Source organism: Symphalangus syndactylus, chromosome 19, assembly GCF_028878055.3.
Source record: "Symphalangus syndactylus isolate Jambi chromosome 19, NHGRI_mSymSyn1-v2.1_pri, whole genome shotgun sequence".
NCBI classification, from domain to species: domain Eukaryota; kingdom Metazoa; phylum Chordata; class Mammalia; order Primates; family Hylobatidae; genus Symphalangus; species Symphalangus syndactylus.
The window spans coordinates 29,673,939-29,818,117 of NC_072434.2; the positions used below are offsets into that span (position 1 = coordinate 29,673,939).

A 144,179-nucleotide genomic window follows, 5' to 3' on the forward strand; every position below is an offset into this window, starting at 1 on the left:
CCTTTTTTTTTTTTTTTTTTTTTGAGACAGGGTCTCCCCCTGTAGCCCAGGATAGAGAACAGTGGCTCTATCATGGCTCACTGCAGCCTCAAACTCCTGGGCTGAAGTGATCCTCCTACCGTAGCCTTCTGTATAGCTAGGGCTACAGGCACATACCACCATGCTCAACTAATTCTTTTTAGTTTTTTGTAAATATGAGGGTCTTACTGTGTTGCCCAGCAAGATCCCCTTATTTACAACTTTTTAGTTTTGAACTCCTGGACTCAAGCAGTCCTCCTGCTTTGGCCTCCTGAAGTGTTATGATTACAGGTGTAAGCCACAATGCTCAGCCCTTTATTTTAAGATCTGAAATACGAGCTGTTTACTGGAGTTCATTAATATAAAAAACTAGGCCATTTTTCACTTTATCATTAGATAATCAATTTACATTTTAATTGCCAAAATATCTGTAATTGAAAAGCTGTTGAAGAAAAAAAGGGATCTTCTGTACCTGGATTTTACTGTTTACTAATAAAAAATTACCATTTGAACAACATCTTTTAAAGTCAGGTTTTCTTGATAAGGTTTTATATTGTTAAAATGTATTAAATATAGTATGTATAATTTGTGATCCTTCTCGTACAAGTGTTGAAATACAGTGCTGTAAAATCAGCCAAATGTTTTGAAGTTTTGGTGAATATATTCTGATGTAACTTGCCTTCAGTTACCTACAGTTCAGATCTTAGAACTTTTCAGAAAATTTTTATGGGAATTGAGAGAAAAATGTCTGCAAATTGGCACTGAAACAGTGTTTTTATTTGCATAGTTGACTTTTTGTGTTTGGATGATAACTTTTGCCAAAGGCAATTTTGAGTAGATCTTTTCCCAAAAGAATCCTATTTTAAAACTTTAAAGAATTTGTTTTCATTAAATCTAATTATTTTGTTATAATTGAATTCCATGGGTAAAGAATCTTTAACTTCATATACTTTTAATACTTACATAAAACTAGATACATTAAAAGGTCAATGTTAATTATCAAAACTTAAATTTTACCTTGTTCAAATACAAAAGATTACTAAAGGCTTTAGATTTTTTAAGGCATATTATAACCTTAACATTAGTATTTCTTGAAAGAAATAGACAGACACTTATTTAATGTGCATAGAGTTTATTTGGTACATCTACCAATTTCTACAATAACTGACCAAAAACAGTTCACACAGTGTCCACCTGCACTCCATGTCCAAAATGATTTATTTAGTAGGGTATTTTGCAAGGTTAGAAAGGAGAGAAAAAGGATTTCACAGTATCGGTGAAAACTGTTTTATCATGAAACAAATGTAATACATTAATATATTCATCCATTCCCTATTTATTAGAAAACAGCAAAATTACATTGTTAGGTGTATTATTTACAGTGAAAACTTGGAAGACTTGACAAAGCATCAGTTTATCAACAGACGTAGGAAGCTCCCTGTCCCCTCCTTTCAGGGTCCTTTTCTTGGAAATGAAATAAACTTAAATCAAATTTTACATACCTTTAAGCACCAGCTTGACAATTTAAAGTTTTCTTTCAGTTTTATAAAATACTCCTGCTTTGAAAGGCAAAGTGAATGTAAAAATGTGAATGTAATTAAACAAGTCACTGGCCTGGAAACTTTTTATTGCAATAGTCTTTATGTTTTACTACTATATTCACTTCTTGGAATGAATTTGCTTGTAGGTTTGAAACAAAATATTTGCCTTTTGTCTTGAAAAATTCCCTTAAAAAATTAATTATTTTTGGAACTGTACAATTGCATTTTCATTCAATGTTAAATATGCAACTTGGTCCTTGGATGTCATGTTATAAAGTCCAACCTGTTGGATAACTTGTATAGAAAACAATAAAAAACCTTAAACTATCATAAAATATTACTGATGTTAACAGTCATGTATGTATAACACATCAGTGTGCCTAGATTTTCCTGTTACTGGATGTTTAAATTACCAATGTACAATCAGGTTTTAAAACGTAATACTTAAATTTCCATTCACTATGTAAAATTAAAAGCTCTAAAAGACCCTTTGAGTTCTGTATTTCAGAAACATTAGAACACTATTAAGGCATTATTTAAACAGACCCCAAGGAAAGTAACTAGTATGCCTGAATTACAGAGCAAGTAATATTTTAAGGCAGTCAAAAGGTTCATTTTTTCACTTTAAGGCTCTTGAATACTTAAGTTTATTCTATGTAGACATTATTCTGCGTAATTTAAATATTCATCAAATGGTCAGTTATTGAAATCAAAGCCTTTATATAAAGCAAATGGACAGTTTAGAATTAGATTATAATACCCCACTTCCCACTGGTTTTTATAAAAGATGATTCTTATATCTCATCCCTTTGGAAAATTTCATTATCAGAAGCTGGCAATAAAAGAAAAACATATAACTGAAATACATTACAGAAGTTATGCCCAGCCACGCCATACCAGATATAGAGAGTCCATATTCAGAGTAACAGTGCAACAAAAACACTTTGAGTACTATTCATTAATTGTATTATTTTAAATCTAATCTGGCTATGTATGGATTATATATAGTTTACGTTACAAATAAAGCCAAGTTTCAATAAGTTTGTTGATATAATATTCCATCAATTATATCTGGTAATGATATTTAAAATAGCAAGGTTTTAATTTCATTTACTGTCTTTATCCACATATCCATATCTACGTCGAAGTGAAACCAGCAGACATATAGCTAATTTTTCCTTTGTTCAAGTATATATTCTGATATCTAAAAGTGCATAAATTTAAACAACTTAAAATGAAAAGTTGGCTGGGTGCGGTGGCTCACGCCTGTAATCCTAGCACTTTGGGAGGCCAAGGCGGACAGATGACAAGGTCACGAGATCGAGATCAGCCTGACCAACATGGTGAAACCCCATCTCTACTAAAAATATAAAAATTAGGTGGGCGTGGTGGTGCGTGCCTGTAATCCCAGCTACTTGGGAGGCTGAGGCAGGAGAATTGCTTGAACCTGGGAAATGGAGGTTGCAGTGAGCTGAGATTGTGCCACTGCACTCCAGCCTGGTGATGGAGTGAGACTCTGTCTCAAAAAAAAAAAAAAAAAAGAAAAGAAAAGTTAAATATCATTTATGTTCATAAAATTAATGTGGTGCATGGCAGGGCTAAATAAAATAGAAGCAAAGGGAAAAATCTTTTTAGGATGAGAAGGTTAGCTTTTGTATATTTTTGTTGTATATATAAATTCATTCTCACTGAAAATAATCATCTTAATTTCCACAATAGAATTTTCTAAGATGTTCTCCACTAGTTTGTTTCTTTCCACTATTTTCCAATATAACTTGGTATTTTCAGGGTTTAAGGAATTGTGCCATTTATTATAATTTTATTCAAACAGTATGCTTAACTACATTATTAGTTTTATGCATGAAAAATACTACCTTAGAATTAAATTTTAACTTCATAATTTTCAAAAAAGCAAATAAAAAATGTACCAATTAAAAAAAGCCAAATGTAAGTTATTTACAAGACTTTTTATGCCACAAGCAATGTATCTCTATATATGCTCAGTGAAATATTTAGTAAACCAAAGATTTTAACAATGGTCTTTATAATTATGGAAATAAAAGCATTGAGACACCTGCTATTTTCTGAAAGAGTAATCAGTTAATTATTTTTCTAACAGTGCTTATATAGTAAGCACTTATCTTTTCAACATAGCTAGATAACATAATTACAAAGGCTGAATAACTGATCTTAAAGGCCACAGAATTTCTGCAAACATTTAATATAAAAGATACACAATATAATTTGATTTGGGAAGAGAGTGTATCAATCTACTTATTGTTCCAAGAAGCCTGCCTATTACTAAGTTGAAAACGAAAATATGATCTTATACTTGTATGAAACAAAAAGCTATCTGCAAAAGGTTCATCCCAAACCTCTATGTGGGTGACCTTCCTGTCATTCATTTTATTATCCAGATAGAGAAGGACTAGAAAAAGAGAGGACAGAAATGTAAGAAAGGAATTTTAAAAGAAAAAAAAGAGGTAGAAAAGTAATCTTCCAACAAATAAGAGATGAGGAAACAGACATCAAGGAAACAGTAAATAAAATCCAAACAGTAAATACAACTAATTTCATCGATTAACCTGTCATTTTGTTTACAAATTCTTTCTTGTGCATGTTTACACTGATGCCATATGACATTTCTCCAGAGGGGATAGTGCCTTAACAAGCACCCCAAACCTGCAGTATATAAGACTAGAATTTTTCATTTTTGATTACCTACTGTAATAGCATCAGTTACCAAGAAATTTGTTATTTGTGGCTACAATAGGTCAAGTTAAAGTAAGTCCAACAAAACATTACAGTGATTTAGCCTTTAGTTATTTAGGTGTAGCTTTACTATGCTTTTAAAGGTGTTTCTCACTTAATTGTGAGACCTTCAAATTTATTCAAGAATCCTACCTTATCTTTCCAAAATAATTTCACATTGTTTCTGTAAAATCTAGAAAATAAGAAAAAAAAAATCCCTGATGAAAATAGTACTTGACTATTTGTAGATTTACTGGTTACTTTAAAAGATTAAGAGAATGTTTGTTGGCTGGGTGCAGTGGCTCATGCCTCTAATCTCAGCACTTTAGGAGGCCAAGGCAGGAAGATCCCTTGAGCCCAGGAGTTTGACACCAGCCTGGGCAACGTAGTGAGACCTTGTCTCTACAAAAATTAAAAAAAAAAAAAAAAAAAAAAAAAAAAAAAAAAAAAAGGCAGGCATGGTAGTGCAGTGCACACCTGTGTTCCTGGCTACTTGGGAGGATCACTTGAGCTTGGGAGGTCAAGGCTGCAGTCAGCGTGATCATGCCACTCCAGCTTGGGTGACAAAGGGATAGCCTGTCTCAAAAAAAAAAAAAAAAAAAAAAAAAAGTTTGTTAACAGCATTTCCTCAGAGTATGAGCTTGTTTTTCTAGGTCTATCCAAGAAGATCTTAGAGTTGGAGTATATTTTTTCTCCCTCTTTAGTAGAGAATAGTGACTTTTTGCGTAATACTTTAGCTGTGAAAATTTTTCTTCTAAATTTTTCTACTCTGAACAGGAATGTTTTAAAACACTGTTAGGCCTATTGAGTGAGCTATTTTTCTAAAACATTTTATCTTTTGAAATACATATCTTATTAACAAGAATGTTTTTAACTAAAAAAAAAAAAAAAAAAGAATTCTAACTTGTATTGCAAGCCCTCTTCCCAGTTTCAATTTTTATACAAATATTAAATCACTGATTCTTCTATGATCCAAGCACAGATATGTTACTTTTTAAGGATAAAAAAATCAAATCACTTAGGTTAAACTGGTTGTCTACAATCACACAGTAAGTTAGATAAAGCAAAGGAGGTGCCAAAGGGTAACACTAAATTCCATTCACTAGCATCTTGCCTCACTAACACTCTCATAAAATAGATTACTAAATAATATAAGTATTAATAAATGGAATTTCCAAGAACTTTCAACTAATAAAGGGTGGGATTATAAGATTAGTTTTTGTTTTACTAATTACAACTATATCCTGGAACTATTTACATATTACCTAGGAAATAAAGTTTATTCTTCTAGGATTGTTTTTAAAAGCAGTATTTTCCCAAATATTAATTTAACAGTAATCCTAAAAGTAACTCAGGAAATAAAAAACTTGTTTATCACTTCAGTACATTTTATTCATAATGAGGTAAAGTTTTTGTTTTTTCTCTATATATGTAGATATATATAGCAACACAGGTTAATTGTGCTTGAGGATTCCTATGAATTACAAGATTATACATGTTCCCATTCTGTTTTTCTACTCCTAAAGCAATCATGTATATACATTATTTCCTAATAACTCAATAAAGTAAAAGTCTTAAATAATTTTATTTTATCCTCTACTCTTCTGAGATCATGTATTCCCATGTTGTGGGGAAATAAATTCTGGCACAGAAATGAAGAGACCAAGATTTCTAGGTCATAGTACTTCAAAATCACACTCTGTCTTGGACCTCAGCTCTCTAACAAAAATTTAAAAATTAGCTTTTAGGTTTCTAAGGTTTCTTCCAGCTCGAATGTGCTATGATTTGAAAAGTTACCTTCTGTGGTAGCTTCTCCTGCTTATCATTTCTTTCTTAAATGTTACCCTAGTCCATTTAATTAGAGCTACCTAAATATTTCAGAAAGGTCATATCCATCCAATTTTGTATCCTTGATGGATTTAATATTAACTTATAGATATATTTGTCTAAAAGTATTATGGAAATAGTACACAACTGAAGGTAATGCATTTTTGTACTATATTTAACATTTCTATTAGGAATAAAATGATCATGTTATAATTTTTAAGATCTTGGGTTTACTTAAAGAATTCAGTAACTATTACATAATTCTATTAGTCTCTTTAAACTTTAAATTCAATCTGAACGTAATATTTTAATGTGTCAAAGGCAGCTAATATATTCAGTTCAATGCTTGACAGGGTTAAAAATGTGAACAACATCAGAAGCAATGCATATCTGGAGTGGGGGTGAAGGTGCTATGAACTTTGGTCAACAAAAATATCTCAGGTAAATCACACTTAAAAACTGATACCAGTTGCGTTGAAGGAATGGGTACGTATCAAAACCAGCATTAATATGTCAAATAAATTTGAAAGGAACATTGTCTTATTCTCAGAGCCCGAATTTCACATAAAACAGAAGAAAATATGTACAGAAATCCTCAGACTACTAAAGTCCCCCTTTCCCAAAAAACATAAACCCTCTAACCCCCAAGCACCTAAAAGGCTATAGTTTACATTAACTACAGTTTGACTTTTCACATAACAGTGAGAAGGATCTTACAAACCCTCAGTAAATCTTCAATTAATATTTAGAGAACAACAGATACGCAAACAGGTTTTATGTGTAAGCTACCTTAGACGGCCGTAATAAAATTGTGAGCAAAGATAATGGCATTTCAATAGACTGCTTTAATATTAAACCTCACAATGAAGGATACTTGCTCAATAAAATAATGCACTTTAGTGTAATGAAAAGTTTCATACATACAAATAATATTGAAAAAAATTCCTAGTGACTGGCTAGCTGGTAATATGCTACTCAAAAATTGCCTTTCAAACCTAAAGGACCTAGATTGCTTTATTATTTCTTTACACTATCAAAGAAGAATATTTTGCCACAAAATGAATAATGGACAAAGAGGCCATTGACATGTATACTTTTAAAAATATTGACTAAAAAAATAGTTAAAAGTAAAAAATTTTATTTTAAAAGTAAAGAAAAAGCTAAACTGGTTATAATTGAGATTTTAATTGTTATACTTTGTGAATGAGGGGGAGTTAAGCGCTTGAAACATTTTATATTATTTTCACTTAAGAGTATGAAAAAAAGTGTGAGACTACATCTGGCTATGTTATTATAATTCAGAGGAAATCATTATCAAGTCACACCCCTTTTAGCAATAAAATATAACAAAGCCAAAAAAAAAAAAGCAAACCAAATAGAATCCCTCAGCCAACACAAACTTAGTCTATTCTTAGGGGTTGCCATGATGTTTCTGATTAATGGTAACATATTCCACAAGTGCAAATAAAACATCAGAAATAAAATATCTTTTTCGCTGAATAAGAAAGCTGTTATTTGTGTGATGTTAGTAAAAGTCTGAAAGGAATTTGTAAAACTCATTCATAATTTAATCAAATGCCTTATTTTTTTTTTTTTACCCCCTTAGTATAAAAGTTTACAGATGAGTTTCATATTCCATCACAGTTATATGGTCTAGTGCATTTCAGAGTATTTGGACATTATCAAAGCTGTCCTTTCCCAATGAAAACATTTAAGAAAATGTTAAGCACTTCTCAAGTGACATGATGTGGAATTACACTTTTTGCTCTTACCTCTTTTGAGTACACACGTATTATTCAACAAAGCAAAACTATTTTACAGTGTCTATTAACAAAAAGTTCTCTATTAGATAGAGGAAACTACAGTATCCTGAAGCTATTTCCCAAGAGCTAGTTTAGTAGATAGACCTTTGGGCCCATCTTATTTTTCCTTCTTTTTTTTTTTTTTCGGTAAGGTAACTTTCCATTATGCACATACTATACCATCATCATTCATTGGGTGGAGATTAGCTGGGAAGTAGCTGTATATTTTTAGTGAGATCACTGATGGCAATGGATCTCTGGATCGTGCTGCTGCTTATGGTTAAATCATATCTAATGTGAAATTTCGAATTACATCCAGAGCTCCAGTATCAAAGCCACACATATCCAACATGCCTCTATCATCTGGGTCTGCAATGGTAAAACCATTTGATGTCATTCCACAAACAATCAATTTAGCTGGAATATCCATTTTCTGTAGAAAAAGACCAAAATACATATTAAAAACATACATGTAAGGAAATGCAAAATACCTCCAAAATTAAAACACTTTAACACTTCTCTACCAGAGCTTTTTAAATACGAAGACATTTTTTTGGGGGGTGTCAATCTTTTAAGGCTAGAATATGAGAGTTTTAGAAGAATGGACAATAAAATTGTATAGAATCTGCCTGAAATTTCTACTTCTCTCATCAATTACTTTACTTGTTCTATGGGCTGCAGTGTACATTATTGAGCAGCCTAGGCACTTTGTACTTATGAAACCTGTCAGGGTATTAAGGGTGCCAGATATTTTTATCAACATATCAAATGCTGGGGCAGTGTGTATGAGTATATATAAATATAAGAACTTATCTCTCTGGGATGACCAACTTTTGGCTGATGACTTTGATATGTGCGATATACACACCTTCCACGTAAGAACTTGTCCTCTACAGCTACATGTAAGATTAAAATAATTGAATTTTTGAGAAAACCAACAATCACTGAATGTATACACGTGAGAAACTACAATGCACTCTTTAAATAATAATCTACCGTAACTGTTAAAACAACTCTAAGAGGTAAGTAACTTACTATGATGTAGATCAGTTAAATAATTTGCTTAGGTCCACACAGAGTAAGAGAAAGACTCAGGACTCACAACCCAACAGTCTTTACATTCTATCCTGGTTGGGCAATGCCTCATGGCTGTAATCTCATGCTTTGGGAGGCCAGAATTTCAAGTTACAGTAAGCTATGATAGCACCATTGCACTCCAGTGATGGAGACCCCATTTCTTAAAAAAAAAAACAAAAAACAAAAAAACTATTCCCTCACCTGCAGCTTTCAAACTTGAGCCTGCATCAGAAATCCTCTGGAGGGGCTGGGCGCGGTGGCTCACGCTTGTAATCCCAGCACTTTGGGAGGCTGAGGCGGGCGGATCATGAGGTCAGGAGATCGAGACCACGGTGAAACCCCGTCTCTACTAAAAATACAAAAAATTGGCCGGGCGTGGTGGCGGGCGCCTGTAGTCCCAGCTACTCGGAGAGGCTGAGGCAGGAGAATGGCATGAACCCGGGAGGCGGAGGCTGCAGTGAGCCGAGATCGCGCCACTGCACTCCAGCCTGGGCGACAGAGCGAGACTCTGTCTCAAAAAAAAAAAAAAAAAAGACATCCTCTGGAAGGCTTGTTAAAACACAGTTCCAACGTCAGAGTTTCTGATTCAGCAGGTCTCTGATGGGCCTCAGGAATTTGCATTTCTAATAAGGTCACAGGTGAGGCTAAGACTGCTGGTAGGGAAACCACACTTTGAGAACCACTACTCTTCATCAACAAGTTCTATTTCTACTTCTAGTCACACTAGCCATATTTTAAGTGCTCAAAAGTCCCATGTGACTAGTGGCAACCCATATTGGAGAGTGAAGATTTATGTCATTTCAGAAAGCTCAACTGGAGGATACTGATTAGAACAGCCATGTCCATAAAACATAGAGCATAGATTATAGCTTTAATTTTATGTAATCCTTTTGCAAAACTCACTAATAATACTTTCAGTTTTTCAAGAAGCACACTGAATTATTAAAACTTACAGCTAAGGTAAAACAAATACTCTGATTATTACCAAAAATACTGTTTGCAAGGGATATTTTTAGTAATGTTTAGCAATGGAAACTGGTTAAAATAAATCATATGTGTGTAACCAATACTTTTTCTTATTTTAAGTACTGCTGAGTCTATAACGGACATTGGCTCCTATATAAGATACAGAACTACTTGTAGTAACATTTTTTGAAAAACATAAGTGAATAAGAATCAAGAATGGCCAGGTATGGTGGCTGTAATCTCAGCACTTTGGGAAGCCAAGGCTGGAGAATCGCTTGAGCCTAGGAGTTTGAGACCAGCCTGGGCAACATGGTGAAACCCCATCCCTACAAAAAATTAGGTGGGCGTGGTGGCATGCTCCTGTAGTCCCAGCTACTTGGGAGGCTGTGGTGGGAGAATCACTTAAGCCTGGGAGGTTGAGGTTGCAGTGAGCTATGACTGAGCCACTGCACTCCAGCCTGGGCAACAGAATGAGGTCCTGTCTCCAAAAAAAAAAAAAAAAAAAAAAAAAAAATCAAGTATTAAAATAATATTTATTATTTGGGTGAGGAACCATATTAGAATTTGTTTTACCTTTCGATACTCCCCCAGAGCAATAGCAGGATGGACACCTCCAGCAAAGGTCTCATTATCAGTGAATACAATGAAGACATCAGCAGGTGTGTTTGTCTTCTGAGCCCAGATCATTGGAAGAGAGCAATCAGTTCCACCTGCTGGGATCTAATTCAGAACAAAAGCATGAATAAATAAGTAAATAAATCCTTAAAAATACTAGTTTTTACAGTATCATTTTGTTTAGCACCAATATATACAGCCTTCCCAAAGCCTGCGTATATATTTTCGGTTTTGTACTTGTCATGAGTAAATTAAGACAAAAAAAATTTTGTTCTCACAGATTAATACCATACATGACATCAATATAAAATCATTCTACATGTTATGTAAACTTAACTAGGTAAACTTAAAAAACACAGTTTCTTACCTGACTCATAGCCATTAAAACCTGTTGTAAGGTCATATCCGTAGTCACTGGACATGGTACCATTTCATTGGAAAAAGCAACTACATAAGAATCTTTTTCTGTTCGTGTGACAACCTGAAAAATTCAATGGCAGTAATTTTCAGCAAATTTGGGGGGAAATACAATATTTTGAATTTTATCCAACTTCATGTTTAAAAGAAACACTGATGTTTATTTCTTAACCTTTTATTAGTGTGTTTTAGAACTATACAGTAACAGTAGTACAGCTTTCAAAGTACTTTCACAAAAAAATTGGCTGTCATGACTATCCTTTGAAGAAAATACAGTAAATATTCTTCTCATTTTATTAGATAAGAAATAAAGACCCAGTAAAGAAGCTAAAAAGTTTGCCTACTATTCATCTGTTTGTTACTCACTGACAGTCAGGATAGAACTAAAGTCTTTAGATACTCCTAGTTCCCAGATCTTTTAAGCTTCAAATAATTAAATAATTTAAGCATTATTTTTAAAATAAATTTTAAACAAATGTCTTTTTTTCATTTTATCTAAGCATTATCTACTTCCTAAAAAATCCATTAATATTTAATCTTTTGTTGTAAAAATTAAAATTTCTATTCTGCTTGTTCTTTAGACATACTTTTTCAACACACTAAACACTTTGGCTTTACACAATTATCTTTAAATATAAAATTTAAAATGTGACAAGCTGAAATGACAGAAAAAAGTGAAAACATAATTCTTAATCATTATTAATCTTACAGTTTTGCTCTATAGTAAAACATGTTTTTAGAGTGGCAAAATTGTCTTAGGTGTTCTCACCATGCACATTGCTGCAGCAACTGTACTAGCGTTGAGTATACTACCCAAAACTCTTTGGTTCATAGAAGCACTGACATCAACAGCTAGTAAGAAACGTTTTCCAGTTGGTTCAACTGTCTACAGAGAAAACAAAACAATCATTAAAAGCATAACAGAAATTATAAATAGACTAAATTTCTAAATCATATTTACTTATCATCTTACATTAAAAAGACTGATAAAAGGCCTTCAGATTTTTGATATACCAATTGATAACTATTTAAAAATGCTCATCTGGCATAGCAGCTATGACTGAAAATTAAAAAAATAATAATAAAAATACTTAGCTTTTACAGGTAAAACAAAGGAAATAAGAACCTATTCAATAATTTTAGTTAAATAAGTCACCATCCTATTTTTAAAATCTTTCCTCATTGAAGTAAAATGAGAATTTTTAGTAAGAAAGTTTTATTGTGGTAAAATATAACATAAATTTGACCTTTTAAACCATTTTTAGATGTACAATTCGGTGGCATTAAGCACATTCACAATGTTGTGTAACTATCACCTCTATCTATTTCAAGAACTTTTTCATCATCCCAAATAGAACTTGTACCAATTAGGTAATAACTCCCCATTGCCATGTCTCTCCCTAGCCCCTGGCAACTTCTATTCCACTTTCTATCTCTATAAATTTTCCTGCTGTAGATATCTCATATAATGGAATCATACTATACTTGTCCTTGTTTGTCTGGCTTATTTTACTTAGTATAATCTTTTCAAGATTTATCCATGGTGTAGCATGTATCAAATTTAATTCTTTTCTAAGGCTGAATAATATTCCATCATATATACCACATTTTGCTTATCCATCTGCTGATGAACATTTGGGTTGTTCATCAAAATCAGTTGTATTTCTATATACTAGCAATGAACAATTCAAAAAAGAAAATTAAGAAAACATTTGTTCACAATAGCATCAAAAATAAAAGACAAGAATACATTTAACTCTTGGCTATCATGAATAATGCTACTGTGAATATTGGTATACAAATATCTGTTTGAATACCTGTTCTCAATTCTTTTGGGTATATACCTAGAAATGGAATTGCTGGATGGTATGGTAATTCTATGTTTAACCTTTTGAGAACTGCCAAATTGTTTTCCACAGGGGCTACACCATTTTACCATTTTACATTCTCACCAGAAATACACTAGGGTTCCAATTTCTCCACATCTTCCCCAACTCTTGTTTTCTGCTTTTTTGGTATTAGCTATCCAACTAGATGTGAAGTAGTTATCACACTGTCATCTTGATTTGCATTTCTCTGATTATTAATGATGTTGAGTATTTTTCATGTTTTTTTTGGTTCGTTTTTTGAGATGGAGTTTCACTCTTGTTGCCCAGGGTGGAGTGCAATGGCACAATCTCAGCTCACTGTAACCTCCACCTCCTGGGTTCAAGAGATTCTCCTGCCTCAACCTCATGAGTAGCTGGGATTACAGGCACCCGCCACCACACTCAGCTAATTTTTTTGTAGTTTTTTTTTTTTTTTTTAGAGATGGGGTATCACCATGTTGGCCAGGCTGGCCTCGAACTACTGACCTCAAGTGATCAACCCATATCGGCCTCCCAGTGCTGGGATTACAGGCATGAGCCACTGCACCTGGCCCTTTTCATGTTCTTATTACTCCTTTGTATATCATTAGAAAAATGTCTATTCAAGTACTTTGCCCATTTTTAAATTGGGTAGTTTGTACTTTTGCTGAATTTGTAGTTTTCAGTATTCTGGATATTAGGCCCTTATTGGATATATGGTCTGCAAATATTTTCTCCCATTGTGTAGATTATCTTTTAACTGTCTTGATAGTATCCTTTAATATACAAAATGTTTAAGTTTGATTTATTTTTTCTTTTGCTGCCTGTGTTTTTGGTGTTTTCTAGTTTTAGCTCTTAAATTTAGTCACTGATCCACTTTGAACTAATTATTGTATTTGGTGTAAGATAATGGTCCAACTTCATTCTTTTGTATGTGGATATGCAGTTTTCCCAACACCATTTGTTGAAGATTGTCCTTTCCCCAGTCAATCATCTTGGCACCCTTATCAAAAGTCAACGGACATCCAGGTGCAGTGGTTCACGCCTGTAATCCCAGCACTTTGGGAGGCCAAGGTGGGCGGATCACTTGAGGCAAGGAGTTCAAGAACAGCCTGGCCAACACAGTGAAACCCTGTCCCTACTAAAAATGGAATAAATTAGCTGAGTGTGGTGGCGCTTGCCTGTAATCCCAGCTGCTTGGGAGGCTGAGGCATGAGAATCACTTGAACCCAGGAGGTGGAGGTTGCAGTGAGCTGATATTGCACCACTGCACTCCAAACTGGGTGGCACAGTGAGACTCTGTTCCAAAAAAAAAAAAAAAAAAAAAAGTCAACTGAACATATATGCAAGGTTTTATCTCTGGACTCTCTATTTCATTGGTCTATATGTTTATTCTTTTGCCAGTGCCACACTGTTTTGATTACTGCAGCTTTCTAGTAACTGAAAGAGTTACTGAAGAGTCCTCCAGGTTTGTTCTTTTTTTAAAGATTGTTTTGGCTATTTGGGGTCACTTGAAATTTCTTAGGAATTTTAGAATGGGTTTTTCTATTTCTGTAAAACATGCCATTGGGATTTTGAAAGGGATTGCATTCAATCTGCAGATTGGGTGCTTTGGATAGTATTGTCATCTTAACAATATTAAGTCTTCCAATCTATAAACACAGATGTGTTTCTATTTATTCATGACTTAATTTCTTTTAACAATGTTTTGTAGTTCTCAGTGTATAAGTCTTGCAGCTTCTTAAATTTACTCCTGTCTTTTATTTTTTGATGATACTGTAAATGGAAATGTTTTCTTAATTTCTCTTTTTGGATTGTTCATTGCTAGTATACAGAAATACAACTGATTTTTATGTGTTGGTTTTATACCCTGTAACTTTGCTGAATTCATTTGTTAACTTTAGGATTTTCTAAATATGAGATCATGGCATCTGAGGATAATTTTACTTCTTTCTTTCCTATTGCAATGTCTTTCATTATTTCATTTTCTTGCCTTATTACTATAACTTCCAATACTATGTGGAATTAAAGTGGAAAAATTGGGCATCCTTGTCTTTTTCTTGATTTTAGGGAAAAAGCTTACAATCACTCACCATTATGACATTAGCTATGGGGTTTAAACATTTTTGTTTTTTAAATATCTGGCCTTTATCATGTTGAGGAAGTTCATTTCAGGTTTATATAGTGGTTTTATTTTTCATCATGAAGGAATGTTGAAATTTGTGAAACGCTTTTTCTGCATTGGTAAGATGATTATGTGGTTTTTGTCACTTCATTCTACTAATGTGATGTATTACATTGACTGGTTGTCATATGTTGTACTATCTTTGTATGCCAGGGATGAATATCACTTGGTTATGGTGTGTAATCCTTTTATTTTGCTGCTGACTTTGGTTGCTAGTATTTTGTTATATAGCAAGATGTTTTAGCTTGTGTCTTTGATGTGAGATTTCCATTACTAAAAAACTCATTTTTTATCAAGACTGATGAGATCTATCTACCAATTAATGGGGAAAACAGAGGACCAAGTCAAAGGACCTGATAGTAAAGCAAATTTCTAAAGTTAGTGATATGGGTTGGATTTGTGTCTCCACACAAATCTTATGTTCATTGTAATCCCCAATGTTGAAGGTGGGACCTGGTGGGAGGTGACTGGATCATGGGGGCAGTTTCTAATAGTTTAGCACCATATCCCCCCTTCTGCCATGATTGTTGATATGGTTTGGCTGTGTCCTCACCCAAATCTCATCTTGAATTGTAGTTCCCATAATCCCCACATGTTCAAGGGTGGGACCAGGTAGAGATAATTGAATCATGGGGGCGATTTCCCCTATACTGTTCTTGTGATAGTGAATGAGTTCTCACGAGATCTGATAGTTTTATAAGGAGCTTCCCCCCTTATGCTCATCACTTCTTCCTGCCGCCATGTGAAGAAGGACGTGTTTGCTTCTCCTTCTGCCATGATTGTAAGTTTCCCAAGGCATCCTCAGAAACAGGGCAGTAGCCACTGTGCTTCCTCTACAACCTGTGGAACCATGAGCTGATTAAACCTCTCTTCTTTATAAACTACACAGTCTCAGGTATTTATTTATAGTACTGTGAGAACTAATAGTTAGTAACTTAAAAGTTACCAAAATGATCTTAGAATAATTAGTTGCTACCCAAGGGTAAAGAGAAATACTTTACTCATAAACTTACACGATATTAATTATATACCCACCACATATGAACTAAAGAAAAACAAATGAACACCTAATTAAAAAATGATTAAACTATTAATACTACCTTTAAAATGTATTATTACAAAAGATACTAAGTCTTGAGTCATTTGTTTTAAAACAAAAATCATATCACTACCTTAAATGTTTTATAAAAAGCAGCATCCAATGCATTCAAAATTTCTTCATCAGGGCGCCACTTCAGTTTTCCTCTGAGCCCATGACCTGTCTTGTAAGTTTCTAATGCGATCAAAATATGAAATGGATGTATACGAGCCTAGAAACAAAGTATAAGGAAAATTTTAGCAAAAAATAGTGATTATGTATACTCCTTAGATTTTTGTGTTATTGTAGCTAATAACTACATTTCATACAGAAAAGAGAAAAATGAAAATGTATTAAACTTACACTTAAGAGCCATAATGCAATTTGGTATAATGAACATCTCGAAATACCTTAAAAATGCACTGGCGGCATTTCTAAAATTTAGGAGCCACTTTTTCAGTTAGTAGTAGCTAACAAAGAACAGTGATAATGCTTACCTTTTTTAATAGTTTTTCATTACACAGTTTTTCACATACTAAAGATACTTCTGAATTTCCTGGTTCAAGTACTGAATTAGCAGTCATCTTTCCTAGATTCCTTAGTAATGCAGTAAGAGGCATTTCTTGTAACAAAGCCTTCCATACCTATTGCAGTAACATAGGCAGAAATACCAGGAATTAAGGGAAAATAAATCAGTATAACACACCTATATCAAAAAATATTCATAATATAGTCTCTGAGGCTTTCATTTGGGGTTCAAAGTACTTTCAGAATGAAAAATGTCTAAGTCAAAGGCTTATCAAAAAAGCTAACTTGTTTTTTACTAGAAAAAGGATATGAAGTATATTTTATGAAGGAAATGCATAGATGATTTTTTTTTTAATTAGCAAGGCAGTAGATTTTCTGGAGTGAAACTAACACAAACGCCACCTACATCATGTTGGACATCATGGTAGGTGTTTTAAATAGACATTAATTTCAAGATATATTTTAAATAATTTCTTTTTAAAAGTATAAATATATAACTACCCCAAGTTTATCCTTTTAGCACCTACAGTAAATTACTCATGTTTAATCACATGCTGTAACATATAATTCACTCACCTCTTTAGACTTTAAGTGATTTGTTAAAAGATGTTCTCTAACTAATCTATGTTCTTCTATTAGATGAATGACTTCTAGCTCATCTCTTGTGCGCTTCACTTTCTCTACAGCCTCCAGATACTTTAATAATTTTTCAGTCTCCGCAGAGAGTGCTTTTTCTTTATACAATTCATGAACTTCTTTCCAGCCCTTTGTAATATATTTGGTCACAATTGCAAGTCCTTTAACAAGATAAAGAATTGAAAAAGCATGCAGGATTACCAAGCAAAAAATAGAACATGTTTCCTCAAAATGCATTATATGATCAATATAACCAGATACACAAGAGTTAATGCCCTTACACTGGGATGCTGCTTTCCATGATATAACAATTAAGCAAATGGGGTGAATTAATTTTCTCATTCCATTATTACTATTTAAATATGAGACTTTACAGTAAAAAAAACCTGTATCCTGAGTATTTTATCATAGAAGCTTTTCTTTCTTTTCTTTTTAAAGACACCAGCATTAGAAAGTTTCAGGTCCATAATCTCAGAACAACTCATAAGAGTACAGATCTATCTCAATTAATATTGTATTGTATTGTATTATATTATATTCATTATATTCACTTGTCTCTTTTTGCTATTGAATAAAATATATATATTTACAAACAGCAGAAATAAGTAGAAGTGGACAGGTAGGTAGGTTCTTTTACACTGTGTTTTAATAGCTGAGAAGTATACTGGTCAAAAAAAAAAAAGAAACAGTAACTTGTTAATTCCCTCCACAATTTCTTCCAATTGAAGAAAAAGAAAAGAGCCTTGAATTGGGGGTGAGAAAATCTGGGTTCTAGCCTATACTATGCCAATAAATGCTGGTCTTTCTAGGTCTTAGTTTCACCACTTCTGTAAAACAGCAGGGATTGGATTACAACATTAAAATGTCTATGAGGGACGGGCAAATAAAATAAATAAAACCACCACGGTGAGGCCAGGCACCATGGCTCACGCCTGTAATTCTAGCACTTTGGGAGGCCAAGGCGTGTGGATCACCTGAGGTCAGGGGTTCGAGAACAGCCTGCCCAACATGGTGAAACTCCGTCTCGAAAGCTAAAACTGGATCCCTTCCTTACACCTTACACAAAAATTAATCCAAGATGGATTAAAAACTTAAATGTTAGACCTAAAACCATAAAAACCCTAGAAGAAAACCTAGGCAATACCATTCAGGACATAGGCACGGGCAAGGACTTCATGTCTAAAACACCAAAGGCAATGGCAACAAAAGCCAAAATTGACAAATGGGATCTAATTAAACTAAAGAGCTTCTGCACAGCAAAAGAAACTACCATCAGAGTGAACAGGCAACCTACAGAATGGGAGAAAATTTTTGCAATCTGCTCATCTGACAAAGGGCTAATATCCAGAATCTACAAGGAACTTAAACAAATTTACAAGAAAAAAACAAACAACCCCATCAAAAAGTGGGCAAAGGATATGAACAGACACTTCTCAAAATAAGACATTTATGCAGCCAAAAGACACATGAAAACATGCTCATCATCACTGGCCATCAGAGAAATGCAAATCAAAACCACAATGAGATACCATCTCACACCAGTTAGAACGGTGATCATTAAAAAGTCAGGAAACGACAGGTGCTGGAGAGGATGTGGAGAAATAGGAACACTTTTACACTGTTGGTGGAACTGTAAACTAGCTCAACCATTGTGGAAATCAGTGTGGCAATTCCTCAGGGATCTAGAACTAGAAATACCATTTGACCCAGCCATCCCCATTACTGGGTATATACCCAAAGGATTATAAATCATGCTGCTATAAAGACACATGCACACGTATGTTTACTGCGGCACTATTCACAATAGCAAAGATTTGGAACCAACCCAAATGTCCATCAATGATAGACTGGATTAAGAAAATGTGGCACATATATACCATGGAATATTATGCAGCCATAAAAAAGGATGAGTTCATGTCCTTTGTAGGGACATGGATGAAGCTGGAAACCATCATTCTCAGCAAACTATTGCAAGGACAAAAAACCAAACACTGCATGTTCTCACTGATAGGTGGGAACTGAACAATGAGAACACATGGACACAGGAAGGGGAACATCACACACCGGGGCCTGTTGTGGGGTTGGGGGAGGGGGAAGGGATAGCATTAGGAGATATACCTAATGTTAAATGACAAGTTAATGTTGGTGCAGCACACCAACATGGCACATGTATATATATGTAACAAACCTGCACATTGTGCACATGTACCCCAGAACTTAAAGTATAATAATAAAAAAAAATTAGCCGGGTGTGGTGGCACATGCCTGTAATACCAGCTACTCAGGAGGCTGAGGCAGGAGAATCACTTGAACTGAGGAGGCAGAGGTTACAGTGGGCCAAGATCGTGCCACTGTGCTCCAGCCTGGCCAACAGAGTGAGACTCCGTTTCAAAACAAAACAAAACAAAAAACACCACAGTGATGTAATAAAGAGTTGTTAGGGTGTTAGGGTATGGTGACTGAACAGAGTGTGCCCTGACAAGTGGTGTAGCCACATATTGACTTAGTTCTGCCAAAAGAAAAAAAACTTACTTTCAAGAGAAGCCAGAATATGGGTTTTTATGTCTTCGATTTTTAAAGATAATGACAGGCTGGGCGCAGTGGCTCACGCCTATAATCCCAGCACTTTGGGAGGCCGAGGCAGGCGGATCAGGAGCTCAGGAGTTCGAGACTAGCCTGACCAACATGGCAAAACCCCATCTCTACTAAAAATACAAAAAAAAAAAAAAAAGATAATGACAAAGAATTCATTTTTACCCAAAAATATTGTATAGGCCATATGAAACACATCTCTATGCCAACTGAGCCTATTATGTTATTTTTGATCAAAATAACTTTTGATTAACTTGATCAAAAGTTAACACTAGACTGGGCACGGTGGCTCACGCCTGTAATCCCAGCACTTTCGGAGGCCGAGGTGGGCAGATCATGAGGTCAGGAGATCAAGACCATCCTAGCTAACATGGTGAAACCCTGCCTCCACTAAAAATACAACAAATTAGCCGGGCATGGTGGCGGACGCCTGTAGTCCCAGCTACTAGGGAGGCTGAGGCAGGAGAATGGCGTGAACCCAGGAGGCGAAGCTTGCAGTGAGCAGAGATCGTGCCACTGCACTCCAGCCTGGGTGACAGAGTGAGATTCCATCTTAAAAAAAAAAAAAAAAAAGTTAACACTAACATGCAGGAACTTCTCAAGTATTGTGACTCTTGCTATCTTCCAGATTTTGGTGCAAAATCATCTTAAATGAGTAAATGTTTCATGTGAGTATATCTTCTATTTTGTTTTTCCAGTGAAAATAAAAATTCCTTAAAGCAGTTTTGTCCTACCCAGTTCAGTAATTGTGCTAGCCACGCAGTGGGTGCGCATAAAAATACCATACCTGATGACTTGAATCACATTTTGACTTGTTTTGTCTGTTATAAATACACTTTACAGTTAAGGCATTAAAATACTATTAATTCTGTAGCTTAGAGTTTTTCCAAATTTTTAAACTTTGAAATGCTAGGGATTCTCTGTCCAATGTGATATTGCTATTACTAACATGGTTTCAATTATGAGTTCTGCCCTCAACAATTTCAAATTAAAGAATCCTATGTGTGGAAGTAAGTTTAGGAAACATCTACTAATTCCTCATTATATAGACCAAAAAAACAAAGCACAGAATAATTATTTTCACAAGTTCAGAAACTAATTGGTCCAATTAGAACTAGTAATGGGCGGTCTTTCTCTTGGTCTAGTACTTGTTCCACACTTCCAAGACACATCTCAACAAACAAATAAAGCTGGATGCCTAAGTCCTTCTTACGTTGGATCAAATATTTGGATAAAAAATTTAAATGTAAAAAATAACATTTCTTAACCAAGAAAATGTTAGGAAAAAACCACGGATAAATATGTTACGTTGGAAAAGGCCCTTCTAATCCTAACACAAAACATAAATCTATGAAGACATGGATAAGTTTGACTACATTAAAATTCCAAACTTTAGTGCGCCAGAAATGCCCCCCAACCAAAAAAAAAAGACAAGGAAAAAAAGAAGAAAAAATGCATGCACTGTATATAAATAATACATTATCAACTCCTGTAATATGAACCCCAAGTTCTTAGTGTCTATCCATAGTAGGTGCTCAATAAATATTTGCTGAGGGCCAGGCACAGTGGTTCACACCTATAATCCCAGCACTTTGGGAGGCCAAGACAGGCGGATCACCTGAGGTCAGGAGTTCGAGACCAGCGTTACCAACATGGTGAAACCCTGCCTCTACTAAAAATACAAAAGTTAGCCGGGTATGGTGGCAGGAGCTTGTAATCCCAGCTACTTGAGAGGCTGAGGCAAGAGAATTCCTTGAGGTGGAGGTTACAATGAGCCTAGATTGTGCCACTGCACTCCAGCCTGGGTGACAAAAGTGAAACTCCATCTCAAAATAAATAAAACAAACAAATAAATAAATAAATATTTGTTGAAGGAATAGTGACCACAATCAATAGTTAAAAAGACAGTAACTGAGTGGACAAAAGGGCTATGATATAATTGTATAATTATATACACACACACACATATATATTATATATACATACATATAATTATATATACGCATCCATATATAGGTATATATACATATATAGGTATATATATTATATGGTATCTATACATATATAGCTATTTATATTATATACTATATATACCAATATACTATTATATATTACATATACTATATAATATATATAATATATAGGTATATATATATAAAATCAGTACATGAAAAAATGAGCTTCTGCCCAAAAATGTAAATTCAAAGAAATCTTTCATGATTCTACTGAAAGAGATTAAAAAATAATGACAACAGTCAGTGTTCAAATGTGGGTACACTGATCCCTTTCACATACTGTTTGTGGATTTAACCATTATGAAAGTATGTACTCTATGCAAGTGTTTTCATTGTAGTATTTTTGTAACAGTATAAAAAAACCAGAAACAACTCTAGTCAATAAGAGACTAGCTAATAAATTACAGTCATACAATGGTATATATGCAACTATTTCTACTGACCTGAAAAAAACAGCAATAGCAATAGCAGTAATATACTTTTTACTGAAACATAGAAGGCATGTAACAAAATTTAGTGAAACACAGTAATATATGTTTAGGAAAAATCTGGAATAAATTACAACATCTGATATACAGCAAGGGCCCTCAACTCCCAGGCTATACACGGATACCAGTCCATGGCCTGTTAGGAACTGGGCTGCACAGCAGGAGGTGAGCAGCAGGCAAGTGAGCTCCACTTCCTGTCAGATCAGTAGCTGGGCATTAGTCTCACAGGAGCACGAATCCTACTATGATCTGAGCATGTGAGGGATCTAGGTTGTGCTCTCCTTATGAGAATCTAATGCCTGATGATCTGAGGTGGAACAGTTTCATTCTGAAACCACCCTGCCCTCCCCGCTGTCTGTGGAAAAACTGTCTTCCACAAAACTAGTCCCTGGTATCAGAAAGGTTGGGGACTGCTGATATGCAGTTATTTCTTTTGAAGAGCAGGACTGCATCATATTTTTCTGTATTATTCAACTATTTTAAAACATGTAATCTAATAAAATCAAAATGCTTGTACATATAAATATTTGCAATTTATTTACATTTCATTTGAAAAACCCCAGTTATAGTTAAAAAATGGTATGTTAGGAATTACTGGAGATTCTGTGTATAAAAATATGTGTGGAAGGGAGAAAGAGAGAACCAAAGTGTATTCTACTACATGTTAGGTGCTGGGACATTTAGTCTCCATAATTGTATGCTTATTCTCCTTACCCTCCTTTTAATAGATGAAGGTCAGAAACTCAGCTTAACTTACTTGGCTTAAGGCCACAGAACTGAAATGTGAACCCACCCTTCTGAGTGGCTGTCTTTTCAAGTTTCACTTCTGGTGCAAAAAAAAAAAAGTCAAATTTTGGACGTGTTCATTTTTGTGGAACTTCACACTTCAAATTACTCCTGCCCAAGAGTTTTTCTTATTTCTTTTCTTAAAAGGACTAGTAATTATTATGGAACCAACTAACTTTTCAAAAGTCTCTTTCCATAGATAGAGAAAAACCGCCCCAAGTTATTATGTCCCCTGACTGACTGCCTGAAGACAATTAACTTCCTGAATTGTTAAGTTCAGCACTGTATCAGGTATATCCCTTTAGGTTCCATGGAAGATGGGTTCCTAGGAAGACGGGGAGGGAAAAAAGGAATGGGCTAGGGCGGTAGGTACAGCATGGCCATCTGCCACCTCCTGGCAAGGAGCTGTTTTGCTTATTGCAACTTTTCTTTTTTTTTACTTTTCTACTTAGCATTTTATTGGTTACAGAGTAGTTTTCTATACATAATCTTATGGAACAGCTGTGTACACTCACCTAAGTTTTACAGACGACTATACTGAGACCAAGTTTGAATATCTGCTGAGTAACTGGCAAAGCTGGAACTCAAAAGCAGTTCCTTCTAATGATTGTACCCATATCCAAGGCTTATTGCAACTTTTAATCTTGTCCCTGCTACTTACACAGTCCATAATCACTTGGGTGAGCATTCCAGTTAGGACGGTGGCATTTTAAGATTCAGAATATTAACCTGTAAACCTGTCATTTGATTCTTGATTATTAATGTCTGGATTGCCTGTGGTAGGGGTGTAATCCCAGGAAGGCATTAAACATATGTGAATTAATGTATGTTTTGAGAATGAAAGGGTATTTCTAGAAAATATTACACACTTGTCTTATGTTAAATAAAAATTTGCTATTTATTGGATATCCCTTACCCACCCTTCTTCCCAATGAAGATCTTATGCTTACCTTCACTGGAAGGTTTAAGATGTGACAATCTTAACAGATCTTTGTGAGACCAGCCATTTCTCTGTTTATATTTTGTAACTGCCAGAGCAAGGGCCATGCCACCTTTCTCATTGTACCAGTCCGCTATAGCCTTCCGGAGGGCACGACCCCACATGCCACATTTCATGCTTTCCTTCAGATCTTTCTTAAACTGGATAAAAGTAAAGAGATGGGTAGGAATGCGACAAACTTCAGAAACAGCTTTAAATGCTGCTTGTTTTGTGCTTATGTCGGAGCACTGGGAACAAATGGCAAGTGCAAAGAGCATAGGCTCTTGCTTTGTGGTTCTGCCTTCTTGACTAAATGACTTTATTTCTTGTATCACTTCACATCCTCTGCCATCTTCAATCAATCTAATTAAAGCTTCAGCATTTTCAAGGCCCAGCTTCTGTTCTTTGATATAGTAAGTCCCACCTTCAGAACCGAAACATAAGAACCGGTGTAGTCGATTCATGTCAGTGACTTGCCATACATATCCATCCTGAGAATTGGCTATCTGCTTCTCATTCAGTGGCTGCATTTGGTTTATAGATTCCTCCATTTTTTTTTTTGTCTTTAGGAAACCTATCAAAAAGACAAAATGTTATTACAACTAGATGGGCACAATAAAATTACAAAAGGAAAACAAAATGTAGGTTTACTGAAATGTTATTAACTCTTTTAATTTAAAAACATCTTTTAAGTTCCATAGTTTTTCCCTTAGTACAAAATCAATATAAATGTCCTGAAGAAAAATCAGGAAAGGCAAAAAATGAAAGAAAAAAACCATATCTGAATACTTTGAAATGACTACTGGTAATATCTTCAGTTTTTAAAGTGTTTTTGTTTTGTATTCCTATTTTTATAATCTAAAGAAACTAAAAGCCCTTCACAGCAAACAAACAAGATTATAGCCACAGTGGTATGATAATCAGAAGCAACTGAGGCATCACATTTTTGAGATACAGTGTGCTGCTTCAGAGATTAAGCAGGTAGATCAGTATGGCATCTTGAGGCCCACACAGAGAATAAAAGAAGGGAGGGCAGCAATAGTAGCTGGCACTAAGTAAGAAAGATCATACTCCCTGAAGAATTGTGTAAACATTTTTGGTTGCCTATCTAACATTCATTCTCCCCCCTTCTCTCTTCTCTTCTTGGCCTCATATCCTTCAAAGGAGGCTAGGCCTTTCCCTAGCCCCAAGGGATGGATCTTTATTGCTCTAAGCCAGTGGTTCTCAAACTCAGTGTACATCAAAACTACTTGAAGTACTAACTGAAACACAGATTGGTGGGTCAGCCCTCTCAGGCACTGCCCTGAGTTTCTTTCATAATTTAGTAGGTCTGCAGTGAGGCCTAAGCATGTATACTTATCACAAGTTCCCAGCTGATGCTGCTGCTGCTGCTGCTCGACCCAGGCCCAATAATCATGGTGCTCTCCTTGCTACATGACTGGTATAGGGAGTTGGGCATGTGTCATGACTCTGGCCAGTATGACATGACAAGTCAGCTGGGAACACTTTTGAGGTCTTCTTCAGTCTTAAAAGGGGGCTCAGGCTCTTAGAAAGAAATGTTCCCTTTTCTGCCTTCTGACATTTTCATTTGCAAGTGATGCCTGGAGTGGTAACAACCATCTTGAGACCTTGAGATAAGCCAGTTTAAGATGGCACACCAATATATACAAGATGGCAGAACAGAAAAAACAAAGAACCTGGGTCCTTGATATTGGGTTACCTGAAACTGCCCTGCTTATACATTTCCTATTATGTCATAAATGTATCCTTATTGTTTAAGCCATTTTTAGGTTTACTGTTCTATGTCATCTATAACTACCCTCACTCTACTTCCATTAGCTCTAAAACTCCTAGAACTAGCTGTCTGGAAACAATATCCCTCTTTATCCTTCTAATGGAGGAACCACAATTGTCACTTCTTCATCAGTCCACCACTATTGTTACTACAGTATCACAGTTTATTGAGGTCCTTCAATCTGTCATGTTATTTCGGTGCACTGGGCTTCTGTCCATGGCTAACGAAACAGCACAACCAACAAAAACTTAAACCAGCATTTACTGAATACATACTATGTGTAAGACATGAAGGCAATTTCTCTGCCATTAAAGAGACTAAAAAAAAAAAATTTGGGCCGGGCGCAGTGACTCACACCTGTAATCCCAGCACTTGGGGAGGCCGAGACGGGCGGATCACGAGCTCAGGAGATCGAGACCATTCTGACTAAAATGGTGAAACCCCATCTCTACTAAAAATACAAAAAATTAGCCGGGTGTGTTGGCAGGCACTGTAGTCCCAGCTACTTGGGAGGGAGGCTGGGGCAGGAGAATGGCGTGAACCTGGGAGGCAGAGCTTGCAGTGAGCCGAGATCGTGCCACTGCACTCCAGCCTGGGGGACAGAGTGAGACTGCGTCTCAAAAAAAAAAAAAAAAAAAAAAAGAAAGAAAAAAAAATTTTTTTTTCTCCTCATCACAGGGAAATCACACTCATTTGTGGAGATAGAATCACAATGCAAACTGTAATTAAGTGCTGTAGTAGAAAAGTATTATGAGCGAGCAAGGGAGTATAAAATAATATTGTCTCAATAATCCAGAAAGATTTGTGCAGAGAAGGCAAATTGTGATTAAGTGCTGTAGTAGAAAAGTGAGTGAGCCAGGAAGTATAAAATAATACTATCTAAATAATCCAGAAAGATTTGAGCAGAGAAGGCAAACTAAAAAATTGATAAAGTTTAGGGAAGGCGCTCCAGGAAGAGGTTTCTGAAATCCCAATCTGTCTTTATATTCTAGAAAAGAAACTAAGCGTCCTGTAGAGCCATAAAGACATGTTGACAGATATGGTCATAACCTAAAGAGGAACACAAGATTAAAGAAGTTTTATTTTGAAGATCATCCTTACTTGAACATGTTTATATATTACAAGGAAGGCTAAGGATAGAATCTTGGTGAATATTAACAATTAAGACCTAATGAGAGAAGGGCCTTTTAAAGAGAGACGGAAAAGGAGGTGCACAGAGTTGAAGAAAACCAACAGAGAATAGTATCATGGACCACAAGGAAGAGAACTTCAAGGAGTGAATGGTTGGTAATTTCAAATGGTCAGAGGAAAAGTAAATAAAAGGCTAGAATATGACCATTGGATTTAGCAAGTAGGAGTGACTAGTGAGAGCAACTGCAGTAGAGTGGTACAAGAAGTAGCTTGATTACAGTGAGATCAGGAGGATATGCAGTGAGGAAGAAACTTCACAGCTAGACTACTCTTCTATATGTAGTCTATAAGTAGACACAGACTTATAAACTATGAAGGAAAGTAAGAGAGAGGATGGGACTTAGAGGAAAAATCTTTTTACCTTTTTCAATGGGAAGATGCTATGATTGATTCAATTTGGAGAGCTGAAGATACAGTAGAGAAGGGGGATAACTGAAGGAATTTCTTAAAGAAATGAGAATGAGCTTAGAGCATCCAGGTTGACACTGGCCTACTGACAGCAAAAGAGATATTTCCTTTATCTTTTAAGGATAAAGAGTATAGGTAAAGATAGATTTGTGGGAGTGAAGGATAAGGAAACTGAAGACATTCCCCTCTGACAGGAGATGCAGAATGCCAAATGGTATGTGAAGAAGTTTGGTAGAGAGGGGAGGAATGAAAGACTGGGTCTCAGAGAGGGGAATACATAGTGGTGTAGGGATAAGTGCATGGGAGAATGAAGAGCCTCACATTTTGAATGTGACTGAGGGGGACAGTGATCTGAATTGTGTTCGGAATATTAGTGTCGATATTCCAAATAAAACTCTGGTATAAATTTGCTTATGTTAGTGGAAGCCTAGGTCTCAGGTGGCATCAGAGATGTAATGATCACATTAGTCATTGGGGACAAATTTATAGTTACTGAATACAGCATAGGCTGAAACTCCTGGTGCAGTGGATGCCTGTTGTCCTATTTATTATTATCTTCTTTTCAATTTGGCTTTTATCTCTACCTGTCGATCCAAAACACTTTAAGACGACTAACATGCTTCTCAAAGACTGATACCTTAATTGCCAATTCCAGTAGAAAATGTTATGTTTTTCTGATCTTTACATTACATAGACTTTGCTAGTCTCTCCCTCAGCTTTCATAAAAACAGGCTCTGGTGGCACTTCAACCTGTCTACTTCTGCTTATTAGTTATATTTGTTAGATGAGTAACACTGAAATGACATCTAATGTCACATAATTCTACTACACCTGCTTTCCTGCACCAAGGCCCAAGTGGTGGGATTTAAAAGGTCCCAAACCAAACCTCAAAATTCCCTCTCCCCTCAAATTCTTTTCCTTGTATTATTCATTGTGACCACATGTAGCTACATTATTGGTTCCCTTGAGAGTAGAAACCAAATCTTATCATTTTGGTCTCTTCTTTTGTATTGCTCTTATGTAATTAGTAATACATACTTAAAGCCAAATATCATTAAAGTTGACTTTCTGAACCATTTGCCAAATAATTATGCACAATTGGTTTCTCTTTCCCCATAACACATTTTGAGAATAAAAGCCTCAATATTTATAATGCAAAATATAATACAAGTCTTTAAGATAAATTCTGTAATCAGAATGATAAATGTACTATATGCAGGTAGTGAAAAATATAATCAAGAAAAAATAAAGTTCTAAAGAAAGGTAATGAACACTGAGTAAAAATGTCATCTAAGAACAATATTTCTGTTTTTCTAACATATTTAATACTAGGTATTCAAGTACTTTTCTAGAGCAAGCAGCAAAGTGAACTTTTAAATCTATGAAGGTTGTCTAAGAGGTAATCTCTAAGTGTAATCCTTGTAATTCCTATTAGAAGAAATAAAGTTACTTATTCATGGACTCTTCCTTTTGCATGTTATGATATAAATGACAACCCTGAGGACATATCCTTTCAGTATTTCTGCAGCAGAAACTGCTTAGGTTTTCCTATGCTTCTGCGACTGTACTTTCCAGAGTGCACATAAAACAGTGGAACAGATAACATTATTAGCAGCCAGGGCACCTTCCTACTTGATTATATAAATTTACCAGGGTCATATTCATATTTTAAAAGACAGAAAGCAGAGTAACATGTCCCAAGTTACTCTCCTTCTTGTCACTGAGTGTGATACACAAATAAACTCAAAATTTGGCAAAGTGATGTGATACTGTGGCATCTTATAAGAGAGAGTATCTGGTCTTTGGACATAATACCCAGCATAAAGTTTCAAAAACCCGTGGTATTTCCTGAGAAACAGGAGTGTCTTTGTTACATTAATGAGGTAACATGGGCCCCTAGGTAGCTTCAGGATGGGGGCTAATCACTAGAAAGACCAACCATATGTTTAGAGGAATAAACTGGTCAGACCAACCTTCTAGGAAAGGAGGAGGACTTGAGATCAAGTTCAGTCATGTAGCTAATGATTTAATCAATCATGCCCATGTGATGAAACCTCATAAAAACTCTGTTCATCGATACTCAATGGAGCATCCTTGGTGAACAAAAACTGATGTGCTGGGAGGTGATGTGCCCACATTTCACAAGGATGGCATGGAAGTTCTGCATCCTTCCTTTGCCCCAGACCTTGCCATATGTGTCTACTTCCTGTTTGGCTGTTCCTGAGTTGTATCCCTTATAATAAAACTGTAATTGCAAGTAGAGCACTTTCAGTGAGTTCTGTGAGTCATCCTAGTGAATTATCAGCCTTGAGAGGATTATGGGAAGTCTTGAATTTGTAGTCCGCAGGGCAGAAGTGTGAGTAGCCTGGGGACCCCATTTACACCTGGTGTCCAAATTAATGGCATTCTTAGTGGAGACCTTGTCCTTTAATTTGTGGGATCTGATGCCATCCCTGGGTAGCTAGTGTCAGAACTAAACGGAACTGGGGGACACCCAGCTGGTGCTACAGAATTAGTGTTGGAACACAGACACCAAAGGCAAAAGTGACAAAATAAAAAAATAAACTGGACTTTATCAAAATTTAAAACTTGTATTTCCAAGGACACCATCAAGAAAGTGAAAAGACAACCCAGGAATAGAGAAAATATTTGCAAATCATGCATACAGTGACGTGTATCTAGAATATATTAAGAACACTTACAACTTAATAATAAAATGATAAATAACCCAAGTAAAAATAGGCAAAAGATGTGAACAAATATTACTCCAAAGACACACAAATGGGTAAAGAATATGAAAAGGTGTTTTTCCAAAGAAGATTATCAAATGGCCAGTAAACACATAAAAAGATGACGAACATCATTAGTCATCAGGGAAATGCAAATCAAAAACACAGTAAGATATCACTTCACATCCACTAGGACAGCTATAATCAAAATAATAATATTAAGTGTTGGTGAGGATTTAGAGAAAATGAAACACTCATATACTGCTGGTGGGAATGTAAAATAATACAGCCGCTTTGGAAAACAGTCTGGCAGTTTCTCAAAAGGTTAAATATAGTTAGCATATGACCCAGGAATTCCACCACACACCTAAGAAAAATGAATACATGTATCTACACCAAAAGTTGTATACAGATGTTTTTATCAACATTATTCATAACAGTCAAAAAGCAGAAGCAACCCAAATGTCCATCAACTGATGAAGGGATGAAAAAAATATGGTATATCCATACAATGGACTATTATTAGACAATAAAAAGGGACGAAGTACTGATACATGACACAATGTAAACAAACCTTGAAAACATTATGCCAAGTCAAAGAAGCCAGTCAGAAAAGGCCACATATTGTATTACAATTCCATTTATATGAATTTTCCAGAGTAGGTAAATTCATAGAAATAAAAAGTACATTAGTCTATGGTTGTCAGAGGCTGTGGAGTTGGGGGAACACTGGGAAGTGACTGCTAATGGGTAGGGGATTTCTTTTTGGGTGATGAAAATGTTCTGAAGTTAGTGGTGATGACTGCACAACTCTGTGAATATACTAGAAACCAATGCACTGGATACTTTAAGATAGTAAACTTCATGATATGTGAATTATATTCTAAAAATCTATTATTAAAAATACAAACATAAACTGGCCAGGTAAAATATATTTGGAAAGTTATTTAAATAAACAAGCACTTAAATAACTCTGCTATTATCTATATCAGAATGGAGAGCACCAATACAATTGATTACACAAAAATTATATTTAGCCCTACAATTTTTATATTTGACTTTTAAAAGCAATTTGAGATACACACAGACATACACAGCAACTTAATTTCTTCTTTCTCCAACTGCCATCATCTCCTGCCTCAAAGCTTAAGCTTCATTATCAGTGGTTTAGAAGGCAATTGGGCAGTGAGTGAGGTCAGAACCTGGTCATCAGTTAATCCATTCCGGGATAATCAAGTGTTGTAAATCCAGATTAACAACAAAAAGATATAGTTAATTCTTTGGATGGGCCTGACCTATCTATCTAGTGCTCTTAAAACACACCATACAACTAATGTTGTATTAAATCTCTATAAGTTAAATTGTTGAGAAGTTAAATATTACAATACTATACAATATTAAAAGCTTGGACACTTTTTTTTTTTTTTGAGACAGAGTCTCACTCTGTCGCCCAGGCTGGAGTGTAGTGGTGCGATCTCTGCTCACTGTAACCTCTGCCCTCCAAGTTCAAGCGATTCTCCTGCCTCAGCCTCCAGAGTAGCTGGGATTACAGGCGCCTGCCACCGCAGCCGGCTAATTTTTTGTATGTTTAGTAGAGACGGGGTTTCACCATGTTGGCCAGGCTGGTCTTGAACTCCTGACCTCGTGATCCACCCGCCTGGGCCTCCCAAAGTGCTGGGATTACAGGCGTGAGCCACCGTGCCCGGCCAAGCATGGCCGCATATTAAATTGGTTGTGGATATTTTATACAATGTCTATTTCTCTACTTTAAAAATTTAATTTAGAATGCAAATCAGGAAATGCTAATATTATATAATAGCACTTGTTTCACAATCATCAGAACTACAGCATGTACAATATCTTTTATCAGTACTAATATGTTATTTCCAAGGAATCCTACATTTTTCTTGAATTCACACATCTCAGTATCTTCCAAAGTCTCTTTATAATTTATTTGAAAATGCTGCCTTTCATCTCAAGAAGTCAAACACATTTGCAGATTATTCCTTTTTAAATGAAGTCAAAGCTGACATATCTATGAGAGTGCATGACAAATGTAAAGAAACAATACTACAAAAATGGGCTCACGGTAGAGGTTTGTTTACCCATGATACAGGTATTTGAATCCATTGATCAATGTGATGCTATAAAAACTGATGAGGAAGGAACTGTGGCAAAAATGACAGCAGGCTAGTCTGAGGGGAGCTGCCAACGGTTGCCACGTGGTATGGAACTAGTAGTTGCCAGAACTCATCTTCCTCAAAGATCCAGAAATCTGGCTTTTTATGTAAACTCTCAGGATTAAATGTTAACATAACGAAAGGCATTTTAACCCTCTTCTCTACTTACTTCTAGATTGTGCCAAAGGCTAAATTTTCAGTTTGGTCTTTCTACAATAGGTACCATGTTAATTAAGTTGGGTATCAAGTAAATTTTAGTTTTGATGTATTTTGCACAGAAAACATTTTCAAGTTCATAGCAATATTACAGATTAAAAAAAATACCACAAACTACTTCGGGCTCTGATGCCAATCATTCTGGACTCTTGTGCCTCTTAAACTTTTCCAATGAAGTATCTCAAGGAAATATACTGAACAGAATCCCCCCAGTCTCCAAGTTAAGGGCAGAGTTTCCGGAGATAAACTTCAAGAAAGTTCCAAAAAAAATTTTTTTTAAACCAACACTTCATACAAATTTTGGCTTCTACCCCATAGCGTACTCAGGCTTCTTTTAATACAAAAGCTGCTCTGTTGCTTCCCTCAATAAAATTTACCATGTTTATTTCATGGCTTCACATAATCTGTAGCACAAGGCTCCCTATCTCCATGGCACAGGTCACCTATTTGAGAAGGAAGGAGTCAGAGTTTTATCCACTAAAACATTTTTTTTTCCTGGAAACCAAAGGTCTTTCTTGAAATATGTAGCTTTTAAGGAGTAAATATACACTTAAAGTCTTTAATATACTCTTAAAAACTTTAATCTTAACACTATAGTATTCTGTAAGAGCCTGTTGAATGAGGGCAATTTAGTAAATATTTAGTAAATACTTGGTTTAACTCATCATCCAGTTTTAGAACCATTCCAAATGTTTTTAGATTAATACACGACATTTGTTTTCAACCTAATTTTCCCTTGACGCATCCCCTTCTACCAGTCTAGCAGCCCCATGGACAAACCTTTCTCCTCCCCCTCGTTATTCCTCTATGATAAATTCACCCTGTCTTCCCACAAAGATCCTTCTTCCAAAACCCAGATCCCGGGCGACGCCTCTCCACGCAGAAGCCGCGGGAGAAGGAGGAGAAAGAGGAGGAGTAAAGCAGGCCCTCTCGACGTCGGCCTGTGGGGAGCGACGCCGACAAGCAGGAGCAGTCCCGGCTTCGCAAAGGGCCCACCCTCAGGAACGGTCCGGCCGGGCCTAGCGAGGATGTCCCTACCGCGATGCTGGTTCCGTTACCCAGGGTGGGCAGGCGCGGAAGCGGGGCGGTGGACAGCGATAGTTTCGCTGCATTTGCCCAGCCTCAACCCCTGGGATGCGGGTGAGAGACATGGAGGACTGGTCAGACTTTGCGCGTCCCTGGGGCTGCACAAAAGGCTCCCAGCCGGCCTCCCGCAATGTCCTCACCTGTACCTGGCAGCCGACCCCCTGGACCCGCAGCGCCGCCAGGAGAAGTCCTGCGCAGCGCTGGGAAACGACAGGAGACGGCAGCCTGACGGGCAGCAACAGCAACAGCCCCACTGCCGCCGGGGCTTCCAGGTTCTGTTCCCGGGAACGACTCCTGCCCTGCCCCTCTTCTTTTGCCCCGCCTCCGCCCCAGAGGGGCGAGGGTCCCGGATGTTACCTCCTTCGGCGCTCTGAATCCCCGCCCTTTCTTCTCAGGCCCCAGCCCTTCCGAATCCGCTACGGGTGCTGCAAGGCCTGGGAAGAGGTCCGATGTCTTTAGGGTGGCTAGAGCGTCCTCCCGCGCTCCGTCGCGCTGCAGGTGACGGCGCCCGGAGGCTGTCGGGAAGTAGGCGGGGTGACGTGTGGTTGACGAGCTCGGCGGCGGTTTTGCTGAGATCTGTGGCCGGCGGCAGCTGGTGCGGGGGGCAGCCGAGAGCGAGAGGTGGATCGGGGCGGTGTGTGGCCGGGGCCATGACGGGCAATGCCGGGGAGTGGTGCCTCATGGAAAGCGACCCCGGGGTCTTCACCGAGCTCATTAAAGGATTCGGTGAGAACCAAGGGGACCGTCCTGGGCCTGGGGTCACGGGAGGAGGCCCAAGCTGGGCATGGAGTGGTTCCCTGCGGCCACCGCCGCCCCGCGTCTGGAGGGATGACTTCAGGAACCTGGAGTCCGGGTGGGGGAAATGTAGGTGTTCTGCCCTCTCCTCAGCTCGAGACAGTAGCGTTTCCACAGTAATTTGAAGAGCCACACCACGAGGGCAAGGATCGTGTCTGTCTTGTGCCTGCTACATCCTCAGGACCTGGCACCCAAGTCCTGTAACTGACTTGAGGGCCCTCGCTCCCCAAGCTCTTAAGCACATATTGTCCTTTGCACTGCCCCTTCTCTGCGGCGCGCACCTTATCCGGGCTGGTGTGGTCAGGTGCATTGCTCAGGCCGTTAGTCCTGCAGAAGCCACCCTCGGGTGTGCCTTCTCAAGGGTGAGGTGTCTGCGGCGCAAGCCGCCCAGGAACTCGAGATTCTGGTTACTCAAAGCAGAACGCCCTGAATGTGTGAATAGCTCTTCGGGACGTCCACACACGCTGACTGCGTGGGCCTGAAAGGCCACTTCACTGGTTCCGCTCTCTGCTCATTTCTGGCTTCCGGTGAAGTGGGTTTTCTTGAGCTAGTGTTCTAGATTAGAGGCCACATGCTTTCCTCACAGTGTCTCTCTGGCTGTATTTAGTGCCTTCCGTCCTAAATAATCAACACATTGTACTTTTTATCCTTCCCTATTTATCTTGTTCTTAGTCTCTTCTTTGGACAGTACGTTTTTATCTGTTATATTTCCCAAGTATTATTGACTCTACGGTGTTAAAACTTTTACGTGGGATTAACAATTAAAGGTTGATGTAGATATTGCCTATTGTACACAGCTTAATATTTGGAATGTCATTTATCAAGCGTATGTTGTTCATCTTCTATATCTCAGGCACAGTGGTAAGGATTGGGAAATTTTCTTTTCTTTTTTTTTTTGAGACAGAGTCTCGCTGTGTCACCCAGGCTGGAGTGCAGTGGCGTGATCTTGGCTCACTGCAACCTCCATCTCTCGGGGTCAAGCGAATCTCTTACTTCAGCCTCCCGAATAGCTGGGATTACAGGCACGCGCCACCATGCCCGGCTAATTTTTTTTTTTTTTTTTAGTGGAGACAGGGTTTCACCATGCTGGCCAGGCTGGTCTCAGTTCCTGACCTTGTGATCCACCCGCCTCGGCCACCCAAAGTGCTGGGATTACAGGCGTGAGCCACGCGCCCAGCCAAGGATTGGGAAATTTTCATATGAATAAACCATAACTGCTGTTTCGAATAATTGACAGTCAAACTATAATATGGTGTGTTAATTGCTATGTTAGAGTATATACAAAATGTTAAAAGTACACAGGTCGTGGAGGAGCACAGGCAGAAGAAAAAGCATAAACAGTAGTGATGTTAAAGTATATGGCTTAGCCAACAGCTAGCAAAGTGACTAGAACATAATGTAACAGACTGGAAGAATATTTATTTGGATCTGAAACTGAAAAGATAAACTGAGGCCAGATTGTATGCCATGTTGTATAGTTTGAGTTGCCCTGTAGTGACTGGGGATTTACCTATCAAATATATTTTAATGCTGAAATGACATTATTTTCATAATTAAGGTTTATTGTGCTTTTAAGTGTGCAGGGCAGGTTGGAATAAAGTGAGAGAAGCTAGCCATCTCTTAAAATGGTTGGAGTCCGAGATGATTGGCTAAACTAGTGGGTTAGGAAGGAGGAGTTAGATTCAATAAGTTTGCTATATTTAAATCAACAGTCGCATGTGGAAATGTCTGCTCTTCATTCCTTTGGGAGCAGAAATACATCCATAACATGCTAAATTAAAAAAGGAGTTCTCAGGGCTGCCAACCTTACAGTAGAGGTTGAGTGGTAGTATATTACTCCTACATAAGAGAAAAAAAATCAAAAGGACTGCTTACTAGACGTTGGGGGAAAAAAAGAGGCAAAAATAACTCCCTGGTTTCTAGCCTGGGTGGCTGGTAAAACATTCTTACAAGTGAAGAGCAGGCTTGATGGACAAGAAAATGGATTCAGATTTGGACAGACAATGAGTTTCACATGTCTGCAGATTTAGTCATATATTTTACCTTCAAAACCTTAACAATATGTTAAAGTTAACTTTCAGAAATGTTATACTAGGTAAGTTTGTTTACTCCTTCAATTTCATATGTGCAGAAAACTTGGAGATCATGCATGAAAGAATGATATATAAATTCATCTTCTATACATGCACATATGAAAAAGCAGTAGCTATTAATAAATTGGCTTCATTAGCAGAAGAACCTGCAAAAAATTAAATGATGGTAGTTTATGTCACCATCAGATGCTTCAAAGAGAAAATCAATTTATTCCAATTATTTCCATCATTTTCATTTTTTTCACCCAATTTCTAGATTTAAAAAAGATTTTGGCTGTTGATTCTTTCAAAAATGAAATACCTGTATTGTGAATGCTGTCATAAATTCATTTCAAAAGTTCCATCACTGAAAGGGAAATGAATTGTAGATGCAGTAAGTATGTAAATACAGATTTTGGTGGAATGTAGTATCATTAAATTAAGAAACTGGTGGAGCAGAACTGTACTTTTAATTGGTATGGTCCACAGATAATACATATGTGTGCCAAAACAAACTGTGATGGTCTGTTAAAAACAGAAGCTATAAACATTTGGTTACAGCCAAGATAGAGTAATGGGGACTGGATTCATTTTTCTTACAACAAACCAATGACCCCAGCTTTCATTTTATTATAAGAAAGTAGAAAACCTAAAGTAAGCAGATGACAGGAAATAATAAAGATCAGAGTTGAAATTAGTGGAACAGAAAAGAGAAAAAAATGGAGAAAATACATGAAACTAAGAGCTATTTTTTTGGGAAGATCAATGGAATCACTCTTGTCAGACTGATCAGAAAAAAGAGATGTTCCTGTATTTCAGTATAGGAATGAGAGAGGTGACATCACTACAAATTTTACAAATATTAAAAATAATATTATGAACAACTATGCCAATAAATTTGACAATTTAGATGAAATGTACAAATTCCTTTAAAGACACAAATTACCAAAGTTCACTTAAAAAATAGATAACCAGTGGCTGGGCGCGGTGGCTCACCCTTGTAATCCCAGCACTTTAGGAGGCCGAGGCGGGCGGATCACGAGGTCAGGAGATCGAGACCACAGTGAAACCCCGTCTCTACTAGAAATGCAAAAAAAATTAGCCGGGCTTGGTGGCGGTCGCCTGTAGTCCCATCTACTCGGACGCTTGTAATCCCAGCACTTTGGGAGGCCGAGGCGGGCGGATCACGAGGTCAGGAGATCGAGACCACGGTGAAACCCCGTCTCTACTAAAAATACAAAAAATTAGCCGGGCGCGGTGGCGGGCGCCTGTAGTCCCAGCTACTCGGAGAGGCTGAGGCAGGAGAATGGCGTGAACCCGGGAGGCGGAGCTTGCAGTGAGCCGAGATTGCGCCACTGCACTCCAGCCTGGGCGACAGAGCGAGACTCCGTCTCAAAAAAAAAAAAAAAAAAAAAAAGAAATAGATAACCAGTATACGCCCTGTATTTATTAAAGAAATGGAAATTGTAGTTTAAAATTATTTTCCCACAAAGAAATTCTAGCCAAGGTGGCTTCACTGGTAAATTCTGTCAAATATTTAATATTGTAAATAATGCCAATTCTACATAAACTCTTCGAAAATAATTGAAGAGGAAGGAATGCTTCCTAACTCATTTTCTGAGGACCAGCATTACCCTGACACCAAACCAGACACAAAGATATTACTAGAAAAGAAAATTACAGACCTATCTCCATCATTAACTTAAATGTACAAATTTTAAACCGTTTTACCAAATTGAATTTAGTAATTCATTAAGTGAACAATACATCATGACTAAGTGGGATTTACCCCAGGAATTTAGGATTGGTTTAACATTCAAAAAGCAGTGTAATGCACCATATTAATAAGCCAAAAAATCAAAAACATGATCATGTCAATAGACGCAAAAAGCATTTGACAAAATCTAACATCTGTTAAGAATTATGAAGTGTTAGATTTTATCCTGCTTGCCAGCAAATAAGTTGGCTTGCCAGTTTAATAGATGCTAGCAGACAACTTTTGGTTTAGAGATAAGGGTTGTATTACTTATAGCATAGTAGGCAGCAGGAGATTCATTTTCACATTGGTTGCGTTTTCCTCCGAGCCCATGAGGCTGGAGGTGGGCTCTGGTGGATGCCGCACAAATAGTGAGGCTGTATGACAGCTGAGGAATTCTGAGCTAGAGAACTAATCTTACAAGGGAGGCTGCTAGCAAACCTGCTCAACTTTTGCCTTTAGGGACACATTATCTTTATTATCCTGGACAGCAAATCAGCCTTCCCTCTGCCTCAAAAAAAGGTGCTTTCTCTGTCTTCCAAGTCTGTTTACTATATGAATATCCTTGAAAAGATGGTCCAGAGCAAAGCTGGTAATTCCTTGCAGAAGATGTGCAGAAACAGAAACCCATTGAGAATTGTCTTCCAACAATATCCAGCCTTCTTTCTACACTAAATAGCCATTCCCTCAGCCATTCTGCTCAATATGACCTGACCGACAGGGTTGGTGCCAAATCTGTTTAATTTATGTCTTTATAATGTTTACAGTAAACAACCAGATGGCTTTCTTGGATTTTTATATTGACATTTCTTCTTGGCTCAGAGCATTAATCCAGGGACAGCAAGATGTATAAGTGATTTTGCAGACTCCACCTTGTCATGCAAGGAGGAAGAGTAATTCCATCATCTATAACAACTCTGACCCGTGAGTTAGGGCAGATTTGAATGACTTTTGGGTCCAACGTGGTGCTTCCTTAACATGAAGGTCTATTATGACTGCTTCTAAGGTACATTTCATCTTGTTTTGAGGAGAGAGATAATGCCTGGCTTTCACACAAGAAGTCATGGGGTGCACATGGTGCCCCTGGAAGCAAGTGTTGCTCACAATTGTTACAGCCCCTAAAATGGGACCAGCTAAGTTTAGGGGTACAAGGTAATAGTGCCTGCAATTTAGGGCTCCCAATTTAGTTAAAATACTTGGGTCTAGTCGTTTTTTAAGTAGAGACTACCTGAGTGCTGTCAATCCAGTTTTTCCTATTTGGTCACATCATCAGCCAAATGGAATTTATCTGTACCATGGAATGACTGAGACTGGGGTTGTGGAAGACATATGGGAGTGTTTTTTTGCAGAAGTGCAGAAGCTGGGGCCATTCTTGCTGCTTCTGATAGATTTATCGGTAGGGTTAGGGGAATGACAAGTTGTCAAAACCGTCTGTTGGAAGATAGCATACCTAGCAGTTAAATTTAACACACTGACAACAGTTTGGGAGAACTCCGCGAGTGTTTTTCTTGGGGCTCCAGGTTGATTTTTAAGAGTTATTTTTGAAATTTGTTTCTGTCCCTAGACCCATCGGTATAATACAGATGTGTTAGTTAATAAATATTTCAAAGCATTTTAATGTTAGCACCCCCTTTCGCTTTGGAACAGGGTTCTGGTTTAGATGACAAATCATATGATCATTTTTTAAAAGACCTAGTTCATTAATCCATGACAGGTTTTTTTTGGTAACCAGTGCAGGTAGTAATGATCTCTCTTACCTCCGAACTTCCAGAACATGTTCTATACATGCTTCATATGTAATTTATGCATTCTATACAGTTTTTGCATTGTATGTGCTTGTCTCCTACCAGACTGTGACATTTTTAAGTATTGTGACAATAGTTTATTAATTTCTGTCTTTGCCAGGGCCTAGTACCATGCTTGGCACGCAGAAGATATTTGGTAAATACCATTTTAAAACCTTCCCCCCTCCTCAACTTTTTATTTAATATATATTATTGGGGAGTCTGTATTAAGTGATTCTTTGTGTTTACTGTTTGATAATCTTATACACCTCACAAGAATTTTGTGGCTTGGATGAAGCAGGTAAATATCCTTGTTTTATATATGCATGGCGCAAGTGAGGCTCAAAGAAATTGTGTTCTTTCTCAAGGTTAAGACCTTTACGACAGTTCTGGGATCAGAATGTAGGTCTCTGGAATCATCGCTTATTTCTCTTTCCATTATACCATGCTGTATTAGATATTTAACATATGTAAGGAGATAAATGCTAAATTGAGTACTATGTTTTCCTTACATGAAGAGATGTGTTTGTGTTTAATGTGAGATTGTTTAAGCAGTGTCGCTACTTGAAATTCTACCTGCGCTGGAGGCTTTGAGGCACTTTTATTCAGCGTACTTTTTCTTTTTTGTTGTGGTATGATGTAGAATGTTTTAATGTTTGGCCTGTTTTTTGATTTCCAATAGAAGTAACCAGTGTTAACAGTTGCATTAACATCCTTCCATGCCCTTCTTGACACTGATAGAAACATAGGTTTACATTTATAAGGTTTTTTCCTAATTTGATATATGTGAATGTCTATTATTCTTAATCTGTTGCTAGATATTCAGATTTTTTCTGGTTCTCTTCCACCACAAACCATGTAGTAACTCTCTTTGTACATATATCTTTAATACCAGAATGGGCCCTTAATAGATGTTTGCTGAATAGAGCAAACTGAGGCACAGAATGGCATGAATGCCCAGTCACATTGTTAGTTAACCCAACTTTTTTTTCTTTTTTAACCACTGTTTTTTTGCAGTAGTCTAAAGCCTTCTCTAGCTTTTACTTGAAAATCATATGAAAAATTAGAAAGCGCCCACACTTTGAAACCTGATGTGGGTTTTAATTAGTTTTCTGGCACATACTAGCTGTAGTGAATGAATATAGGCAAGTTGATTAATATCCAAAGCCTCTCGCATTAAATTCTTACCTTGCAGAGATTAGAGAAAATACATTTAAAGCACTTTACGTAGAGGACATAAAAAACTTTGGTAAATATGGTTGTTTTTTGTATTGTGATAATAACACTGGCCAATAGTTGGTGGACCCTTAAAGTGTGCTAGGCACTGAATTAAATTATCTTCTACATTATCTCATTAATTCCTCCAAACAACTCTATGAGTGTGAAGAATGGAGAGTTTAAATGGCTGTATTGCTAGTAAATGTAGGAGCCAGGATTCAAACTCTGGCAGTTTGGAGCCCAAGCTCTTAACCACTACATGATTACTACTGTATGCTAGAGCAGAGTTTCTCAACCTTGGCACTGTTGATATTTTGGGCCAGGTATTCCTTTGTTGTCAGGGGTTGTCCTGTGCAACGTAGGATATCTATCAGCATCCCTGGCCTCTACCAAATAGATGCTAGTAGCATCTCTCCTACCCTCCACACCAGTGACAATAATGACAATAAAAAAAAGTCTATCATTGCCAAATGTTCCCTGGGGAGCAAAATCACCCTAGTTGAGAACTGCTGTCTTAGAAGGATATTTGGGAGAGGAGGAGGAGATGTGACTCTGAAGTAGTTGAAAATATACAGTTGGAATTCAGGATAAGGATCAGAACTAAAGATGTGATTTGAAAGTTACTGTTAAGTGTTAGTTATTTGCTTTCCCAGAAAAAAAAGTATAGAGTAAGAAAAAATAATAATAATACAAGGCTAAAGACAGAGCTGGAGAAATGGAACAGTTGAGTGAAAAAGAGTGGATAGAGGAGCCAGAGATTGAGAGAGAGAGAAGGAACAGTCATAGAGTGGTAATTCAATGAAAATAAACTCTTCAAACTCTTTAAATTATGAATATACTCCCACTGTAAATAATTGGATATATTAAAGGAAGTAATGAGATTTGGCTGTGAGCTTTATTAGTTTTACCATTTTGTTTTGTCATGTCTTGCATTTCCTTTAGTAATATTTTATTTCATGTTGAAGGAAAAAATGAATTATTCTGTTTACTGAAGAAAATAATTTATTATTTCAGGTTGCCGAGGAGCCCAAGTAGAAGAAATATGGAGTTTAGAGCCTGAGAATTTTGAAAAATTAAAGTAAGTATAATTTTAGTCGTGTTAATAATATGTATATACTTTAGCAAACTTAAAGGATATTCAGATTTGCTTATTTTACTTGGATTACTCTAGGTTGAATACGTTATGTCGTTTAAGTCTCTTCAATCCTGTGAGATAGTTACTATTATTCTTTTTTTATAACCAAGAACCTGAGGCTGATAGGTAACTTGCAAGGGAGTCAAACCTAAGTCTCTGTAATTCCATATCCACAAAGTACTGGTTGGTTGATTTTTTTTTTTTTTTTTACAAAATTCACTTATAAATCAATAGTGTTAGAACATGGAACACATTTTAACTTAAAAAGCAAGAACAATAGGTCAGTGTACTAAAGCATATTTGACAGATAATATATATTTGTAGTAATCCAGAACTTGCCTACACACTATCACATTGCCTCTTGGGAAAGTTATATTTAAAGTTCCAAATGTTGATGCCAGAAACAACTTTTCTCCTTCCCCCATCTTTCTGACCAGAATCACCTCTCTTAACTTCTCCTTACCCCTGACCACCATGCCCTCAAACATTGACCCTGTATCTTCAAATGGAGGGCTAGAGGAATTTTCACTGGCGGGAGCCTTGGAGTCTGGAATGGGGTCAGGGAATAATCTTTTAAAAGGGAAAATAGGGACTTAGGGATATGCTAACTGTTGTTAATAGTAAGAAGGCGATAGGTAGTTTGCTTCTTCCTACCTTTCTCTTCCCCATAAAAAGAGCAATCGCTTTAGATAAAATGAGATCATTTGTGGCTAAGATCAGGGAAGGTTAATTAAAAATGGATCATTTGAACTGTCTTTAAAAAGATGGGAGCCAGGCATGGTGGCATATGCCTGCAGTTGTAGCTACTCAGGAGGCTGAGGCGGGAAGATCGCTTGAGCCCAGGAGCTCAAGTCCAGCCCACGCAACATAGTGAGACCCCATGTCTAAAATAAAATTGAATCAAATAAAAAGATAGGAAACATTTTTTTTTTGAAACAGTCTCACTCTGTCACCTAGGCTGTAGTGCAGTGGTGTGATCTCGGCTCACTGCAGCCTCTGCCTCCTGGGTTCAAGTGATTTTTCTGCCTCAGCCTCCCAAGTAGCTGGGATTACAGCCACACTTCGCCACGCCTGGCTAATTTTTTTGTTTTGTTTTTGTTTTTTTAGTAGAGATGTGGTTTCACTATGTTGTCCAGGCTGGTCTCGAACTCCTGGCCTCAAGTAATCTACCCACCTCAGCCTCCCAAAGTGCTGGAATTACAGGCTTGAGACACCATGCCCAGCCCTGAGGATAGGAAAAGTTTTTTGTGGGGTGGGAGGCAGTTGTGATAGATAGACAAGAAGGAATTTCGAAGTAGTGATTTAATGTTTTGCACTCAAAAACAGTTCCTTTAGGAAAGTGGATGATTTCATTATGTATGAGATGGTAGCGTCAATTCATACTGCAATATGAGGATTTTTCATGAATCCAATAATATATGAAGGTTACTTCCTATATTTAATATAGATAATATATGCTATCAGCCATTTATCTATAAACATGTTACATGAACTTTATATATTTTGGAGTTCAGCCAGCTTCTGGTTTTACTATATTCTTATTTTTTAAGTGAGGTGATATCGGGTAGAAATGAATAGTCTACAGATTTGAGAATAAACCTTTCACTACAATTTTATTTTAATTGATATAATTTTAAGTTGTATTAGCGTCTTCTAAGGCAACAGTCTAGTGACTGTGAATGGCAGTAGTGATCTTTTAAAAATTTCCCATATTTACTTCATTTGCATTATATTTGTTAGATAACTGACTAAAATTTTATAGATTAACAATGTATTATGAAAGAAGCAGGGTTTGATGTCATTAATTTGTATTTTATTTTGTAGGCCAGTTCATGGGTTAATTTTTCTTTTCAAGTGGCAGCCAGGAGAAGAACCAGCAGGATCTGTGGTTCAGGACTCCCGACTTGACACGATATTTTTTGCTAAGCAGGTATGGTCCTTGGATACCCTGAAAAGTCTCAAGAGCAACCCTTTTTATAAACAAGACTCTAGTTTACTACTGTTTGCTACTAGTGTAGTGGTCCTCAAACTCTTACACTCTTAAAAATTATTGACATCTCCACTTACACTCTTAAAGCTCATTTGACATCTCAAAAGAGCTTTCGTTTCTGGGATTATCAATGTTTTCCATATTAGACATTAAAACTGAAACATTTTAATAATATTTAGGCCAGGCATGGTGGCTTATAACTGTAATCCCAGCACTTTGGGAGGCCGAGGCAGGAGGATCCCTTGAGCCCAGGAATTTGTTTTTTCTTTTTTTGAGATGGAGTCTTGCTCTGTCGCCCAGGCCAGAGTGCAGTGGTACGAGGCTCATTGCAACCTCCGCCTCCCAGGTTCAAGCAGTTCTCCTGCCTCAGCCTCCCAAGAAGCTAGGATTACAGGCACACACCACCACACCAGGCTATTTTTGTATTTTTAGTAGAGATGGGGTTTCACCATGTTGGCCAGGCTGGTCTCAAACTCCTGACCTCTCAGGTGATCCACCCGCCTTGGCCTCCCAAAGTGCTGGGATTACAGGCATGAGCCACTGTGCCTGGCTGAGCCCAGGAATTTGACACCAGCCTGGGAAACATGAAGAGACCCGTCTCTATAAAACAAAAACAAAAAAATAAATTAGCTGGGCATGGTGGTGGCATGCCTGTGGTCCCAGCTACTTGGGAAGCTGAGGTGGGAGCACTGCATGAGCCCAGAATATGGAGGCTGAGTGAGATATGTTCACACCACTACACTCCAGCCTGGGCAACAGAGCTTGACCCTGTCTCAAAAAAATTAAAAGAAAAAAAGAATTATGAATAGATTTGAAAGTAACAACAATAAACTTGTTACATGTTAACATCGATAACATTTTTTAATGAAAAATAACTATAGTTACCAAAAAATTAGCTAGAAGATTGCATTGTTTTACATTTTTGCAAATCTTTTAAATGGCTGCCTTAATAGCACAGCAGGATCCTATCTGCTTCTTCATTCAATCTGTTGCAATGTTTTTGTTTTGTTTTGCTTTTGGTTGAAGTCAATAAAAAAAGTTCTGTCTCACACATATGTGTAGTTGGAAAAGGAGAAATATTATCTTTTTCAGGTAAATATGATATTCTTTGACAGTATGTCAAAGCTTTAAAAGTATTGCTTTCTCAAAGGTTAGTTGTAATGTAAAATTTGTACTTTGTTATGGTAAAATCCTTTGGATTATGTTGCCCTTCAAATGGATCTTTTATTCCTGTATGATTTTGTAACATAGTACATTTACTGATTTATGAATGTCTTCTAAGTGTTGACACATTAGATATGATATTATCGAGAAGTTAAGTTACCCATAGCAAACCTTTTAAGCTCACAGTGGGAGATCTAAGTTTTACAAAATTCTAATTTTTAAATTTTCACTTGAAAATTCAAATTTTATCAACAACAACAAATACTACTAGGTGTTTGTTCACAAAGCCACAGACTGATTTAACTCATTTTTAGGAAAATATCTGCCAGATATCCTTGTCTGGAAAACCACATTTGTCTCTCGCTTGTTCTTTCAAGCAAAAATGATGTTCCAAGGAAAAAAGCTAACAATTTAGCTTACAAATCAATTGCTGAAGTACTTTCTTCAAGATAACTAGCATATCTTGGTATACAGCAGTAGTTCTTTATTTGTACTTCCTATTTCATTCCACAGAATATTAAAGACTTGTACTCCAAGGTCAAAATTTGATAAAAATAAGTTTTACTGCTTTATCAAAGACTTTTTTTTAGTAAAACTTGCTTTTGTTTTGTTTCTTTTTTTAAAACTCTTATGTATGTCAGTGACATAGTTTAATGTCATTGCCTAGATTCATGCTAAAATACCAGCAGTTTTACACACTGTTGCTTTTATGCCAACAGTGCAGACGGAAAAGAAGAGGAAAAGGCAAAAACTGTCTTAGAATTATAATGGAAACCATTTTGAGCTCACAGACTCCTTGGAAAGGGTCTTAGGAATTCTTAGAGCTCCATAGATAATACTTTGATTGCATTTGTTTGAAAATTGCGCTTATTTCTGAGACCCAAAAACTTGCTTAGAATAGTCTGATTAACCTTTAGAAAGGTGGAAAATAAAACTGCTTATTCTCATTACTGCCCTTGAGATAAAGCTTTTGCTACTAAGTAACTTGATTTCTTTTTTCTTTTATTTTATTGCTGCTTTCCATTTTCCTCTGACTTTTTTGAATTGAGCATTCTTAGAGAAATTAGAACTTCTTGCTTTTACCTTAAGGAAAATAGCGTTTTTTATAGTGTAGTTAAAAATGTATCATTTTTTTTTTTCGATAGCAGAACTTAACATTACAGAAATATAAATATAGTGATGAACATAAATATCCTTATAATCCTACACCCATCTCTACTAACCTTTTAACAGTTTGACTCATCCATTTAATCAACAAGTAATCATTGAGCACCTACTTTGCTAGGCATTGTTTTAGATACTACATGTATAATAGTTAATAAGAGAGGCATGCTCAACAACTATAATAATAGTAATAATACAAACAGTAGGCAACATTTACCGCCCTTGTTGTGTGCCAGATATTGTAATTTAGGTATATTATTTAATATTTGCGACAACCCCATGAGGTTATCTTCATTTCACAAATAAAGAAATTGAGGCCTAGAAAAATTATTTGCCTGAGATCACACAGATAATATGTAGTACATCCAGAACTTAAATCCAAGTATAAAACCCAGGTTTGTGACTCCATATGTCATACTTCCTCCCACATTTTCTGTTCATATGCTAACATGTTTTCTTATAATTTTGTTTGCTAAAATTGGATTATTATGCAGAATATTTTGTTTTTTTCACTTAGTAATGAAAGTTTGACTTTGTTTCATTTCAATAGACATAATAAATATTAGTTAACATTTATTGAAGGCTTACTAAGTACTTTTATATATTTAAAATGATTATATTTTAAATTTATATATACAAAATTATAAATTTATATATAAATTTAATTATTTATATATTCTATAAATATATAAATTATTATATTTAAATATATTTAATATTTAAAATTATTAATCTGATCCCTTACAACAGTTATCTGGTTTTGCAGGCTCCTCCTCATTTTACAGATATGGAAACCGAGTTCTAGAAAGGATAAGAAAAACTTGATCATGTTATGTAGCTAGTCAGTGGCAGAGCTAGGGTGCAAACCCGGGCACTGTGGCTCTGAAGTCTGTACTATTAACCTTATCACAGCATTGCCTCCCTTAGTGTTCTTGGTATAAATATCCTATAATTTAATTAATTAATCTTTTAGTAGTCAACATTTTGAGTTTCTAATTATTTCCCTAATCTAAATAATCTGGTCGGGCATGGTGGCTCATGTTTGTAATCCTGTGATTTTGGAAGGCTGAGGTGGCAGAATCACTTGAGCCCAGGAGTTTGAGACCAGCCTGGGTGATATAGGGCAACCCTGTCTCTAAAAAAAATAAAAAGTTAGCCAGACTTGGTAGCACACGCCTGTAGTCTTAGCTACTCTGGAGGCTGAGGTGGGAGGATTGCTTGAGCCCAGGAGGTTGAGGCTGCAGTAAGCTATGGTCATGCCACTGCACTCCAGCCTGGGCAGCAGAGCAAGACCTGTCTCAAAAACAAAACAAAAAATCCAAATAGTCCATTTATATAATATTTTTGTACTTATGTATCATTATACATATAGTAACTATAATTTTAAATCCACAGTTGTTTGTAAATTTTAAGATCTAGGTAGTAGAGAAAAGCTAGGGGACAGATGAGTTTGAAAGTCTATCAGGTGATTTTTCTCCTTTTTAAAAATGTTTTTATTTTTTCAGTGTATATAAGCATATATGCCATTATAAAAATTTAAACATTATAAAGTGGATGCTGTAGAAAATTAAAGTGTCTTATAATCTCTGCTTTAGACATAACCACTGAAAACAATTTATATTTTTACAGATTTTTTCCCATGTATGTTTGTGTATATTTGTGTTAGGTTATTCTTGCATTGCTATAAAGAAATACCTGAGACTGGGTAATTTATAAAGAAAAGGTTTAATTGACCTACAGTTCTGCAGGCTTTATAGGAAGCCGGGTGCTAGCATCTGCTCGGCTTCTTGGGAGGCCTCAGGAAGCTGTTACTCATGGTGGTAGGCAAAGCAGGAACAGACATCTTACATGGCTGAGCTGGAGCGAGAGAGAAAGAGAGTGGGGGACACACTTCTAAATGATCAGATTTTGAGGAACAGCTCACTTAACACCAAGAGGATGGCCTAAGCCATTCATAAGGGATCCACCCCCATGATCCAAACACCTCCCACCAGACCCCATCTTCAGCATTGAGGATTACATTTCAACATGAGGTTTGGGCAGGAACAAATTTACAGACTGTATCAGTAAATTAATTAATTGTGTTTCTTCCACACTAAACTGTAAACCTGGGAGTTAGGGATTTTGTTTTTATATTCAGTCCTTGGTACATGGTACGTATCCAATAAATGCAGACCGAACTGTTCATCTTTAATATTACTATTAAAGTGCTAGAATTTACTAACACTAAGATACTAATGATGTCCGATTTATAGAGACCTAGCTATATTTAAGGTATAAGAAAGTACTCTATAAAGAAAGAAAAAAATGATAGTAGAGTATGAATTTATAATTTCTGGAGTCCCTTGATATTTTTTAGTTCTGTGTTATATTTGTATTATTCCAGTTGTGTTTATGAAAGTGTCAGATTAGTGATTCCCCATATCATTGTTTTGGTACTTTATTTTGCTAACAGTTCGTATTAAACTGACAGGTCAATAATTCACCATTAATATCTGTCAGTCTTTTTAGTATGTGCCTCTTATAAGTCTGTGCTAGGAGAGTTATATATTACATCAATATGTAATAGTTGATTTTAGGTTTCAAGGGCTTACAGTAATAATTTCCAATCCAGGATGTCTGGAGTATTTTCAGAAATTTGAAAAAATTTAATGAAATCATATTTATTTGATAAGGTTATACAGATTAACTAAATGGCATTTATAATGGGATTACCTCAATATAGAGAGGTAACACTGGCTATTTTGTGCTGATCATATACTCTAATTCAAGAGGGTTATATGTGTGTGCATGTCTGTGTATCATTGGTTAATAAAATATTGAGGAAAGAAATATATCCTAGTAATTGCAATTTGTATATAAGGATCCAGAAATGAAATTTTGATAACTGTTCTCCCTCCACAAAATATTGTAGTCTTGTTATTTCACTGATGAGAGAGCTGAGGTGTGATTTACTTGCTTGAAATCATGCTGCAGTGGTACTGGATTTGTGTGACTCCATCTGTTCAGTCTTTCAGGAAAGAATGACTGAATACCTACAATCTGCCAGATACTGTGGTGCTTGGAGAATGAAAAAGTGCCATGATTCCTGCCCTCAAATATGCTTAGAGTTTAGTGGAAGCAATTGATATTCATCAATTAAATGTTAAATTACAATGATGATAAGTGCCGAATGGAGTGAAATGAGGACTATATTACGAAGTTTAGGAACTATCCACAAAACTACCCTCACTTTGAACACCAACTGTAGAGTTCGACCAAGACCACCTTCACTTCTGACAGCATTGCAACTTTGTGGTGGGGGGATCCCCAGATCATCCTCAGGTTCTATAATTGGTTAGAAGACTCATAGATGTTACTGAAAGCTGCTATACTCATGATTATGGCTTATTACAACAAAAGAATATAGATTAAAATTAGCCAAAGGAAGAGCCACATGGGGTAGAGTTCAGGAAAGTTCCATGTGCAGAGCTTCCAGTTGTCTTCTCCCAGTAGTGTCACAGACAGTGCTCACTATTCTGGCAATGCTGTGTGACAATATGCAGAGTATTGCCATCCAAGGAACTGCATCCGATTCTTGGTGTCCAAAGTTTTTATTGGACCTTGGTCACATAACCTGGTTGGCCACCCATGTGCCTGACCTTAGTCTCCAGCCTCACAGGAGGTTGAGCTGATAATCTTGACCCAGTACCCCCACCCTGAGTCACATTATTAGACTATCAGTGTGGCCCAAAGCCCTCAGGTAAACAGAGACACTCTTAGGCATTCAAGGACTTAGAGCTCATCTCCCAGGAACCAAGGGCAAAGCCCAGGCCTCTCTTTGGGCAAGGTTAATTTCTTTACTATATTCATAAAAGTGGGACATCTTGTCAGAGAGAAAGCCTGTCTGAGTAAGTGACAATTCAGCTGAAATCTAAAGGTTAAGTAGGTATTAACTAAGGGAGAGAGGTTCAAGATCATTCCAGATTAATTACAGCTTTATAGCAAAAGTGAGTAAGACTACTAAAAGGTACAGGAAGAAGACCAGTGTAGCTGAACTGTGCAGAGCAAAGGGGAGATGTCGTGAGATATGAAGCAGAACAGGAAATACGTTAGCCAGGATTAGATACAGTTAGGCATAGGCATAAAAAAAAAATAGTTTATAAGAAATAGTTGTTTTTTTTTTTTAATACTCAAGAGCTGTCAAGGCTCCAGGCTCTTTTGTTTTGCTCCTTTGTGTATGTTTTCTATTCCAAAGGTTATTTCACGGTCCAAGATGATTTCTGGAGCTTCAGCCATTCTTTCTCAATTCCGCATTCAGACAGGAGGAAGGCAGTGAAACCCCGGCTCTACTAAAAATACAAAAAATTAGCCGGGCGTGGTGGCGGGCACCTGTAGTCCCAACGGGAGGCTGAGGCAGGAGAATGGCATGAACCTGGGAGGCAGAGCTTGCAGTGAGCGGAGATGGCGCCACTGCACTCCAGCCTGTGCTCAGAGCGAGACTCTGTCTCAAAAAAAAAGAAAAAAAAAAACAGACATGAGGAAGGGGAAAGTACACTCCTTTCCCTCTTTCCCTTTTATAGAATTTGCCCGTGTCACATGCATACTTGTCTCTGGCCAAAACTCAGTCATTTGAGTTAGCAGTAGAGGACACTAAGAAAGTTGTCTTCATTCCAGGTGGTCATGAGCCTAGATAAAATTTATGTACTCTAGACAGGGCATTTTAGGCTGTGATTGAGACTTTTGTCTGTATCTTTAGAGTAATAGAAAGTTACTGAAGTGTTTTAAGAAGAGTGTCATGAACAGATTTTCATTTATTATTTTTTAATAATGTCTTTTTATTATCTTTTTACTATTTCTTTTTTTATTTTTTTTTAATTTTTTTATTATTGTACTTTAAGTTTTAGGGTACATGTGCACAATGTGCAGGTTTGTTACATATGTATCCATGTGCCATGTTGGTGTGCTGTACCCATTAACTCGTCATTTAGCATTAGGTGTATCTCCTAATGCTATCCCTTCCCCCTCCCCCCCCCACAACAGTCCCCAGAGTGTGATATTCCCCTTCCTGTGTCTATGTGTTCTCATTGTTCAATTCCCACCTATGAGTGAGAACATGTGGTGTTAGGTTTTTTGTCCTTGTGATAGTTTACTGAGAATGATGATTTCCAGTTTCATCCATGTCCCTACAAAGGACATGAACTCATCATTTTTTATGGCTGCATAGTATTCCATGGTGTATATGTGCCACATTTCCTTTTTCCAGTCTATCGTTGACAGGCATTTGGGTTGGTTCCAAGTCTTTGCTATTGTGAATAGTGCTGCAATAAACATACGTGTGCATGTGTCTTTATAGCAGCATGATTTATAGTCCTTTGGGTATATACCCAGTAATGGGATGGCTGGGTCAAATGGTATTTCTAGTTCTAGATCCCTGAGGAATTGCCGCACTGACTTCCACAATGGTTGAACTAGTTTACAGTCCCACCAACAGTGTAAAAATGTTCCTATTTCTCCACATCCTCTCCAGCACCTGTTGTTTCCTGCCTTTTTAATGATGGCCATTCTAACTGGTGTGAGATGGTATCTCATTGTGGTTTTGATTTGCATTTCTCTGATGGCCAGTGATGATGAGCATTTTTTCATGTGTTTTTTGGCTGCATAAATGTCTTCTTTTGAGAAGTGTCTGTTCATGTCCTCTGCCCACTTTTTGATGGGGTTGTTTGTTTTTTTCTTGTAAATTTGTTTGAGTTCCTTGTAGATTCTGGATATTAACCCTTTGTCAGATGAGTAGGTTGTGAAAATTTTCTCCCATTCTGTAGGTTGCCTGTTCACTCTGATGGTAGTTTCTTTTGCTGTGCAGAAGCTCTTTAGTTTAATTAGATCCCATTTGTCAATTTTGGCTTTTGTTGCCATTGCTTTTGGTGTTTTAGACATGAAGTCCTTGCCCATGCCTATGTCCTGAATGGTAATGCCTAGGTTTTCTTCTAGAGTTTTTATGGTTTTAGTTCTAACATGTAAGTCTTTAATCCATCTTGAGTTAATTTTTGTATAAGGTGTAAGGAAGGGATCCAGTTTCAGCTTTCTACATGTGGCTAGCCAGTTTTCCCAGCACCATTTATTAAATAGGGAATCCTTTCCCTATTGCTTGTTTTTGTCAGGTTTGTCAAAGATCAGATAGTTGTAGATATGCAGCATTATTTCTGAGGGCTCTGTTCTGTTCCATTGATCTATATCTCTGTTTTGGTACCAGTACCATGCTGTTTTGGTTACTGTAGCCTTGTAGTATAGTTTGAAGTCAGGTAGCGTGATGCCTCCAGCTTTGTTCTTTTGGGTTAGGATTGACTTGGCTATGCGGGCTCTTTTTTGGTTGCATATGAACTTCAAAGTAGTTTTTTCCAATTCTGTGCAGAAAGTCATTGGTAGCTTGATGGGGATGGCATTGAATCTATAAATTACCTTGGGCAGTATGGCCATTTTCACGTTATTGATTCTTCCAACCCTTGAGCATGGAATGTTCTTCCATTTGTTTGTATCCTCTTTTATTTCATTGAGCAGTGGTTTGTAGTTCTCCTTGAAGAGGTCTTTCACATCCCTTGTAAGTTGGACCCCTAGGTATTTTCTTCTCTTTGAAGCAATTGTGAATGTAAGTTCACTCATGATTTGGCTGTCTGTCTGTTATTGGTGTATAAGAATGCTTGTGATTTTTGTACATTGATTTTGTATGCTGAGACTTTGCTGAATTTAGAAGAGGCCATTTTGGCTCCAGTGTTGGGAATGCGTTTGAGAAGTAGTGTAGGACATGAGTAGATGTAAGTTAGGAGGCTTTTGCAGAAGTCCATGTGATAGTAAACAAAAAACTGGAAGTAAAGAGACATGTGAATAGATTTGAATAAAGTATTAGCACCTTTAATGTGTAATAGATTAGATGTGAGGATGGAGGAGGAAGACATTATGATGATGGCTGTTTTTCTTTTTTCCTAAAAAGTTGCTCTTAAGGTACCCAGAATGGGATTATAAGAATCCTTGGTTAGTAACACATATATATGATTGGTTTACTCATGGTCTCCTTTTATTTATTTGATTATTTTAAGAAACAAGTGCCTAAGAACCTACTGCTGAAATAAACTTTGTCTATGTTATTTCCTTCTGTCCCACCCATCGTTCAATGTACTTCTCGTTTTCCCTTTCTCCATCCAGTGTAACCCTTATGTTGCATTCTGTTTATCATTTTCTTTTTATGTATTTTTTGTAATCCTGAAAAAGGTGTTTGTAAATAAAATTTTAACTTGATAAAAAGTATCGTGCTCTATATACATTTTGGGAGTGTTTTTTTTTCTATTTTTGGAGATAGGATCTCGCTTTGTCACCTAGGCTGGAGTGCAATGGCATGATCACGGCTCATTGTAGCCTCAACCTCCTGCCTCAGCCTCCTGAGTAGCTGGGACTACAGATGCACACCACCACGCCCTGCTAATTTTTTATATTTTTTGTAGAGACAGAATCTCATTATGTTACTCAGACTGGTCTCTAACTCCTAGACTCAAATGATTCTCCCACCTTTGCCCTCACAAAGTGCTGGGATTACAGATGTGAACCATTATGCCTAGCCTACTTTTTTCACTTAATATTCTATTGTTAAGATTCATCCATAAGTTTATTATGATAGTTCATTTATTTTGCATGCTATATGATACCAGCTGCACTAACATGCTACAGTTTACTTACTCTTCTGTAGTTTGTTCTTTGGGTTTTCAATTTGAGTTACTGTGAATTGTGTTGCTGTAAACATTTTTTATACATGTGCAAGTTTCTCCTGGTATATACCTAGAAGTAGAATGAGTATTTCATCTAATATGTAAATGTGCAACTTTTGGAGGAAATATCCAAACGTTTTCTGAAGTAGCTGTTTAAATTTGCGCTTCCACTAGCAATGTGTAGGAGTTGTTACAAAGCCACATATTATATAACACGTGGCATTGCTAGGCTTTTAAATTTTTGTCAGCTAATTGGTTCCAAAATGCTACTTCATTTTTGTCTTGGCTTATGTCTCCCTGATCACTAATCATGTTGAAACGCTCTTCATGTGCTTAGCAGCCATATGTATTTCCTCTGTGAAATTCTTGTTTATATTATTTTTCAATGGGGTTAATTGTGCTTTTTTTTAAAAAAATTATTGATACATAGTAGATGTACATATTTTGGGGATATGTGTGATAATTTAATACATTCATATAATTTATAAATATCAAATTAGTGTAATTGGGATATCAGTCACCTTAAATATTTGTCTTTATGCTAGAAACATTCAAATTATCCTCTTATAGCTATTTTGAAATATAGATTATTGTAAACAATAGGCACCCTACTGATTCGTCAAACACTAGGTCTTCTTTCTTCTATTAAACTGTATATTTGCACCCATTAATCAAACTCCCTTCATCCCCTTCACCCCCTCACCACCCCACCCTTCCCAGCCTCTGGCAACCATCAGTCTACTTTCTATCCTGAAGATTCGCTGTTTTAGCTTTCACATGTGAGTGAGAACATGAGATATTTGTCTTTCTGTGCTTGGCTTATTTCATTTAACATAATGACCTCCATTTCCATATTGCTCCAAATAACAGGATTTCATTCTTTTTTATGGCTGAATAATCTCACATTGTATATATATACTACATTTTCTTTATCCATTCATCCATTGATGGACACTTAAGTTGATTATATATTTTGGCTATTATTAATAGTGCCATAATAAAAACAAGGAGTGCAGATATCTCTTTGATATATTTATTTCCCTTCTTTTGGATCTGTATACCCAATAGTGGATTGCTAGATTATACAGTAGTTCATTTTTTAGTTTTGCATAACCTCCATACAGTTTTCCATAGTAGCTATACTAATTTACATTTCTACCAGTAGTGTTTATGAGGGTTCCCCTTTCTCCACATCCTCACCACTTATCTGTCATTCCCTTTTTGTTAAAAGCCATTTTAACTTGGGTGAGATGATAACATTGTGGTTTTGATTTGCATTGCTCTGATGATTAATGATGTTGAGTATTTTCTTATGTATCTGTTGGCCATTTGTATGTCTTTTGAGAAATGTCTATTCAGATCTTCTGTCCATTTTTAAATCTGATTTTTTTATCTTTTCCTGTTGAGTTGCTTGAGCTTCTTATATATCCTGGTTGTTAATCCCTTATAAGATGGGTAGTTTGCAAATATTTTCTCCCATTCTGTGGGTTGTCTCTTTACTTTGTTGATTGGTTCCTTTGTTATACAGAAGCTTCTTTGATGTAATCCTATTCATTTATTTTTGCTTTTGTTGTCTGTGCTTTTTGAGGTCTTACTAAAAAATTTTTGCCCCAACCAATGTCCTGGAGATTTTCCCCAATGTTTTTCTTATAGTAGCTTCATAGTTTCAAGTCTTATATTTAAGTGTTTAATCCATTTTGATTTGATTTTTGTGTACAGTGGGATACTGGGATCTAGTTTCTTTTTTCTGCAATGGTTATCCAGTTTTCCCAGAACCATTTATTGGAGAGACTACCCTTTCTCTATTGTATATTCTTGGCACCTTTGTTGAAAATGATTTATCTGTAAATGCATGGAGTTATATCTGGATTCTCTATTCTGTTCCATTGGTCTATGTGTCTGTATTTATGCTAGAATCCTGTTGATTTGGTTATTATAGCTTTGTAGTCTATTTTGAAGTCAGGTAATGTGATTCTTCCAGTTTTGTTCTTTTTGCTCAGGATTGCTTTGGCCATCTCGAGTCTTTTGTGTTCCGTATAAATCTGGGGATTGCTTTTTCTGTTTGTGTGAAGAATGCCGCTGGTATTTTGATAGGGAGTGCATTGAATCTGTCCGTTGCTTTCAGTAGAATTGTCATTTTAACAATATTAATTCTTCCAGTTCATGAGCATGGAATATCCAGTTTTTGGTGAACTCTTCATCAGTGCTTTATACTTGTCCTTGTGTAGATCTTGTACTTCTTTGGTTAAATTGATTCTTAGGTATTTTAGATTCTTTTTTTTTTTTTTTTTTTTTTTTTTTTTTTGAGACATAGTCTCACTTAGTCACCCAGGCTGGAGTGTAGTGGCACAATCTTGGCTCAACTTCGCCTCGCCTCCCAGGTTCAAGCTATTCTTGTGCCTCAGCCTCCTGAGTAGCTGGAATTACAGGCATGTGCCACCATGCCAGGCTAATTTTTGTATTTTTAGTAGAGACAGGATTTTGCCATGTTGGCCAGGTTGGTCGCAAACTCCTGGCCTCAAGTGATCTGCCCACCTTGGGCTCCCAAAGTACTGGGATTACAGGCTTGAGCCACTGCACCTGGCCTATTTTATATTCTTTGTAGCTCTTTTAAATAGGATTTTTTTCTTAATTTCTTTTTCAGATTCACTGTTGGCATATATAATAGCAGCTGATTTTTGTATGCTGATTTTGTATTCTTCAACTTTTTTGTTTTTGAGACAGGGTCTTTCTCTGTCTGGAGTGAAGTAGCACAATCGTAGCTCACTATAACCTTGCGCTTCTGGGCTCAAGCAATCCTCCTGCCTCAGCCTCCTGAGTAGCTAAGACTACAACTGTGCGCTAGTACATGTGGCTAATTTTTAGAATTTTCTGTAGAGACAGGGTCTCATTATGTTGCCCAGCTGGTCTTAAACTCCTGGGCTCAAGCATTCCTCCTGCCTCAGCCTCCCAAAGTGCTGGGATTACAGGTGTGAGCTACTGTGCTTGGTTATATCCTGCAACTTTACTGAACTCGTTTATCAGTTCCAAGAGTTTTTTGGTGGTCTTTAGGTTTTTCTAAGATTATGTCAGCTATGAACAGTGCTAATTTTACTTCTTCCTTTCCAGTTTGGATGCCCTTTATTTCCTTCTCTTGCCTGGTTGCTCTAGGCAGGACTTGCAGTATTATGTTGAATAAAATGGTAAAAATGATCATCCTTGTCTTGTTCCTGATCTTAGAGAAAAGATTTTCTTTTTTTTTTTTTGAGATGAAGTCTCACTCTGTTGCCCAGGCTGGAGTGCAGTAGCGCAATCTCGGCTCACTGCAAGCTCCGCCTCCCCAGTTCACACCGTTCTCCTGCCTCAGCCTCCCGAGTAGCTGGGACTACAGGCGTCCGCCACCATGCCCAGCTAATTTTTTGTATTTTTAGTGAAGATGGGGTTTCATTGTGTAGCCAGGATGGTCTTGATCTCCTGACTTCGTGATCTGCCCGCCTCGGCCTCCCAAAGTGCTGGGATTACAGGCATGAGCCATGGTGCCTGGCCTAAGACTTTCATTTTTTTTTAATTCGGTATGATATTAGCTGTGGGTCTGTTTTATATGGCTTTTATTGTGTTGAGGTATGTACCTTCTATACCCAGTGTATTGAGGGTTTTTGTCATAAAGGATGTTAAATTTTATCGAATGCTTTTTTAGCATCTGTTGAAATAATTAGATAGTTTTTTTCTTGATATCACATTTATTGATTAGCATATATTGAACCATCTTGCATCCCTGGATGACTCTTACTTAATCATGGTAAATGACCTTTTTTTTTTTTTTTAAATACTTTAAGTTCTAGGGTACATGTGCACAACGTGCAGGTTTGGTTTGTTACATATGTATACATGTGCCATGTTGGTGTGCTGCACCCATTAGGTAAATGATCTTTTTAATATGGTATTACTTAATTTGGTTTGTTACTATTGAATTTGGTTTGTTACTATTTGGTTGAAGATTTTTGCATCTATTATCATCAGTGATACTGGTCTGTAGTTTTTTTGTTGTGTCCTTGCCTGGTTTTGTTATCAGAATAATGCTGATTTTGTAGAATGAGTTGGAAAGCATTCCTTCTTCTTCAATTTTTTTGAAGAGTTTGAGTAAAATTAGCATTCATTCTTCTTTAAATGTTGGGTAGAATTTAGTAATGAAGTTGTCACATCCTGGGCTTTGCTTTACTTTTAATTATGGCTCTGATCTCATTACTTGTTATTAGATTGTTTAGATTTTTTTATCCCTTCCTGGTTTGGTCTTGGTAGGTTGTATGTATCTAGGAATTTGTCCATTTTTAGATTTTCCAGTTTTTTTGTATATAGCTGTTCATAATAGTTTCTAATGATTCCTTGTATTACTGTGATTTCAGATGTTATGTGTCCTTTTTTGTTTCTGATTTTATTTATTTGGATCGTCTTTCTTTTTTCTTAGCCTGAGTAAAGGTTTGTCAATTTTGTTTACCTTTCCTGAAAATTTTTCATTTCCTTGATCTTAATATTGTCTTTTTAAGTCTCAATTTCATTGATTTCTGCTCTGATCTTTATTATTTCTTTCCTTCTAATAATTTTGGGTTTGGTTTGTTCCTGCTTTTCTAGTTCCTTGGGGTATATAATTAGGTGGTTTATTTGGAGTCTTTCTGCTTTTTTGATATTTTTGCTACGAATTTCCCTCTTAGTATGCTTTTGCCATATCTCATAGATTTTGGTATGCTGTATTTCCATTTTTATTTGTTTCAGTGCATTTTTAAAATTTTTTCTTATTTTCTTTATTGGCCTGTTCATCATTCAGTAGCATGTTGTTTAATCTCTATGTGTTTGTGTAGTTTCCAAGGTTTCTATTATTGATTTCTCGTTTTATTCCATTGTGGTCTGAAAAGAAACTTGGTATTTTTTTTACTATAAATCATACTATTCAGTGATTTATTGAGACTTGTTTTGTGGACTAACATGGTCTATCCTGGATGTATGCTGGATATCCATATGCTGATGAAAATAGTGAAAATAATGTGTGTTTTGCAGCAGTTGGTTGAAATGTTCTGTAAATGTCAGTTAGGTTTATTTGGTTTAGTCTGTAGTTAAATTCTGATGTTTCTTTGTTGGTTTTCTGTCTGCATGATCTGTCAGAGAGAGTAGATAGTAGTATTTGCTTTAGATCTATAAACACTTGCATTATATTTATACACTTGAGAACTCAGGTGTTAGATGTATACATATTTATAATTGTTATATTCTCTTGCTAGATTGACCCCTTTATCATTATGTAGTGACCTTCTCTGTCTGTTTTTATAGTCTTTGCTTTGTAGTCTATTTATCTGATATAAGGATAGTACTCCTGTTCTTTTGGTTTTCAATTGCACAGAATATCTTCTTCCACCCTTTCCCTTTTGGTCTATATATCTTTATAGGTGAAGTGGGTTATTTGTACGTACCATATTATGGGGTTTTATATCTTTATGAACTCAGAGACTCTATGCCTTTTAATTGAAGAATTGAGCCCATTTACAGTCAGTGTTATTATTGATAAGTGAGGACTTATTACTGCCATTTTGTTGCTTGTTTTCTGGTTGTTTTGTAATTGGTCTCTTCCTTTCTTACAGTCTTCCTTTGTTGTTAGGAAATTTTTGTCAGGTGGTATGTTTTAATTTGTTGTTTTTTATTTTTAGTGAATCTATTACAGGTTTTTGCATTGCGGTTACGATGAAGCTTACAAAACATATACATATGACATGTTATTATAAAGAGATAACAACTTAGATTATAAAGAAAAGAATAGAAGCAAAGAAAAAAACTCTACACTTTAACTTTTTACCCCCTGTATTTTGACTTTGTGTTTTGTCAGTATATGTATTTCTTATATTGTCTGTTTCAACAGGTTGCTATTGGTATTACTGTTTGGGGTAGATTTGTCTTTTGGGCCTTATACCAGAGTTATGAGCAGACTGCATACCATAGTGACAATATTATTCTAGGTTTCTTTGTGTATTTACTTTTACCAGTGGATTTTAGACCTTAAAATGTTTTGGTTTTGCGCATTAGTGTTTTTTTCTGTTCAGATTGAAGAACTGCCCTTAGCATTTCTTGTAAGACAAGTCTCATGGTGGCCACTTCTCTCAGCTTTTGTATGGGAAAGACTTTACTTCTCCTTCATATTTGAAGGATAGCTTTGCTGGAGACAGTATTCTTGGATGGCCTTTTTTTTTTTCTTCTTTTAGAATTTGAAAATTTCATCCCACTCCCTCCTGGCCTGCATGGTTTCTGTTGAGAACTCCGTTGCTAGATGAATTGAAGCACCTTTATATATTGTTTGCTTGTTTTCCCTTACTGCCTTTAGGATCCTCTCTTTGTCTTTAACCTTTGAGAGTTTGATTATTGTATGACTTGGAGTAGTTTTCTTTTGGTAGTTTTATTTTTTAGGTGGTTGCCTTTGGCATAAAGACAGGCAGTTCACTTTCATCTATTAATATTATATTTAGCCATCCTGCTAAACTTTTCTATTATCACTAATAATTTTTTTTTCTTGAGTGGGTGTGTTCTTATCAAAATGACCATATCAGGTATAAATAATGGTAGTTTTATTTCCTCCTTTATAATCCTTTTGACTCTAATTTATTTTTCTTGTCTTAATTCCTGGCTAACACCCTCCAATAAAACCACTTGCAACTTAAAAGAGAATGCCTTTTACCATTTCTCCATTTAGGATGATGTTTACTCTAGCTTTTTTATTTTTAATGTTATGTTATTAATTAGTGTGTTTATTATGAAAGTATATTAAATTTTTTCAAATCCTTTTTCTGCCTCTATTGAGATGATCTTCTGTATTTTCTTCCCTTTACTAGGTTAATGCAGTTAATTATGTTTGGATTTTTCTAATATTAAATCATTCTTCCAAACCTGGGATAAGCCCACTTGGTCAGGGTGTATTCTCTTTTTATGCACTATTGGGTTAAATATAGTAGTATTTTGTTTAGGTTTTTGCATTTAAATTTTTGAATGAAATGTGTTAATTTTTCTTCTTCTGTAATGGCTTTGACTTGTTTTAGTATTAAGGTTATCCTGGCTTCATGAAATGAGTTGGAATTTTCTCTTATTTTTAGTGCCTTGAAGAATTTGTGTAAAATTAAGGTGATATACTTCTTCAAAGTTTTGAAGAATTGACCTGTATATCCATGTAGGCCTGGTATTTTCTTTGTGAGAATATTTTAAAATACTGCTTCATTTCAGTAGTTAAGGGACTATTGTGGCTCTTTATTTCTTCTTGAGTTGGCTCTGGTAAGATGTATTTTTTTAAAAGATTTCTTCATTTCAGCTTAAATTTTCAAAATCATTTCATATGGTTGTTATTAATATTCTTTTATTCTTTTAAATCTTATTTTATTTTTAGTTATATTTCTAATTTCTAGATTTCTCACTTGCATGTTTGTGTGATAGTGGTTTTATGTATTATATTAACCTACTACTCTTTATTATTTCATACTTTTATTAGGGTAGGAACCTGGCTGATCTTATTTCTCCTTTTAGCCACCTTCAGTCCTTCCTGTAAATTGACTTAAACTGAATCTTTCTGAACCACTGTTTTGATTATTTTATTTCTGTATTCAAAATGTCTTACTCTTTGGGTAAACTCCTAATTACTCAAGGCCAGTGACTTAACAAGGTAAAGAATAACCCCACTATGACTATAACCACACTAGTACAAATGAGCAATATGCTTATTGTCTCTTGAACAAGAAGCATATCAAACATCTTAATTTGTTCTTTTGTTCACACTGTTCTCACTTTTTAAAGTGAATTTCCGTCTCTATTCTCTAGTTCCTACCAAACTTTCAAACCCCTATTAAAATTTCACATTTGTAAATAAACTTTCTCTGATACTCCAGTATAAAATGATTTTTTCCTTTACTATTTTATTTTTCTGGTGTTCATCCCTTTTTTCTGTGTATCTTTATAGAGTCTTCATGAGCAGGACATTTACACTTTTTTTCAGTATCACTTTCTCGTGGGAAAGATACTGTTACATTCTCAACCTTTTTCCTTGACTATTAACAAATTTAAAATTGTATGTATTTATATTGCTATAGCTATGACTCAATGAAGATTGACAATAATTTTTTTAACATATATATATTTTGTATACTTTAAGTTCTGGGATATATGTGCAGAATGTGCAGGTTTGTTACATAGGTATACACGTGCCATGGTGGTTTACTGCAATAATCAACCCATCGTCTCCATTACGTATTTCTCCTAATGCTATCCCTCCCCTTGCCCCCAACCCCCCGACAAGCCTTGGTGTGTGATGTTCCCCTCCCTGTACCCATGCGTTCTCATTGTTCAACTCCCATTTACGAGTGAGAACATGCGGTGTTTGGTTTTCTGTTCCTCTGTTAGTTTGCTGAGAATGATGGTTTCCAGTTTCATCCACGTCCTTGCAAAGGACTTGAACTCATCCTTTTTTATGGCCACATAGTATTCCATGGTGTGTATGTGCCACATTTCCTTTTTCCAGTCTATCATTGACGGGCATTTGGGTTGGTTCCAAGTCTTTGCTATTGTGAACAGTACTGCAATAAACATACATGTGCATGTTTCTTTATAGTGGAATGATTTAAAATCCTTTGGGTATATACCCAGTAATGGGATTGCTGGGTCAAATGGTATTTCTGGTTCTAGATCCTTGAGGAATCGCCACACTGTCTTCCACAATGGTTGAACGAATTTACACTCCCACCAACAATGTAAAAGCTTTCCTGTTTCTCCACATCCTCTCCAGTATCTGTTGTTTCCTGACTTTTTAATGATTGCCTTTCTAACTGGTGTGAGATGATATCTCATTGTGGTTTTGATTTGCATTTCACTAATGACCAGTGATGATGAGCTTTCTTTCATATGTTTGTTGGCCACATAAATGTCTTCTTTTGAAAAGTGTCTGTTCATATCCTTTGCCCACTTTCTGATGGGGTTGTTTTTTTCTTCTACATTTGTTTAAGTTCTTTGTATATTCTGGATATTAGTCCTTTGTCAGATGGATAGATTGCAAAAATTTTCTTCCATTCTGTAGGTGGCCCGTTCACTCTGATGATAGTTTCTTTTGCTGTGCAGAGCTCTTCAGTTTAATTGGATCCCATTTGTCAATTTTGGTTTTTGTTGCAATTGCTTTTGGTGTTTTAGTCATGAAGTCTTTGCCCATGCCTATGTCCTGAATGGTATTGCCTAGGTTTTCTTCTAGGGTTTTTATAGTTTTAGGTCTTACGTTTAAATTTTTAATCCATCTTGAGTTAATTTTTGTATATGGTGTAAGGAAGGGGTCCAGCTTCAGTTTTCTGCGTATGGCTAGCCAGTTTTCCCAATACCATTTATTAAATAGGGAATCCTTTCCCCATTGCTTGTTTTTTGATTGACTATAATTTATATAGGCAGTACTTTAAGCTATTTTTATATTATTCCTCTGGACATCTACTCTTCTTTTGTATAAGCTTTGAAAAGAAATTCTCTAGTCTGGGGATTACAAAATCAAATGCCATCAGTATCAGGTTGTCATCATGAATGTGTGAATTGGATTGTGTGTAAGAAATAGAGAGTAGAAGTGCCCTGATAAACTAAAGACTATATACCCTGGCGTAGGAATTCAAACCAAACTCTTAAGGTTCTGGGTCAGTCCTACTTGAGACCCTCTGCTCTAGCCTCATTTCGATTATTGAACTCTACTGCTTTATTTTAAAATATCTTAAAAGCCAGAGTTAAAGTAGGACACTTAGGATAAGCTAAAGATTTTTAAAGTTGAGAACTACCTAAATAATTCATACTGCAATAGATTTTTTGTGACATGAGTTAAAGTTCTTTCAAATAGAACTTTATTTGACTATATATAAGATTATTTTTATGTAAGACTTAGGAGGACAAGGACCACATCTTTCTTATTCACTGTTCAACCTTTATTACAATGTCTGGCACATAGTAGGTGCTCAGTAAGTATTATTTGAATGAATGAATGAATGGCTGTACACTTTTACATTTTCTTTTGTTTTTTGTTAATTTTGTACCATGTCTAGCATAACCACTTGGTGGCACTAAACTCATTTTAAAACTTGAAGACAATATTCTCATACCCATGTACATTGTAACTTTTCTTCTCACACACACATACAAAATGAGCTCTAATATATCATGGACAGTGTAAATTATTATTGACGTCAAAAAAGAAAGTAACCACAAGAATTTTTTCTACTTCTTAAAATCCTAAAATAATGGATTACAAATTTGAAGTCCTTAGATTATAGAAATGTTTGATAATCTTTTCTGCCGTAGCCTCACTGCCTAGTTTAGCATTGGGTATATATTAAATCTTTAAGATGTCTTGATTTTGAAAGAATGTGTTAATAAGTATAAATTTTAACTTCTCCTAACTTAACTCCTCCCACTGTGCTATCCTCAGATAATTTCACCTTAGGTAATTTTGACCTAAGATAAGGGAGTACTAAGTGTTACAGTATTTTAGTCAACCACATTTATGAAGTCCTCTTTAATCATTAAAATTTTCATCAAAATTTACTAAAGAACTGTGATTCAGATCAAAATACATATTCGTATAAATCAGCAGCAGTGTTAATTGGATTCTGGATCTATCACTACTTTTTCCTAATTCATCAATTTTAAGACAGTTTTGAATATAAAATGCTTAAAGAGAAGAATTGTAGAAGCATGGTGATGTTATAGTTATTGAGAATTAGGAGTACGAGACTATTCTGTAATGGAGAGTGCAGACTTACCAAGGAATTTCTCTAATATACTTCAGTCAACAGTTCAGGAACTGGTAGATATTCATAAGACCTTAAAAACCTCTACCAACATGAGAAATAGAGAACTATAAGAATTAAAGAAGGAAAATAATTGAATTTTTTTCTTCTGAAATCAGGCAGGATAAAAATAGATAATTTACTAAAATGTAAAATCATAAGCTAGTTAGCATTATTGGAAAGACTAATTATAATATAGTAACATAATACTGTAGTAGGAGTAAGCTGTAATTTAAAAAATTATTCAGCTGTATGATTAACCTTGCTGGTGTTCACACTGATCATCTGAGGTTCTTTGCAGCTTCATGATCTCAATACTATAGGTACTTAGGCATTGTGGAAGAAACTGCTGTTCATAAAGTGGTTTATAATCTTGTTGGAGAGACCACATGTATGTACAGAGACAGCCTAGCATGATGGCTGTGTACACAAATTCTAGAACAAGATTGGCTGTGTGCCCTTGGGCACTTAACCTCTTTGTGCCTCAGCTTCTACAAATTTAAAATGAAGATGATAATAGTACTCCTTCTTCATAAGTTGTTGAGAGGATTAAAAGAAATAACACATGTAGAGTGCCTAGAAAAGTAACTGGCACATAGTAAATGCTATCTAACTGTTTTTTCCTTTGGCTAGAATGTAAGGTCCAGATAATTTGTTAAATGATTACAGCTAGATGATAGCAATGTAAAGACTGTACATGATTGAGTGAAAAAAAATATGTGGACATTATATACCCTGTTTGGGAATTTAAATGAGGGTAGAAACTAATGTGAGTTAAGACGTTCTCTAAAATCACACAGGTGAATTGAAGCTTATGCTCGGTAATAAAATACTAATTGAATTTGAATAGGTAGAAATGAGTCTAGGAGGAAATGAATAGGAGAGGAGGACAAGCTCTGTTGGCTTAATCAGCTGTGTTTTCCATCAGGATGATTGGTCTTGTCACCCTAACTGGATTGGTTTTTGGTAATATTATGAGTTCATTGAGTTCGTTTGGTTTCCTAGAATTTTCAACTCCAGAATTGCAGCAAATTTTTGAAAATAGATTAGGATAGAAATTAAACATATTTATTCTGTTTATGCTGAGACTTTATAAAATATAATTTGAAAACTTCATGTTTTGGGGCCATTGTCACCAGTTAAAAACCATTTTTTATTTTTTTAAACACATTGATATCTTCACTTTTATATTTTATAGGTAATTAATAATGCTTGTGCTACTCAAGCCATAGTGAGTGTGTTACTGAACTGTACCCACCAGGATGTCCATTTAGGCGAGACATTATCAGAGTTTAAAGAATTTTCACAAAGTTTTGATGCAGCTGTGAGTACAACCTTCTTATTCCTAAAATGTCATATTTGTGAAAGTTTGTATATTAATAGGCTACTTTGAAAATTATTTTAGATGAAAGGCTTGGCACTGAGCAATTCAGATGTTATTCGACAAGTACACAACAGTTTCGCCAGGTAAAGAGACTTTATGTTAAATAAATACTGTTTCTTTCTTTGCTTCTTTGAGTCTCACTATTTTTTTATTTACTATAGACAGCAAATGTTTGAATTTGATACGAAGACGTCAGCAAAAGAAGAAGATGCTTTTCACTTTGTCAGTTATGTTCCTGTTAATGGGAGACTGTATGAATTAGATGGATTAAGAGAAGGACCGATTGATTTAGGTAATGCAGTTCCTGTTCCTGATATTTCACTTTTGACAGGGGAAAATCTGTTGGGTATTTACCCTCATTTTAGTCACAGTGCTGCTTAAATTTTCAAGGTAAAAGTGACTATGAGGTAACATAATATAATGAAGGCCTTAAGCTCTTCAGTATGTTATATTAATATATAGGAAGGACATGTTGACTACCGTAGTTCAATTGATGCCTTTGAGTTTTTCCCAAGTAGAATTATTTTTTAACCTATAGATTACATAATTTATATTTTATTTTCCATGTAACATTTAAAAACACCCTTAGTGAATGTAAATAGTTATTCTTGTCATTTTTAACCCATTCATAAGGGATAGCAAACATTTCTTATCATCTGTATTAAAGTATTTTCATTTGGAATTGGATAATTTATTGTTTTGCAATCAAGAAAATATTTTTCTTAAAAGTTCTCTATTTAAATAGTGCATTAACGTGTCATCCTTTATGCCAAGACATAGATTTGTTCTGATCCTACCCCATCTCTAATGCTGAGCAAAACATTATAAACACTTATCAAGGTTGAGGGTACAATCTGTGGCTCTGAAAGATTACTGAAATAATAGGTTCACAAAATAATTTTAACTCCTTATTTTGACTTCATTAAATTTTCTTTTTCTTTTTTTAATAATAGGTTTGAAGTCCAACACAACTTGTTTTAGTTGAATCTAATGTTATAGGCTATTCATAAAACTTTTTACTTTTAGATTTAAAAAAAATTAACATGGGTTCATTTTGTTTGTACTTTTTGCCATGCCCCATTCATAGAACCAATAGTTTATCTAATGCAGATTTACATGCTGCCTCTATATTTAAAAATATTTATTTTTCTATGTCTGTTATAAAAATTTATTTATGGAATTGAAACAACATAATTATACTAAAAAGAGTTTTACTGCTCTAAATTTATTAAAATATTTGTAAAAAAATATTTTGGGCCAAACTTTTGCATGTTAAAGTTGATTGTTCTTATTTTTATTTGTGTTAACTGTTTTAAAATTTCTTTCTAGGTGCATGCAATCAAGATGATTGGATCAGTGCAGTAAGGCCTGTCATAGAAAAAAGGATACAAAAGTAAATGCTCAGCTAATCTCATTGGCATAATATTCTGTTTTTTAAGTATTTTTTAAACTTGTATTTTGTTATTTTAGCAGTGTGCATTGAACATCTACTTTTTTTTTTCTTTTTAATTTTTTGTAGAGACGGGTTTTCACCATGTTGCCCAGGCTGGTCTCAGACTCCTGAGCTCAAGCCATCCGCCTGCCTCGACCTCCCAAAGTGGTAGGATTACAGGCATGAGCCACTGTGCCCAGCCAAACATCTACTTTTGATTGGGTTGATGCATTTAAGAAGTCTATTTCAGAAAATCTCTAAATTTCATGTAGTAGTATGTCATCTTGTCTTTAGAGAAGTTAAACGTGGATTTCCATTAAGTTAGATAATTTTTTAGTTTCATTTTTTTATTTTTTGAGACAGAGTCTCACTGGGTCGCCCAGGCTGGAGTGCAGTGGCACAATCTTGGCTCACTGCAACCTCTGCCCCCGAGTTCAAGCGATTCTCGTGTCTCAGCATCTCGAGTAGCTGGGATTATGGGCACATGCCACCACACCCGGCTAATTTTTGTATTTTCAGTAGAGATGGGGTTTCACCATGTTGTCCAGGCTTGTCTCAAACTCCTGACCTCAAGTGATCTGCCCGCCTTGGCCTCCCAAAGTGCTGGGATTACAGGCATGAGCCACTGCGCCCAGCTAGGTATTTTGTACTGTTGGATAATTGTACAGTTATTTTGTAGAGTTTTGTTTTTGAGGGTTTATTTTTAATATTAAGCTCTTTATTTTGGGGTAATTGTATATTCAATTTCAGATAATTATATATATTCAGTTGTAAGAAATAATACAGAGACATCATGTGTATTTTTTATCTTTCAGTGGCAACATCTTGCAAAACTATAGTGTAATATCACAGCCAGGATACTGGCATTGATGTAGTCAAGATACAGCAAAATTTGCTCTCCACAAAGATCCCTTATATTGTTCTTTTTAGGCACAACCACTTCTCTCCCTGCTGCCTTTCCCTTTCCTTCACTCCTCAATCCCTAATTCTATAATTTTTGTCATTTAAAGAATGTTATATATGAATTTTACAGTATGTAACCTTTTTGCATTAGCTTTTTCACTCAGTTTAATTCTCTGGAGATTCATTCAAGTTTTTAAGTGTATCAGTAGTTCTTTTTTTATTCATAGATGGTATTCTGTGGTATGGATATACCAGTTTTTTGCCTCTTCATCCATTGAAGGACATCTGGATTGTTTTCTATTTTTTGGCTACTGCGAATAAAGCTACAATAAACGTTTTTGTGCAGGTTTTTTGTGACTGCAAATTTTCATTTCTCTGGGATAAATGCCTATGTGTGTCATTGCTGGGTTGCATAGTAAATGGATATTTATTTTTTTTTTAAGAAACTACCAAACTTTTCCAGAGTGACTGTACCATTTTATATTTCTACTAGCAATATATGAATGGTCTAGTTCCTCGGCATCCTTTTTAGCATTTGGTGTTACCACCATTTTTAGTTTAACCATTCTAATAGATGTATAGTGATACTTCGTTGTGGTTTTAGTCTGCAGTTCCCTGATGACTAATGATGTTGAAAATCTTTTCGTGCCTTTAGCTCATTTTCTGATTGTTTTTTGACTCTTGAGTCTGAAGTTCTTTACGTATTTTAGATGCTAATCCTTCATCAAACACATTGCCTGCAAATATTCTCTCCCAGTCTGTAGCCCATCCGCTTGTACTCCCAAAATGGTCTTTCAAAGAGCAAAAGGTCTTAATCCTGATGAAGTACAGTTTATCAGTATTTCACACTATGAATTGTGTTTTTGTTGTCAAGTCTAAGAATTCTTTGTCTCGGTGTAGATACCAAAATTTTTTTCCTGTGTTATTTTCTTAAAAGTTTATAGTTTAATGTTTTACATGTAAGTCAATGATGTATTTTGAGTTAATTTTTGTATATGGTATGACAGATCAAGGGTCATTTTTTTTTTTTGCCTATGCATATTCAATTACTCAGGCACCAGTGGTGGAAAAGGCTATCCTTCCTCCACTGAATTCCTTCTGCACCTTTGCAAAAGTGGAGCATATTTGTGTGCGTCTATTTCTGGGCTCACTATTCTGTCAATTGTTCCATTTATCTGTTCCTCTGCCAGTACTACATTGTGTTGATTACTGTAACTCTAAGTCTTGAAATCAGGTAGACCGATGCCTTTCATCGTATTCTTCTCTTCAAAATTGTTTTAACTATTATAGTTCCTCTGCCTTCCCATATAAATTTTAGTATAATCTTCTCTATGTCTATAAAAGTAAGACTTTGGATCTTATTTAAAATTTCTGTGTGAGTTGGTTTTTATGGACATGGCTCTGACAGGGTGAATTGTGGGTGCCACCTCATTACTGCCAGGTGGGAGTAGAAGTCCAGCTTCCCTACTAGGCCTTCAGTGACAACTGAAATGGAATAAGCCTTCTTGTTATTGCTGGGCAGAGATGGGAGTTCTAGCCCCCCAGCAGGGTTTCTGTTGATACCACTCTGGCTGAGAGGGGTAGGAGTGCTTTGCTATTGCTTTCCACTCATGCTGAAGTGGGAGAGGCTACTTTCCCACTGGCTGGTAGTGACAATTTTGGCTTCCCATTCTGTGTCCTCTGATACCACAAATGGGTGTTGTCATTACCATACGGCAGGGATGCAAGTCCCCATTCCCTACCCAGCCTTTTTTAATACCAACCTAGCAACCTTGTTAAAGGTTGGAAGACAAGATTGGAAGTCCAGGCTCTCTATTCTGCTTTTACTGGTTTTGAGTAGGGGTGAGGTCACAGATTTTTCAATCATGTTTGGCTATAGTGGAATGATTATTGTCTAAAAGTTTTCTGTCTTCTGAGGCTGCACCTTTTCTATTTGGCTAGAGAGAGCAGACTTTTGTTGGGGCTTTTTTTTTTGTCTGTGCCTGTGGTATTTCTGGGTTGCTGGTTTCTTCAGCTCCAAGTCTGGGATATATGAGGCAGAAAAAAACCTCAGGGAATTCACTATTGTATCATTGTTTGTTCCTGAGTTCCCCAGCTTGTCTGCTTTTTTCTACCTTTCAGAATGTTCTTGCTTGCTCTTTTTAAAAAACATATTATGTCCAGGGTTTTTAGTTGTACTTACTGGCAGGAATAGGGACATGGAAGTCCCACAATCAGTTTTAAAGACATTTTTACATAGTTCAAATTACTGTAGTTATTTTGGGGCCATTTCTTTTCAGTGAATAGAGCTGTGTATGAGAAACTCTTAGAGATAAACTAATGCAAAATGGGCTTATATTTTCTATATATTTTCATCTTAATGCCATTTACATAGTGTTATGAATAACGCTTTTAATGTCAGTTGCTACCATGAACCAGCTTATGTTATGTTTCATTGATATCAGAGTAGTGAAAATCAAACATTCAGAAATTTTACTATACGATATAATTATACATTATATTAATAAAATATGTTATATTTATTTACATATAAGATAAAATTTAAAATATATAAATTAAAAATAGAAAGTTCATCATGACTTGGAAAAAATTATATAATAAGGAGCATAGTTAATACCCATCAAGATGTCAGTCTAAGTAATTTAAGAAATATGGAGTCTCCATTTGTTTTTTTCTGAGCTCTTAAGTTAATAAGTTGCCATATTTCTTATAAAGGTAGGGAAATTGATGAAAATTTTTTTATTTCAAATGTTTTAAGTGGTACTAACATTATTTTAGAATATTTAAAAAACATTTGTGATTGATGAAATGTAGCTAATTTTTTTTCTACAGTTGTCTTTCCTATATGAAAGCTTTTTTTTTTTTTTTTTTTTAAGAGACAGGGTCTTGTTCTGTTGCCCAGACTGCAGTATAGTGCACTATCATAGCTCACTGCAGCCTCAAGCTTCTAAACTCAAAGGATCCTCTCCACTCCTGAGCCTCCCAAGTAGCTTGGAGGCACCTATGTGCCTGACCTGAAAGCTTTTTAAAAGTGTCCATTTTTATTGTTAGCCAATTGATAGACTTTTGTTTATACTAGGAAATCAAGAGGGGAATCACGATGGATTATCTTAATGGTAATAGTTGTACAATTCTTTATTACATTATAAACTTAAATAATTTTCTTCTAGGTACAGTGAAGGTGAAATTCGATTTAATTTAATGGCCATTGTGTCTGACAGAAAAATGATATATGAACAGAAGATAGCAGAGTTACAAAGACAACTTGCAGAGGTTCGTGGCCATGTTTCTAAGTACAAAGTTCTACCTTGGTTATTCTCTCAGGAAAAGTATTTACTTTAAATATATATATATAAAATCAAGTGGTCTGAATGGTGGTTAAGCGACTACACACTGGATTCAGGCTGCCTAGATTCGGTTCCTGGCTTTGCACTTAGTGGATATAGGAATTTGAGTATATTTCCTTGTGCCTCAGTTTCTTCATATAGCATAAAGATAATAAATAGTATTTACCTTAGAAGATTGTCATGAGGAGTAAATGAGGTATATGTAAATCACTTAATGACTAACAAATGGTAAATGCTAAATAAGTGTTAGGAATGAACTATTTTAACTATTTTCTGTGATTTCATTATATAATTAAGTTAATTTTCAAAGAGTTAACTGGGTACATTTAGAGTCACATGTAGTCTTTACTAGTCTACGATTATCTTTGTATAGTAAATGTCATTGGAGAAGAGATTTAGTAGACAAAATTTATTTTACAATCCTTTGAGCACATTTTCTTAAGAGTATATTTAAGAAAATTTATTTTATAGTGTATTAGGAGAATATGGCAATAGAGTATATTACAGTGTAGGTTGTTTTTAGATGAAAATTCATATTATTAGAAATAGAAATATGGAAGGTACTATTTTGGGGCTTTTATCCTTTAATGCTGCTCTTAGGCTGGCATGCTGCTATCAGTATGAAGAGTAGAAATTTGAAAATAATCATACTGTGTTTATCATTTTAAAATATTCTGAATGTAAGCCTCAATTATTAGGGTGTGCTATTTCTTTTCCTTCCCCCAAGGAGGAACCCATGGATACAGATCAAGGTAATAGTATGTTAAGTGCTATTCAGTCAGAAGTTGCCAAAAATCAGATGCTTATTGAAGAAGAAGTACAGAAATTAAAAAGATACAAGGTATGTTTTTAAAAATGTGTTCCTTTAATGTTTTAATATAAAGCAGTATATTTCAAGATGAAGGTACATTGAATATCTGATGGCTTTCCCTCCTATCATTTACCAGATTTCAAATAATATGTTGATTCTCTGACACCCTACAAAGATAAGTAGTGAGATGTCTTTCATTTTTATTTTCATAAAATATTATTAGGAATAGAATTTTAACCTATGTGATGTTTCAGTTCACTGTAGTTATTATTCTTTTTTTTTTTTTTTGGATGGAGTCTCACTCTGTCGCCAAGTCTAGAGTGCAGTGGTGCAATCTTGGCTCACTGCAACCTCCACCTCCCAGGTTCAAGCAATTCCCCTTCCTCAGCCTCTCAAGTAGCTGGGATTACAGGTGTGCACCACCATGCCTGGCTAGGCTAATTTTTGTATTTTTAATAGAGAGAGGGTTTTGCCACGTTGGCCATGCTGATCTTGAACTCCTGACCTCAAGTGATCTGCCCACCTCGGCCTCCCAAAGTGCTTAGATTACAGGCATCAGCCACTGTGCCCAGCCTGTTATTATTCTTATTGATGCTCAAATTATCCCTTCTTTGGCCAGTGGCAGCCACTTCAGGCTGTCTCCTAAGTCTTTTTGACATAACCCCCTTAGTTTCTGGATAGCTTCCTTGCTTTTTTTTTTTTTTTTTTTTTGAGATGGAGTCTTGCTTTGTCACCCAAGCTGTAGTGCAGTGAGGCGGTCTTGGCTCACTGCAACCTCTCCCTCCCAGTTCAAGCAGTTCTCCTGCCTCAGCCTCCCAAGTAGCTGGGATTACAGGCCCAGAGCACCACACTTGGCTAATTTTTGTATTTTTAGTAGAGACAGAGTTTCACCATGTTATCCAGGCTGGTCTCGATCTCCTGGCCTCAAATGATCCTCCTGCCTTGGCTTACCAAAGTGCTGGGATTACAGGTGTGAGCCACTTTGCCCAGCCAGCTTCCTTCCTTTCTAATATAAGATGTTTGAGACTTTTTTTTTTCTGGAGACAGAGTCTCACTCTGTTGCCCAGGCTGGAGTGCAGGGCATGATGTGGGCTCAGTGCAGCCTCCTCCTCCCGGGTTCAAGTAATTCTTCTGCCTCAGCCTCCCAAGAAGCTGGGATTATAGGCACCTGCCTGCACGCCTGCCTAATTTTTTTATTTTTAGTAAAGACGGATTTCACCATGTTGTCTAGGCTGATCTCGAACTCCTGACCTCAAGTGATCCACCTGCCTTGGCCTCCCAAAGTGCTGGGATTATAGGCATGAGCCACTGCACTCGGCGTGTTATTATTCTTACTGATGCTCAAATTATCCTATCTTTGGCCATTGGGAGCCACTTCAGGCTGTCTCCTAAGTCCTTTTGACATAACACCCTTAGTTTCTGATAGCTTCCTTGCTTTCTTTTTTTTTTTTTCAAGATGGAGTCTCACTTTGTTGCCCAAGCTGGAATGTAGTAAGGCGAATTTGGCTCACTGCAACCTCTGCCTCCCGGGTTCAAGCAATTCTGCTGCCTCAACTTCCCGAGTAGCTGGGATTACAGGCCTGTGCCACCACGCCCAGCTAATTTTTGTATTTTTAGTAGAGACAGGATTTCAGTATGTTAGCCAGGCTGGTCTCAAACTCCTGGCCTCAAATCATCCTCCTGCCTTGGCTTCCCAAAGTGCAGGAATTACAGGTATGAGCCACTATGCCCAGCCAGCTTCCTTGCTTTCTAATATAAAATGTTTCAGACCTTTTTTTTTTTTGGAGACAGAGTCTTGCTCTGTTGCTCAGGCTGGAGTGCAGGGCACTATCTTGGCTCACTGCAACCTCTGCCTCCTCCTGGGTTAAAGCAATTCTCCTGCCTCAGCCTCCCGAGTAGCTGGGATTACAGGTGCTTGCCTCCACGCCCAGCCAATTTTTGTATTTTTAGTAGAGACAGGGTTTCACCACGTTGTCCAGGCTGGTTTCGAACTCCTGACCTCAAGCGATCCGCCTGCCTTGGCCTCCCAAAGTGGTGGGATTACCGGTGTGAGCTACTATGCCTGGCTTAGACTTTTCTTGTACATTTCTTGCTTAAACTTGGAATCAGCCATTTTATAAAGAAGCCCTTTGTTCCCTTGGTGCAAAATTGTGTTTAGAAACCACTATCTGGGCACTCAGGGGCTCAGTGCTGCTGATTGCTCATTGTTTCTAGGCCTTTTTAGTGCTACAAATACACTTTTGTTTGTTTCATATTTTATTTTTGAAGAGGAAATACATCATGTGTTCATATAAATACTCAAATTTAGGATTAAAGGGCTTTGTGCATAGGGAAGTTATCATTTGCATTTCTTCTATCCAGTTGAAAATCTTGGGTTCCTAACAAAATTAATGTAGTTACTTATTTGTTTTATGCCATATTTATGTAGTATGTATATAATGTATTTGTGTATATATGTATATGCATGTATATAAAAAGGTTCAGAATAATAGTACCAATAGTATAATAACAAGTGAAAGGTTTTTTTCTTAAGTTTTTTTCTTATTCATTAGGGTATATCCTATTTTGGATATATAATCAAATCACTGTATTTTAAATTCACTTAAAAATTTTTCCTGTTGATTTTGCTGTCAGATTTTTTAGAGTTAAAAATTCTGATTTAATTTTATTTAATCATGTCAAGCATTTATGTAATTCAGAATCAAATATAAAGGCAAAGTTATTTTTAATAATGTGTTCTCTTTCACTTGCAGTCCATCCCGTAACCTTTTTTTTCAGAAAAGCAGAAAGAGTGGAGGAAACTGTGAATTTTGTGTTACTTTGGATGTGGAATGTATACGTCATTTGTCATGTGTTATGGTAGTAAAAGGATTGTTTTTCATTTGAACCTCAGTGTAAGGCAAGAACTGTCCTTTTTGTTGCTCCCCACAGTGTCAGTAAAGTGTTTTGCGTCATACTTAACAGACAACAGATACTTTGCATCATACTTAACAGACAACAAATGATTGTTAAATGAAATGAATGGGCCTTAAACTAGTAGGATTTCTTCAGGTGAAAGTGGTAGGGGCAGGCAGGCAGGCTCTAGAGTATTCCAGGTGGAAAAAGGGAGGGCCAAGTTCATGGAGATAGGAAAGGAAGAAATAATAGCTTTACCAATTATTTTCCATTTCACATGATATTAAAAAAGTAAATTACCCATCTTTATATATACTTATGCAGTTATTATGTAATTAACTTTTAATATCTGCCCAAAATACAACATAAAGTTTCCATAACTTCCATAAGGTGTCCTGCTTTATTGTTTGGGAATGCTTTGTTTAAAAAAAGATAAAATGATTCTCATACTGCTATAAAACAAACATGTTAAGCTTTAATTTAATTAATTAACTGAAGGAACTCTAGTTAAAGGAGAAGTCAGAGAAGTTCAAATTTATATGAAGTTTAAATGAATTTATAAGAGATGGAAACTTTCTATGGAAGAAGGGCAATCAATTATACTTCTACCAGGCAGAATATATAATAGGTCAGTGGCAGTGAAAGCCTAGAATCACATAACTTGAGAGGATGTTATCTAGACAGTGCATAGTTTTCCACTGAAGTAGAAATTTTTTTCCTGCAGTGTACCCCCTTTTGATAAAAAATAATCTGAAGGAAAGATTGTGCTTGATCACAAAGTAAAGCCGGTCTCATTAGACTTTGCCTGATTATTTGCACAGGTGAAGTAGCAAATGTTAATTTAGCATGTAGGCCTTTAGTTGTTTTTATAAATGACATTTTCATAAGTAACGTTAGATTGGACTTTTAAAGGCCTCTATTATTTGCTAAGTCAGGGGCAGGAGGCCCTTGCCCAAGAAACTCCCTCCACATGTTTTATTGTGTTAATTAATCTTTATTCTCAGTGGGAATGGAATCTCATTATTTCTAAAATCATTTTCTTATGAGAATGGATATTTTATACCATTTCTATTTTGAGTTGGATGCAAAGAATAAAATACCAAAATTAGCAGAAATGTAGTTAGTGTGGATTGATGTTGTTTTATTTTCAGATTGAGAATATCAGAAGGAAGCATAATTATCTGCCTTTCATTATGGAATTGTTAAAGACTTTAGCAGAACACCAGCAGTTAATACCACTAGTAGAAAAGGTAAGTATTTTATTGGTAGATACTTAAATTAGGTTTAGAGTCTCCAAAAACATAAAATGTATTTTTTATTTTTTGCATGAGTAGAGGTAACATTTTTGGAAGCTTGTACATTTTTATTCTTTTGCTTTTGCCTCTTGTTTTCTATTCTATAAGAATTAGTTCAACTGAGACTGTAAAACAAAAATAAAGAATTACCCCACTGCTTTAGCCTTCCAGATTCTTAGTATCAAGACCGCAGGTTGTGCTGTATTAAAATAAAATTTAAAACACTTTCTTTAAGCAAAAATAGATTTTTAATGCTGATAATTGAAATAATATTTCCTATTTAGCAAAAGTTTGAGTTGATATAACAGAATTTAAAAGTAGAATGGACATTGTTGGGTTTAAAAAGAAAATAGCCTGTACTACGAAATAGGTTTTCTTATTTCTAATCTAGTATCTGTTCCACTGAAGGAAAACTAGCATAAGTTAGTTAAGAATTCTGATTTCTGTGATTTTTTTCATAAGTAACAATAAAATATTTGTTGAATAAGTAAAATGCAGTTAAATTGTTTTTAAGTTCATACTGTAAATCAGTGTTTCTGAAAGTGAACATCAGTGGATACTCTTTAAAATACATGTTACCTGGCCCCTCCCCAGATATTCTGATATAGGGGAAGGATTCTTTAATAAGTTCCCCAAGTGATTCTAATGCAACTGGTCTGTGTACCACAGTTTGAGAAACACTTTGAGAAGACACTACTAGGCAAATAAAATTTTGGACCATTAACTTAAAGACGAGAATACGTGGTAGGTATATTTTCCTTATTAATTTTAAAGTTTACAAAGCAAAGATTCATTTCAACCAAGCTGTTTCATGTTATACATTCTAAATAATATGAGATGTGAGCTAATAAGTTTTTGTGTATATACCTTATTGATTGAAACATGTGACCCAACTTTTAGCATTAAATGTAAAAATTATTGCAGAAGACTGCTAAATGTTCTCTTTTCCATTATAGGTTTTTCTGTTCATGCATCTCAGGGTGTATTCCAAGATGGGAAACTGTTTTTAAAGTTTTAGATTAATACAGGGTACTGTGGTTCTCAAAATTGCTTGGTTAACAAGAATACCTAGATATGATGTTATTAATCCTATCAAATGTTTTTCTGTTAAAAATATTAAAATAACTATAAAATGTGCTAAATATGTGATACCTCAAATTTTAAGTTAGATACATGTTACTAGGGACTAGGACCCTTAGACAAATTTGAAATGTATAAATTTTGCATTAAAATTGATCTGTGAACATAATTTTTTGTGTGTGCAAATTAGTAAGTAAAAGGACCACTGTTGTTTGATTTTTAATTACACTATATCCCCAGATTTTTTTGAGAGCATAGTTAGAGAACAACATCTTGTCAGCTAACATTAGAATAATTTTTCCTTAGTTCACATTTTTTGGACACAAGGTGGCAGCATATGAATACCTGATGTTAGTGGAACACCAAGTCTGTTGTGTTTGCCTTCATTTTCTTAAGGAAAGTAGTTATTGACCTTCTAGTTGCTTATATCTCTAAGCTGTTCTTTTATTAATATTCCAGAAGCAATATTGAGATAGATTTATTTCTTGTATGCATGCAATAACTTATTCTCCTAGGTTCTGAAGGAGCTTAGACTCATTTAATTGGAATTGTTGAAATGTTTTAAATTATTCATCAAACATTTATCTAGCTGCAAGGATATTCAGGCACTCTGTTAAGGTCTAGGGATGTATACATAACTGAGACATATTATTTTCTCTTAAGCAACTCATGGTACAATTTGGGAAAGGAATAAATGAACAATTATGGTACTGTGCTAAATAGTATTATTTTGATAAATGCCAGGATAAAGTAAGGCATCACCAGCAAGCACAGGGTAGCTCCTAAATAGCTTTATAGCCACTTAAAATTTCACATCCATAAACTTTTAAATATTTGGTGGGAATTAAGTGCTTAATCTGTAGCAATATATCTGTTTCCTTTGCAAGAATATATTTTTGTTCATCTTATTTTGGAAAAAAAATGATGCCATATTAAAATATCATTTTCTGCAGATAAATGCAAATTTAAAAAATAAAGCATGTTGAAAAACTGTTAGAATAAAGATTAGATTTTATAGTTATATAAAATCTTTACCAGCAATAGTTAATTACTTAATAGTAATACTTCTAAGAAAAATTACCTATAGAATTCAGAAATAGATAAGTTGGAATAGTGGATCTTACTATGTTTTGTTTTCAGGGAAAATAGGATAAAAGAACAAGGTGTGAGAAGGAATAGAAAGAAACAAACAGGAAGGATGTGGCTGCACCATGCAGTGCTACTATATGCCAAGATTCTACAGGATCAGATTTTTGAATAGCTGAGGCAGTTGCCTATAATCTATGATGACATAAAAGTATTTGACCTAAAATCTTTTTATTTGCAAAATAGTAAATAAAAAGTGATTCTCCCTCGGCATGGCTATAATGAACTTGGTTAGGACCTATAAATGTTTTTGTTATATGAGACTTTTTAACTGATGAATTCGTTGAATACACAACACATTTAAAAACTGCATAGGAGGTAATCCAAAAATATATAGTTATAAAACTTCTTGTATTATGTACCAAATCTCTTTCTTAAAATATAAAATAAAATTATCTAGTTTAAGATTACATTTGTGAGACTTCTATTTATTCAGGTATATTTATGATTAAAAAATTTTTGTCTACACATGTAATTATGAATCATTGTCTATCTTAAGTTTTTAACTACCAATAACTTAACATGATGTAAAATCATAAATTCCATTGCTATGGGGAAATCCAAACAACTTCACAATATTGAATTTTGTCCACATTTTACTATGACTTTATGATTCAATTGGTAATAAGTAAGCTTCAGATCTTTTTCTATTTCTTAATAGAAATAAGGTAGAAGAATAGTTAAGGCTAATCACAACAATATCTACATTAGTATCTATTAATGCAGAATTATCTGATTTGAGTCAGTACTTTTTAATATCATTGGTACACTGTATAGAAGGAAAGTATTTTTAACAGTATATATTTTTCCATGCTATTTGTAAATATGATTTTATTTTTATTTTTTAACAAAAGCAGACCAAAATACAGGCTTTGAATTTAAATCTTATATACGTGTTACTTATTAGCTGGAGCTTTTAGGCACTATTTACTTTCTTATAACCTCTTTCTCATCTGTAAACTGGGAATCATACCTACTTCACATTCTTGATGATTAAATGAGATCATATCTGTAAAGTGTATAAATTAGTGCTCAATTAATGGTGATATTTTTAATTTTGATAAGTGTATAGACACTCTGCCTTATATGTGTTTGCTCATTTAATTATGTTGTAAAGTTTATATCAGAAACCAGTAAATTTATTTCTTGTTAATCCTTCTCAATATTCTATTAAGCATACTCAGATCAATAAGGAAAGAAGCACATACTTTTATTTTAAATTATGCCTAAAACCAAATTATATTTATTATTTGAGGAAAGAAAACTTTGTATGAGATGCGATACACATATCAAATTACAAATTATGTTTGTTAACTAAAAATGTTAATGTTGGCAATTAACTTTATTATTTTTAATATGACACAGACTATTTGCTCTTATTCATTCTAAGGCACATCACTCAGTTTTATCATACTGTTAAATAATAATTATACTATCCAATACATTACAAAAGGAGATTGTAATTGGTTTAATTGCTCTATTTTTTATTTAAGGAAGTTTTAAAAAAAAGTTGTATAATGTAGAAGTCTAATTCATTGACTCTTCTGAAGTGGCACAGTGGAAAAATATTGTATTGTAGTACTCTAAAATCTTGCTTTTAGAAATGTCTTCTGAACACTGGCAGAACTGGCATCATCTGAGAGTTTGTTAGAAATACAGAGCCTCAGGCATTTTACTAAATCAGTCTGCATTTTAACAGGGTCTCTAAGTCATTGGTATATACATTGAGAAGCAATGCTATAAAGCATATGTCTTTGATCTGTATTGAGGACTTACTATATACTAGCTGTGGGACTTTGGTCAAGCTTGATAACATCTATAAGCTCTGGCTTATTCATTTGCTAAAGAATAAAACAAGTACTGTGTTCAAGCTATATAATTGTAATGAAGATCTATTGAACTAGTATGTAAAAACATTTTTTTTTTTAGGTCATATAAATAAAGCTTGTTGACACCAGGGATACATAATCCTTTAGTGACATTATGTTAAACTCACTTAAACTGTTATGTCAAACTCATTTATTCACATTTGCAGAAACTAATGTAAGGTTTTTCTTATACTCATGTGAACAGAAAATGGGCAAATATGTGTATATATATTGTCTTGGAATACTCATGAATGAGTTTGACTTTATGGAATTTTTAAATTATTACAATTATAATAATTCATTTCACCTTCAGATAGGAAAGAACTGCAAACCAAACATTATCATCTTTCTTAGGGCAAAGAATAACTGTAATTGTCCAGGAAAAGTTTGTTATAAGTCTCAAGTTATAAAACATAATGCTTTAGAAGTCTTATAAACAATGTATTTCAAGCCTTTCAGCTTGAGAATACCCTCTTAGGCACATTTCATTCTAATATAGTCTAAAACTGACTTTTAAAATTTTGTAACATACTATTTTTAATTTTTAGGCAAAAGAAAAACAGAACGCAAAGAAAGCTCAGGAAACCAAATGAAGAGGATGTTTTCAGATGTGTACACATTTCTGCTTCTGCACATATTTTCATGGAAATCATTACGTATAAAGAACTTAGAGCAACATCCTAATTGGCTCAGTGCACGTTTGGCAGTAGTGCCAACCTGTCTTGTCTTTAATGCATGGATTCATAAACTTCTTCCCTACCTGCATCATGTGCATGTAGTGCATATTAAAGTGATATTAAGAGTGCTTGCCCCAATTCCATTATTTGACATTGAATCTGAGAACTGTTAGTTTTCTTGATGTGTAACTACCATATGAAGCTAGAAAATGGACAAATGATATTCATTATCTGTAATTTAAATACTTAAAATTTGCAGTTGTCAGATCTTGATTAAACTGGATGTCTTATTCTCATCATTAATGGAAAAAAATCAGTATTTCTATCTTTGATATCTAAGTGTTTTGAGGATTTTAAAACTGAATTTTATCTGCTATACCAGTTATTTGAGAAAGGATGATTTTAATGTAAATCATTTAAAAAGGACAAAATATAATTTCCAGTGATTTTCACTGCTGTCAGTAGAAAAGTAATAAACATCTCAATTTTATTTTAGTAAATTTTCTTCAAGTGTTTGGGGTTATTTGTTTATGTATTAGAGAATTATTTCAGGAAGGTCTGAGTATTATGCTTCAAAGCAAAATTTCAGATTAACAAGAAATTGTAAATCTTAAAGAATGTTGGTGTTACTCTCAATGGAATATTGTTTCAAGCTCGTAAGCTGTATATAAAAAAACCGGAGGTTTGACAGTTTATTTTTAAAAAATGGTAGTGGTGATGGGGGATCTTTCTATGCCAATTTGAATAAATTTCATACAGCCTGCAGTTTCCAAGAGCCATATACAATTTGCTCACAATTGATTTTTTAAAATTGATTTGGGAGTTGCTTTGTAATAATCTTCTGCTTCTAATCTTCCTTTGCAAGTCAGACTTTAAAGAAGACTTTATAAAGCTTTCTTTTTTAAAGGAAGTAATCTACTTTTTTCTTTATCAAGAATATTTTTGAGGTTGATACATGAGTTTTTAACATTTTATTATTTATTGTAAAATCAATTTAGCATAATTTATTTTACTAGGGAGAATGTGTACCCATCTTCCAGCTTCAGCACATGAATTTTTAAGGATTGTTTTTAAGCTTAGTAATTGTGGTATTAAATGACTTGGAGCTAACGGAGAGAAACCTGATAGGAAATTGATAGAAAAACGAATGAAATATTTTTCATACATAATTTCAGTTGGATGTAATGAAAAATATGTAGTCTCAGTTATTTGTGGGTAAATATGTTTTGCTGTTGATACAGTAATAATTATGGAGTGTTTTCAAAGCCATGATATAATTTTTAAAAATAGATTTTTAAGGAAGGCTCATCTTGATCTCATTCGTTTATTTCAGCTTAATTTATATATTCTTTCCTATTGAGGCTTAAATTTTGTTAAGCAATTTGAGGATTATTGTGGTAAGTTGTATTTAATAATCAATACAGTGTGATACTGGCATTAGGATTGACAAATAAATCAATGGAACAGAAGAGAGAGCCTGAAAACACATCAACGTTTATATGATCACTTGATTTCGACAAAGGTGGCAAAACAATTCAACAGATAAAGAAAGTCTTTTCAACAAATGGAGCCAGAATAGAATAGCTGAATATCCATATAGAAAAAAGTGAACAATGACCCCCTACCTCACAAAAATGACTTTGAGATGAATCATAGACCTAAATGTAATATTTTAAAAGTATGAAGCTTTTTAACTGAAAACATAGATGATATTTTTGTGACTTGGGGGGTTAGCCAAAGGCTTCGTAGGTCACAGAAAGCAGTAACCATAAAAGATCCAAAATTAGAGCTCATCAAAATTGTCATTGAAAATGTTAACAAAAGTAATATCAAATGACATTTGAAAAATATCTTTGTAAAATGACAATATTAATAGGTATAAGGATTTTTTCTTATTAATCTAATAAAATTCCTTAATAGGAATTTCCGTAGCTTAAGAGTGGTTTATTTTATCTGCATCTTCTTTGATGATTGCAAATCCCTTGTGATACTTCATGATTACTTCTGTCTGTGAATAAAGAAGTGTGACTTGTTTTTGTCTGGGTGCTGTATGTTGCTGGTTTGAAACTGAGTCATGAAGCTAGAGGGTAGAGAAAATGGAAGAACAAAGAGCAACCCATAAATAGATATATGCTATGTGGAAAGTTTTTTTAATGATATTTTATAGAAAATCTTGCTCACTTCATATTTAGTCTTTTCTAAAATTTTATTTAATTATTGGGTAGGTGAAGGCACTTCCATTCTATTTTATGCCTTCGAAATAGCCAGTTCTAAGGGATGTACTTCTGTTATTATCAACAAAAAGCTTGCCAACAGCTGCAGCACTGGCTGCTCTCACCTTATATGTTTAGTTCCCAAGATAGCTTGCCCTTTTCCTAACAGCAGTCAGCTCGACTGTGCCACTAGAATAGACAAATATTTGCTCGGGAATCACAACCAGGGGGACTTGCTCCCCCAGTTAGGACCATGGTATATATTTGTGTGTATATTATGGTGTTACATGCAGATTAATACTTTCAATTAATCCTCCTAGTTGCCTGTAACATTAACATTTCAAGATGCATTTAGATATTTTTATCCTTTAGGAGGATTTTATTTGAGAAAAAAAGGGCTTTTAATGTATTCTCAAAAACCATTTAGAGAAAACAGATAAGTAAAAATAAAATTTAAATTACCATATTTCTATTTACAGGGATGAGCACATTAACATTTTAGAGTATTTAGTGATCCTTTTTCCTCACGTGTACACATAAGTTTTTGTGTGTTAGTCTTGCTTGCCCTCCCCATAGTCTGAAATAGTTCTATGTAGTTTATATTATTTTTAAACTTGATCATATACGAATTTTCAGGAAACAAACCACTCTAGCTATTTGAAGAGGAATGCAGATTTATATTGGGAGTTTTGAAACTACATAGTTTCTTAGAAAATCATTGGAAGGTTTGGAGGAGTGGTTTCAAGCTTAAGTCTCCAGAGATTACTCCCATCCAAGCATACAGTATTGGGGTACCTAGGGAACTGCTCACCTTTGCAACAGTCAGAGAAGTCCACTGTTGGAACTATTGATGTTAGAACATGTTGCGGTAGTTGTGTTCGAGGAATGAGGAACCTACTGTAACACCTATGACTGTGCACTGGAGTGCAGAAAAGTTAAACCTATGCCTAAATGCCTAAAATAGACAAACTGGATAGTTATATTTTTAGAGTGATACTTCATTTTTTAGGGTAGTATGAATTCCTAGATCAGTCAAACATGCATGTTATTTAGTTTAGTACATTGTTAACTGGCCTAAATCCAATGACTGACATGGTAAAGATTCACCACTTCTAGGATACTGGGCACTTTTTATTTTTGACTTGATTACGTTAACTTTTTGAAAACTTCAGTGATTTATTCAGCCAATCTTATGAGGTACATCTGTGTTGTTCTAGATGCTAGAGGATAGTATAACAGGAAAAAGCCCCTGCTCTCATGGTGAGACAGATAATAAGTATATAATACAACTTTTCAAATACTAGTATGAATGGTAAAAAAAAATAAGGTAGGGAAAAGGGGTGGGAGGAGCTGAGGTTTGATAGAATGGTCATGGAAGGTCCCATTAATGAGATGTGCTTTAAGTAGTGACCTAAATGAAGATAATTTTTTCTCTAGTACTGAACTAGCACTGTACAAGTGGATTGCATATAGGCATATAGGCAGAACCAATGTGCAATAATTAAGAATATTAATTTGCAATCATGTTTGATGGTTAAGTGGTTTATTAATGTTGATCTGGAGTGTCAATATGAAAATGGGTTGAATAAAAGATACATGGAAATGTCTGGGACTACTGCTCTATGTACTTTTTAGCTTATCCGTATATTTTATGTAATATGCTTGTTTGATTCTTTCTTGTAGCAATGATAATATAATATTGAATAAACCATAAAACCAGTGGGGAAAGTCTCATGTAGGTGTATTTTTAGAAAACGTTTTGAACTCTCCCCCACCCTCCCATCATAACCATTCAGACTAAAACAGGCTGGGTGTGGTGGCTTATGCCTGTACTCCTAGCACTTCGGGAGGCTGAGACAGGAGGATCAGTTAAGCTCAGAAGTTCAAGCCTAGTATGGGCAAGATGGCAAGACCCTGTCTTTAAAAAAAAAAAAAAAAAATTAGCTGGATATGGAGGTGATACGTGCCTATAGTCCCAGTTACCCAAAAGACTGAGGCTGGAAGGTCCCTTGAGCCAGGAGTTCGAGAATGCGGTGAGTTGTGATCAGCCACTGTACTCCATCCTGGATGAGAGAGTGAGACCCTATCTCAGAACAAAACAAACAACGAAATTACTTGAAAAAATTTGGGAGAATATTTTACTGTTTAGGGACAGGGAAAAGCTTCCTAAGCACCAAAGAAAACATAAAAGAACCCAGAAGAGAAATACTTGACTGTATAAAAATTAAAAATTTCTGTAAGGCAACAGACACCATAAAACTTTAAGAGATAGCAAGCCAACAAATAAAATTTTGTCATACATAATATGCAATATGCGTATTACAATCATTAGACAAGTGTATAATACACCGTACCTCTGTAAATCACATATTATATATGAGTAATATATTTATTGTGCAATCCTGCAGTAAAGCTATAAAATATGATTGTAGGGTGTTCCCCATTGATGGCTATTCTAACATTTTAGATATATTTCACTTTATCTTCACACCAATCTTATGAGGTAAGTATTAACTTCATTTTACAGATAATATCTACTTTTTTCCTTCTATATATTTTTCCCTTTGAATCAAACCATCTGTATCCTGAGTACTCAGTGGGTGATCTGCAGACTAGCAGCAATGAGCATAACCTCAGAACTTGTTAGAAATGCAGAATCTGAAGTCCCGCCCCAGATCATTGGAATCAGAATCTGCATTTTAACAAGATGCCCAGTTGATTAATTTACATTTATGCACATTAAAATTTGACAGATAATTTCAGTTATTTTTATGTTTATGGAAATAAATATTGTCTCCATAATCAATAGGCATTGTGCTTTATTTTCTGAATTTCAAAAATTGGTTTTAGGACTTCTACAATTTCAGTAGCGAGATGCAAAAATGCAATCAATTTAGATAAAGTTACTAGGAATAAAATGGAAAACTATTCACAATGTGTCAAACATTGTCCTAAGTACTTTTTTTTTTTTTAGACGGAGTTTTGCTATTGTTGCCCAGGCCGGAGTGCACTGGTGCCATCTTGGCTTACCGCAACCTCCGCCTCCTGGGTTCAAGCGATTCTCCTGCCTCAGCCTCTCGAGTAGCTGAGATTACAGGCATGTGCCACCACACCTGGCTAATTTTGTATTTTTAGTAGAGACCGGGTTTCTGCATGTTGGTCAGGGTGGTCTCGAACTCCCAACCTCAGATGATCCTCCCACCTTGGCCTCCCAGAGTGCTGGGATTACAGGCGTGAGCCACCATGCCTGGCGTCCTAAGTACTTTTGCACATTAACTCCAGCCTTCACAGATATTGTTATCCCCATTTTTCAGATGAGGGACACTAAAGCACAGCAAAAGACAATGGGTACATTAGTTATGGTGTATTGGAATACTAGGCAGTCATTGAAAAGAATATGAATGTCTATGTATTAACATGGAAGGATGTCTGTGACTTATTTTTAAGGAAAATGAAAGTATAAGTAACTTGCCCAAGTTCATACAGCTAGTAAGTAGTAGATCTAGAATTCAAACTTGAACTCCTACTTGTACTTCTCTCTTTCACTTCTTCCCTCCCTCCATTCCTTCATTCCTTCCCCCCCTCACCACACTTCCATCCTTCATCCTTCCCTTCTTTCTTCTTCCTTTTTTTTTTTTTTTTTTTTGAGATAGAGTCTCACTCTGTCACCCAGGCTGGAGTGCGGTGGCACAATCTCGGCTCGCTGCAACCTCCGCCTCCCAGGTACAAGTGATTCTCCTGCCTCAGCCTCCCGAGTAGCTGGGATTACAGGTGCACACCACCATGGCTAATTTTTGTATTTTTAGTAGAGACAGGGTTTCACCATGTTAGCTAGGCTGGTCTCAAACTCCTGCTCAAGTGATCCACCCGCCTTAGCCTCCCAAAGTGTTGCAATTACAGGTGTCAGCCACAGCACCCTGCCCTCCTTTCTTCTTTATGGTAATTTCTTGTGATGCTCAGCTGCACACATCTTTTATATACTTCCACCATTCTTCTCATAAAAATGATTCTTGGAGGTAAAAGTTTCATTATGGACAGAATTGTACAGTGGAGATGTTTATGTGAAAAAACTATCTCCGGATTTATTAGAAGCTTTGTAGGAGACATTGATGACCTTTGCTGAGTTATTAAGGAATGCCAAGAGTAAGTGGTAACTATGAGCTCTGAGATCCAGTGGCTCCCTGAGGGCTGGTAATTATGATTTTGATTAGAGGCTAACAAGCGATCCAGGTTGGGCCTCCCAGACTGTCTCCAAGTGAGGTTACCAAGGTCCAAGATCTGCCCTTTCAGCTTATGATTTGAGTATACTCATTGAAGGTGGTAAGGACTTTGGGTAGTTAAGCCAACTTAATAAAACTTGCAGGAGACTAATGTACACCTGAAAAACAATCTATTAATTTACTTTACAATTATAACTGCCAGCAGACCAGACATTTCTATCAGCTTATTGATACATTGTCTCCCTGGTAGATAAACTTACCAAGGAAACCGAATTAAGACCAGAAGGTTAGTTGACTATAGAACTGGACCAAAGGAAATTATTTGTTGTTTAAAGATACTTGCTATGATAGCCTGTGACATGGTTTGCCATATTAGACACCAACCAAATCTGCCTGTAGAAAGCTAGGCCTCTTGTGCCAAACAGCCAAGTTTTGAATGTAAAGGAAAAGATCTTGAAAGAAATTAAAAGTGCTACTCCAGTGGACACATGAATGATAAGAAAATGAAACAGTCCTATTACTGATAGGGTGAAAATGTGAGTGGCCTGGATAGAGGATCAAGCCGGCTACATTACACACCTCCTTGATCAAATTGTTACTGCATGCTTCTACTGCTAGAGACACAATGACAAAATTTTAAACTTCATAATTATCACTTTTCTGGTTGACATTTCCCTGCTTCCTTTCTTGTGTCAACAAATGTTTTCAAATGTATTGTAATTTTAGTTTAAATTTATTTGATTTGGCCGGGCGTGGTCATTCACGTCTGTAATCCCAGCACTTTGGGAGGCCGAGGCGGGTGGATCACTAGGTCAGGAGTTCAAGACCAGCCTGGCCAATATGGTGAAACCCCGCCTCTACTAAAAATACAAAAATTAGCCGGGCGTGGTGGCGTGTGCCTGTAGTCCCAGCTACTCGGGAGGCTGAGGCAGAGAATTGCTTGAACCCAGGAGGCAGAGGTTGCAGTGACTCGAGATTGCACCACTGCACTCCAGCCTGTGCAACAGAGCGAGACTCTGTCTCAAAAAAAAAAAAATTATTTGATTTTAATTTTTTTCTAATCTGGCCTTTTAGTGACATCTGGAGAGACTGCTTAATCTAATTTTTCAGACTGTCTGTAGATGAGGGGACTATTTCCTATAACCTGTGTAATATCAGTGTATGAGGAATCAGTATTTCTATTCTAATAATGCCAATATGACCTTTCCTAATATCTTATGCCTGGAATAGTCTATATCTAACTTACTTGTTTAGAATGCTCTGCACACTTGGTACAACGTGAAAAGTTTTTCTCTTTGGGCATACAGAATAGTTATTGGAGTGGCTGCATTGCCTATACAGTGAACACCTTGGGTGATGCAGTTACTCTTCAGATTTCAGGCAGAAATTTACTTGAATTAATGTTTGTAATAAAAAACAATGGTGTGCCAACTTAAGTAGCCTCATTACATCTTCCATGAGTAACTTGCTCACTCTAGCCTCTATGGCCATTCTAAGAACTGTACTTTCTTGCCAATTTTGAGGTTGGTAAACACAACTTCACAGATAAGACAGTGGATTTTGTGCATATTCTTTTATTCTAAAATTGTAACCCTATATTGTAGTAAGTTGGAGAACAGACTACTGGATTTGGTCTTGGGGGACCTGGGGTTCTAGTCCTGCTAGTCTATTAACTATTGTGTGATCTTTGCTTATATTCTGTTATCTGCTGAAATGCACTTTGTCCTTTCCTTTGTTATAATTTTCAAATAGCACTTATAGAGCAAACAGGTGGCTTTCACATCTGTTTATACAACTGAACCTTAAAACAAATATTGCTCTATTAAAACTTCATTGTATTAGACTCTCTTTCTCTCTCTCTCTTTTCTGGACCTCTCTTTTTCTATTATGGTTGAATCCAAACATAAGAAATCAGACTTATAAAACTTTTTTAAAGAACACATTTGAAGTTTAGGAAAAGTTTTGTCATATTTCCTTAGCTATTTTGACAACACTTTGGGAATCTATTTTCCCTCCAATAACAACTTCATAAGCTCATAAATGTAACTTATGCTATTGTCTTGATGCCATCCTTTTTGCTAATTCTAACTTCCAAGATGATATAGAGTATAAGTTAGTGTAAACAATATTTATTCTGACGGAGTATCTGCAACTTGGTATCTAGTCATCTGTCCACACAATCTTTATAGCTTCTTTCCAAATGTATTTACAGAAAGGAAAATCAACTCTTTTCTAGATACGTCTTTAAATAAATGTAGACAATTCTGGAGCCTGATGATAGGATTACCATTTTAAAAGCTTTGAATTACATATTTTAGCATCAGTAAATATCGGGAGAGAAGAACTATTAGAAATATCACATGAATCCTTTTATTATAATAGATGAGGCAAGATTGAAGATAGAATGAACATCTGCTTGTTCATTCATTAATTCATTCAATCAAAAAGTATGTATTATCTACTCTGAGTCATGCTCAATGCTATGTATTTGGGTTACATGGGTGAAAAGACATATCTTGCTCTGTATCATGTTTTCTCAGCTATTCTACAGCCTTGGTTTGGGTTTTAACCTGTGGGATTATAATGTGCCCTGGGAATAACTTCCCTACACAATAGGTATTAGTAACTGTTACCAGTGTATTAGACAAAACAGTCTAAAATAGGACTAGTTTGTCCCCATATGCTGTAATAATGTTCATCTATGAGCATACCTTGTTTTACTGTGCTTCACTTTATTGTACTTCGTAGATACTGTGTTGTTCACAAACTGAAGATTCATGGCAACCCTTCAATAGGCAAGTCTACAGGTGCCATTTTCCCAATAGCATGTGCTCACTTCATGTCCTTGTATCACATTTTGGTAATTCTTGTACTATTTCCAACTTTTACCCAACTGTATCTGTTATGGAGATCAGTGATCACTGATCTTTGATGTTACTATTGCAATTGTTTTGGGGTGCCATGAACCATGCCCATGTAAGACAGCAAACTTTAATGTTGTGTGTATTTTGACTGCTCCACTGATGGGTCTCTCTCCCTCTTCTTGGGTCTCTCTATTCCCTGAGACACAACAATATTGAAATTAGGCTAATTAATAACCATCGTACAATGGCCTCTAAGTGTTCAAATGAAAGGGAGAATCACATCTCTCTCACTTTAAACCAAAAGCAGAAATGGTTAAGTTTAGTAATGAAGGCGTGTCAAAAGCCAAGATAGGCTGAAAGCTAGGCCTCTTGTGCCAAACAGCCAAGTTCTGAATGCAAAGGAAAAGATCTCGAAAGAAATTAAAAGTGCTGCTCCAATGGACACATGAATGATAAGAAAATGAAACAGTCCTATTACTGATATGGAGAAAATGTGAGTGGTCTGGATAGGAGATCAAGCCGGCTACGGCATTTTTTTTTTTTTTTTTTTAACTTTTAGTTTAGCTTCAGGGGTGCATGTGAAAGTTTGTTACACAGGTAAACTCACATCTCAGGGGCTTGTTTTACAGATTATTTCATCATCCAGGGATTAAGCCCAGTACCCAATAGTTATATCTTCTGCTCTGCTTTCATCCTCCCACCCTTTACCCTGAAGTAGCCCCTTTGTTTGTTGTTTCCTTCTTTGTGTTCGTAAGTTCTTATCATTTAGCTCCCACTTGTAAGTGAGAACATGCAGCATTTGGTTTTCTGTTTCTGCATTAGTTTGCAAGGGATAGTAGCCTCCAGCTTCATACATGTTCCCACAAAAGACATGATCTCATTCTTTTTTATGGCTACATAGTATTCCATGGTATAGATGTACCACATTTTCTCTATCCAATCAGTCATTGATGGGCACTTAGGCCAGTTCTGTGTCTTTACTATTGCGAATAGCACTGTAGTGATCCATTCATGTGCACGTGTCTTTATGATAGAATTATTTATATTTTGCTGGGTATTGCTGGGTCGAATGGTAGTTCTGCTTTTAACTCTTTGAGCAAATGCTTTCCACAATGGTTGAACTAATTTACACTCCCACCAACAGTGTATAAGTGTTCCCCTTTTGCTGCAACCTCACCAGCATCTGTTATTTTTTGACTATTTAATAATAGCCATTCTGACTATGGTATCTCATTGTGATTTTGATTTGCATTTCTCTAATGATCAATTATACTGAGCTTTGTTTCATATTTTTGTTAGCCTCATGTATCTCTTCTTTTGAGAAGTGTCTGTTCATGTCCTTTGCCCACTTTTTAACGGGATTGTCTGTTTTTCTCTTGTAAATTTGTTTAAGTTCCTTATAGATGCTGGGTATTAGACTTTTGTCCAATGCATAGTTTGAAAATATTTTCTCCCATTCTGTAGGTTGTCTGTCTACTCTGTTGATAGTTTCTTTTGCTATGCAGAAGCTCTTGTTTAATTAGATCCCATTTGTGAATTTTTGCTTTAGTTGTGATTGCTTTTGGCATCATTGTCATGAAGTCTTTGCCAGTTCCTATGTCCAGGTTGGTATTGCCTAGGTTGTCTTCTAGGGTTTTCTAGAGTTTTGGGTTCTTTCATTTAAGTCTTCAATCCATCTTGAGTTGAATTTTGTATATGGTGTAAGGAAGGGGTCCAGCTTTAATTGTCTGCGTATGGCTAGCCAGATCTTTCACCTTCATGGTTAGCTGTATTCCTAGGTATTTTCTTCTTCTTGTGGCACCTGTGAATGTTATTGCTTTTCTGATTTGGATCTTGGTTTGCCTGTTGTTGGTGTATAGGAATGCTAGTGATTTTTGTACATTGACTTGTATCCTGCAACTTTGCTCAAGTTGTTTGTCAGCTGAAGGAGTTTTTGGGCTGAGACTATGGGGTTTTCTAGATATAGAATCATGTCATCTACAAACAGAAATAGTTTTGACTTCCTCATCCTATTTTGATGTGCTTTATTTCTTTCACTTGCCTGATTGCTCTGGCTAGGACTTCCAATACTATGTTGAGTAGAACTGGTGAAGAGGGCATCCTTGTCTTGTGCTGGTTTTCAAGGGCAATATTTCTGTCTTTTGCCCATTTAGTACAATGTTAGCTGTGGGTTTGTTATAGATAGCTTACTATTTTAGATATGTTCCTTTAATATCTAGTTTATTGAGAGTTAACATGAAGGGGTGTTGAATTTTAACGAAAGCCTTTTATGCACCTATTGAGATAATCACACGGTTTTTGTCTTAGTTCTGTTTATGTGATGAATCACACTTATTTGATTTGGTATGTTGAACCAACCTTGCATTCTGGGGATAAAGCCTGCTAGATAGCGGTGGATAAGCTTTTTGATGTGCTGCTGGATTTGGTTTGTCAATATTTTATTGAGGATTTTTGCATCAATATTCATCAAGGGTATTGGCTTGAAGTTTTCTTTTTTTCTTTTTTTTTTTTGTATCTCTGCCAGGTTTTGCTTTCAGGATGATGCTGGCCTCATAGAATGAGTTAGGGAGGAGTTCCTCCTTTTCAATTATTTGGAATAGTTTCAGTAGGAATAGTACTATTTCTTCTTTGTACCTCTGGCAGAATTCAGAAAACAGCCTTATATTGGAAAAAGATGCCATCTAGGACTTTCATAGCTAGAAAGGAGAAGTCAATGCCTGGCTTCAAAGCTTCAAAGGACAGACTATCTTTCTTGTTAGGGGTGAATGCAACTGGTGACTGTAAGTTGAAGCCAATGCTCATTTGCCATTCTGAAAAATCCTAGGGTTCTTAAGAATTATGTTAGATCTAATATGCCTGTGCTCTAGAAATGGAAGAAAACATAACACATTTGTCTACAGCATGGTTTATTGAATATCTTAAGCCCACTTCTGGGCTACTGCTCAGAAAAAAGAAAAATTCCTTTCAAAATATTCCTGCTCATTGACAATGAACTTGGTCACCCAAGAGTTCTCATGGAGATGTACGAGGATATTAATTTTTTTTCATGCCTACTAACACAGCCAATTCTGTAGCCAATGGATGAAGGAATAATTTCAACTTTCAAGTCTTACAATTTAAGAAATAAATTTTATAAAGCTATAGCTGCCATACAAAGTGATTCCTTTGATGGACCTGGGCAAATTAAACCAAAATCCTCAAGGGAAGGATTTACCATTATATTTGCCATTAAGAACATCCATGATTCTTTGGAGAAGGCCAAAATGTCAACATTAACAGGAGTGTGGGAGAAGTTGATTCCAACCCTCATGGATAACATTGAAGGATTCAGGACTTCTGAGTTGGAAGTAAATGCAGATATGGTAGAAATAGCAAGAAAGCTAGAATTAAAAGTGGATCCTGAAGATGTGAGTGACTTACTGCACACCTATGATAAAACTTGAATGGATGAGGAGTTGCTTCTTATGGATGAGCAGAGAAAGCAGTTTATTGAGATAGAATCTATTCCTGGTAAAGAGGCTGTGAACATTGTTGAAATGACAAGAAAGTATTTAGAATACTACATAAACTTAGTTAATAAAGTAGAAGTAGGGTTTAGGAGGACTACAGTTTTGAAAGAAGTTCTACTGTGGATAAAATATGAGCAAACAGCATTGCATGCTACAGAGAAATCTTTTGTGAAAGGAAGAGTCAATTGATGTGACAAACTTAACTGTTGTCTTTTAAGAAATTGCCAGAGCCACTACTACCTTCATCGACCATCACACTGATTAGTCAGCAGCAGTCAACATCCATGCAAAACCTTCCGCCAGCAAAAAGATTCTGACTCACTGAAGGCTCAAATGATTGCTAACCTTTTTTTAAGCAATAAAGTGTTTGTTAATTAAGGTATGTAAATTTTTTAGATCTAATTCTATTGCACACTCAATAGACTGCAGTATAGTGTAAACATAACTTTTGTATGTTCTGGAAAGCCAAAAAAATTTATGCGATTCACCTTATTCTGATATTTGCTTTACTGTGGTGGTCTGCAACTGAACTTGTGATATCTCTGAGGTATGCCTGTAGTTTGAACAAAAGTTTATGAAGATCAACTTCCACTTGAGACCCCAACTTACTATTAGATGTTGTGAACACAATATAAAAATTTCTGTTCGTGGCCGGTCACGGTGTCTCAGACCTGTAATCCCAGCACTTTGGGAGGCCGAGGCGGGCAGATAATGAGGTCAACAGATGGAGACCATCCTGGCCAACGTGGTGAAACTCTGTCTCTACTAAAAATACAAAAATTAGTTGGGTGTGGTGGTGTGTACCTGTAGTCCCAGCTACTCGGGAGGCTGAGGCAACAGAATCGCTTGAGCCCGAGAGGCGGAGGTTGCGGAGCCGATATTGTGCCACTTCACTCCAGCCTAGCGGCAGAGGGAGACTCCGCCTCAAAAAAAAAAAAAAATTCTGTTTATGTTTTTTCTTTTTTCAGATTCAGTAACAGCTTATCTCTGGGAAAAAGATAAGGGAAGAAAAAAAGAATAAAGGTATTAACTGGATTTCAGTTTAGGTTCAACTTTTTAAAAAATAGATTTGGGAATACAAGTGGGGTTTTGTTACATGGATATTTTGCTTAGTGGTAAAATCTGGTCTTTTAGTGTAACCATCACCTGAATAGTGTACATTGTCCCCCGTAAGTAATTTCTCATCCCTCCCACTTTCCTATTCTCCAATGTCTATTATTCTACAGTCTAGGTCCATGTATACACATTATTTAGCTCTTGATTATAATTCAGAACATGTGGTATTTTACTTTCTGTTTCTGAGTTATTTCACTTAAGATAATAGCCTCCAGTTTCATCCATGTTGCTGCAAAAGGCATCATTTCATTCTGTTTTATGGCTAAGCAGTATTCCATCCTGTATATACGGCACATTTTCTTTAACCAGTCATCTCCATTGATGGACACATAAGGTAGTTCCATATCTTTGCTATTTTGAACAGTGCTGCGATAAACATACAAATGCAGATAACTTTTGGATGTAATGATTTCTTTTGTGTAGATACCTAGTAGCAGTATTCCTGGATTGAATGGTAGTTCTATTTTTAGTTCTTTGAGAAATATCCATACTGTTTTTCGTAGAGGTTGTACTAATTTACATTTCCACCAACAGTATATAAGTGTTACCTTTTCTCTGCATCCTCACCAACGTCTGTTATTTTTTGAATTTTTAGTTATAGCCATCTCGACTAGCGTGAGATGGTATCTCACTGTGGTTTTAATTTGCATTTCTCTGATGATTAGTGATGTGCATCTTTTCATATGCTTGTTGGACATTTGCATGTCTTCCTTTGGAAAATGTCAGTTCATATCATTTGCACAGTTTTTAATGGGGATATTTTATTTGCTTTTTTTTTTTTTTTTTTAGATGGAGTTTCACTCTTGTTGCCCAAGCTGGAGTGTAATGGTGAGATCTGGGTTCATTGCAACTTCCGCCTCCTGGGTTCGAGCGATTCTCCTGCCTCAACCTCCTGAGTAGCTGGGATTACAGTCACGTGCCACAACGCCTGGTTAATTTTTTGTATTTTTAGTAGAAACGGGGTTTCACCATTTTCGTCAGAATGGTCTCGAACTCCCGACCTCAGGTGATCTGCCCGCCTCAGCCTCCCAAAGTCCTGAGATTACAGGCGTGAGCCACCGCTCGCAGCTATTTGCTTTTTTGTTGTTCTTGAGTTGTTTGAGTTCCCTGTAGCTTCTGGATATTAGTCCTTTGTTGGCTGTATTGTTTACAAATATTTTCTCCCATCCCATAGGTTGCGTGTTTACTCTGTTCATAATTTTTTTTTTTCTGCTGTGCAGCAGCTTTTTAGTTTAATTAAGTCCCTTTTGTCTATTTTTGTTTTTGTTACATTTACCTATGCCAATGTCCAAAAGAAGTTTTCTAAGGTTTCTTCTAGAATTTTTATAGTTTCAGATAATACATTTAAGTCTTTACTCCATCTTAATTTTTGTATATAGTGAGAGATAGGGATCTAGTTTCATTCTTCCGCAGATGGCTATCCAGTTTTCTCAGAACTATTTATTGAATAGGGTATCCCTCCTTCAGTTTAAGTTTTTGTTGATTTTGTTGAAGATCAGTTGTGTGTAGGTATGTGGCTTTATTTATGGGTTCTCTAATCTGTTGTATTGATCTATGTGTCTATTTTTATGTCAATAACATGCTTTATTTGGTTACTGCAGTCTTGTAGTATAATTTGAAGTCAAGTACTATGATGCCTCCAACTTTGTTCTTTTTGCTTAAGAGTGCTTTGGCTATTTGGGCTCTTTTTTGATATGAACTTTAGGATTGTTTTTTCTAACTCTGTGAATAAGGACATTGGTATTTTGATAGGAATTACAATGAAGCTATAAATTTGATGTTCTATAGTTCTTGTGTAGATCTTCCACCTCTTTAGTTAAATGGATTTTTTGTAGCTGTTGTAAGTGGAATTTAGTTACTGATTTGTTTCTTAGTTTGATCATTATTGTTGTGTAGAAATGCTACTAATTTTTCTATGTTGATTTTTCTATCCTGAAACTTCATGTCTCTCACTCTAAACACCATTTCTTCCCTTCTCCCACCTCACTCTTTCCAGCTTCCTAATCCCAGCAATCTTTAGACCCCTTTGGAACTCTCATTTCCACTGATCACACCACTTTTTCACTGTTTCTCTGTGATATTTTTATTTTCTCTTTTCCCACCCTAAATTTTGTAGGCAGTTATTGTAAGCCTTCTTTTTCATACACCCTTAATTCTTTTGCCTTTCTCTCACTTTTTACCATTCTTTTGGCAAAACTATTACCACTTTCTAGTGAAGTCCAACTCTCTATTATTCTGAACCTGTACCTGATCACCTAAAGTGGAGACTAGAGGAAAACACTCAACCAAGTTTCTTGATCTCATTTGAAATTCATGATCACGAATCTGGTAGGCCCTTAATGCTGTCAGGTAAAGCTTCTCTACGTCCTTAGTCCATCTGTCTTTTGCCTTCAGGATGATTATTTCAGACTTTTTCTATTTTGCTGAAACTCCAACATGTCTCTTATGCTCAGCTGATGACCATGCTTTCTCCTTAACTGAGAAAATGGACGCAATCAGAAGAAAACTTGCACGGATGCCCACCACAACATCTACTTACTTAAAAGCACTGGCACCTCCCTCCACCTTCCTACCTGTTACCTCAGATGAACTAACCATATTCCTATCTAAAGCCAGTTTCTCTACTTGTTCGTTATTTGCTATCTCTACTTGTCTACTCAAAGAGAACATTCTAGCAATTCTTTCCTCTTTTTCCTTCATTATCATTTTTTCACTTTCCACTGGATCATTCCAATTACCTTACACAAAAGTATCTTGACTCTACTTCCCTCAACAAATACCACTCAATTTTTTTGCTTCCCTCTGCAACATACCTCCTTAAGAGGATTGTCTGTATTCACGGTCTCCAAATTCTCTCCTTCCCTTTTCTCTTAAAACCATGCCAACAGGTGTTTGACATCACTGCGTGGAAACTGCTTTCGAGATCACTGGTAACTTCATGATGGTAACCTTGGTGGTCAGTCTTTGTTTTCATCTCACTCGACTGTATCATCAGTATTTGCCATATGATCACACCTACTGCTTTGGCAAGTTTTCTTCACATGGCTTCCAGAATTTTCTGTTGCTCCACTAGCCACTCACTCCTTTGCAGGGTTTTCCTTTTCCCGTACTTTTAGTGTAGGAATGCTCCACAGTTGAGCCCTTATTCCTCTTCTCAACTGTATCCACATTGTCTACTGTGGTGATCTTATGTTTACCCATGGCTTTAAATATTTATTTGCCAGTGACCCCCACATTTATATCTCTGGCTCAGATTCCTTTCTCCAACTCCAACTCATATATTCAACTGTCAATGAATTATTCCAATTGAATGTCTTATAGACATCTCAAACTCAACATGTCCTAAACAACAAACCCCTGCTTTCTCTCTCTCTCTCTCTCTCTCTCTCTCTCTCTCTCTCTCTCACACACACACACACACACACACACGGACCTGCTGTATCAGCAGCCTTTTCCATTGCAGCTGAGCAATTACAGGTTATCAGCTCATCCCAGTTGCTCAAGCCAAGAAACCTTGAGTCATTTCAGACGGTTCCTTATTCATACCCCAAATCCAATCCATTAAGACAGTCTGATAGCTTTACTTTCAAAATATATCTGAGATCTGAATTACTTCTCTCTGCCTACATTGTGAATTGGTAGGTACCACCATCATCTCTTTCCTGATTACTTCAATTTTTTTCTAATAGGTCTCCCTACTTCTTTCCTGGTACTCACACAAAATTATTTTCAGATAATTAGCCACAGTGATACATTGAAAAAGTAAGCCTGATTATATATTCCTACAGCTTAAAACACTGTAGCAATTGCCAATTTCACCAGAATAAAGCCAAAATCCTCTCAATGGCCTACAATACCCCACATAATCTGCTTTATCTATCATTATCTTTCTTTTTCTTTACCGTCTTACTCAACTTCAACAACTCTGGCCTCCTTGCTATACCTTAAACTCACCATGCATAACTCAGAAGTAAGAAATTTGCTCTTGATATGTTTGCTTCCTGAATACTATTTTCCCAGGTATTTTCTTTGTTAATTCTCTCACCTCCTTCAAGTCTTTGCTAATAAGGCCTAGGCTTACCACTCAGTTTCAGATGGTAATTTCCCCAGCTCCCAGCACCTCCTTTGCTCTCATTATCTTTTTTCTTTTCCTTTCATAACAATGATCACTTTCTAACATATCAGGTAAATTACTTAGCTATTATGCTTATTGTGTATTATTTGTCTTCCCCTGCTGTAATATAAGCTTGAATAAGGACAGGGATCTTTTTGTCCACTGATGTATCCAAGCACCTGAAACAGCACGAGGCACATAGTAGAAACTCGATTAATGTTTGTTAAATGAAAGAAAAACAGAAAACAGTGAAGAAACCTGACCAACATATATTTGAAATAAAGTAAATGATAAAGGAAGCATCCCATTTAATAGGAAATTGGATTATTCAACAAATGGTGGTTTGCTATTCATTTGGAGGGGAGAAAAAGTTAGATTTATACCTATAAAAATGAATTTCCTAACATATAAGTTAGCCTCAGAAAGAACCATTTCAGTGGAGGTTGGGATTGGAGGAGAGATTTGAATAAATCTTGGTGTAATTTTTTTTCAACCATTGTTTTGGTATTCTTCTACTTGTATTATCTGCTTCTTTGGTATTTTGAGAAATAATGTGATGGAAAGAGTGTAATTTCCATGATCTCCTTCAACTAGGGTATTTCTTTTATATTCACAATGACGTTAGTTTCATGGAGCTTCGCTTCTCCGAAAGTATACTGCCACTACTTATTCCCCACTGTTTTCTGTCAACTTAATTTCAGGGTTAATTTTCTGGATTGCCTGATTGTAGAAAGATGGAGAGAAGAAACACAATTTGTTGATGGGTGTGGGGAGGGAGTAGAGGGAGGCAAATGGGAAGATTAGTGCTTGGGCTCATTGGATCCAGATTCATTCCCAAATGGTAGAGAAGGAATTTAGCCTTTCTGTTGGTACTGAACTGGGTAGCAGAATCATAGACAAAGAATATAAAAATATGAATACTTCTCATTTTTTTTATTTAGTTCATCTCTTTTTCAGGAAGTGGCCAGGGTATACCGGGAGTTAAGGATAGAATATTTTCACTCAGCTCAGCTTTATTAGAATTATAATTGGAATCAAACCCTCTAAGATTCCCACATCAACTTACTTTTATTCTTATAGAATGTTTCACTTATTCTGCATCTTATAGACATTTAAAAAGAAATTAGGACAAGCTTCATGTGGTTATCAGATGAACAGCCCCTAAAGCAGTCTCCTCAAACTTCTTTCTAAAATGTTTTCACATAAAATGACACAACAAAATTGTGAAACAGGTAACATGGCTATTGTAACACCCCCATGTATTTTCCCCATATTTTTCCTCCCCCATGGGTTTTGCCCCAACTGAAGGTGACTCTGGTCCACTTATGTCTTCATCTGTGGCTTTTTGGTGACATCTTCCTGCCATAGTTGAGTGATGACTTAGTTGTCTTCTGAATCACGGCTTTCAGCCTACCTGTTCTTCCCACAGTGTCCTTGGGACCACTCTGTTATCCTCTCACATTCTGCCCACACACAGGAGTGAGATATCTTCAGAAACATGTTAACTTATTTTCCACAGAACCTGGAAGCAAATTTACTATAAGTAACAGACTGCCCATAATTGTATTCAGGAAGAATCCAGGTTCTCATACAAGCCACTGGGCAAATGATAAAAGAAATGTTTTTCTACACTTGTGCTGTCTTTTCTGCCTCCCATTCACACATCCTCACTGAATTATCTACATTCAGTCCTCTCCCACACACATAATGAGAAGTAGCAAGGCTTTAATCCTGTGAGGATGAAAATAAGAAAAAATTATATGACATTTAAGGAGCATAACATTGCTTCCTTTCTAGTGATGTTCTATTTTCTTTATTAGACACCTCCATTCTCATACAGGTTTAACTCACACATCTATATAGATGACTCTGAAGGTCTGGTTTCTCTCCCAATTTCCTGCCTGACCACCTACTGAACTTTTTAAAGTTCAGTAGATAACTTTAAACTAGATACTTTTAAAGCTACTGTGGCCCAAAATATGCTCACACCTTTCCTCTTGTCTTACCTGTTCCCTTTCTGGTAATAGTCACCAAACACTAAATGTTGTAGTCATCTTTGAGTTGTCCTCTGCCTTCTCCTCCTACACTCTGTGGCTATATTGTGGAGTTTGTTTACCTCTGCGATGACTCATCATTACCTTCTTTGCATTTCCATCACTGCCATCCTAACGCTGGCAGGGCCATATTAAAACTTTAAGGTTCACTCCTCTCCTATATATTATTCAAATTTAAAACTGTGCTATATATTTTCACTGAAAGTGAACTTGTTAATTTTCTTTGTGACTTAGCTTCACTGTTTTGGAACTCAGAATACAGCTTCCTTTGGAACTAATCTTCTAAATAGAAATTATGTTCCCAAATGCTTATTTAATCCTTAACACAATGAAATAATAGAAAACTCAACCCAGGGGCATAACAATGATTCTATAGGGATATGAATTCAGACTTCCAATATGGGACTTTTCTCATTCTCTGCCCCACAGAGTTGATCTAGAAGAAGTGTCTAGATGACTGAAACTCTCATTTGCAATAAACTTCGGGTGTGGATGCCTATGCCCTGGGGCAAGAACTCTGAAAGAGTGAAGGGGCAGAGAGTGCCCTAGGATGAGAAGGACTGTGAGCTTATGGCCAAAATGCTATTTTGAGGGGAAGGGGAAGGGGAAGCATATTTAGAACCCCTTTTCTTTCTTCTCTATATCTTGTTCTTTGCCTCTCCTTCCATGACCCTTTGTAAATGTGCTCTTAGATTCATGACCGTGTAAAATTATCAGGAAGAGATCCCCATGACCATCTCATGCTTCCATTTTCAATTTGAAAAGTGAACAAAAAGGTCCAGTAGCCTTGGGAGTGAGTGCCACAGAAATTGTAGCTCGAATCTTAAATTCATCTTTGATTTCTAATTAGATTTCCACTATCGATGAGAATATATGGTATTCAATTTCTTCAGAATCAGAGGGTCTAACAGCGCTTCCTGACTGTGGGCATATGACCAAGTCCTCCTTATAGAAGAGGTGTCTATTAGGCAAGCTAAGTTATGTCAAAACAAGCATCATAAAATAAGAAAAATATTAAAAACAATATTTATGTGGAAAATTGGATTATCGTGGGATTTTTTTTTACATATAGTATATGATATGGTATTTTTGAAGGTGGGTCGGAGGGGGAACCATAAAGTTTTCATTGCTCCAGGATCTAAAGATCAAGCCCTGATCCCTGTTAACCCAGAGCTAGAGTGACCCGGTGACCCGTTGCGAGCTCCCACATTGACACATCTGAGGCTATTCTCATCTTTCAGTCCAGAGAGGATCATGTTCTTCCTTTCCCCCAAATGTGATCTTTTCCTTGGTGCAGCTGTTTGTAATCTATATTTGATTAGATGTCTGCCTCTTTCTCTTTTAAAAATATAATCAATACTTATCTTCTTCTGTCTACCCTTTATGTTTTATTGCAGTTATTCACTGAGTACCCAGTTTACAGTCTGTTAACTCTAACTTTAAAGACTTGGGCTGGTCTCCATTTGCAGACTGGTACTAATGATACCATTAATCACGAATGTAGATTATAGCATTTCCCATCCAATATCTCCTCTACCTTCCAAGATACTATAGGATTCTAGCACCTCACCCTTTATAAAAAGTGAGGTGATGGGAACTGTAGTGCTTGGATCAAACAAATAAAAGGAACTGTAAAAAAATCTTATACCCCGCTAGCAACAACTGAATAATTTGAAGGTGGTTAAAAGGACTTGAGAAAGCTATAAGTCAGCAGTCTCCAACCTTTTTGGCACCAGGGACCAGTTTCATTGAAGACAATTTTTCCATGAATGGAGTAGGGGGATGGTTTAGGGATGGCTCAAGGGCATTATATTTATTGTGAACTTTATTTCTATGATTATTACATTGTAATGTATAATGAAATAATTATACAACTCACCATAAAGTAGAATCAGTGCGAGCCTTGAGTTTATAGTCCTACAACTAGATGGTCCCATCTGGGGGTGACAGATGGGACACTGTTGGGAGACAGTAACACCCGAAGTGTGTTGCTATGTACCATCTACTCCGGAATCTCATTTTGGTTGCTGTCACTCAAAAAACCCTGCTTCACAAAGATAGGAGGTTGGAAATGGAAACAGGCTTTTCAGTGGTTTTGTGACAATCCCGGGATATTCCATCTTGACTTTAATCCAGAACATATGGAGATTTAATGTCTCAAACATACTTCTAAGGCCACAGTCATTTGCGGTCTCAAGCAGTTGATCCTCTTCTAGCACAGATGAAGTCGATTCAACTGGCTTATTCACAAATGGATTGCAGATCCATTCCTTTCCATTTCGGGGGTCTTTTGTGGTTAGGAAGTAATGCTCAAACTCTTTTGAAAGCTGAGATAGGAGATCACAAACCAGGTGAGAGAAAGAAGGCCCTGGTTCAGTCTCTTTCAAAATCTCTGCTGATGTTTGAAATATGTCAAAAATCCCAGTGTTCACTTGTTGTCCCCATAATTCCAATTTGGCTTTGAATGCAGCCCCCTTTATCTGCTGACTTGAACACAGTGGTTGTTCTCCCATGAACTGGCAGATTGAGTTCATTGAGCAGGTTGAATGTGTTACACAAATAGGCAAGTTTTGTGATCCGTTCTGTGTCACTGAAATTGCTGCCAGTGGAGATCGTTTTTCTAAAAGAAATCTCTGGAGTGGCTTTCGTAACTGAGAAACTCTGTTCAGTGATCTACCTTTAGAAAGCCATCTCACTTCTGTACATAAGAAAAGATGCTTGTGCTCTGCATCCATCTCCTCACAGAGCTGCGTGAAAAGATGTGAGTTACGGACATGTACTTTAATGGGTTGATAATTTTAAACACATCTTGCAAAGCATGGTTAAGGTCAGGTGACATTTTTTGGCTAGCCAGAATTTCTGTATAGGAAGATGCAGTGTGTAGACTCACATTTAGAAGCAACCTCTTTGATCTGGGTAGTGAAACCAGAAAGCCATCCAGTCATGGCAGCCACTCCGTCTGTGCATATACCAACACAAAATGCCCAATTCAGTTTTCCTGATATGTAAACATATAAAGGCTTGAATAGTTCTGCAGCTGTGGTGTTGGTTGGCAACCAAAGTAAACACTACATATCTGTCAGGCCTCTGAGCCCAAGCCTGCATGTATACATGCAGATGGCCTGAAGCAACTGAAGAATCACAAAAGAAGTGAAAATGGCAGGTTCCTGCCTTAACTGATGACATTACCTTGTGAAATTCCTTCTCCTGGCTCAGAAGCTCCCGCACTGAGCACCTTGTGACCCCCACCCCTGCCTGCCAGAGAACAATCCCCTTTGACTGTGATTTTCCACTACCTACCCAAATCCTATAAAATGGCCCCACCCCTATCTCCCTTTGCTGACTCTTTTTGGACTCAGCCCGCCTGCACCCAGGTGATTAAAAAGCTTTATTTCTCACACAAATCCTTTTTGGTGGTCTCTTCACAGGGACATACGTGACATTTGGTGCCGTGACTCGGATCGGGGGACCTCCCTTGGGAGATCAATCCCCTGTCCTTCTGCTCTTTACTCGGTGAGAAAGATCCACCTATGATCTCTGGTCCTCAGACCAACAAGCCCAAGGAACATCTCACCAATTTTAAATTGGGTAAGTGGCCTCTTTTCACTCTCTTCTCCAGCCTCTTTCGCTACCCTTCCATCTCCTTGTCCTTCCAATTCCAGATCTTTTTCCTCTCTAGTAGAGATAAGGAGACACATTTTATCCGTGGACCCAAAACTCCACGCCGCTCACGGACTCGGGAAGACCATCTTCCTTTGGTGTTTAATCACGTGGGGACGCCTGCCTGATTATTCACCCACACTCCATTGATGTCTGATCACCCCAGGGACACCTGCCTTGGTCATTCACCCACATTCTCTTGGTGGCAAGTCAATTGCAGGGAAGCCTGCTTTGGCTCCTCACCCACATTGCAGCCCAGGGCTGCTCCCCACCCCACTTCTCCGTGTCTCTACCCTCTCTTTTCTCTGGGCTTGCTTCCTTCACTATAGGCAAACTTCCACCCTCCATTCCTCCTTCTTTTCCCTTAGCCTGTGTCAACTCACACCTGACCTAAAACCTAAATGCCTTGTTTTCTTCTGCAATGCCGCTTGACCCCAGTACAAACTCAACAATTGTTCCAAATAGCCAGAAAACGGCACTTTCAATTTCTCCATCCTACAAGATCTAGATAATTCTTGTCATAAAATGGGCAAATGGTCTGAGGTGCCTGATGTCCAGGCATTCTTTTACACATCAGTCTCTTCCCAGTCTCTGTTCCCAATGCTACTCGTCCCAAATCCTCCTTCTTTCCCTCCTGCCTATCCCTCAGTCCCAACCCCAAAGCGTCACTGAGTTTTTTCAATCTTCCTTTTCTACCGACCCATCTGACCTCTCCCCTCCTCCTCCCCAGACTGCTCCTCCTCAGGTTGCTCCCCACCAGGCTGAATCAGGCTCCAATTCTTCCTCAGCCTCTGCTCCCCCACCCTATAATCTTTCTATCACCTCCCCTCCTTACACCTGGTCCGGCTTGTGGTTTCATTCCGTGACTAGCCCTCCCTGACGTGCCCAACAATTTCCTCTTAAAGAGGTGGCTGGAGCTAAAGGCATAGTCAAGGTTAATGCTCCTTTTTCTTTAGCCAACCTCTCCCAAATCAGTTAGTGTTTAGGCTCTTTTTCATCAATTATAAAAACCCAGGCCAGTTCATGGCTTGTGTGGCAGCAACCCTGAGACGCTTTACAGCCCTAGACCATAAAAGGTCAGAAGGCCGTCTTATTCTCAATATGCATTTTATTACCCAATCCACTCCTGACATTAAATAAAACTCCAAAAATTAGATTCCGGCCCTCAAACCCCACAACAGGACTTAATTAACCTCACCTTCAAAGTGTACAATAATAGAGAAGAGGCAGCCAAGCGACAACGCAAACTCCTTTGATTGTAATTTTCCACGACCTACCCAAATCCTATTAAACGGCCCCACCCCTAGCTCCCTTTGCTGACTCTCTTTTCGGACTCAGCCCGCCTGCACTCAGGTGATTAAAAAGCTTTATTGTTCACACAAAGCCTGTTTGGTGGTCTCTTCACACGGATGCGCATGACAATATCCTCCTGCACGTGCTCCTGAAAAAAATATATCACACAAAAACAAGCATTGTTGCCTTGTTGTCAACATTGATAGACTCCTCAACTTGGATTGCATACCACAGTGACTCAATAATCCTCTCTAACTGTGGTGCCTCAGTATCCTTTGCTATTTCATCAGTTCATCTAGACATGGTGCTGGCCCAAAGAGGAACATGTGCCACCTTTTGAACTGCAGCCTCTCCTAAAAGTTAATGACAAATATCCTTAGCAGCAGGCAGGATCAACTCTTCACCAATAGTAAAGGGTTTCTTCGCTTTAGCAATGCTGTTAGCCACTGAGAATGATGCTCTCAGTGCAGACACATTTGATGAAGTGGTGGCCTTCAATAATTGCTACTGTTCTTCATGTTCACATTATTTTTCTTTTGAAAAACTCAAAAGTTTTGTCTTTTAATGCAGGGTGCTTGGTCTCCATGTGGTGAAGAAGTTTTGAAGGTTTCATGGCTTCATTGGGTAGCCAGTCACCACATATTATACAAAGCCAGCTTGGAGAATGTGAATCACCTGTTGGAATGAACCGGTAATTTAAGTCTTGGTATTTTCTTTTAAATGCAACTTTCTTTTTCTTGGCAGTCTTAGAGTCTTCTGCTGTCCATTCATTGGGTCTTTCCCCCTTTTCCAAGAAGCTCTCCAGTGATATTTGTTTTTTACTCATGGTGGCTAGGGTTAGCTTGAGGGCTCACCAAAACTGTGACTGAGACAAGTGCACAGTGTGGGAAAGAGGCTCGAATGGAAGTGGTAAAATAATGGGCGGGCCATAAGCGGACTAAAATGTGTCTGATTCTGACTTAAAGCCTGACATTAGATGCAGCTGTACAATTGAAGTACATCAACTCACTGGTCACTATAAAGCCTGCCACCAGTTGCAGGTTAATTTGTCACTTGCCACTCACTGATAGGGTTTTGATAGGAGCCTGAAAGCAGTTGATTTATTATGGTCTCTGTGCAGTCAAACCTTGCTGCTAATGTTAATCTGTATTTGCAGCTGCTCCCCAGTGCTAGCATCAGCACTTCAGCTTCACTTCAGATCATCAGGCACTAGATTTTCATAAGGAGCATGCAACCTAGATCTCTCACATACGCAGTTCACAATAGGGTTTGTGCTCCTATGAGAGTCTAATGCCTGCTGCTGATCTGACAGGAGGTGGAATTCAGCAGGTAATGCTTGCTCACCTCTTGCTGTGCTGTCTGGTTGCTAACAGGCCACAGACCCTGGTACCAGTCTGTGGCCAGGGGGTTGGAGACCCCTGTAAATTCATCATAAATGGTGTCTCAAGTATTCATTGAAATGTAAATAAAGTTAGATGCTAACTTTGTCTAAACTTGAAGGATACAATCCTGACCTAGGCTTTTGATTCTTTCTATTTTAAATTCTGCTGACCAGAGTCTTCTCTTCCTACATGCTGTCAAATTTAAAATCAATGAGCTCCTTGTTCATAAACACTTATAAAAATATTGCATTTTTCAGGAGAAGCTTGGAAGTGCCCAGCGAATTACGGGGTGTGAATGAGATTAATTTGCATCATACTAAGCAGCTCAAAACCTATTTTTGGGTTCCCCTTTTCCTTTTTTAATTTAACTTAAAATGATAAGTGGAGAGTATTTCTTCACCTGTCCTATGATATTTTTTTTTCTTCTTTTTCTTTCCCTTCTTATCTCACTTGCCTTAGTTTCAACGCTCTTTATCTTTGCCAACAATGGCAGAGCCTGTCCCAACTCCGAAGCCCAAACACACTCCCTTAGGGCTGAGAGTGAGAATTTGTGAAAGACTGGGGAAGGGGAATGTCAAAGGTGAAACAATTTGGCACCCACCTCCGTTGGGTGCATGAGCATTCCTCTTCTTGCTGGAGAGAAAAAAAACAGATTTTTTAAAGAATGAGAGTATTTTTGCAGCACACCAGCTGCTAAGTGTTAGCCAAAGTCTCCCAGTAGTTATCAATATTGTTCATAACATGTGCGGTTTTAGGCGTATTGTGCCTATCTCTGAGGAATTCAGTAGTATTCCAACATTATCTCATTTTTATCATTTTAAATATTTTTAAAATCTCTATTTGACTTGTAGGATAGGAGAAAAATAGTTTTTAACTATACTGTATGAATGGAGAGCACAGAGAAAGGTGCATTTATATCAGTTTCCCAAAGTTATGTAGGTAAATGTTAAGCTAGGTTTATTCTATTATTTCTTAAATATTTTTGGATTTTATATTATCTCAGAGGAGTCAATAACTTCCATTTGCTACTGCAGAAGATAAAACACTAAATACCTCCTGTCTCAACTCACCAGAAATGAATAATCCTTTTTGTGTAACACAAATGTTCAGAAACTTTGGCAATTATATCACTTTCTTGATTTTCATCTGTGTTTGGCATCATATAGGTGCAACCCAAGCTAGCTCTTCTGTTTTCTGATGGGAGGTTAAAAGATTTCATAAGAATGGTGTAGTGGGAACGTTGAGCATGTATGTCCCAGGCATTGTATAAATATTTTATATGTTTTATCTCATTGTATTCCTTACAACAGTATATGAGGTCAGTATTATAATTGTCATTTTACGCATGTGGAAATGGAGCTAATTGGAAGCTAAATGAAGATAATCAGTGGATTATCCAAGTCACACAGCAAGAAAGTGGCAAAATGAGAATTTTACCCAGGCCAACCTATCTTCAAAACTCCTACTGTTTTTAGTTCTTGTTTAAGATCAATGAATTGTCTATATGTAATATGTGACTTTCTGAAACTCCACAATCCTATATGCATGAGGATTAGGGCAATGAGTATAATCTGTGAGTAGACAGGTCACACTGGCTGTGTCCACGGAAGGCTTTTGTACCAAGGAAGAGGCTTTGGAAATGGGCAAAGAATCCTAATGATCAAATAAGCCTCAATGAAATAAACTAAAAAATGAAGTATCAGGCCAACACCAAGTATTTGGCTTTTGTAGTTGTTTTTTTTTTTAAGTATAAATACATTTAGAATTTTCAAAACTTTAGGAAAATAGTCAACGACATTAAGATGTATTCTTGGACTGGGGGATATTTTTCTGGCCACAGAATCACTACCATGGATTCAAATAAAGGTAGATTTTCCTGTTAGAAGAGTAATATTTGTCCATTAGAAAAAGTTTAAAATTGTAGAAAATATAAAATATGTTTTTCGATTGTCCCAGTTCCTAAAGACCACTGTTCATCTTTTGGTTATTTCATAAATTTTAAAATTAAAGAATTATTTAGAGATTAACTGGACTAATTTTTAAGATGAGAGAACTGAGGGTTGAGAATGCTTAAGTGCCTTACCAAGGGATGCTAATGATTAAAAAGAGGTATCATGATGAGGCACTTTTGTTGCAATTACTCCCTCTAAATGACTCAAGTCATTTGTTTCATCTGTAGACTTCACATGCAAATGATTAACTATCCCTGAGAATAACACTTGAAATGGCTTGCTTCACACTACATGAATTCATATTTTAAAAATTCTTAGTTAGGTTTAATTAGTGCCATGACTCATAACAAAGGAACTACATTAAGCAAAGTCTAATGTGAGTCTTCTTTCCTTATGCAACGATGAGTGATTGGAATAAGTGGATTTGGTTAAGCAAGATCAGATTTTGGGGTGGAAGTAAGCTTATCAAAGAATAGAAGGTGATTGCCTTGGTACCGTGGGCAATGTGGTTCACTTAGTCCTGGGTGCTGCAGCAGACAATTCGATCAATGCCCAAGAATCTTTTGGACTGGAATCTGAGCAGATGGTGCCTGAGAGCTCATCTCTCTTGTTTCCCCTTCCCTGATCAACTTCTCCTTCTTCCATCTTTCTCAACTCTCTTTTCTTGGAATCTCCATAAGTTAGAATACAGAAATAACCGCTGCAGTGTTGTCAGGTTGAAACACGTTCCTCATTGATTGGTGGTCTCTTGCACTGGACACAGTTGTATAGCTTCTTTTTGCCTGTGGACCCAATATCAGCTGCATCCTCCTAATCTCACTTTTGAGTTTATTTTGGAAACAAAGATTGGAAGAAGATTTTGCTCTTTGTTTTCATTTCCATTATTTAGCTGATATATTTTACTCATTTTTTTTAACTTACAACTGATTCCTTATCTAAGGATTAAAAAGTAATTTCCTCAGCTCTACTCATAGTCTTGTATCATTGTAAAGGTTTCACTACTGATTTTTTTTAAAGGCAGAGACAGATGAATAAAAATAAGGATTTTTACAAACTGTGCAACCATATGGGTAAATTACTCAACCTTGAGTCAAGAGGGATCAACGTTCTCACCTGAATTACAGGAGTAATAATAGCACCTGACTCACTGGGTTGTTGTGGGGATGGAATGAAGGGCATTATGTAAAGCAATTAGCACCTTGCCAGAAGTAGTAAGTGCTCAATAGAAGGTAGCTATTATTATAATTGCTTTATATTAGATTCCAATTCAGTAGGTCAGGGGTGGAGGCTGAGAACCAGTACCTTGGGTGATTCTGAAGCAACCCATTTCTGCTCTGGGCATTATTCCCTATCTTTTTAATATTAATAAAGTAAAAAAGATTCATAGACTCAAATATGATAGTGGTTATGCTTTTCATATCCAGTGATTAGGAAACACATAATGGGAAAGTTGCCCTGAATGTATTAATGCTTTGAAATAAATTTGTATCTTTTAGTTCAGCATAATAGTTATGTTTGAAAATAGTAGTAGGTATATGTCACAGATGTTGTATATTTAGCCCAAAGACAATGCCCATTTGGTATTTAAAATCTATCTTTATAATGTATGGAGAAATTCCTTTTGGGCCTTGTGCCTGCCAGGTCAGAAGTCAGACTACTTCATTCCCAGAGAATTCTGTGGAACAAGACAGAACCTTTGCAAAAAAAAAAAAAAAATTATTTGGTATAAAGTTAATAGATATTTACCCAAGAGAAATGAAAACATACGTCCACAGAGAAACTGGTACTTGAATGTTCACAGCAGCTTTATTAATAAGGGCCCCAAATTTGAAAGACCACAAATGTCCATTAACTGGTGAATAGATAAACAAATTGTGCTACAAGCATTTAATGGACACTACTCAGTAATAAAAAGAAATAAATTATTGAGACAATACAGATAAATCTCAAAGACATTTACTAGGTAAAAGAAGTAAACACAAGCCATAAAAAGGAATGAAATAATGTCTTTTGCAGCAACTTCGATGAAGCACGAGGCCATTATCCTAAGTGAAGTAACACAGGAGTGGAAAAACCAAAAACTGTACGTTCTCACTTATAAGTGGGAAATAAGCTATGAGTATGCAAAAGCATAGAGTGACATATGGACTTTGAGGATTCAGAAGGGGGAGAGTGGTGGGGGTAGGAATAAAAAAGCTACACATTAGGTACAATGTACACTACTCAGGTGACAGCTGCACTAAAACCTCACAATTCACCACTATATAATTCATCCATGTAAAAAAACCATGTGTACCCCAAAAGCTACTGAAATAAAAATTAAAAAAGGAAGAAAACACAAAATCTTACATACTATACAATTCCATTTATATAACATGCTGGAAAAAAAAAACAGTAGAGAAATAATCAGATCAGTGGTTTTCAGGGGCTGGGGTTGGGTAAGGGGATTCACTACACAGAAGCCCGAGGAAAACATTTGGAGTGATCAAACTATTATATTTGTTTATGGTGATGCTTACATGACTGTACACATTTCTTAAACCTCATTGTACTGTACAATTAAAGACATGAGTTTTACTGTATGTAAATTACATCTCGGTAAACCTGACTAAAAAAACTAAACTAAAAAAACCCAACTAAAGCAAATGAAAAAAATTTTGAGTGGCTATATCCCTATGTAAACATATATTTTATTTGTAAAATATAAAATGTATATAAATATATAAAATGATAGATTTAAAAATCTATATTAAATGTTACATATTTAATATATTTATATAATAAATATAATTTAATATATATTAAATATATAAAATCTACATATTTTATATATAAACTATATAATATATATTAAATATATCTATATGTTTCCTTTTTGCTAGATTTCTTCATTCTATGATTTCAATATTAATCTATATTGATACATATAGATCAAATTCATTCATTTTTAATTGCTATATGGTATTATATTGCATTTATATGCTATTAATATATAATGTATAGTATTTAAGTTACCACAATTTATTTGTAGACAGATATTTGGACTGTACCTAAATTTTCCCATTACGAGACCATAGTGAACAGCCAAATTTGTATCTTTTTGTGCATATATGCAAGCATTTCTCTAAGGTTATAAACCTAAAAGTAAATTCTTGACCCAAAAGTGTGTGAATCTTCAACTTTAGTATTGACAATTTACTGTTCAAATTTATTGACCCATAGCATTTTCCTTTTTCTTTTCTTTTCTTTTTTTTGGAGGCAAAGTCTCACTTATTCTGTTGCCCAGGCTAGAGTGCAGTGGTATGATCTTGGCTCACTGCAACCTCCGCTTCCTGGTTTCAGGCTATTCTCCTGCTTCAGCCTCCCTGGTAGCTGGGATTACAGGCATGTGCCACCATGCCAGGCTAATTTTTGTATTTTTAGTAGAGACAGGGTTTCATCATGTTGGCCAGTCTGGTCTTGAACTCCTGACCTCACGTAATCCGCCCCCTCTGGCCTTCCAAAGCGCTGGGATTACAGGCGTGAGCCACCATGCACTGCCAACCCATAGTATTTTCTATTTTGGGCATTTTCTCTTCAAATATTTTTGATTTCTTTTCTTTTTATACTGTTTCCTTAAGTCATTGGTTCTCAGCCCAAAGGATTTTAAATTATATAATGTCTAGGTCCCATTCCTGTGATTCTGACTTAGTTGATCAAGAGTCTAGTGCACAGCTGGGTTTGAGAACCACTGCACTGGTTCATCTTATCCAAACCCATGGCCTTCAATACCATGAATACACCATGGGTACCAAACACGGACCTCTTGCCCAGATTGCTCTTCTGAACTTCAGTCTCCTATATCCATACTCTCTGATGTCAAATTTAACATGTCCAAAGCTGAATTCTTTAGCCACATCACCTCCCACTCCTCCAGGAATCCTCTGCTTCTCCCCTAGTGTTCACAAACTCAGTAGAGCAACTACATCCTTGCTGGTTCAGGACAGAAAACCCTGGAGTCATCTTTACTCTTTTATTTCTCTTACTTCCCACAACCACTCCAATGGCAAATTCTGTGGGCTACTTTTTGAAAACATATCCAGAATTACAACAATTTTTTTTATCACCTCCACTGCCTATTCTTATTGAAGGCATGGTATTTGATTTATTAATATGCTATTAATAGATAATATGTGACATTTAGTATATCACAATTTATTTAGCTACTTCCTCATAGACAGATAACTGGGTTGTTTCTAAATTTTCCTTGTTACAATACTAGAATGAACAGCTAAGTTCATACCTTTTTGTACATATATGCAAGTATTTTTCTAGGGTCCATCTACCTGGATATTGCAATATATACCACTTTGGTCTACTTTTGGCAATCTTTGCCCCTCTGTTATGATTTATTTCCTACAGAGCAGCTGGAGGGAACCTTTACAAATCTGTATTAAATAATATCCATCCTCTGCTCAAAGTCCTGCAAGATCTTTTGGATAAGATTGGGCACGTTCAGGGTGGTATGGCTGTAAACACTGCTAGACCTTTCAGTCAAATTTGGGTAAAAGCCAATGCCTTTACCATTGGCTACAAAGCCTTTTATGACGGTAAGACCCTGCTATTCCTGTCTCTTTCTCTTCTCCCATTCTTCATTTTGCTTACTTTGCTCCAAACACATTGGCTTCATTGTTCTTCTTCATATGCTTCAAGCACGCCCCTGCCTTGGGACCTCTGTATTTGTTTCCGTTACCTAGAAGCCCAATCCTTCATCAGCATGGCTGGCCTCCTCATGTTTTTCCTATCTTTTCATAAATATTGTATTCTTCAGCATCCTTTCTGAACCATTCTGTAAAAAATAGTGCCCCATCATCATTCTGTCTACTTTTATCTCCTTTATTTTGCCTTAGAACATTTATCACACATGAGCTATTATCTAATTATTTGTTTATTGTCTGCCTCTGTCTGCCTGGAGTATATGTTACATGGGAACAAAATATGTGTGTTTAGATCATTGCTATATCCCAGCTCTTTATAGCTTGGTATATTGTATGTATATAGGCATGTATTTTTCATAAACATTTATTATATATTTATTATGTATACATGTAATCCTCACATTAACTCATTTTGTGCTCACAGCAGCTCTTGGAAGTATAACACTATTATCTTGATTTACAAATGAGAAAATGGAGGGTCAAAAAGACTAAGTGACTTGACCAAGGTCAAAGAGCCAACCGAAAGAGGAGTCAGGATTTGAAATGTAGTCTGTGCTCTTGACCATTACACGGTACTGCTTCTCATTGTAGGTGCTCAAAAAACATTTGTTGAATGAATAAAACAATGATGGAGGAAGGATTTAAATGACAATGAAAAAAGGCATAGTTTATTAGATGTCTTTAAAGTCTAAGTCCTCATTTAAAGCCATGACTTTATTACACAAGTAAACAGTCATGTGCTAATTTACATGACTTCACTGCAAAGATTAGGATGCAATTTATTACCATTAATAAATTTATTGCCCTGTTTTAATATTCAGACAAGTTGTGAAACTTATAGAGAACACTCCCAAGTCTTTTCCTTTCTAAGTAATAAAAGCAGTTAGCATTTAGGATCTTCCAAGGGTATTGAAAAATGAGAAATTCCAAGTAGAATCTGAAATAACAGAAACAGTTGGCAGCAGGACCTATTTTAGTGGCCCAGGTGGTTGTGTGTTAGTCCCAACCTTCAACATTTGAAAAAAGCACTTGTTCCAGATGAAAATAAGAAGCATACGTTACACATAACAGGGTCTGTTTTTCACCTTGATTCAGGGGAACAGACTGCTGTAAGAAATTCTTCTGGGAACTACACAATTTGGTTCTATTTTATAAACTTACAAAATAATTTATTTCTTAAAAGTGTGGTAACTTCAGGTTATAAAAGAAAAACAAGGCCCTGTGAATCTAGAGTGAGTCAGGAAATCTTTTATTCTGATCGAAATGGAGTTTTTTGTATCTGTGCAAAAGCAATTTTTGTTCTAGTTAATTTGCCTTCTGTTCCTCTTTTTTCATTGTGGAAATAAGATAAGGCATAGAATGGAGCACGGGTTTTGTTCATGAGAACTGTGAGTTCAAATTCTGTCATTTACTCACTGAGTGATGCCAAGCAACTTGCTCTCCCTTGCTAGGTCTCAATTTCTGTAAAATAGTGATGATGTTGCCTACCCTGTAGGGTTACTGTGAAGATTATAGTCTCTGTTTAAATGATAAATATAAAATCTTAACAAATGTTTGTTCTTATGTCTCATTTTCCTATTAAATGGATCTAATAACATTAGTTTTGTTGTGTGTCTTGGCCATGGGAAGAAATGCTATGTCATTTTGTCCATCTTTCCATTCATTTTCATATCACTATGCATGCCACAGTAATGATTAGCTTAGGCCGAAAGTAACAAAATATGGAGAGTAGTGGCTTAAAAAGGAAAAATGATTCCAGAGGTAAGTTGGTCAGGGCAGGTATGCTGGTTCCATGGAATCAAAGGCTGAAGTTCCTTCTGTCTTGTTGTTCTGCCAAACACGGCTTCAATTCCCAGGGTCACTTCCTGGGGCGTTCTACCTGCATTGTTGGAGCTCCGCTTACAAAAACCATAGTCCAGGAAGGAGGAAAGGGAGTGAAGGTTAAAAGAAGGAGTCCTTTTCCTTTTAAGGCAATTTCCTGGAAATGCCACACAACATGGTTACTTAGATGTAATATTTAGGAAACTGGTTAATACGCTTAATAAAAAGAGCTCAAAATGCAGTGCCACCTAGGTAGGACTCTGCTCCATGAAGCAATCCAAAGACCTAAGCTAGTAAGGTGGTTCTAGCAACATGGTGGTTACAAGGTTGCTGCTGCTGTTGCCAGTTGCCACTTTCAGTCAATAAAAAGGAAAGGAAGGGATAGGAACAAAGCAAAATTTTTAGGAGGCTGATCTATCTATATAATCTATAATTAGCAATAATATATGTAGTCATATTGTTAGCAATCTTTGCTCCACATATCAGTGGCCAGAATTTAGTCATTCAACTTCTCCCGACTGCAGTGGAGGCTAGGAAATGTTTTCTTTTGATTGGGTGACAAAGTAACTAAACAATTGGAGTACTTTGGGGACAGTGAATATTGAGAGGAAACTGGCAATCTCTTTCACACTATGTGGTTAAACGGCTGGATACTAACACTTTCTTTACCAGGATCTCAAGTAGTTAAGGGCTGGGTTTTTCAAACTGTGATTCACTATAATCGGTTATTTATATCCAAGGTAAAATGACTCAAGTAATAAAACTCATGACTTTATGACAGTGAAAGTCTGTCAATAATATCTGAAAATAAATTGATTTATATATTATGGTTTTGATAGAAACTAAAACTACTTGTACTAAGTTAATTGACATTTTAATTGCCATGTCCATAATTACTTGTCATTTCTTATCTTACTTCGCCTCCCTGGTGAATTTGTCAATATTGATTATTTTCTCCTCTGGAAACATTCTACTCCTTTGGTTTCTGAAACATTAACATTCAGTTTGCTCTTCTGCACCCTCTGAATTGCTCCTTCTTAGCAATTGCACCTCTTCTGCTTCTGCTTGTGTTCCTGAACCTTCTGTCAGGAAAGCTCACTTCCTCTCAGCGTGTTCTCCATGCGCAGTCTCACTTATTCCCATGGTTTCTGCTGCTATCTGCAGAAGACAACACCCAGATCTCCTTCTCCAACACAAGCTTTCCTTCTTAAGCTGTTATGCGTGTATGCAGATACATACTGAAGAATTCTGTCTATAATTTTTTAAAACTTAAAAATCCTGAAATATAAAAATGCCAGAAAAGCGCACAAAGTATAAGTGCACAAAGCATAAGTGCACAGTGTAATGAACAATAAAAGGAAACATCTATGGAAACATATCCAAAAGATAACAGTGTTGTCAGCCCTGCTGAAGACTCCAGGCTATTCCTTACTAACTATACCACCGTTCCTTTCTCCTAGAAGTAACCATGGTTATAGTGTGTGTGGTAATAATACCTCTTTTACTTTTAAAAATAAAGTTTTACAACCTAAGTATGCATCTCTAACAATATAATCTTGTCTGTATTAAAACTCTACATAAATAGAATTACGCCGTATTTATTCTTTTAAAGCCGTTGGTAATGTGTTTATTGGTAAACACATTTATATTTAGAATGTTAATCTTCAGTGTGTTAAAACTTTTTTGTTATAAGGGAATCCTCTTTATCTTCAATAATGTATTTATCTTGCTTTTAACAAAGTTATTACATTATTTCAGTTACTATTAGAATGAGATATTTTCCCCATGCTTTTGTTCTTATATTTTGGGTGTCTCTTATAAACAACACATAGTAGAATTTAAATCGAGGCTCTCAATATTCGACTCTTACCTGGAATATTTAGTACATTTATATTTAATGTAATTGCTGATATGTTTGGTTTTAAATCTGCTGTTTCACTTTGCATTTTCTATTTATTTCATTTTTTTGATACTTGTTTTTCTTTTCTTGCCTTCTGTTGGTTTAAGTTGGTGCTATGGTTTGAATATTTGTATCTGCCCAAAATTCATATGTTGAATTCCTAATCCCCAAGGTGATAGAATTAAGAGGCAGGGCCCTTGAGAAGTGACTAGATCATGACAGTGGAGCCCACATGACTGGGATTATGCTCTTATAGAAGAGCCCAAAGAGAGCTAGCTAGCCCCTTCGACCATGTGACACAGCAAGAAGGTGCCATCTACGAGGAAGAGAACCCTCACTAGACCTTGAATCTGCTAGAACCTGGATCTTGGATTTTCTAGCCTCCAGAATGTGAGAAATATTTTTTGTTTGTTTATAAGCTACCCAGTTTATGGTATTTTGTTATAGCAGCCCCAAAGGACTAAGACAGTTGGTTTTGGCTTCTAAAAATTATCCTATTTTTTTAGTCCCTCTTGGTTTGAAGTTTATTCTTGCCTTTATTTGCTTGGTAAATACCTTCTCATCATTAAAGGCATAACCTGTGTGTGTCTTCTACATCCTGTCCCTTCCCCTTTACTAACCAAGCAGAGCTGTTCACCAGTTCCACTGTTCCACATGATACCTTGCATAAACCACATCTTTAGCACGTATTACCCTGGAAGCCAAATGTTACATACATGTCTTCTTCCTTTATTAGATGGAGACATAGTTAATAACAGACAAAATGTCTAATTCATTTTTGTCAGTCTCTTAATAGTTTTGTATGATAACAAACATTATTAAATGTTTGTTAATAAGCAGTTGAAAGTACTTTTTAAAAATCTTTATTGAGGAATGACAAAAATGACAAAATGTTGTATATATTTAAGGTTCACAGCTTGATGTTTTAATATATACTTACATTGTGGAATGATTGCCACTATCAAGCTAAATTAACATGTTTGCCACCTCAGAGTTACTTTTTTTTTGAAGTGAGAACATTTAAGATCCTAGTAAATTTCAAGTATACAATATAGTAATATTAAATACAGTCACAATACTGTACATTATATCCCCAGGACTTATCCATCTTGCATATTGAAACTTTGTGCCTTTTGACCAAGATCTTCCTAGTCCCTGCCAATCACCATTGCACTCTGCTTCTAGGAGTTTAACATTTTTAGATTCCACATATGAGTGAGATCAGGCCATATTTGCCTTTCTGTGCCTGGTGTATTTCACTTAGCATAGTGTCCTCCAGGCTCAATTATGTTGTTGTGAATGACAGAATTTCCTTCTTTTATAGGGAAGAATAATATTTTATTATTATATTACATTAGAATAATATTTTATTATTATATTACATTATAATAATATTTATATATAATAACATGTAAAGGGGGTATACACACATACATATATATACACACAATACACACACACATACACGCATTTTGTTTCTCCATTCATCAATTGATAGACACTTAGATTGATTCCACGTCTTGGCTGTTGTGCATAATGCTATGATGAATATGGGAATATAGATATCTCTTCAATATGCTGATTTCATTTCCTGTGGATGTGTACCCAGAGGTAGAATTGCTAGGTTATATGGTCATTTTATTTTAATATTATTTAAAAATTATTATTATTATTTTTATCATTTTGAGAGAGAGTCTCACTCTGTCGCCCAGGCTGGAGTGCAGTGGCACAATCTTGGCTCACTACAACCTCCACCTCCTGGGTTCTAGTAATTCTCCTGCCTCAGCCTTCCAAGTAGCTGGGATTACAGGTGTGCGCCACCATGCCCAACTAATTTTTAGATTTTTAGTAGAGATGGGGTTTCATCATGTTGGCCAGGCTGGTCTCGAACTCCTAACCTCAGGTGATCTGCCTACCTCGGCCTCCCAAAGTGCTGGGATTATAGTCATGAGCCACCCATGCCAGGCCTAAAATTCATTTTTTAAAGATATGGTGTTGCCATGTTGCCCGGGCTGGTATCAAACTCTTGGCCTCAAACGATCTTCCTGCCTCAGCCTTCCAAAGGTCTAGCATTACAAGTTTGAGCCACCACACCCAGCCCCATTTTTAATTTTAGGGAAACTTCCATTTTGTTTTATGTAATGGCTGTGCCAATTTACGTTTCCACCCACAGTGTGCATTACGTTTCCACCCTTTTTCTCCACATCTTTGTCAATACTTACTGCTTGTCTTTTTTACAATAGCCATTCTAACAAGTATGAGGTGATATCTCGTTGTGGTTTTAATTTGCATTTCCTTGAGTAGTAATATTGAGCATTTTTAAAAAATATGCCTGTTGGCCTTTGTATGTCTTCTTTTGAGAAATGCCTGTTAGATCCCTTAACCCATTTAAAAAATGAGGTTATTTGTTTTCTTGCTATTGTTTGAGTTCCTTATATCATTTTGGATATTAACCCCTGAATATATGAACAGTTTGCAAATATTTTCTCCTATTCCATAGGTGTCTCTTCAGTCTGTTGACTGTTTCCTTTGCTGTGCAGAGCTTTTTAGTTTGGTGCAATCCCATTTGTTTATTTTTGCTTTTGTTGCCTGTGATTTTGGGTCATATCCAAAAAATCATGGCCTAGATCAATGTCAAGAAGCTTTTCCCCTATGTTTTTGTCTAGTAATTGTACAGTTTCAGGTGTTACCTTACAGCCTTCAATCCATTTTGAGTTGATTTTTACATGTGATGAGAGATAAGTGCGCAATCTCGTTTTCCATTTCTGCGAAAAATGTCATTAAAATTTTGATAGGGATTGCATTGAATCTGTAGATCACTTTGGGTCCTATAGACATTTTAAAAATATTAATTCTTTTAATTCATAACCACAGGATATCTTTCCATTTGTTTATGTCTTCTTCAATTTCTTTTATTGGTGTTTTATGGTTTTCAGTGTACAGAAATTTCACCTAACTTTAACTTTACTGAATTCATTTATTAGTTCTAAGAGTTTTCATACTGTCTTTAGGGTTTTCTATATGTAAAATTATGCATTAAAAGAAAAACTTGAGGCCAAGTGTGCTGTCTCATGCCTGTAATCTCAGTACTTTGGGAGGTTGAGGCAGGTGGATCACTTGAGGTCAGGAGTTAGAGACCAGTCTGGGCAACCTGGTGAAACTTCCCTCATCTCTACTAAAAATACAAAATTAGCTGGGCGTGGTGATGCATGTCTGTATTCCCAGCTACTCAGGAAGTTGCAGTGAGCCGAGATTGTACCGTTGCACTCCAGCCTGGACAACAGAGTGAGAGTCTGTCTCAAAAAAAAAAAAAAAAAATAGAGGAAAAGAAAAACTTGAGACATAACAAAATTTAACAAATTTATTTGGCAAGCACCAAAACTGAAAGGAGGTCATGGGCCTTGCTCTAGAAGTGTGAGCAGTGAGCTTTTATTGGTTGAACGTGAAAACAAAGAAACTAGATTGGCCACAGCTAGGTATTTACCTTATTTGGATATGGTTTAACTGGAGGCTCCAAATTATATAACCAATCAGCTATTTGGCCATTTATGATTGGTTGAAACTTGATTCAAAATCAATCAGATAAAAGGAATGCCTCTAAGTTAAATTTTGGATTACTTGCATAATGGTGCCAGGTACAGAAATAATTCCAGGCTAACGGCCTCAGGCTTATTTTGCTTTAACATGTGTCATCTGCAAACAGAGACAGTTCTACTTTTTCTTTTCTTAGTTAAATGACTTTTATTTCTGTTTCCTGCCTCATTGCTCTGTCTAGGACTTCCAGTGCTATACTGGACAGATGTGGTGAGAGTGGGCATCCATATCTTGTTTCTGATCTTAGAGAAAAAGCTTGTAGCTTTTCACCATTATGCATGATGTTATCTGTGGGATTGTCATATATGGCCTTTATTATGTTGAGGTGCATTCCTTCTATACGTAATTTTTAAGTATTTCTTTAATCATGAAATGATGTTGGATTTTATTTTTAAAAACCTGCTTTTTCTGCCTCTATTGTGATGATCATATAACTTTTCCCTTCATTTCATTAATATGGTTTTATCACATTTATTGGCAAATGTAATAAATGCTTATGGACAACTATCTTTGCATCCCAGGGATAAATCCCACTTGACCATGGTATATGTGTGATTGAATTCAGTTTGTTAGCATTTTCTTGAGGATTTTTGAAATTATGTTATCAGGAATATTGGCCTATAATTTTTTTTTCTTATAGTGTTCTTGTTTGCCCTTGGCATCAAGATAATGCTGGCCTTGTAAAATGAGTTTGGAAATGTTCCCCCTTCTTCAATTTTTGGAGCAGTTTGAGAAATATTGGCGTTGCTTCATTTTTAAGTGTTGGGTAGAATTCACCAGTGAAGCCACTGGGTCCTGGGCTTTGCTTTGCTGGGAGGTTTTTGATTACTATTTAATCTCCTTACTTAATATTAGTCTGTTTACATTTTCTGTTCCTTCATGATTCAGTCTTGGCAGGTTGTATGTTTGTAAGAATATATGCATTTCTTTTAGGTTAACCAAGTTGCTGGCATATAATCTTTCATATATTGGTCAATTTTATCTTTTCAAAAAAACCAACAGTTTCATTGTTCTTTTGTATTGTTTTTCTAGCCTCCGTTTCATTTATTTCTATTGTGATCTTTATTTCCTTTCTTCTGCTACCTTTGGGCTTAGATCCTTGCGGTGTAATCTTATGCTTTTATTTGAAATCATAGCATTGGGGTGGGCCTAGTGAGGGGATCTGTGGCAAAATCAAGTGCTCACTTTACTCTGTTTCCCCTATAAGAAGGGGGACTTTCTCCAAGCTGTGCTGTGTGGGCTTGTGCGAGGGGTGACATGGGTAATGTGAAACTGTTTTTTCTATCCTCCTCAATACATCTTCTCTTTTTTCTCTGCTCTGTCCAAGTGCTATGAACTCTCTCCTGGATTTCTTAGCTCTTTTGAAGATAATGTTGTGCATGGATGGTTTTTCTTTTTTTAATTTTTAATTTTTGTGAGTACATAGTAGGTGTATATATTTTTAATGGTTTTTCTTTTCTTTTTCTTTCTTTTTTTTTTTTTTTTGAGATGGAGTCTTGCTCTGTCACCTAGGTGGGAATGCAGTGGCACGATCTTGGCTCACTGCAACTTCCACCTCCCAGGTTCAAGTGATTCTCCTGCCTCAGCCTCCAGAGTAGCTGGGATTACAGGTGGGCACTACCATGCCTGGCTAAGTTTTGTATTTTTAGTGGAGATGGGGGTTTCACCATGTTGGCCAGGCTGGTCTCGAACTCCTGACCTCAAGTGATCTGTTGCCTCAGCCTCCCGAAGTGCTGGGATTACAGGCATGAGCCACCACACCTGGCCTTGAATGGTTTTCCAAACTGATGTTTTCATGAGGGGATAAATTGAAACTCCTATTCTGCCATCTTGCTGACATCAGTGCCAGTTGAAAGTACTTATATCAAAATCCCAGTTCTACCTAAAATGCACATTATTTGTATATAAGAGAGTATTAGTCTGTTCTCATGCTGCTGATAAAGACATACTTGAGAATGGGTAATTTATAAAGAAAAGAGGTTTAATTGACTCATAGTTCAGCATGACTAGGGCGGCCTCAAAAAACTTACAATCATGGTGGAAGGGGAAGCAAACATGTTCTTCTTTACATGGTGGCAGCAAGGAGAAGTGCCCAGCAAAAGGGGGAAAAGCCCCTTATATCACCATCAGATTTCGTGAGAACTCACTCACTGTCATGAGAATAACAGCATGCGGGTAACTGCCTCCATGATTCAATTACCTCCTCTGGGTCCCTCTCATAACATGTGGGGATTTTGGGAAATACAATTCAAGATGAGATTTGGCCAGGGACACAGTCAAACCGTATCAAGGAGGTACACCTCTGAAATTGTTAATATTTGATCTTACAGCTAAAATTAATGAGCTCTTTCCCTTTTAATAATCTTTTTTCCATTAAATTAGATGTAGTTATTTATTACAGTGATATACTTGCCAAATATCTGACTAAACAGTTCTCAAATTTAAGCATCAACTGGAAGTACTGGGAAGAGTTTGTTAAAAATGTAGATTCCTGGGACTCATCTCCAATTTCCTCTCCACCCTTCTTCACCTACTAAAATTATCCAATCCTTGGAGTCTAGTTCACAAACCACATTCTCTGTAAATACAATTTCACAAAGAATTCTTTCTGCCTACTCCTGTAAGCCTCACTCTTGACGGCTCACACTGAATTCTTGAGGTTGGTACATGTTCTGTTCCACACTCCCCTCCCTTTCCCACCTGGATTCCTGCTGTTGGCTTTTTTTTTTTTTCCTTTTTTTTTTTTTTTCCTTTTTTTTTTTTTTTTAATTGATGCTCCTTTTGCTTGTTTTCCACAGGGGCTTTGCCAAATGGAAGTTCTGGTCAGCATTTTGCCTTCTGGACCTAATCTATTTTTCTCTTCTTTTCAGTTTCCAGTGCTGATTCTATTTTTCTCTTTTATTTTTCCTTACAGCTAAATGTGTTATAGTAAAGTAAAAAATGAACTTAGGAAAAGCAAGGCTAGTTTCAAATCTCAGTCCTACCACAACTACCCCTATGCCCTTGGGTAGTCATTTCATCTCTCTGGGTTTCATTTCCTTCCTCTGTCAAACAGGTCAAAAAGAGTGTCACGAAGTTTTATTGTAGTGCGAGAAAGATACACAGAAGGCGTTCAACAAGCGTTATTTCATTTAAAATAATGTTGATTTCCTGAAGAGGTTAGGTAATGGGTACAAAACGTACATTTTGATAGAAGGAATAAGTTCTAGTGTTCAATAGCGTAGTAGCATGACAATGCTTACCAGTAATTTATTATGTATTTCAAAATCTCTAGAAAAGATTTGCAATGTTCTCAATATAAGGGAATGATAAATGTTTGAGGTGCTGGGTATCCTAAATACTCTTTCTTGGTGATTACACATTGTATCACATGTAGTGCATAAATATGTACAATTATTGTGTATCAGTAAAACATAAATAGATAAATAAGCGCAGAGTTGATGTCTTATTTATCTTTGTGATTTCTCAGATTTTTTTCAGTGTTTTGTGCATAGGATATACCAAGAAATTTTGTTAAATTGAATTAAATGGAATGAATCCAACTAATTCTAAGTAATTAGAAATAATCTGAAACCCTGTTTCAAAACTCAGGAGAGATTTTAAGCCACACACTTAATTTACTCTTTTAATAATGCTGCTTCTCCTAACATGAGGTACCTTGAAACATTTTGAAATGGACAATTAATTATGGCACTTGCATTTAGAGAAGTTTAATGCAATGTGCTATTTCAGGTTGATATTTTCTTTATAATATTTAGAAAGAGGAGATTTACTTTTTTGTAAATTTGATGTATTTTTATTGACTAAAGTCAACTAATTTATCTTGATTTTTCCCATTTATTTGATTAATAATAATAAATATAAAATAAGCCTTACTATTTAAGTTACTGCAGTTGAGCAGAACAAGTGACATCACAGGCCAGGTTCAGGTTTCTCATGACTCATTACAATAATGGCTTCAACATTTGGTTTAGCTTTGTCTTTGCTATCCCTAGGGATATGCAGTTTCATGATAACATAATTTAGAAATGAACTGAAGATAATTTGTAGTATAATCTGTAACAATAGGGTTCACCATTATTTTACTGAGTTATTCAATTGTATTTTGAAGATTCAGTAACTGCTATCATTAAAACTTAATTATTCAAGTAACTATTTGGGTATCAATTAAGCAGTCTGAGGATAATCTGTGCCTTTGACTTAATTATATATATTTCCTTAGAATTATTCTCTGTTTTGTCCTATTTTTTAATTAAAATTTTTAATTCTAAAATATTTTACTAATTAGGAATATGAGTAACAGAAATGAAGCCTGGTTTAGAATGCACAAGAATGTGATTTAGGGCTAACACAGATGTGCTGATCACAAGAAGACCTCTAGAGATCATCCAGCCTTTCCTTTACCTTTTTATTATATTCAGGTTCTCAACAGATTGAATGTTTCACTTATGTCAGCAGATTTTCTTTCCTCAGTCTACCAATTCAAATTCTAATTTCTTCCAGAAACACCCTCACAGACACACTCAGAAATAATGTTTTACCAGTTATCTGGGCATTCCTTAGCCTAGTCAAGTTGACACATAAAATTAACCATTACACATTTGTAGTTAAGGGTGGCCATGCTAGAAGTTTTGCAAATGTAACATACTTGGGAGTAACCTCTTCTTCTTACTCTTTTTCCTTCCTAAAACTCTGTAGGTAGAGTAGTTGTTTTGAGACAATGGAGACCAAATATACTATAGGGATGAAGAGCAGGACAACTAAAGGAACTGGGTACCTGATGGCATCATTTAGATACAGAATCCAGCCTGGATTGCACACTCCCAGGTTTTTGCTGTGTGAGTAAATAAGAATTAACCACTACATTAGATTTTCTTGCATTTACTTGAATGCAATCCTAACAACTACACTCAACATATCTCTAATTTATATTATCCTATGTCTCTCACCTTTTTTCTTATTTCTCATCTTTTCTCATATCCATGAGTGCTACTACCATTAGTCCAGGATCTCAAACCAGAATTACAGAGTGAAACTCAATTCTTCCATCTCCTTCATGACCCTGTCCTCCTAATACCTCTTTAACATTGCATCAGTCCATCTACTTCTCTTTATCCTGCTGCTATATGTTAGTACAGGATTTGCCTAGATTATTTTAGCAAACTTTTTTTTTTTTTTTAGACGGAGTTTCGCTCTTGTTGCCCAGGCTGGAGTGCAATGGCAGCTATCTCAGCTCACCGCAACCTCTGCCTCCCGGGTTCAAGCCATTCTCCTGCCTCAGCCTCCTGAGTAGCTGGGATTGCAGGCATGTGCCACCATGCCTGGCTAATTTTGTATTTTTAGTAGAGACGGGGTTTCACCGTGTCGGGCAGGATGGTCTTGAACTCCTGACCTCATGATCTGCCCTCCTTGGCCTCCCAAAGTGCTGGGATTACAGGTGTGAGCCACCACACCCAGCCTAAAACTCTTTTTTTTATGTGGACTGTTGTTTGAATTGCTCCTTTCTCTGAATCCCCAAGTAGCTGATATCACCAGAAGGCTTTGGGAGAGGTAGAGCATCTGACTCGGCAGGGATTCGCTATTTCTCTACTAGGGACAAGGTGGAATCCAATGGGAAGGATGTGGGATGGGCTATTCGACTGACTGTGCTCTAGTCTCTAAGAAAACACTCCTCTTTGGGTTGGTCATTCCTTTGTTGGAGTGGAAGACCTTGATGATTAAGGTAGGATGTTGGCTAGGAGAAAAGAACATAGGCTAGGAGGAAGGGGGCCAATTCCTAGTATAGGCCTTAGAAATATGGGCAGAGGGGTCTTTAAAGCATATACACTGCTCAGGCCTCACCAAGTGTAGTAGTTTACTAGGACTATCATAAAAACATACCACAGGCTGGGTAGTTTAAAACAACAGGAGCTTATTCTTTCACTGATCTGGAGGCCATTAGTCTGAACTCAAGATGTCGGCAAGGTGGGTTCCTTCTAGAGTCTCTGAGGGAGAATCTGTTCCCTGCCTCCCTCCTTCCTTCTGCAGGTTGCTGGCAATTATTGGTGTCAATAGCCTGTAGCTTCATCTCTCCAATATCCGCCTTTGTTGTCACATGGCCTTCTTCCTTGTGTGTCTCTGTGTCTGTCTTCTTCTTATAAAAACATTAAGTGACTGAATTTAGCCCTAGTATCCTACTAATTCCCTACCCCAGTATGACCTCATCATAACTAATTATGTCTGCAAAGACCTTATTTCCAAATAAGGTCATGAATGAGGCCCTGGGTGGACATGAATTTTGGAGGAGACTATTCAATCCACATAGGCGTGGAAGTCTCCTAAGGAGTTTCTAGTCAAAGCCCTGTAGAATGAAGTGTATATTTTTTGCAGAGTCTTCACTCTACAAATATCTCACAAATTTACTGTGGGGACAAGTGGTGGATCCAGAATTTAGAAATGCCTTTTTTTCTGGCTACCCTCATTGTAACAAATGCATCTAACCTTGGTTGTGGCTCTTTAAATGTTGTAGGTGTAGCCTAATTTATTTCACATATGTGGTATCCTATTTAAATTTTTTCAACTGAACAAAGTAAATGGTTACATGGCAGAATACCATCTTACCAGAAGATTGAAGTAAGTTTATTGATAACTCATTATATATCAGTGGTGATAACATATTGAGTCAAAAGAATCAGCCACATAAGAGGAGGCCAGTACTTTATTCTTAAAACTCAAAACTCACATTTCTTCTCTATGACATTTAAAGATTCCATCAACTCAATGCAAATTCTTTTTCTCTCCACCATAATCAAAAACATATCAAGCACTTAAAGGGGCTATCTTCTCAAAATTGTGATTTAAAAAACTCAGAAAATCAGAATTGCTAGTTTTGTGATAGCATTTCTTAAAGGAAGATGGGCAAGGAGGGTTTTGCAACCAGAGTTCTAGCAGGAGGCATTACATCACAGTAAGCTGCATCACGGGTGTCATTTGTGGTGACTTGAAACCATAGAAACAAATCAAAGCTACGGCTCATGTTTGCATTGAGCTAAGATTGCAGGCGCATGAACTGTTCACACCGCCAAAAATGGTAAGAATTTTTACCAGCCCAAAATAGATTCAGGTACATTTGTCCTGTCTCAATGCATTTGTGACTGCTTAATAATGTTGACAGTTATGCAATCATCTCTCTGGTCTCCTGACATCATTGAAAAAGTGGCTTCAGTTGTTTTTTATGATAATTCAAGCTGGGGGTGAGAATAGGTTGAGAAGAAATAAGATTGCAAAGCTAAACGGTAAAATAACCATTAGCACCATGACTGTAAAACAAAATCCACTGTAAAATGGCATAGGAAAGCACTCATGCCTCTTTGTTGGCATATGGATGGTATATACAGTTTAGAGTGCTTAAAAAATAGTTGGAAAGCAGCCATCTTTGACACATTAGCCAAGAAAATAAAAATATTGAATTCCTATTAGATACAATACCACTTGAGTAGAAATGAGAAAGATGATTGAATATGCTGGGCATTTTAAAAAAACTTACCATTAAGGAGTATGAGCTATTTTATTTCTGTTGAGAATTAGTCTTGAAAACATAAAACTATTGGGCATAATAATTTAGGGAAACTTCTTCCATTTGATATTATGTATGAAAAAATCCATACAAATGAAATACAGCCAAACAGAATTGATTTTGAATATGTTGAAAACTAATTTTTTCTTTTTTAAAATAAAGGACAGAAGTGTTTTAGAATAACGATTAAACTTCAGATTTCTGCAGCTGTCTCTTCATTTGTATATTAGAAATTAGATATCTTCAAACGATTCTCCTCCATTCTTCTACTAACAGCCATAGATTGACAGACCAAGGGTCACATCTGGCTCTCAAGTGTGTTTCTTTTGACATTTACAGTTTCTTTAAAATTGTTTTCAATGTGAATGTCTTTCTTTCTCCAGCTGGTCTTTTCTACTAACCTTGATTTTTATTTTCCTGTTCTTTTTTTTTTTTTCTTGACCTTCTAATGTGTTCAGTCGCATTTTCCATGTCACAATAGGGTCCATCTGATGCCATTTTTTCTATCTCAGATAACTGTTTTCTTCAATCTTCCGAACTGTGGCTACTCTTCTTTCTAGATTCCTGAAAATCTGCTTCCTCCATTAGATTTGTCATAATGATTTATAACTTGCTTTTCTGTTTTCCAACATGCCTATCTAACGCCACAACAGCAAGATAATATAGTACAAAGAAACAGAATGCTGACAAAACTCAAATTGGTTTAATTTCTTTTTTTTTTTTTTTTTTGAGACGGAGTCTCGCTCTGTTGCCCAGGCTGGAGTGCAGTGGCGCGATCTTGGCTCACTGCAATCTCTGCCTCCCCTGTTCAAGCAATTCTCTGCCTCAGCCTTCTGAGTGGCCTCCTCTGAGGATTACAGGTGGCCGCCACCATGCCTGGCTAATTTTTTTTTGTATTTTTAGTAGAGACGGGGTTTCACCATCTTGGCCAGGCTGGTCTTGAACTCCCGACCTTGTGATCCACCCGCCTAGGCCTCCAAAAGTGCTGGGATTACATGCACGAGCCACTGCTCCCAGTCTCAAATTGGTTTAATTTCTAAGTACTCCCCATTGCTCTAGAATTGATAAGCTGGCTGGACACCAAACTGGTATTAATAAATAGTTTTCTATCTCTACCAGGGTCATCACTTTTATTGAGTATTAATTTTATTGATTATTAATTAATTAATTATTAATTGACTTGTATAGTAATTTCACTGCCGTAGAAAGAAGACTAGTGACAAAGATGGAAGGAACAGTGAGAAAAGCACCGCATCAGAACTCTGTGAATCTCTCGTTACTAATTTTGCTCAAGTACCCATCCCTTTACCATACCACCTATGTTTAAGGAAATGGCTCCATCCCCAACTCAGGCAAATGTATTCTGATTATTTTAAGCCATTTATCTTAGTTCCATGGTATCCTTTTCAGGCCAAAGAGACATGAGGAGGGGTTGGATGAAGGCTTCTGGAAAAATTTCTCCACTTTTAAGTAGGTAACACTGAAAAATCAGACCTTTTCAACTCCATTCTGTCTGGATGTGATTGCCAGAAATGCTACCAGCTGAGGAAGAAGCCAAAACGTGGAGGAGGACAGAATCAAGAGAATTGTGAAGAAGCTGAGTTGGAATCCTGACAAAACACGCTGGAGTTGCCCTACCTCCACTGTTTCAGGCATTTTCAGTCAGGGCTTTCTGGTACTTACAGTCAAAGGCATCTAAATGACAGTCTCCAAAATTCACCATAGCATTGTGTAAGAGGCAAAATACCCTGACTTACTTAACCTCCAGAAATCCCTTTGTTACTTTGTTATGCTTTGGCATAAAACACTTCCCAGAATTCTTTTCTGGGAAAAAAATCCCTACAGAAAAATTAGTGCAGTGCTACACTGAGAAAGTTACTAAATAGTTAATTACTATTTCGATTTGATTATAATTATTATAACTTCTGACTGCAAAATAGTTTAAAGTTTGTGAATTGCTTTGTGTCATTTCATTTAATTCTATTAACAGCTCTGTGAGATAGAAGAAAAGATGAAGATGTGAAAAATGGAGCACAGAAAGATTACAGTATTGACCAAGATCATGAATCTAGAAAGTGTCATAGTCAGGACTTAAGTCTAAGTCCTCTGATCTAGTGCTCTTTCCATCAAATCACAGCTAGAGGTTGGAGCAAACCTGTGAGTTATGAGAGAAGTAGGAAGGCAGCTCCAGACCACTTGCAAGGAAACTAGGATCTGCTCTGGGTTGTGTCATCCACTAGCTGCGAAAACTTAGCTGAGTCATTTTTATTTTTCTGAGCCACAATTTCAAGGAACTACACTAGACAATCTATTATGTGCTTCTCGATTCTAACATCCTATGGCTCTATAACTGAGAATGCTTATGCAAATAAGGTACAAATCATGCTTTATATAAACTATGAGAGTTCCCCGGTGACTACCGGAGAAACCCAATGTGTATGTTCTGCTGGGGTTCTATTTTAGCTTCCATATTCATGCCCCATGAACACCTGTGAAAATGTCAGCAGTTAACAGATGAGTTGAACATCAACTTAAACTAGCTTTATAACCCAAGTCATGGGCTTCTCATTTGCAGAATAATTTTACTCTAGAGCTGCAAAAATCATTCGTTGATGAGCTAATTTTGTCACTGTGATTCTTAGAACACATTTAAACGGGCATAAAAAGGCAGTCTTACAGAGTCTTCAAGATGCTTATTTATTATACACTTGAATGGCAAGTTTCCACAATTAATTGTCCTATGACTGATTTCCCTTCACTATTTTAATGAAGCATGTGATATTTGCTACCTCAATAGGTTTAGGTTTGCAAATTTAGCACTAGAGAAGCTATTTTCCCCTAAGCAATTTGTCAGCAGTTTGAGAAAATTGTCATCATGGAAACCATGTACTTTGGCTGCAGTTTCGCAGTCCAAAAGCTTGTCTTCACACAGACAAATTATTAAGTCAAAGAAAATGTAGCACAGCAGGACTTAAATCTCTGAACTAGAAACTAGTCTATGTTAGAAAGCACAAAATGATACTAGCAGAGAAATTGTAAAGAATAAAATAATGCTTTATGAAGAATTTTAAGCACTGGCTGACTAGAAATATTAGGGGTTATGGCTACATAAGGAAAATAACTAAAGGGGTATGGGGAAAAGATGGGAGAAAGTCCAGTTGAGTGTGAAATATAGTGGTTTTTGCCTTTATTCTTAGAAAAAGGATGCTGGAAATTGAGTCCTCAGAGGAATGAATCAAGTGCAAAGGTGGTGATATAAAACTTTGTGTTAGGTCTTTTTCTAAGTGACCCAACCTACGCCAGTCAAGTAAAATAGAATCTATTGCTCATATAAATGGGAAGTCCAAAGGGCAGGCCGAACTCCTGACTGTAACCAGGCACTCAGATGGTTTTATCTTCAGCTCCGCTTCTTGCTGGATATTGGCTTCCTTCGTGGGTAAGCTCTTGACACACATTGGAAAAGGTGGCTACAGGAAGCTCAAGGCTGTATCCTTTTCCTCCCCAGGGAAGTATATGTAAATTCTAGGAAACCATCTGATTAGCCCTGTTTAGTTCATAAACTTACCCTGGATCGATCACTGTGCCAAGGAGATGGGATACTCTTATTGGCCAGCCTGGGTCACTGCTGATGCCTGGGTTAGGGAAGCATTATGACAGACATTCCATTGGGAACTTACGTTGTAGGGGTAGGGAGTTTACCCAAAGTAAGGGATTTTACCCAAAGTAAGGGATTTTGGACAGACAAAATCGTAGGTCTACTTGAAGGTTCTCTTGAAATTTCTTATAAAGTTTTCATATTTAACACTAAACCTAAAGCTAAAGAACTAAAAAGAAAAGTGAGTCATGGACAAGCTTTTACAAATTATCCCAAAATACTTTGCCCTAAATTAGAATAAATAAAATAATTAGAATGAATAAAACTTAAAGTAGGTAGTGTGCTCTTTTCATCTTTAATAACAACTTTAACATAAACTTATTATTAAAAGAAATACAAATTGCTAAATGTAAAATGACTGATAATTTAGAAGAAAATTTAAATAATCATGAATTAGACAATGCTTTCCTAATGGCAGAATCCATCCTCAATTATTAATTTGTTTCCTCACTTGAATAAATCTAATGTAACCCAGGAGATATTGGAAATGATGTGCTTATTAACCTTAATGGGATTAGCAATTAGAGTGGGTTCCATGGAACAGACTCTGAGATGAAAGACATGCAGACTTATAAGAAAGGAAGGAAGGCAGGATTAAGCAGAGGGAAAAGCTGATCTGCCATGCAATTGCAACTGAAATCTCAGCCCATCCATAGGAGCTCTGGAGCTGGTGTGGCCCTTTAAAGTTCCTAAATTGAGGCAAGGGGGGCCAGGCCTTTGTAATTCTACATTGACCAGTTACTTAATGCATGCTGACCCAGGGTGGAGAGACGGACGTAAACGTGGTCCAGGAAACTCCCTCAGCTGAGGGAAATTCCTAGGCAGGGACTCAGCTGTGAGCTTTAAGCAGAAAACATTGCTGGGAGCTGGGGGAGTGAATGCCTTAGAGCTTTATTGCATCACAGCATCCACTACAGGGACTGCCGCTTGAAAGACATGACAGTACGCAAATGTCAGGACTAGTTTCATTTTGGTCTCCAGACGGGAACAGTCTCTTTTGGCCAGAGAATATTTAAATGTTTCCCATTGTCACAACAGACAAGATAACAAAGGGGTCAGATCAAAGAATGCTAATCCTGGTTAGAGGAGGTAGTTAAGAGAACAGAGGTAAGGAATAAGGTAATTCCAGTGAGAGGAGCACAAAGCATTACATAGTCGCTCCTAGGGTTTACAAGCAAAGATTCATCTGCTTAGAACCTTGAAGCAAATTTTTTTTTTTGAGACAGGGTCTTGCTCTGTTGTCCAGGCTAGAGTGCAGTGGTGCAACCATGTCTCACTGCAGCCTCCGTTTCTTGGGCTCAGCTGATCCTCCCCTCTAAGCCTTCCAAGTAGCTGGGACTACAGGTGCATGTCACCATGCCTGGCTAGTTTTTTGTAGATACAATTTTTTGTATTTTTTGGGTTTTGTCTCCATTGCCCAGGCTAGGACTGAAGTAAGCCACCCACCTCAACCTCCCAAAGTGTTGGCATCACAGGCAGGATCCACCACACTTGGCCTTGAAACCAGATTTAAATATCTCAGCCCAGACAGTGTCTTAACAGAAACAGAACAGCTGAGGCAAAAAAAAGAAGATTCTCTTAGCTCAAAGTCAGTGCCCTCATCCAAACTACTTAATTGTGATCACCAGTACCTTGGTGAGTAAGAGCTGATATGGATATTACATTATAATTTATTCAATCCATCTGTTAAAACGAAGGTGTCAATTTTTGCTTCTCCTTAAAAGTCTTTATGCTGGCATTTTAGGGTAAAATAGGAGGGTGTTATATATCCAATCTCAAGTTGTCCATCCAGCAATTGTTCTTTAAATCAAGTTCTTTTCATCATCTCTAGCTCCACTAACGGGCAAAATTTTTCCTCCTTGCTAGTCCGAAACCTGTGAGAGGTAGCATCTCTGTTCTCATGAGTACCAAAAATGGGAGAATGTGGGACAATTCTCATTTCTCTTTACTGCTCTGCCCCTTTGTATATCATATTAATTACACAGAAGACTGCACAGATATATTAGATTTTACTGATTGGTTGGAGGTGGCTGATGAAAATTACAATGTAGGGTGAGAAAAAAAGCTATTTCTTTCTTTTTCTTTTGAGACAGGGTCTCTGTTGCCCAGCCTGGAGTGCAGTGGCAGTATCTCAGCTCCCAGCAGCCTCAGACTCCCAGGCTCACGAGATCCTCCCACCTCAGCCTCTCAAATAGCTGGAACTATAGGTGTACCACACCTGGCTAATTTTTGTATTTTTTGTAGAGACAAGGTTTCACCATGTTGCCCAGGCTGGTCTCTTACTCCAGAGCTCAAGTGATACACCCACCTTGGCCTCCCAAAGTGCCAAGATTACAGGTGTGAGCCACCGTGCCTGGCTGGAAGAGCTATTTCTGTGTAATTTTTTGGCATAGTTTAAAATAAAAACATGTAAGAAACTGACTGTCATATGCAGTTATAGTTCTCCCCAGTTCTTGTTCCTTTAAGTTCGGATCTCTTTGTAAGACTCTAAACTTCTAACTCTGCCCATAGCTCCCCATGTACTTTTTAGGTAATTCTATCTTTAGTCATGAAAGTTGACATTCCCTCAGGATTCACCCTTCTTTTGTCAGCAGTATCTTTAGCCAAATCTGAATTAATCTGTTCAGAATGAACAAGCAGAATAGTCTTTGGATTTGATCCAAATCCCTGAAGCACTTTGGGAATGAGAATGGCTGTACCAGACAGAGAGACCCAGGTGACTTATGATACTGCAGAACACAACAGGCACTTCAGATTGGTCCCAGGTAAGGCTTCTCCACCAGTGTGTCACACACTTCTCTTTATGCTTTTGCTTGTCTGACAAATAATGGTTGAATCCAATATCTACCCCCAAAGCCCCCTTGTAAGGACAGACTAAACCCGTATGAAAGAAAAAAAATGTTTTCTTACTAGTTCTGTAATTTGCAAAGTCAAATTCTTCTCTTGAGGTGTAATTCATATAATACACAGGGTATTTCATGTAATACTGTCTGCCTCTGCCCAATTTTGAATTGTGCAGACTTGGGTCCATTAGAAATAAGAAACTGATCATTTACTGAGTTAAGCATTTCCATTTAATCATCATTCCATCTTACATATTTTTCATTTTAGAGTTGGTTCAGTTATATTCAACAAATTCTTTTAAACCCTCATTTAGTCCTCCACGTATTGATATATATAGATGCCTAAACCAAATGGACCTCATTTCCTTTAAAATTCTGATATCCAAAATAAGCAGCACCAGGTAAGTAACTCCTGTTATGGGATCTTGTCTGGGCATGCTATACTTTATACTAAATCACCTGAAATAGTCCTTGGTTCTTATGAAAACAAGCAACCTAGGTGATTTAGATAATTTAGGGTGCTTATTTGAAAAAAAGTTTGGGGCTTTATTTAATCATTTTATTTATATATTTTTAAATTTGAGCATAATAAAATATTAAAAGAGTGCTTTTCCTCCTTTGTTATTTCTGAAGTATTGAATTTATTTGCAGTTAAGTTGAGGGAGAGCAGTGATACTGAGCAGTCAGCTAAAGAAACAAAACTATAGAGGTAAGCAGACCAGGTCTCAGAAAACCTTATCTTTCATGCTAAGAAGTTTAGACATAAAATCAATAGCTTAAGGCAGTGGGAATCCACTGTAGACCCCTTTTTTTTTCTTTTTTCCATTGAAGGATTTTTTGCAGTAGAGTGACATGACTTTGTTTTTGTTTTAGAAAGATTAGGTTAGTGACAGTGTAGAAAATAAATTTAAGAAGCATTGATCCATTTGTTCATCTAACAAATATTAAATTTTATGAATGTTCTCTTCCCTCAGGGAGCTTAATATTTTGAGGGAGACAAATGACAACCATTTATATAATAAGTAATTTATTTACACTTGAGAGGATTGCTATGAATGAGGAGTACAGCATTGAATAAGAATGTATAATGAGGAGGCCAGGCGCAGTGTCTCATGCCTGTAATTTCAACATTTTGGGAGGCCTAGGCAAGCTGATCACTTGAGGCCAGGAGTTGGAGACCAGCCTGGCCAACATGGTGAAACCCCATCTCTACTAAAAACACAAAAATTAGCCAGGCATGGTGGCAGGTGTCTGTAATCCCAGCTACTCGGGAGGCTGAGGCAACAGAATCGCTTGAACTTGAGAGGTGAAGATTGCAGTGAGCCGAGATCAGCCACTGTACTACAGAGTCTCACTCTGTCAGGAAAAAAAAAAAGAATGTATAAGGAGAAAACTAGTTTTGTGGAGGTTCAGGGAAGCCTTCTAGAAAATAAGACTTGAGGCACAGAGACAAATTATGTCTGTTGCCTAACTGAAATTGAATGAAATTGAATCAGTTGGGGATATATCACACAGAATAAAATAGATCCCCCAAAGATGATTATGTGTAAGTGGGGAAGCTAGGATTCTAGGAAGATACACAAGTATTTGGCTTAGACAACTGGGTGGATGATGGTTGGGAGGTGAGGGAAGATGTTGATTTTGGAGTGTTCATAGGCCATGTTAGTTCACACCCCCAGAAAGTAATTGGGTATAGAAATTTGGAATAAAAGAAAAACCTTTGGACTAAAGATATCATTTTCGAGTCATTGAGACTGAGGTGATAAATATAGGTATAGAATTAGAAGAGATAATTTGTAAATAATTTTCAGAATGAGACTAGAAAAAGTACATAATCTTAAAAAATAGTAACATTTAAGGGATAGACAGAGGAAGTGTAATTCATGGAAAATACTGAGAAGAAACTAATAGAAAGCCAGGAAGGAAACTTCAGCGTTATGACCTGTGGAAGGCAGAGGAAGAACGAGGGCTTGGCCACTGATGTCAAATGCTACAGAGAGCTCAAGCAGATATGGAAAAGTATCAACCAGCTTTAGTAACAAAGGCATCACATGATCAGGATAGTTTCTGTGGAGTGGTAACGAAGGCCAGATTGCAAAGAATCACTGAACAATAAGGAGAAACAAATGCAGACCATTCATTTAAGATTCTTGACTATAGAGAGATGAAAGAGATCACCATGGATGGGTTTACTACAATCTAAGCACTGTTTTTATTTTTTTAAGATTTCTTTTTAATTTTTAGCTGATAAAGATCTGAGCATGTGATGAATATGGGAAAAAGCCAGTCAGAGAAATAATGGTCAGAGATACAGGAGAGTGGGAGTGTCCTGACAAGAGTGAAGTCCCACAGCAATAGGTGGGGTGGGATCCTGTCCACTGGTGGAGAGAGAGAGATGATTTCCTGTTAAAGTCAGCATTTGTCACTTTCCTCTTGATCTTGTAATAAAGTGATGACAACAGAATAAATTCATACAGTTTCACAGACAAGAATGAAAGAGGTGTTCAACAAAATTCCAGAAGATGGAAAGTGAATGGCATTTTCACAGATGTAGTAGGGAGGCTGCAGCCAAGAGGGTCCCAGAAAAGATATGAGTAAGAAGAAAAATGATTTTCTTGCAGAACCCAGTGAGGGTCAGAAGATATTTTTAGACATTAGGTTCAGCAGAGAAAAGTTCAAAACATGGAGATGGAAGTCTATACATGGAATTGCCAATTACTACAATGTACATAATGCTGGCATAATTTCCTCTAATTCCCAGTTAGAAGATCGGAAGTTTCTTCTCTAAGTAAATTGGACAGTGTCCCCCCACCCCCAACAAATGACTTCTAAATGGTGTCATTTAAGAACCCTGGTATAATAACTTGTTTACTGAGTCATCTCCCTAAAGCAAATCAGCCATTTGAAACACTTCATTCATGTTAGCAGAACCTTAAATATGAACAAAGACTAAGGGATCGCTAGAGATTGGAGATAACATGAACACAAGTGGAAAACAAACAAAGAAATCTCTGGTCCTCGAGGAAATAGATATAGTGCAAAGAGCAAGAGAGAAACAACGTGTAGCAACTTGGATGTAGCTGGAGGCCATTATTCTAAATGAAGTAACTCAGGAATGGAAAACCAAATGTGATATGTTCTCACTTATAAGTGGGTGCTAAGCTCTGAAGATGTAAAGTTGTAAGAATGATGTAATGGACTTTGGGGACTCGAAGGGGAAGGTTGGGAGGGAGGTGGGGTATAAAATACTACATATCGGGTATAGTGTACACTGCTCGGGTGATGGGTGCGCTGAAATCCTAGAAATCTAAAGAACTTACTCATCTAACTAAAAATCACCAGTACCCAAAAAAACTATTCAAAAACAAATGACAAAGGACTTGTATAGTAATTTCCCTGAAGAGATATACAATAGTATACAAAGAGATACATATTACTACACAGAGACTTTAATAATAATTTCACTGAAGAGATATACAAATGACAAATAAGCTCAGATTTCCAAATGGCAAATTGAAGATGCCCAACATCACTGATCATTAGGAAAATGCAAATAAACATTTTATTATGGACGCACAGTTACCATGATAGAATATTATTCAGCCTTAAAAAAGGAGGGAGATTCCGACACAAGTTACAACATGGAGAAACCCTGAGGATATCATGTTAAATGAAATAAGCCAGTCATAAAAGGACAAATGCTGTATGATTTTACTTATATGTAGTCCTTGGAATAGTGAAACTCATAGAAAAAGAACTAGAAAGCTGATTGCCAAGGGCTGGAGAGGGGAATGGGGAATGATTGTTTAATTGGTATAGAGTTAAGTTTTGAAAAATAAAGAGTTCTGAAAATGGAAGAAAAAAGAGAGAATCACCAAATAAATTCTAATTAGTATTCTCACAGGAATTAAGGATGCCATGAGAAAGGAATTCAGAGACCAAAAAATAGATCCTGGAAATAGAAAATATTCATTAAAAATTTTAAAAATACTATAAAGTAAATGAAAGATAATGCTGAGAAGAATCTCCCAGAAAGTATCACAAAATAGCCAAATGGAGGGCAGATATTTCATGGAAATCCCTAAAAAAAGATTTTAAATATATTTTATATAAAAATTTAAAGTTGTTGATATACAAAAGGGCAGAAAGAGCTGACGGAGATACCCAAGATTGTAAGGCAGTATGTGGTTCTGGAAAAGGTAGTGATAAAGGCAACAGTAGAGACAGCTGTGGTTACACAGCTGTGTGAATTTCAACAAGCAGTGTAACCTCTTTGACATTTCTCAACAGTAAATTCAAGACAATCGGGCAATCATTAAAAAGGCTAAATTAGTTCAAATAAGAAGCAGCACCTGCCTCATAGTAAATGCTCTCTAAGTGTTGGCAATTAATATGACCTGAATCCCTTTTTCTTGGGAAAACCAAGCTCTTGGAAAAAAAAAAAAATCAAAACACATATAGGGATTCTATGTTCAAAAATCCACACTTGTAGATATGCCTTTACTTAACTTTCAGACCATTGGTTCTGCTATGAGTTAAAACATCCACTTCGCTGCTCCTTTAAATTCTTCATTCTCTCTGTAGTGTTGTGCCTCTCCTCCTAAGGCAACAGGGAACACTGTGGAATTACAAGGATAACAAACTTGGTGTCTAACTCTAAAGTTAATTGCATCACAGGAACAGATGTAAGATTTCAAATGTTACAAGATCTACAAAAGAGTCAGATGATGGCAGGATTATATGTTCTTGAGGTTTAAAATAGTGATAACCCAGACTTAGGTTGAAACAAACAGCAACCCCTGTAGCTTCTGTAGAGGAAGTAAGGCCTGCTTTGACGGGAATTCTCATTTGGACATGCAGGAAGCACGATGAGTATTTCTCCTGAGCCTCTACCTGTAATAGTAGCAACCCTCAGTGGAAAAAAAGGACGCTTTTCTGGAAGGGGTAACTTTTCTTCCTTTTTGCTTCTTTCCTCAGGGACATTCCACTTTCCCAGGCTTTTGTATGACCTGGTGTGGTTTTTGTGATTATGACAGGATTTTCTGTTCTTATGCACTGTGTCTAAGTTCCCTGTAAGTCTGAACCAAGCCTATAATCTTTCAGTTTTCTGTAAACCTTGAAGCAGGCCCCTCCAAGGCTTTGTGTTTCCAAGTATTGGAAGTGTGATTTGATTGGGAAGATGTATGAATCAGGGCACATGGCTGCAAGTGACAAAAAGACCTTCTCAAAACAACTTTGTCAAAAAGAAATACTTGTTTGCTACCTACCTGGGAAGTCTGGAATACAGCCGACTTCAGCTATAGTGGAGTACAACAGCTTAAATAAGAATTAGAGATTTCGCTCTGCTTTTCATCTCTGCTTATTTCTGTTTATGTTAGCACATTGGGCCTCCTTTTCTGGTGATACAGACAGGCTTCTTCCATATGCCTTGGGAAAATGGATATTAAGCAGCTTAAATTTAAATCTTCCTAGAATTGTGACTCCAAAGGCAAAGAAGGAAGTGCTCCTAATTTGAACTAATCTAATAGTCACATGGAGGATTCTGACTGGCCCATGTGGGGCCTTGTGCTCATGTTCTAAGGAATCATTGTTGCTTGAAGCATGGACAACTCTGATTGGCCTGACATGGTCCCTGGCTCGTACCTGTGACAGGACACTGAGGTAAGGGGGAGTCCTTTCTCAATGAAGAGGGGGATGTGCTGTCATCACACATGTAGCAGATAAAACTATAGTTACTGCATTTAACATGGTGAGAGAAAAGAGGAAGCCGATCCTCTTTTGTTTTCATTATATCTTTGGCTTGATAACCATATTCAATCTTAGCTCCTCAGAGACCTGGTGGATATTCTTGATTATTAAATTAGTGCTTGGCAGATATATTTGGCAATTGGCATTCATACACATTCACGCACAATATTATGACAATACATTGTGAATAATGCTTTTGATTGAGCTGTTTATTCATTCTCACTTTCAACAAGCTTCTGTCAAGTACCTAGTACAGGACATGTACTAGAACAAGTTATGGTCTCTGCCCTCATCAAATTTACAGGGTAATGAAGGAGAAAGAGATAGACAGGCACATACCCTTTGAAACTGTATAAGTACTATAAGATTATATAACAAGAGTAGATACCTTGGTTATATAGGCATATCAGAGACACTGTCTCACAAGAAGTTATATTTAGGTGGAGTCTTGAATGATGAATTCAAGTTAATCAGTTGAAGGTCTTAAGAATGAGCTTCTAGGGAGAAGAAACAACATGTGTGAAGGACCCAGATTTGAAGGAAAGTACTGAATGAAATCTGTTGTATGAGACTGAGGAGAGTGAAGGGCACAAAATGTGAGGCGAAAGATGAAGTAGTAGATCATATAGGGCCTTACAGGCTGGACTATGAACTGCACACTTTTATCCTACATACTAGTGGGGAGTCCCTGAACAATTTGATTCAAGGCAGTGATAATTTGATGTATGTTGGCAAAAATCATTCTGGTTATTTCATTCATTTATTTGTTTGGGCTATGGACTGTGGAACTAGCGCACAAGACTGCCTGCGCTTGAAGTCTAATTCTTCCACTTACTTGACCCAGAAGAAGTTATCTAATTTCTTTGTGCCTCCATTTCCTCATCTGCAAAATTAGGATAGCAATAGTAACTACCCTTATAGGGTTGTTATGAAAATTAAATGAGTTAAAATGTATAAAGGTAAGAAAAGTCAAATACTGCATGTTCCCACTTAAAAGTGGGAGCTAAACATTGGGTACACATGGACATAAAGATAGGAACAACAGACACTGGGGACACTAAAAGAGGGGAGGGAGAGGGTCAAGGGTTGAAAAACTACCTATTGGGTACTGTGTTCACTATTTGGGTGACAGGTTCAATAGAAGCCCAAACCTCAGCATCACACAATATATCTATGTAACAAACCTGTACATATCCCTCCTGAATCTAAAACTTAAAAAAATAGGAAAAAAGAAAAGTGCTTTGTATATAGCATTATCTAAGTGTTTGCTATTATTATTATTTAACATATCTTTATTGAGCAGCTGCTATGAGACAGACATTGAGGAAGTATGAAATTGTCTTTGCAAAGGATAACAGTGTTTGCTCACTAGAAAAATTATGTAGTAAGGGTCAGAGAGTGTTGGGTGTCATTTTGAATTTGGGTGATCCTGATTTTATAAGGTTATCAGTCTGCCCACTTTGCAATTATGCAGGTTATTGTCTATAGATTTTAGAGTTAGACAGGCAGAACCTGAATTTTATTTCTGGCTTTGCCTCTTACCAAATATCTTCATTTAATAAGCATCAGTACCCTTATCTGTAATATGGGAACAGTAAATGCACCTACCTCATACTGTTACTATAAAGAATAAACAAGATTTTATATGTATGTATATATGTATGTGTATATTTATACATATTGAATTTTTAGCACTGTGTGTGCCACATGATAAGAACTCACTAAATGGCAGTTACTGTGAATCCTAATTTAAGAAGTGGTGATGGTATGTTTATTTCA

At 36.5% G+C, this 144,179-nt stretch overlaps 2 protein-coding genes and 1 non-coding gene across 28 annotated transcripts; 2 read left to right on the top strand and 1 right to left on the bottom strand.

The window, feature by feature from the left end:
• Positions 1-1,133: 1,133 nt before the first annotated feature.
• RO60 (Ro60, Y RNA binding protein) lies at positions 1,134-35,036 on the bottom strand. Of its 2 annotated transcripts, none has more exons than XM_055235377.2 (9): positions 34,111-35,036; positions 24,120-24,722; positions 17,229-17,449; positions 16,622-16,768; positions 16,219-16,356; positions 11,784-11,900; positions 10,965-11,078; positions 10,556-10,702; positions 1,134-8,372 (listed from the first exon to the last, which is right to left on the bottom strand). In XM_055235377.2, the coding sequence occupies exons 2-9, from the start codon at positions 24,697-24,699 to the stop codon at positions 8,220-8,222; spliced, it is 1,617 nt and encodes a 538-aa protein (XP_055091352.1). In that variant the 5' UTR covers positions 24,700-24,722; positions 34,111-35,036; the 3' UTR covers positions 1,134-8,219. The 2 variants fall into 2 exon arrangements, with proteins under 2 accessions (XP_055091352.1, XP_063469802.1); XM_063613732.1 differs by lacking the exon at positions 34,111-35,036 and adding an exon at positions 33,900-34,095.
• UCHL5 (ubiquitin C-terminal hydrolase L5) lies at positions 34,121-84,244 on the top strand. Of its 25 annotated transcripts, XM_055235381.2 has the most exons (14): positions 34,171-34,479; positions 40,282-40,317; positions 42,393-42,456; positions 44,338-44,443; positions 66,571-66,696; positions 66,778-66,839; positions 66,918-67,048; positions 68,086-68,149; positions 68,276-68,356; positions 72,262-72,364; positions 73,166-73,279; positions 77,296-77,394; positions 78,109-78,183; positions 82,082-82,136. In XM_055235381.2, exons 1-13 carry the CDS (start codon positions 34,203-34,205, stop codon positions 78,145-78,147), a joined length of 1,302 nt encoding a protein of 433 aa, XP_055091356.2. In that variant the 5' UTR covers positions 34,171-34,202; the 3' UTR covers positions 78,148-78,183; positions 82,082-82,136. The 25 variants fall into 25 exon arrangements, with proteins under 25 accessions (XP_055091367.2, XP_055091368.2, XP_055091354.2 ...); XM_055235379.2 differs by lacking the exon at positions 78,109-78,183 and having other exon boundaries at positions 34,151-34,479; positions 82,082-84,244; XM_055235380.2 differs by lacking the exon at positions 78,109-78,183 and having other exon boundaries at positions 34,160-34,479; positions 73,169-73,279; positions 82,082-84,244.
• On the top strand, positions 36,261-36,395 carry LOC129459102 (small nucleolar RNA U109). Its single transcript, XR_008649906.1, has one exon. It is a non-coding gene; the product is annotated as a small nucleolar RNA U109 (small nucleolar RNA).
• Positions 84,245-144,179: the final 59,935 nt, after the last annotated feature.

What these genes read in the sequence shown, in the direction of transcription:
- RO60 (XM_055235377.2), bottom strand. Translation starts at nt 24,699, where the DNA reads ATGGAGGAATCTATAAACCAAATGCAGCCACTGAATGAGAAGCAGATA. An exon ending in ATCACTTAAAGTCTAAAGAG is followed by an intron (nt 16,769 to 17,228) that starts GTGAGTGAATTA and finishes TTACTGCAATAG; the next exon opens with GTATGGAAGGCTTTGTTACA. An exon ending in TTGCTGCAGCAATGTGCATG is followed by an intron (nt 11,079 to 11,783) that starts GTGAGAACACCT and finishes TGAATTTTTCAG; the next exon opens with GTTGTCACACGAACAGAAAA.
- UCHL5 (XM_055235379.2), top strand. Translation starts at nt 34,203, where the DNA reads ATGTCTTTAGGGTGGCTAGAGCGTCCTCCCGCGCTCCGTCGCGCTGCA. An exon ending in ATAGAAAAAAGGATACAAAA is followed by an intron (nt 68,150 to 68,275) that starts GTAAATGCTCAG and finishes AATTTTTTGTAG; the next exon opens with AGACGGGTTTTCACCATGTT. An exon ending in AGAAATTAAAAAGATACAAG is followed by an intron (nt 73,280 to 77,295) that starts GTATGTTTTTAA and finishes TTTTATTTTCAG; the next exon opens with ATTGAGAATATCAGAAGGAA.